At 43.0% G+C, this 144,179-nt stretch overlaps 5 protein-coding genes across 9 annotated transcripts in view; 2 read left to right on the plus strand and 3 right to left on the minus strand.

The window, feature by feature from the left end:
* Positions 1–18,420: 18,420 nt before the first annotated feature.
* Positions 18,421–39,806, minus strand: ABTB1 (ankyrin repeat and BTB domain containing 1). The gene is made up of 12 exons (XM_075183645.1): positions 39,561–39,806; positions 37,999–38,061; positions 37,280–37,335; positions 36,878–37,022; positions 35,515–35,674; positions 33,903–33,948; positions 32,500–32,616; positions 31,565–31,680; positions 24,160–24,258; positions 22,975–23,142; positions 21,013–21,213; positions 18,421–20,187 (listed from the first exon to the last, which is right to left on the minus strand). The coding sequence occupies exons 1-12, from the start codon at positions 39,614–39,616 to the stop codon at positions 19,981–19,983; spliced, it is 1,434 nt and encodes a 477-aa protein (XP_075039746.1). The 5' UTR covers positions 39,617–39,806; the 3' UTR covers positions 18,421–19,980.
* Positions 39,807–45,990: 6,184 nt separating this feature from the next.
* Positions 45,991–71,174, minus strand: PODXL2 (podocalyxin like 2). Of its 3 annotated transcripts, none has more exons than XM_075183636.1 (9): positions 71,087–71,174; positions 70,406–70,545; positions 67,058–67,360; positions 62,917–63,470; positions 61,608–61,682; positions 52,718–52,874; positions 52,327–52,388; positions 51,566–51,745; positions 45,991–48,841 (listed from the first exon to the last, which is right to left on the minus strand). In XM_075183636.1, the coding sequence occupies exons 2-9, from the start codon at positions 70,449–70,451 to the stop codon at positions 48,647–48,649; spliced, it is 1,572 nt and encodes a 523-aa protein (XP_075039737.1). In that variant the 5' UTR covers positions 70,452–70,545; positions 71,087–71,174; the 3' UTR covers positions 45,991–48,646. The 3 variants fall into 3 exon arrangements, with proteins under 3 accessions (XP_075039737.1, XP_075039736.1, XP_075039735.1); XM_075183635.1 differs by lacking the exon at positions 71,087–71,174 and adding an exon at positions 70,678–71,055; XM_075183634.1 differs by lacking the exon at positions 71,087–71,174 and having other exon boundaries at positions 70,406–71,055.
* A 3,748-nt stretch (positions 71,175–74,922) lies between these two features.
* MCM2 (minichromosome maintenance complex component 2) lies at positions 74,923–84,648 on the minus strand. Its single transcript, XM_075183637.1, has 16 exons — positions 84,543–84,648; positions 83,039–83,229; positions 82,751–82,920; positions 81,411–81,674; positions 81,067–81,286; positions 80,681–80,888; positions 80,268–80,402; positions 79,862–80,053; positions 79,659–79,752; positions 79,292–79,542; positions 78,881–79,007; positions 78,663–78,775; positions 77,921–78,163; positions 77,546–77,728; positions 76,491–76,646; positions 74,923–75,541 (listed from the first exon to the last, which is right to left on the minus strand). Exons 1-16 carry the CDS (start codon positions 84,546–84,548, stop codon positions 75,431–75,433), a joined length of 2,664 nt encoding a protein of 887 aa, XP_075039738.1. The 5' UTR covers positions 84,549–84,648; the 3' UTR covers positions 74,923–75,430.
* A 4,517-nt stretch (positions 84,649–89,165) lies between these two features.
* TPRA1 (transmembrane protein adipocyte associated 1) lies at positions 89,166–101,126 on the plus strand. Its single transcript, XM_075183639.1, has 10 exons — positions 89,166–89,379; positions 93,023–93,155; positions 94,181–94,267; positions 94,979–95,051; positions 95,733–95,812; positions 96,279–96,389; positions 97,516–97,576; positions 97,946–98,048; positions 98,973–99,053; positions 99,545–101,126. Exons 1-10 carry the CDS (start codon positions 89,213–89,215, stop codon positions 99,774–99,776), a joined length of 1,128 nt encoding a protein of 375 aa, XP_075039740.1. The 5' UTR covers positions 89,166–89,212; the 3' UTR covers positions 99,777–101,126.
* A 5,310-nt stretch (positions 101,127–106,436) lies between these two features.
* CHCHD6 (coiled-coil-helix-coiled-coil-helix domain containing 6) overlaps positions 106,437–144,179 on the plus strand; it is a 135,734-nt gene continuing 97,991 nt past the window's right edge. For all 3 annotated transcript variants that reach the window (XM_075183642.1, XM_075183640.1, XM_075183641.1), the window contains exons 1-4: positions 106,437–106,591; positions 110,931–111,087; positions 111,164–111,233; positions 111,876–112,020. In XM_075183642.1, the coding sequence (XP_075039743.1) occupies positions 106,451–106,591; positions 110,931–111,087; positions 111,164–111,233; positions 111,876–112,020 (513 nt within the window). In that variant the 5' untranslated portion in view covers positions 106,437–106,450. The remainder of the gene's footprint in view (positions 106,592–110,930; positions 111,088–111,163; positions 111,234–111,875; positions 112,021–144,179) is intronic.

The raw sequence follows: 144,179 nt of genomic DNA on the forward strand, positions 1-144,179 counted from the left end.
ACACCTACCCTTCTCCCACCTGTACCCTCCTCCCACCTGTACACCCTCACAACTACCCTCCTCCCACCTACCCTCCTCCCATCTGTACACCTTCACACCTACCCTCCTCCCACCTGCACACCTTCACACCTACCCTCCTCCCACCTGCACACCTTCACACCTACCCTCCTCCCATCTGTACACCTTCACACCTACCCTCCTCCCACCTGCACACCTACCCTCCTCCCATCTGTACACCTTCACACCTACCCTCCTCCCACCTGTCCCCTCCTCCCACCTGTACACCCTCACACCTACCCTCCCACCACTACACCCGCACACCTACACTCCTCCCACCTGTCCCCTCCTCCACCTGCACACCTTCACACCTACCCTCCTCCCACCTGTACACCTTCACACCTACTCTCCTCCCACCTGCACACCTTCACACCTACCCTCCTCCCACCGGTACACCTTCACACCTACCCTCCTCCCACCTGCACACCTTCACACCTACCCCTCCTCCCACCTGCACATTCTCACACTACCCTCCTCCCACCTGTACACCTTCACAACTACCCTCCTCCCACCGGTACACCCCGCACACCTACCCTCCTCCCACCTGTACACCTTCACAACTACCCTCCTCCCACCGGTACACCCGCACACCTACCCTCCTCCCACCTGTACATTCTCACACCTACCCTCCTCCCACCTGCACACCTACCCTCCTCCCACCTGCACACCTTCACACCTACCCTCCTCCCACCTGTCCCCCTCCTCCCACCTGTACACCCTCACACCTACCCTCCCACCACTACACACTCACACCTACCCTCCTCCCACCTGCACACCTTCACACCTACCCTCCTCCCACCTGTACACACTCACACCTACCCTCCTCCCACCTGCACACTCACAACTACCCTCCTCCCACCTGTACTGCCCACACTGGTACACCCTTCTCCCACCTGTACTGCCCACACTGGTACACCCTTCTCCCACCTGTACACCCTCATACCTACCCTCCTCCCCCCTGTACAACCTCACAACTACCCTCCTCCCACCTGTACACCCTCACACCTACCCTTCTCCCACCTGTACCCTCCTCCACCTACCCTCCTCCCACCTGTACTGCCAACACTGGTACAACCCTCACACCTACCCTCCTCCACCTGTACACCCTCACACCTACCCTCCTCCCACCTGTACACCCCTCCACCTGTACAACCTCACAACTACCCTCCTCCCACCTGCACCCTCCTCCCACCTGTACACCCTCACAACTACCCTCCTCCCACCTGTACCCTCCTCCCACCTGTACACCCGCACACCTACCCTCCTCCCACCTGCACCCTCCTCCCACCTGTACACCCTCACAACTACCCTCCTCCCACCTGTACCCTCCTCCCACCTGTACAACCTCACAACTACCCTCCTCCCAACTGTACACCCTCACACCTGTACAACCTCACAACTACCCTCCTCCCAACTGTACACCCTCACAACTACCCTCCTCCCAACTGTACACCCTCACACCTACCCTCTTCCCACCTGTACACCTTCACACCTACCCTCTTCCCACCTGTACACCTTCACACCTATTCTCCTCCCACCTGTACTACAACACTGGTACACCCTCACACCTACCCTCCTCCCAACTGTACACCCTCACACCTACCCTCTTCCCACCTGTACACCTTCACACCTATTCTCCTCCCACCTGTACTACCAACACTGGTACACCCTCACACCTACTCTCCTCCCACCTGTACACCCTCACACCTACCCTCCTCCCACCTGTACACCCGCACACCTACCCTCCTCCCACCTGCACCCTCCTCCCACCACTACACCCTCACACCTACCCTCCTCCCACCTGTAACACCCGCACACCTGTACACCCTCACACCAACCCTCCTCCCACCTGCACTGCCCACACTGGTACACCCCCGACACCTACCCTCCTCCCACCTGCACCCTCCTCCCACCACTACACCCCGACACCTACCCTCCTCCCACCTGTACTACCAACACTGGTACACCCTCACACCTACCCTCCTCCCACCTGCACCCTCCTCCCACCTGTACACCCTCACACCTACCCTCCTCCCACCACTACACACTCACACCTACCCTCCTCCCACCTACCCTCCTCCCACCTGCACTGCCCACACTGGTACACCCTCACACCTACCCTCCTCCCACCTGTACCCTCCTCCCACCACTACACCCCGACACCTACCCTCCTCCCACCTGTACTCCCTCACAACTACCCTCCTCCCACCTGTACTCCCTCACACCTACCCTCCTCCCACCTGCACTGCCCACACTGGTACACCCCGACACCTACTCTCCTCCCACCACTACACATTCACACCAACCCTCCTCCCACCTGTACTACCCACACTGGTTCACCAATTCACTAATTGTAATCAATAACTCATTATACATGGCATCAGAATTCTATCGCTTATAAACTCTTGTGCATGTGATACAGGAGTGATTGTAATACATCAGTCCCGCTCGATGTTTGTAGTTTGCAGAAAACAGTGAACAAAGTAAACTGTAAATATATTTATAGCTGAACAGAGGACTATAACTGCGAATCCGGCGATAATTTTGGGAGCTATAAAACAGCCATAAAGCAAATCACCAGGAGGGAGGAAAAACCCAGAGCAACCAAAATAGCTATTACAGTACAATAGCAGAGCTGATATCCATCCTCCTGGATCTATATGTATCCCCAGAGCCTCACAAATAATGCTGGTCTGCTCTCCGCAGTCCGCGTGCGCCAGATCAGGTATCCAAACAGCATTACACTATTATACCTTTTATAGTTTTTCTTACGCTCTTTCTTCCCTTCTCAATCTCTTTATTATTAATAAGCTGCCAACATTCTCTGAGCCCTGTACAAGTGCTGATATTATAATATACACTTTACAAGCGTATTAACAGACTCTGTTGGATGAAGATCCGCTGAAACAGTGAACACGTTAAACTTTACTCAAGTACATAATTCATCTCCAGATAAGGAGTTATTCTAGAGGGAAACAATGCAACCGAACAGTATTAGGCCCCCTTAACGTGTATTGAAGCCAATTTAAAGGTGGACATACATTTGCCCAAGAAATGCATTTTTCCATAATTTACGCCGTACACCATCATCATCAGATATTTATATAGCGCCACTAAATCTGCAGCGCTGTACAGAGAACTCACTCACATCAGTCCCTGCCCCATTGGAGCTTACAGTCTAAATTCCCAAACACACACACACAGGACCGAGAGAGGACTAAGGTCAATTTAATAGTAGCCAATTCAAAAACATACTGCTAGGTTGAGTGTGGGAGGAAACCGGAGCACCCAGAGGAAACCCACGAAACACGGGGAGAACATAGAAACTCCACACAGATCAGGCCCATGGCTGGGACTCGAACTCATGACCCCAGTGCTGTGAGTCAGAAGTTCCAACCACTGAGCCACCATGCTGCCCGTAGTTTTATGTACCATCTTGCGTTTCCTAACACCTTGATTATTGGACCAGGGGCAGCGTCAACGTGCAGTAAGCGTCTGCTCATAATTCCTATAAAGTAAGAACGTGGACGCTGCGGCAGATGTGCCTTTAAGTGGTTGGTGCTAGAGGGACGATAAACAATGATGATGATTATCAGCACTCTCTAGCCGCTTCTGATGGGCTGATTGCATTTTGACTTTACTGGCTGATGGTATTGAAATGATTTGCATCAGTGCTACATTATATGAAGTTGCGGTCATTCTATTATTATATTGTGTAGAAATAAGGTACTTTAGAATTTACAGCTGTCATTGTAAAGCTTCATCACTAGGTTAATTTGAGATGCATTCAAATCAGCAAATACACTGAAATACATTTCTTTCCTCTCTATGTACATTCTCAACCTCAGGGCTCATTAGTAGCAAACATGTTACTAATGTGTTACATGCAGATCTGAAAAGGTGAGCTCACCCTTTATTTGCTACCTGACTTCTCCACACATGCTATTGTGAAGTGCCCCGGCGACGAGGCGCCGAGAGGGAGGCGCAAGAAGAAACTACTCACCATTCCAGCGGTGAGTATTCTTTCCTCCCTGCAAGTTCCGGCGGCAGCGGGCAAGTGAGCCAATCACGGCTCACTTCCCGCTGCTGGCCAATCAGCGGCCGGATTGGCGAGCTAAGACTGGCTCGCGTCCGACCATTCCAACTGCTGGCGCCGCCGTCGCGACAGCTAATGATATCAGCCGCCGGGCACCGACACGAGGTCAGTCTGGCGGCGGAGGAGAAGAAGGAGGACATCGCGTTGAGACATCCAGCAGCGGCAGGGGAGCACTTGTAAGGGCTAAGAGCGCCCCCGCCAAGCAGCCTTCAACAGCGCCGAACAGGAGAAGAGGCGCCGGCGGCTGGAGAGCTTGGAAGACCCGAAGACGGCGGGTCAAGCTGAGTTTCCTGCGCGGAGCAGGTGAGTATCCATTGCTCCTTTAGGTCGGGCACAAGGCCGGGGGCACCTTCAGGCACTAGGCCTGTGGCGCAGGTAGCGGTGGCCATTGTAGATGTTTAGCGAACACAAGGCCCTTAGTGCAGAGAGGCATAGGTCTCTGGTTAGGGAAGCGATAGGCTTCCGTGAGTGTAGCAGGGCGGCTTGCCCTGTAGCGTAGCAAGGACTCCTGGTCCTTGCTGGTAGAGGGACATAAGGTCCCTAATGGTGAGCGGGCAGTAGGCCCTTGTAGTTGGAAGTGGGCATTCGGGCCAGATCTAGCAGGACGCTAGGTCCTGACGTAGAGTAGGGAACACTCGGTTCCTAAGTAGGCAATAAGTAGAGTTCTGAAGCGGTTTATAGAACCCCCTCCAACCCTCCGGAAGGGCACCTAAGTCCTAACCCCCTGGACAAGGCGGGCTTAACAGCCGGGGCTCGGGCCGCGGGCTTAGGCCTGTGGGGCACAGCGTCTCAGGACATGAGAGTGGTCTGTCTGAGGTAAAGTACGGTGTGGTGAGTTCCTTAGCGGTCCCTTGGGATTGGGTAAGTAACAGAGGTGTTGGGAAGGGCTGTCTTTGTGCTGGGTCTCTTGTCTTACAGGTGCTGATCGGAAGACAAGGTACCCGGAAGGAGCCAAGGGGGCACCATCGGAGAGTCGCGTACATGAGTATAGCCGTGGCGAGTGCCGTTTCCTTGGTGCACTCACCTTGTGGAGCTGTCCCTCCCGGATTCTCCCTTTTCCCCTTACAGCAAAACAAATGCCCTGCACACGAAGTCAGGAGCCTTTCCCCCCTGCGGCGTTGGGGCGCTCGTACAACCGCCACCCCTCCCCCCCCCCGTGGGCACCTCACATTTGGACATAACGAGGTGGGGAAAGTGTCTTTATACGACAACTAATCTGCAGTGTAGATACAGTAATATCTAATGCACAAAACCCAGCTTACTGACGCTTGTAGAGCCGGGACGTGTAGAGAAAGCTGACCCAGGAACAAGCTCTCTATCCCAATAGCTCAACGACAAGTTTATTTAGAAGATGTACTAGATACCATCTCAGCTGGACCCATTAATAACAACTGTTCTTGCTCTCTCTCCTTTGATGATCTCCCGCTACCTCCTTGGTGACGGTAGCTGCCATCGGACCTGGGGAACAATCGTTCCGACTGTTTCCAGCAGCAAGAAAGATAGTTAAGAAAAAAAATCAGGCAAACAGCTCCTCCAAACTGGCGGATAACTACAAAGGTACGTACGCAGCAGGAAGGCAAAAAACCTTCTCTAATAACAGAAGAGAAACGAAGGCTAATAAATAGTGCGGGACAGTTATGGTTGACAGCAGCCGCCTGTTGTAAGATGGCTACAGCGACTGGCTAATGTTCCGTGCCTCCACCTCACACCACCTCTCCTCTCCTCATTCCAACACTGAGGCACTACCAATAGCTGCACGGCAGTCGCCAATGGCGGCTTTATTATTGGGGTCTGATAATTCTGCTGCCTACAGTAGCCACTTCCCCCACCAGCTACAAGCGTTATTCTGCTACCTCCTGTATCACGTGTTCCCCTCACCTCTTGGATTGTAAGCTCCTTTGGCCAGGGCCATCTTTAGCTTCTGTTTCACGTCCTATGTAATTTGTTTGGCTGATGATGTACAGCGCTGCGTATTATTGCAGCACTTTTAAAAAAAAAAAAAATAATAATTATTTCTGCAGCTATTTTCTTTAGGGCCAGGGTTTATGGCAAAGCAGAACATTCACTGATCCTGCATCTCTCCTACTGAAGAGTTAACAGAAGTCACAGCACCGATAATGTGAAACATTGCGACGCATCACAACCAACTCTTTTGAAATTCATAAGAGGGAAAAATACTGGTTTATCATGTACATCGCTGTGTTTACCACTAATCATCTTTCTCTTTCTCCGAGCTCGCGGCTGCCTCAGCTATTTCTCTGCGTTTCCTTTTGCAATGTGTAATAATGTCCCGTCCCCCCTCTCAGGAGAAGCTTCCCCCCCCTCCTTCATTCAGAAGATGCAGCTGTAACACTTGTATTCAGTCCTGAGTGCACCCAGGCAATGGTAATTGGCTGACAAATGCACACACACTGCTGCGTTCTGGGCCTCTGCTCCGAGAGCAGCGGGCAGGTTTTATTCCTCACTTCATTGTTAATAGAGGAATCTTACTGTGCTCTGTGCTGGTAATAGACGGCTTGGCACCAAGTACCATGAGAAGCTATTTTGCCCATAAAATTGACGTGAAGGAAATTATTAATCCAAGGTCGGTGCATAAAACAGCAGGGAGCTTTCAGTTTCCAATGGTATTGTTCCCCCGGGGTATTTAGAATGGTTTCTTCACCTTGCAATCACATTGACACATCACATCCCAATTTCTTTTTTTTTCTGCATTTTTTGCCTGCAGTAGAGCTCTTAGCGACCTATTTATAGAAGTGCAAAGAGAGGTAAATCCCATGTTATAGAGATAATTTGTTAGTGTAGGTAGCTATTTGAATAAGGTCACCTTGCCCTAGTAGATGGGAATCACAGTTCGACCAGTTGCACATCATCATCATCATTTATTTATATAGCGCCACTAATTTTGCAGCGCTGTACAGAGAACTCGCTCACATCAGTCCCTGCCTCATTGGAGCTTACAGTCTAAATTCCCTAACAAACACACACAGACCGAGAGAGAGAGACTAGGGTCAATTTGATAGCAGCCAATTAACCTACCAGTATGTTTTTGGAGTGTGGGAGGAAACCCACGCAAACACAGGGAGAACATACAAACTCCACACAGATAAGGCCATGGTCAGGAATTGAACTCATGATCCCAGTGCTGTGAGGCAGAAGTGCTAACCACTAAGCCACTGTGCTGCACTTCCCAACATAGCCTCCTGTGACCGGATGGCCTTACTTTGCCAGCCAGTCTGTTGGGGAAGAAGGATGATGGATGTTCTCCTTACACAGTTTATCTGGGTTTCTTTCTCACCGTCAGTAAGACAGTGTTACTGACCACTGCTACCGCAAATGCCAACAGCGCAATAGTTGCAGGAGAATCTCGGTGCCACCACACGGCTCCTTCCCAGCAGAGCTGGATTAAGGCCCTGGGCACTTTAGACAGGGGGGCCCCTATGGTGTAACATGGACAAATACACAGGTAATGCTGTTAGGTGCACACAGCTCTGCCGTCACGAGCAGTACACAATGAAGCAGGACATACCTTTCAACTGTCCTTGTAGTCGGACCAAATCCTGACTACGCGAAACAGTCACCCAAATACAGGACTGCCTGACCAGATTCAGGACAGTTGGCAGACTGTCCTCCTCTCTCCTACCTGTTCTTGTCACTTTCATCACATGTGGCTGCTGGTTTCATAGATCAGTTGCTGCTTGTCTGGATCCTGGAATGTAGGATGCCCTATTTGGGGGAAAAAATGGGTACATGAAACTTAGAAAATTTCAACCAGCCCCAGCATTAAAACTATATATTAAATGAGAATACTATTAACATATTTCCCTATTTCCCTCCCTCCAAACAGCCCTATCAATAAATTAAATGGCATTTACGTTTACAAAATATAACCTTTTCCCACAATCATCCACGGCATTAAATAATTCATATTCACATTTAATAAAAATACCTAATTTTCCCCAAACAGCCCCCACATTCATTTATGAGCTTCCAAACCACCCCAGGATTAAATTTAAAGGTTCAATCACCCCATATAAAATTGATAGTGGGGTCTATTAAATTAAATTGCCCCACCATCACCCCACAAATAAATGGTAGTTAAAATACAAAATACAGCTTTATATACATTTTCTCTTACACGGGGTAAACCAGGCCCTTTACTACCTGGCATCACAAAGTCTGAGATAATCAATGTTTAGCATCAGGATGCAATATAGTCCCTAAACTTGGATTTAACGCAATTTAAACTTAACAAAATTCACATCAATCTGATTTCCTAAATACCTTGCTTTATTCAGATAAGTTTCCTACCTCTCCAAGGAACAGCATAAAAGGCCAACGACCCTCTACACTCAAGCCAAAAAGATTTGTTTGTCACTCAGATAAGAGGTCTAATTAGCATAGGACTTCCTTTAGGCGAGTTACAAAAACAAATTTCCTCCAACATGACATACTGTCTCAGAAATCAATACATTTCCAATACAAACATCTGGACATTTGCAAAATTGAGCCATATTAAGGGACAGAGCTGTAATCAATTGCGTTGTCACCCCCAACGCTAGTCTTGCACACACAAGTACACCGATTCCGAAACAGTTCTTCTCAAGTCTTTATATAATTTCACACTGGGTCATGAATGTGTGTCTCTTGTTAGTATGATTGATATACAACGTAATATATGGCAAATAAGTATATAGCTGTAGGGAAAAAATAAATAAAGATTATTTTGAACAAAAGCTGATTTTTTTTTTTATCAACATGGCATGATATAAGATGTAAAGAACAAAGTACACTTTGACCTGTAATGGAATGAACAGAGCATGTTGTTCTGCTGACAGGAGTGTACGGTGCCACCTGCTGTATAAATATAGTATTGCAGCTGTAATCATCTCTTGTCATTGCTGATTAAATCTTTTTGTCTACAGAGCCATTGTTATAGTACATGTCCCATAATCCCTTCTCAAAACCCTCCTATTGATTTTATTTGTGTGTGATAATCTTATCAGAATAGAACAGTTTATCCTAGCGGAAAGAGTATGATACCATTGGATCTAGAGCCAGATCAGAGCGCCAAAAATCACATAGCATAAAGCTATTTCTATCTGTAAAGTGCTATCGAACACAGTTACTTGTAATATGCACAATGGATCAAAGAACAGTTTTTATATTATAATATCAAAGTGTTGCACGCTAAAGACCAAGGGAGCCCCCACCGAGTACAATGAAGACCTCAGAGAATTTTTTATTTTTATATAAAGCATACCTCAATATTTATGGTCCCAGAGGTAATTGGGACAAGGTGCATGAAGTTGCAAAGCGCTGGGGTGCACAGAACAAAGTTGCATGACCATGTTACGTAGATGCCTCCGTCTATCTCTCTACCGACCACCCAAAAGGATTTGAATAGTCATGAGAGGGGACATACGTCATGTTTAGCTTGTCAACTTGTGGGATGGCGTGACAAACACACCTATTTGGACGAGACCACGTGCCATTTCCAGAAAGGCCACACCAGGCAACGGCCCAGGGCGCCTGATGGTATGGGGCACCTGTTTCTGGATCACATAAATAACTTATTGCTTAAATATATTTAAATTATTAGTGCAGTGTGCCAATTTATATCATTGCAAATGCACTGATTTTGAAACGGTTACATTTAGAAATGTACTGAATCCTGATGCAAAAGCCAATTGTTAGAGGAAGCTGTTTTGCTGATAGCAGGAAATGCTAAGTAAGTCATTTCATGTGAAGCGACAAACACCTGCTTTGGCCTGAAGGCCCGGCCGGGGGGTCGATAACTGTGTGCATGTCTTGTTAGACAGACAGGAAACCAGTGGCGGATCCAGGGGGAGGGGGGCGATCGCCCCCCCTAGCAGGGGCTTGCTGCCGGCGGCTGCACAGTATGTGCAGGTCCGCTCGGTAGTGACTATGTGCTGCCCGGCTGCTCTGATTGTGTTTTAAACAGCCGCCGGCAGCCTTAAAAGTCAGAAAGGGGGCGGGGCCTAAATCGCCCCACCTAAATCGCCCGGGGTAGAAAATCTTTCTAGATCTGCCCCTGCAGGAAACCTAACAATGTAGCAAGCACATCTGAGGAAATCGGGTTAGTGTGAAAGTTAAACTGTGTTAGATGCAAGATTAGATTATATCCCGATGTTAAATTATTAAATGTGAGTCAGTCTTTGCGGAGCCATCTTGGATCAGGGGGCGGTGTTACCCTCTGATAACGTCTGTCAGAATCTGTATAAAAGGAGGTCTGTTTGATCTTGTGTCATTCCATCTGTACTTTGAAAGATCGCTAGTACCACGAACTGGCACGTAACTGTCCTTATTAGGACACTTGAGCTAATAAAACATCATTGCTTTAAGCTCCTGCTTTGACGACTACTTACCTGCTGTAATTCCTGTGACCACAGATTAGACCAATCTAATCCGCTATCCCGCTGTTCTGAGGTTAGGACCCAGCATTCCAGTACCAACGCTCTGCCCGCTACCGGCAGCTCTGGCCAGTGTGATAGGCCAGGGGTAACCATCCACAGCAACCCTGACCTGAAGGCAAGAGGTCAGGGGTACCAGCCAGGGGGTACACTAGCAGAGAGAGTTACCCAGAAGGAAGCCGGTGTAGGAGCCTAGTGGTGGCAGCAGGCCCCTCCTACTGCGACAAGAGGGGCATATTTCGGATGAAGAAAAGGGACGCGTCAAGACAAGCCCAGCTGGTACCCAGCAACACGACAGACAGGGTGGCATAGTCGGTCCATCCTGTCACAGCACCATTTTTGACCATCAAAAACCAGGACTGTTGCTGTTGGCTGGTAAGAATCCTTAATGCATTTTGCTAAGAATGCCTTTCTTTCCCTTTAAGTGAGACAATGAAATACCCCCTGGTAGTGCAGGGGTTAAAGGCAAACCACATGGATTTCCACATTCACCTGTGACCTCATTCTTTGCTAGATAAATCCGAATGACGCCCACAGGGAGATAGAAATGAGCCTACCTTCCTTCATGCGCTCCTTGGTACAAGGCCGTGTCCTATATTAATGTATCACCGCTCGTTCCCTGCAGACCTTTTAAAGCACAAGATCAAAGTATTTCCAAAGATTTTTTTTCCAGCCATCTCCCGTGCGAGCAGAGAAAAGAAAGACGCAAAGAAAACTCCAGATAAAAGGAGGCGACGGTCCGAGCGAGATGAGAGCGGAAGCTCACACAATGTTATAAAAACTCACTGGTACAAAAGCATCTTAGGTTTAGGCAAAAGAAAGTGCTCTCAAAGTCGGGAAGGATGTTTTTCATATTAGTTAAATGTACATTTAGCCATTACTTTATATATGCGAGTTCTCATTTCCCTTTCAATATAGGTTACCTGCAATGTTTTAAGTCTAGACCCAGTTGTTGCCCATTATAAAATGCTTGAACAACCAGGGGTGCAGAAGGGGTGGGGGGGCAGGTACAAAGTACGGGGCCAAGGCCTACCCGGGGGGCCCGGGCGTGCCTGTGTAGTGATAAGAGCCACCAAATTTGGTTATGCCCCTTTGGTGTCAATGGAAGAGGCCCCGTGAGGTTGCTGTACCGGGGCCCGAAATTCCTCTTGGTGGCCCTGGGCTTAATGTATGGTGGAACTCAGGCGTTGTCGCGGTTGCTACGAGATCCGGAGGAGAGGGCTGCCTGCTCCGCTCCATCCTACAGGACCCTCACTCCTAAGTACAGCTGTATAGGGTCCGAGTGTCTTCTGTAAATTATATTGTTGAAAAATAAAGTTAGAGAATCGCCAGCTCTCCCGGGAGTCCGTGAGACTGACCCGAATTTCGGGAGTCCCCGGACATTCTGGGAGAGTTGGCAAGTATGGAGTTAGTTCCGCCATAGCGGAGCATAAAACACATTCAATAAGACCTATTTTATATTTGTATAACATCACAGTGTAATACACAAATGATATACATATCTGTATAAACATTGAGCAGGGGGGAGATTTGGTAGCTTAAACCAAAACCAATAATCCCCTTCACCCAGGTAAGAGTCACAGCATGGCCCAGCAAGCCAGTCAGCTCGGAAATTATGCTAATCGCTTCGTTTACTAGTTGGTTTCTGTCCAATGAATGAATTTATAAATGGACATTGCTGCTCTCCAAGGTATCTTTTACAGATGTCACTCCTGTATTATAGAGCTATTAAAAATCACTTATCCCCTTGTATCAACGCTAGCTGTGACCTTGTGCCTTGGTCTGGTCAATAAAATCCACGCTGACCTTTAATACTCTTATAATTTACAGCAGAAGGACCCTTCCCCCATATGCGATTGAAGCGCAAGTCCTTGGCTTGACTAAATCAAATTCTTAGGCAGAAGACCGTTTAATCGTGTGACTGCAGCCATTCCTATAACACACAACAGCCTGGTATGGTGAAAACGCTACACAGAAATCTCAATTTTCCTCCTATTTATTTAATTACATTTCTGCTGGGGAAAGAAAGAAATGCGAGATTAAAAAAAAAATAAAAAAAATATTCTATTCCCAGAGATGTCAAACAGTGAAACAGGTTTTAGCGCTACACAGAACAACCACAGGGAACCTCACCAAGCCTTTTAAAAATAGCCGTCCTCTCTCCGCTCGCTAATTAGCCAGCAGACCCGCTGCAAAGGAAAAAAAAAAACAAAAAAACAAATGCAGAGGTGGCAGCAGATTTATACAGATTTTTTTTTTCACTGCTTCTAAACATTTATTTGCATGCTGAATGTATTTTAATGAAGATATCACATTAACTGCATCTCTCTTGGAAAGAGGGGAGATTGATAAATGTGTACCCTATGGGCATTTTACTAGTAGATTAAATGGAAGAGAAGAAACCAGTTACCTAGCGAGTTATTTCCTAATGAATTAATAAGCCAGGGGTCCGGGAGTGCACTGGGGGGGGGGGGGCTGTAGTCTGCTCTTAACTGCAATAAGGCTTCTACATTTTAACCAGCTCACTGCCGGGAGAACAGCCATCATGGTAATATGTTAGATGGAAGTGCAGAACGGTAATGACCCTCTGATGGGTGGGTCATTATTTCAACAAATATACATTAGTCTTTTTGGATGTCTCATTAGGGACAAACACATTTCTCTGTCTAGAGACGTTTGAGGAATAATAGTCGATATGATTAGTATTGCTCCCTCTATGGGGGGGTGGCGTGGGTTTGATCTACACTAGGGGGCTTTCTGCGTGGAATTTGTTTCTCCGTGTTTGCATCAGTTTCCTGGCGGTGCTCATCATCAGTTATTTATATAGCGCTACTAATTCCGCAGCGTTGTACAGAGAACTCATATCAGTCCCTGCCCCGTTGGAGCTTACAGTCTAAATTCCCAATATACACAGACAGACAGAGAGAGACTAAGGTCAGTTTGATAGAAGCCAATTAACCTACCAGTATGTTTTTGGAGTGTGGAAGGAAACCGGAGCACCCAAAAGAAACCCACGCAAACACGGGGAGAACGTACAAACTCCACACAGTGGGTTTCTTTTGGGTGCTCCGGTTTCCTTCCACACTCCAAAAACAGTTCAATTCCCGACCAAGGCCATGGTCGGGAATTGAACTCATGACCCCAGCGCTGTAAGACAGAAGTGCTAACCACTAAGCCACTGTGCTGCTCACGTTTCCTCCCATACAATTAGGTCATTATACTGAGCCTAGAGTGCGTGTGGTAGGGAAATCAGATTGTAAGCTCCACCAGAAGAGGGATTGATGTGATACTTACTCAGCCTGGTAAAGTTAATAAAGCCAGGGTTGGACTTTTTCTGAAGGTAAGTGACCAGTAACCTACCTGTGCACGCCATTGTGGGTTTTAAGAAGATGCAGATCAGACTCAATCAGTCTCAAACAACAACACGGTTTATAAGTTCAATGCCTCTCTTCTAATCAGAGTGACCGAGTTCTTAAGAAGGATTTACCCTGATTAACTAGGGAAACCATAAATATTAAGATATAACTCCCACACACAGTGTCATACAGCATATTTGAATGTTATATACACTAAACGTTAGTTTTTTGCTTTTTTTTCCCTTAAATAAAACAGCAGAAATAAGCCTGCGCTCAGTATATTATACATGGTACCAGCAATTGGAAACATAAATTCCTTATATATGTATACAAAAGAAAAAAAGACAGTTGTCAGTGCTTATCCTTATCACTGCATATCTGTGTGTATCTAGCAAAATGAAAATATGAAGTATTGGTTCATATCTGGATCAAAATATTTAAGCCTGCATCCCAGCGTCAATATTATATGCATTATATATAGACATTATATGCAGGTCCTATACTGAACTATATGCTTTAAAACACCATTAAAATGCAGTTAAAATCAGATGCACTCACCGCCCAGGAACAGAAGCTTACATCTAGCAAGGGCTGGCTTGTGAGCCACACCCAAACAGGCCTTATATAGGACTAATAGACAGCTGCTAAGATAACATAAGACAATATTTTGAAACAAAATCAGAGAAGAAATAAGTTTGTTGTCTGTTGATCCCATATTATACATGTTACCAGCAGCTTGGCAATGAAAATTCCCTATATAGGTATACAAACAAAAATAATTGTTTTCCCTGCTTATCCCTAATACCGCATATCTGTGTGTATCTAGTAATATGAAAACATGAGGTATTGGTTCAGATCCGGATCAAAACATTTAAGCCTGCACCCCAGTGTCAAGGACAGCTCATTATATGCAGGTCCTATACTGAACTATATGCTCTTAAACTCCATTAAAATGCAGTTAAAATCAGATGCACTCACCTCCCAGGTATAGGGGTTTACATCTAGAAAGGGCTGGCTTGTGAGCCACACCCAAATGTGCCTTAAATAGGCTTGATGGACAGCTAACATAAGGCAATTTTATTTAAACAAAATCAGAGAAGATATACGCCAGAGTTGGATTAAGGCTTTGGAGGTCCCAGGGCACTTAATTTTAGACCATAGGTGCCCCCCATATATTAAGAGCCTAGTGGGACAACTTTATATATTTAAAAAATAGTCAAATCACCTCTAAATAATCATTAAGCCCCTGATCAGTCAATCCCCTTATCCTCAGTCATTAACCTCCTCACAATCATTAAATATCTCAGCCTCATCCTAACATCTTCGTCAACATCACCGATTAAAACCCAACAATTTAGAATTAACCCCTTGTAATCATTAACTCCCTCATCATCCTCCCAAAATCCTCTAACCTGCTGTGATAGGCCGAAATGTTGTCATTTCACAGAGAGGGTGGGGCCTGGAGACGCGGTTTCCCCCTGGACACGGTAGAGAGATCTCCTCTTCCGGAGGGGAGATCTGAAATGTCTGAAAAGTATTTATGATTGTTAAAGAACACACAACAACATCAACTTGGCTGCTCCTAGCTTTTTTTTTTTTTTTTTTTTTTAAATTGAGCTTCCCTGGGCGATGTCATGCCAGTGTCTAGAGCTGGTATTGACACAGCATACAAGATACTTCTCTGAGCGGTACGGAGGCCTGTTTGAATCAAAAAGGCTTCCACCAGGAACGCAAATGACACCGTCGCCGCCAAGTCATTTCTGCACCCAGCTGAGCTGTGCAGCTGCGCAGACTGTGAGGTAGCTCGGGTTAAACAACGCAGGTGGCACTCTGGACCTGTAAGCGCCTGCGGGCAACAGGACAGACGCACACGGAAGAACTTACTTTACAAACGATGGTCACCTCCTGTCCGCTTCCGATGCACCCCAGCCGCTGTCCGATCCCAGCAGATCAGCAACCGACCCTCTGTTATCTCCAACCACTTCCCTCTACGGAAGAAACAGGAATTAAGGCTGTGCCTACCAGGAAAGGGCTGTCCGAGACCACGGCAATGAGCGAAGACACCCTAGTCAAGCCCGCTTGCCGCCACCTCGCTTTGCTCTTGCCAAGGCGCGGGGGACTACGAGCACTTGAGACCAGGAACAGTCCCGCCTCAAGTACCCCACTCACCTCTCGGGGAGGGCCTAACCGAAACAGGGAATCGAGCGTTCTACTCACCGGGCACTCCCGACTTCCGGTCCCTGCTCCTCCTCGACACCTGTGGGCGACAGATAACACACAGCCTCCCTCTGCTCTATCAGTGAGGCTAAGATGTACACCCACAACACTAAACTTACTACAGCAGGCGACCCGACCCTAACAACTCTCTAATGGCCGGCAACGCAACTAGAATGAACAACTATAACGCTAGCTGGGTGTGGTGTACTAATGGGACCTACTCACTGTACTCTACGGGGAACACCAGCCGGTGTTCACGGTCTATTCCGGAGGGCGGTTCCTAACCCCCTCACCCAGGTCGTACCAAGAAGACTGTCTTCTTGCTATGGGGTCACCCACGGATTCCTAAGGACCGGCTGTACAAGGCTCAAAAGAGGCTCACTTGAACAGCACACCGACCTGCGCAAAGACTGCCGCACGGAACAGGCGATCTTCACCGCGATGAACCGCCCGACTGCCCCCACCCAGGTCGGAACACGTGTCCCACACCTGGAACCGCCAGAGAACCTGCACGGAACCAAGGACTGGGACACTCATCCAGAACCACGGGCCGCCCCTGGAAGTCAATTGAGCTGTGCCGCACTGCCAGTGAGATACTCGATCACCCCCTCTGGATACCAGCGTTACCCCAGGGACCTATGGGACGGGAAAACTACGTGTGTTCTTTCCCTGGCTATGTGTAAGCTGGTAACTACACTTATCCCCACAGTACAGGTTAATACAGGAACACAACAGGAAACAAGAGCCTACCTTTAATGGGGGCCTGACGTCTTGCACCTGGAAACAAATATACAGCACACCAAAAATACGATATACAAAGCAATATTCGCCGCACAGACAGAATAATACACTGCTACAGTATATGGCAAGCTAACCACACGAGTACACAGCTGCTAGCTAACCAGCCGGTTACTACAGCACTAACAGGAGCCTTCTGCTCTACTGCTACCTTACTCCTCTTCGTGTACTCACCTCAAACACAGGACCGCGCCCTACACTACTCAGGGCTCTCACGCCACTGACTACACCAGGGCCTTATGCCCTAAACCATGGGCCTCTCTGCCCAGCTAATTACAGAGCCTGGTGCTCTGACTTAGCCCCCTCTCTGCCTTGGGCTCTGAGCCCACTCACTATGGCCTTGTGCCCTTTTACTTATGGGCTTTCAGCCCCCAACTAGGGCCTTGTGCCCTGTCACCTAGGGGTACTAGCCCCTACCTCACTAGGCCTTGTGGCCTTCCTCACTATGGCCTCTAGGCCACTAACCACAAGAGCCTTGTGCCCTTGATACACTATGGGTTTATAGCCCCCTAACTAATTAGGGCCTTGTGCCCTTTTACACTTTTGGGCTACGAGCCCACCACCTATAGGGGCCTAGTGCCCAGTTCCCTGGGCCTTGTGCCCCTATCCAATGCCCACGGGCCTAGCGCCCGACCTAACGCTGAATATACTTACCTGCTCTGCACAGGATACTCAGCTTGAGCCCGCCATCTTCTTTTCCGGGTCTTCCAGACCCTCCAGCCGGCGGCGCCTCTTCTCCGCGGATCTTCCAGCTGCTCTAAGGGCAGGGGCGCTCTCAGCCCCTACAAGGGCTCCCGGCCGGCGTCTCCAGCGTGGCCCTCTTCTTCTCTTCAGGGCGGGGGCGCTATTAGCCTTGACAAGGGCTCCCCGCCGACGTCTCCGGCGGTGAGTGACAGTGGCAGGGTAGCTCCTCGCCCTGACAAGCATTGGCCGGCATCCTACTGTAACATCTGACGGGGATTTTTCTCTATGTGATTGTCACGGTAAGAATCCCCTTTCATTATTGATTTACACCTATAATCGGAAGGCATTTGAAACAGGAATAAATAAGGAGACGACTTCTATACAGGATTGTAACCAGACACAGAACAAGTTATTATGTAAGTCACAGAGTAAAGGGGTGCGGAGATTACTGCTGTAATTGATTTATTTCAACCATTGCACATTGATTAGAGTTCTGCGTTTATGCCGGAAATTGTGCGTTCTCCAGCGGATGTATTACGAAGTCTGTTTCATCTATAACAGTCACATGCACACATTTGATCGCAGGTATTTTAATTATCGTTTGTTAGGTCGCACTAAGATTTGTTTCTGTTCTGCTCCTTTCACTATATAACTCTCAGTCTGTGGCTTCCTTCTGCCTCCATTCCCCTCCTCACATCATGTCACTGCCCCTGTCACATGCAGCCCTGTCCTCACTGACAATCATACAGGTCAATTTGCGAATAAACAGGATACACACAGATGAGAATATGACATTAAGGATTTAATGCAATAAGGTGATCATATTTTAGTCAACACACAGCTTTAAATATGGCTTTTTCAGACCATTACTAGACGTGGTGCATATTTTTACAATTATCAGAAATAATCTTCCCTTCCAGATTTAATTATTTGTGTCGTAGCTACTTGTGATAAGACTATTAAATTAGAAAATTATGTTATTCAGTATGACCCTCCTGAGCCGTCACGCCCAGTCAGCATTCATCCAAAATATATGTAGAGGGAGTGACTCCAAACATCCTGGGTTACACTGAGAGTGTACTCAGGTATACATATAACACAAATATTAGTAAGTGTGCTATTACTGTCAATTTATAGTATATGGTCATTATTTTACCTAATTCGCCATTTTGAACTCCCTAAAATTACACATTGGAACACAAATTCGGTGTAATTATTAGAGTATTCTTATGCAACAGTCCACATAAAAGGCACAGATTTTAAATGCGGAAGAGACGCTCAATAAATATGTTTTCCACATAGGATGTTGGTATTATTTTATATAGACTTAGACAAGGATACACCCAGAAGCCCCTCATACACAATGACTCTCACCCAGAGACCTAAGTGAACGACTTCACATTTTCAGGACATTGCAGATAATATGTGGACATGACTAATGGTGATTATAAGCCCTGAATGACTTACACCCACAGAAACCATTTGTTGCTATTTACAAATGAATTATGGGTCTTTATGTAGTCCCTTTACCACAAGAATACTTCTAATAAGTCACAGACAGGTCAGGTTTTTCCAGTACCATGAATGAGTTCCAACTGCAGAGATAAAATATATATATATACAATGGATGTTTAACCAAGTGTGCGAGAAGCAGCGACCAATCAGAAAGGCCGATGGGTCATGAACGGCCGCACTATGCGGCGTACTGTGGAATATACCGCGTGAATAACAGCCTCAGCCAGATAGGCAGCGGACTACAGCCTCCGTGAAACATATAATCCAGGCGAGAAGTGAGAACTGTAATAGAGTCTACCCATGTCTGCAGAGTGGAAGCAGCCATTTTGTGTAGGATTTTTTTTTTTTCTTCAATGCCGGCTAACTAATATTCACTAGGTGCTAGCAGACTGATCGGCTGCATGCTTATAAAAAATTTATTCCAGAGTGGCTGCTTCCATTGCAAATGGGTAACCTCGAGCTGAAAAATAAAGTGATGTATACAATGTATTCAAATGATATTTAAATAAAAATGAGGAACTGAGGCCCTGTTAACAGTCATGGGGATTGTTACACGGTATTCCTGAGCTTTGGAAGATTTCCCGAGTGATCCACTAGTCACAAACACATAGTAATTAGAGAAACCAGATGTTTTAATACCGTGAGGCCACGAGACAATTCATGGTAGAGGATACAGTCTGTAACTAAAATCAATTTGATATAATGGTCACACTTGGTACATATGGATTGGGAGCCTTGTAAACAGCATTTCATACACACAGTCCCCCCTTCCCATAGCTCCCCTCCCCAGTATAATACTGTAATCTGTATAATGTCCGTTGATCACTCAGCATTCCAGCCCCAGACTCCCTAGCAGCCCCTCTAAAGCCTCCAGCCGCTGGTTAGCCTCCTCAATGGCGCTATAGGTCTGCACGTTGCTAGTGATGTGAAAGCGGATTTCATCAATCAGCGGGATGGAGTCTGTCTCCTGCCGCTCCTCCACCGCCGCTGCGTCGTCTTGTACGGCCACAGCGAACTCCTCCGAATCCACCAGCTGTGGAGAAAAGGCCGTAATGTTACAACAGGTTGGCGGGTCGTCCTGCTTCGGTTATGGGAGGAAAAGTACTTTATGTTGTCCTGAATGACCGGAAGCAACATACAGACAACAGTCATCTTATTACAAAACCGGCAGTCTGTTAAAGGGGTTTTCACCTTCACATTAAGCCTGTACAAAAATCATCCCCCACTTTTTTTTTTTCCGGCATTATAGAGCCAGTAACTGTTTCAGTCCTCTGCGTTCCTGGAGTTCAGCGTCTGTTAGGCGGGGGGTGGAAAACCGAAGACATTGGCTTAGTGCGCGGCCCCAGGCTCTGCCTGAAGAACCTTACGGGAACGCTAAACAGAATGCATACATTCTACTTAGCGCTCCTGAAGTGCCGGTAATATCTGTGAAGGCTCGGGATAGTCCATTAAACGGTTTCTCGGGTGGACCCGGCTAATGCCGAAACTCGGAGGAGGGAAAGAGCAGATCACTCCATAACCTAACTTTCACTGCTGTATCTACTGGCTTCATTCTGTACATTTAAACCATGTATTTATTATATCAGGAGACTTATTTGAATTCATTCCTCAGGGGCCAGGGCCACTTCTGATCTCTCCGCCCTGGATACAACTGGGGAAAGAAAATAAAACAACTCTGCCCAGGCGTAGTAGGCGACCGCTGAAAAGCACAGAGAGAATCTATAGCCGTAAAGAAACTTATTTGGTAAGAGTTGCAGGAAGGTGCTTATAAGCTACTATATAAAAGCTACCTGCAGGTGGATAACCCCTTTAAGAGACATGTTTGGTTTCTTAGTACCTGTGGATGCAGGTTCCTTACCTTCTCGATGATTCTCGCCATGTACTCCGTGCACTGATCCTCCAGACGGGTCAGCTGAAACAGCTTCGCTATATTCCAGATCCCGATCACGCTGTCCTCATCCAGCATCTGCGCCAAGATCTTCCCGCACAGACGTTTCAGCCCCAACAGCAGATACATGTCTGCCACACAAAGCACCTCGTAGGCGTTCTCCGGAGACAGCTGAAAGCAGAGGGGAGGGGGGTGAGGTTAAGGGGGTCAGACAACAGGATGGGCGGATATAAGATTCAGTACAATGTCACAAACACTGATGAGTCCGTTATGGGAACAAAGTCGCTGCTCTGGTTCTGAAATGAGCTTTCGGGACACATCTACTGGCCTTGAGCACAAGGGTTCAGGACTGTGGAACGCTAGAAGTCCCTGTTAGAGACATAAAGGGTTGTGGTACACCAATATGCTACAGATGGTCTTTAGAGGAAAACTGACCTCCGTATAGTGATATAATGCCGGAACGTTCACATAATAAGATATTTAACATTCGTTTTTAATTTTTTATTTTAGCAGCACACACTGTATTGTATGTAGTCCATGTTAACGTGCTCACATACACGGATCATGGAAAGCCAGTAGATGTAAAGTGTATGTGACCAATCCCGATTTGGATCTTTCAGATTAGGATCAATCCGGCCGCTCAGCAGTGTCCAGTTTGCTCACACCAGAGGCGGAAACTAGGGATCTGTGGGCCCCGATGCAGGGAAGCGGGGAGGAGGGAATCGGGGGCCACAGCTCACTAGATCCCCATGCAGTGGGCCCCATTATCTCCATGGGCCCCGATACACCACACCTACTGCACCAATGGTAGTTCCTCCACTGGGTCACACACAAAGCGGCCACACTGGATGAGGTTCAGACAACTGGCACTTGGGATCTTTTCCAGGCCCACATTGTGACTTGCTTGCGGGATTGGAGGATCGCTGCACACACAGGCCAATAGTCATCCTCTTATCGCAGTCACCATATCATATAATGAGCCAATCAAATTATCAGGCTCATTTTGGAGTCGCACAAGTTGCGCTATCATGACAACTACCCGAAATAGCTGCAGGCAACGCAGCATTAACGTAAATTCTCACTGAGCTGCGGAATCTCTGAATGCGCCATAGAAGGTACAGAGGCGTTTGGTTTACAACAGCATGTAATCATCATTTATTTATAGAGCGCCAGCATGTAATAATCATCACCAACATTTATATAGCGCCAGCAGATTCCGTAGCGCTTTACAATTGGGAACAAACCCATTGATAAAACAATACTGGGTAATACATAAAGAGAGGTAAGAGGGAGCCTGTAATGTGCCTGTATCTCTAGTACAAACGGATGTGATAAGCAAAGAGTCACTTCTACCGTTGGCCACCCACCCACCCACACACACCAATGAAAGTAGTTCAGGCACAGTTAAATGGCCCAATCTTTAGAAGAGTTCCTTAATTACAGTAATCGGTTTACAAAAACTTTTTTTTATTAAGTGCCCTCTTATGCCTTTTTATTTTTAAGTCAAGGACCCCCTACGGTCTGTAAATATTGAATAATGACCGGCCCCATTTAACAGGCTGAAGTCTACCTCCAACCTGCCGCACTTACCCCTACAGTGCATGAAGCAGTCACAGCAAGAGAAGCTCTCTGCTGCCCCCTGCTGGGATATTTTGTTGGTACAGAACAGTTTAAATACCTTGAACAGAAATCTGCAATTTAGCTTGTAAGTGGCAACAACTTTATTTGGGAGTGTTAAACAAAACATAAGAATAATATAATGATGCAGGTGTTAAATCAGAATAATAAAATAATAATAAAGAGCTGGTAACAATAGGCTGATAGCAGCTATAGGAAGGTCATTAATATCTTCACTAACTAAACTGTAACCTGCCTAGTAACCAGAGTGTGATTGCCGTTACTGTAAATGTATTATAAGGTATACAACCTCACCTCTGTGTCATCGCTGTATATATAATACAGGACCCGCGTGAAAGTCTCCTCGGTTATATTGTGCAGGGTGATCACTGGGATGCTGGGCTGTGTCTGCAGCTCCTGACTCTCACAGAAGTGATCCTGCAGCAGAGCTTTGAAGTAGTCACTTCGGCCACAGAAAAAAGACTGGAATAAAAAAAAGACTGAGGTTATACTGTGTGACATCAGCCATAGCAATAACAGCGCCACCCACTGGTAACACCGGGTACAGTAAGGGACAATAAGATCTGTTTAATACATTCATTCGTCTAGTAATGTTCTAGCATCAAGTTATGTTGGGAAGGGATATGGGGACGCTACTTACAGATTTGGCAATTACAATTCAACCATTCTACAATGTATAATGACCTTGATAAATTAAGTCATTAATGTATAACAAGGGCTGTCTATTACCGAGCCAAATAATATATATTAAATAACCAGAGTGTGTAGATATCACTAAAGACGTCCACCATGGCCTCTGACTCCTCTGCGGCAGGATAGGAGTTTCTTCTCTCTTACAGCACAGGCAGAGTGGGAATGACAGACCTGCACACTTGCGGCACTTATACACAGTGTAGATTGGTGGAAGGAGCAGGGCCGCCCACTGTAGTCTCAGTTTGTTTCTTTAGCTGTCCCAGTTCCCAGTAGGAGGTATGGCTTTAGACATGTGTTGGGAAGAGTTAATCTACTAAAAATTATATTTCAAAGCTGCAAATGAATCCTACAGAAACACTCCCAACCCAAAAAAGATCAGTAACCGTAATTGTAAAATACTTCTATTTTAAATCCTCCCCCCCCTCCCCCTCTATTGCCCTCTGGTCCATATAAGATGGCACATAGCTGACAGTTTCTATTGCTCCCCCCCCCCCTTCCCCCTCCCTTGGGTGGCAGCAAGGAATCATCATCACATGAGATATAATAGAAGTAATATACCCCCCCCCCCCCCTTCCGGTCTATAGCCTAGAACAGGGAGGTGCTATTACGTGTCAGCTGAGTGCAACGGTCACGGCTATTCAGTAGATATGGGGAATAGCCGTAACCAGAGGAACTTGGGGGACTCTGGAGGGGGCTTCTCACTGTCAGGGAAGTAGAGAGGGACAATTCAATAAAAATATTTTAAAATTTAGGTCTTTAAAATTTCCTGTCTTGCTTGATCCTTACCTTGTGACACAGAAAGTTGTAACCCATTATCCGGAAACAAACATCGGGGTAACTGCAAAAATTATCAGTACTGTCAAAGGGCAGCTCCCCGAACCCCACCTAGAAGAACCAAGGTCAGATGTGAGATACTGCAGAACGGGACAGCACAACGTACATCACACAGCACACCAAGAATTAATTATATTGTCAAAATGATTCAATCTGCCCAAATCAGTCAGAAACATGTGTGGCCAAGATCCACTGCAATTCTGGAAGAAATTCACTAAAAATACCCATTTTCTTGCTGTAAAAGTGTAAATTAGTGACCTTTACCTTCATATAAACAGATAACAGGGACCATGTTTTTTTTTTTATGGCGTTTGCAGCTAATTTACATAAATAAATATTCATGTTAGTTTGTATAAGGGATAAGAAAGGTGTCATTTTCTTTACCACCTCAGACAGGAAAATGGCTGCACACTGCTGGTTAGAAGCATTACGAATGCCAAACAAAATAATCTAGAGTTTGGAGGTATATATGTTCATATGACGGGCAGCACAGTGGCTCAGTGGTCAGCACTTCTGCCTCACAGCGCTGGGGTCATGAGTTCAATTCCAGACCATGGCCTTATCTGTGAGGAGTTTGTATGTTCTCCCTGTGTTTGCGTGGGTTTCCTCCAGGTGCTCCGGTTTCCTCCCACACTCCAAAAACATACTAGTAGGGGAATTGGCTGCTATTAAATTGACCCTAGTCTCTGTCTGTGTGTGTGTGTGTGTGTTCAGCGCTGCGGAATTAGTGGCGCTATATAAATAAATGATGATGATGATATAGTCCAAAACAGCGGTGGGCAACAAGCCACATACAGCCCCCCTAACCAGAGTACTTTCCCCATCTTTACACCTCTTCTCAGTGACTCAGTCACAGAATCTGTGCAGTATATTCACAATTTCTAATGTCTTCTCACAAACATGTGAGAAGACAGGTTGGACTTCCGATTTTATAATGTGACGCGTCTTTGCAAAGGGAATACGTTGCAAATAATGAACCCGAGAGGCCCTGAAAGACTGTTATCATGTTCTCTGTGCTTCCATCCTGCCCAGTCAGGGGCGAGAAACCGGCCCAGCAAACCTGCCAGTTACAGTCTTTAGGAAATGATCCCCGTCGTGCGGGTCTACATCAGTTACATAGCCCTTGTGTCCTTTAACTAATGTCCATACTAAAATGGCCATGGGGTCATGTTCCATGATGTGGAATAGATTCCATATGTTCCATTATGGCAGAAAATCCTTTTACACATGAAGGATATTTACACAACTAGATATTGTCAGTTTCCCACAGAACGCGACTGAAGTGACAGTACTCTACTACATATTACACATCGAGGTTCAGTCCACACCCAAACATCAATCTTTAGTGGATGGTGACCGTACAAAAAAAAAAAAAAAATACTGAGGTAAACATGGTAACAAAATAGCAAAACATTATTTTAAAGATCATGATTTGCACTCCATGATCATTAAAACAAAAGGTAGCCCACTAGCTACAACTTCATATAACTCAGCAAGCATGGCTTATAGAGAACCGGCATCACACAGCGGAGGCAGCCATTTTTGGTGGGCTGGACACATCATAACCATGATAACGTAGTCACCACTGTGAGATTAAAGATTGCTAGTGAAACGAGAGACTATCCTCTCAACGCACAACATGGCTGCCTCCATCGTGTGCAACTGCTCTTTAATAACATAATTGTTTAAGTAATCTTTGTTTCCAATCGTAAAGCGCTACGGAATCTGCTGGCGCTATATAAATAAATGATAATAGTTTTTATTGAAAACAGAAAATAAAGCCCACTGATGCTATAAAAGGATATATAAGAGATAAAAATAGTAAACCGACCTTTTAATCCAATTTTCCTACAGCGCAAGACTAAAATTGGCAACTGTTTAATGTATTGAAGAAAACATGTTTGTGTGATCGTGACATGGAAAAAAACAAATCAATTTTACAGTAAACGACGAACACGACAAACAGAAGCGCATTTTAAATGAGGAGAAAATTGATGCATTCAGCAAGAAGAGCGGTTATGAATGAGTAACAGTGTAATTACACATAAATCTCTAACAATGAGGCGAGTTCCTTTGTGCGACTCTTGTGAAAAGTGACAGAATTATTACACACACCAATGTAGCCGTGATCGCAGGAAATACTGGCCTTCTGCATATGTCCATGCTAATAACGTAAGCGGTTCACGATATAGGGCGTGGTTTAGAGGTGAACGCAAGAATATTTGCGCCACAAAAAAACGTGAATTGTGTAAAATTTGTCTATATTCCTTTATAAAATGGAGCACATCTTACACTTGAACGCCCCGGACCCTCCTCTCCAAGCGCAATTTCAGTAATGTAGCAGCACAGAGAGAGGCAAGTCATCCACGCCCCTTAGAGAAGCCTCCGATTTTGCATTACACGCATCTAAAAGATACGTCTTTTAGTAGGCGATCTTTGTGCAAGTTTCAGAGTTGATGATAATGGGCGCATTTTTTTTGCACTGGACTTCTATATACATTAGATTTAAAGTTGTACTTATAATAAGATAGGTGCATGTTTGTATATATATGCAAAAGTTGCAATTTTACATTTAACTTTGATTACGACCAAAGAGCCACAGAACTAAAAACAAGTGTACAGATCACAGATCGTGTACAGATAATCGGTGACGCTGGAGCCGATTGGGAAACAAGAAAATCTACCTGAACATTTAGAATAAAAGGCAAACGACTGGAACAAGTTATAAAGAAACATAAAGGATACTTATAATACAGTTATGTGCAATAGGTTCAAAGAATACTTTTACTGCTTTACTACTGGTCCATGGTGGATTTTATTCAGAGCGCCACGTTGGCTCCTGGTACCAACGGTTAGTTGCCAAGATAAATAAATACAATATTAATGCTAGAGGGGTCCATGACGTACATCTAAAACAACAATGGTGGAGGTGTGAGGGGCACAGAGACCACCACAAAGCATCTTATTATTGGACTGCAGAGAATTGCCCCGGGCCCTGCTCGTAGCGCCTGCGTGGCAGTAAGGAGGTACCAGAAGACTCTCTCTACCACCCGGTCAGAGGTGGGAAATTCAGCACGGAGCCCTTCTGCCAACAAGGGCATCAATGTGCGAAATATAACTGGCAAGTGGGGGGTGCAATGAGTGGCTGGAAAATGAAACGCATGTGACACCGGGGAGGAGAATGTCCTCTGAACACAAAAAAGGACAAATCCTTATTCCAAGCCCAGGAATACAGCTATATACTTATACTAGGAGTATTATCCCTCTAATGTGTGGAGGGGGCACTGTGACACTCCCACTATCCGGCTACATGTGACCCAGGACCTGCCAATCACCCACAAGTAATGTATGCTCCGGTGTTTAAACATTACAGGGAACTTGGGCTCTGGAGAGTTTTTAAAAGCCATACAAAAATAAGAAATAAAATATAAAAAAAATTTAAAGGGGTTTTTCGATTCTTGATACAGGACCTAAAGGGACAAAACGGCAAATTTGTAAATATAATGAGCACAATTACTCTGCGCATGAACCAAACAATAAGCCACATATCGCAGAAATGTTCAATTCATCGTAGAATGCAAAGGACACTTACTACAGCCTATGATATCGGGGAGGGGAAGGGGTTTATGCCCATAGTCAATCATCATCATTTATATAGCGCCACTAATTTCGCAGCCCTGTACAGAGAACTCACTCACATCAGTCCCTGCCCCAATGGAGCTTACACTCTAAATTCCATAACATACAGACAGACAGAAACACAGACAGAAACACAGACTAGGGTCAATTTGATAGCAGCCAATTAACCTACCAGTATGTTTTTGGAGTGTGGGAGGAAACCGGAGCACCCGGAGGAAACCCACGCAAACTCCTCACAGATAAGGCCATGGTCGGGAATCGAACTCATAACCCCAGCGCTGATAAGCAGAAGTGCTAACCACTGAGCCACCTTGCTGCCCAATGTCAATGTACAGTAAGGTCGTGCCACTCTCGAGCGCATACAGCAGCGTCCGATTCACCTGTTCTTCAGCCATATCTCTGGCTCCAGCTACAGGTCAGGTGTAAGTGCTGATTACTAGTGATGACGGCTGTGTATGCAGCTAGAACATGTGTTTGCGATCAGGAGCAACTGTAAAACTGTAGTGAATGGAAAATAAAAAATTATATAAAAAAAAAAAAAGAAAACACTTATTCTTTAATGCTTTGTCATTAACGACTATATTAACAGGTGACCTCAAATCAAGTTTTTTTTTTCTGTGCGTTGTTTTGGGACTTAATATTCCAACCTGCAGTGTGTCGTCTGTTAGAGCAGAGCGCACCTAGACCCGTATCCAGGGGAGGGCTGGCAAATTTTACCACAGGAGCAAGACTCAACTCGGCAGCCTATTGGGAACATTTTAAAGGAAAAAAATGCAGGTGGACAAGTGACCCAGCGCAAAGTAGCCTAATATGGGACCAGCCCAGGGGGTATATACCCCTCTGGCCCTACCTGTATCTTCACATCCGCTCCTTGTTGAATTGGGGCGTGTGTAGACCTGGTTTACGTGCGTTTTAAAAACAAACGCACATTGCGCTCAGTAGGAGTCAGTTCCAAGGTGTTTAACTTTACAATCAATTGTTTTACAGAAGCCGGACCTGAATGACAGGCCTGGTACAGAGTATAGGTTCTATTCATATCCAATCTGTTATTTTATTACATTCCTGGATACAAGAACAGAGCTGGCACTAACGCCCCCTATGGGACAGGCTTGTGGCTGTAAGCTCACGTGTATCTTATATCTGAGCCTCTGCTGTGAACGCAGGGTTATGTCTTAGGTAGAGGCAGAATACAAGGACTGGGCCCTGTCTGTAGAACCAGGACAGATACAGCACTCAGGGCAGCCGTGCCCAGACACAGACAGTGAATCCTCGACCCTTTGACGTTCCCGTCCTGCATATTTATAAAGCTCAGTCCTCAGGGTGTCCAACAGCCAACCCAACCAGAAGATAAAACATTCTGTTCCCGAAACATGAGCGAAGTTATATATAGCAGTGCGAGGTTGGCCAGGGCACGCTAGGACATGAATATCTCCTGTAGGCTGGGCACAGCTGGGCACACAGACGGAACTGCAGAAAGGGTCAAACACAGTGATTTTGTTTCACACCGAACCAACAAATGGGATTAGCGGCCATTCTGTGGAGTGTGCCGGCCATAAGTGATTGGCAGCGGGAAGCCCGAGCAAAGAACAGGCTCCGGCTGTGCCCGACTCCCACACACAACCAGGCGCGGGTCCATTTACCACAGGGACATACTGCTTAACCCCTTCACCACTTACTGCAGATATCGGAGGCAGGATCACTAGCCAGTGACTGCGGCGGAGCAGTGTATTAACCCTTCCTTTATTTGAGTGGGTAACACCTTGGCTGATAAAAGGGTAGGAGGTGGAGATTAAACAGGCCACGTCTTTCCGTAGTGGGAGGAGCACCCGAAACCCTGAAATTGAGTTACTGTGACTTCACTGGCCCCGCCCTGGTGTACTCTCTACTCACTCTAGCAGCAGGCTGCCATGTTTGAGATAGAAGGTTCTCTATCCAAACAGGCAGACAGTGACTGACAGCTGGGCAGACTTGCTTTGCAGAAATGCAAACACTCCAGTTATCTCATGTATATTAGTAGGACAGACAGGGTAAGGGAGAGTTTGCCGATAGGTGAGCAGGAAGCTGGATTTATAGAGACTGCAAAAGTAATGGATGAAACTAATTAACAGAGCAGCAGACAATGTAAATTGAAGTTGGAAACTATGAAGAGGGGCTTTAAAAATTAAAGCTGCAGCTAGTTCCCCGTGTAAAGTGCTTGTTCCTACTGATATCAGTCTTGCCGAATAAACAGGAGACGGCAGCTCAGGTACATCATGATGGGTACAAACTGGATTATAGGGCCCCCATTCAGTCTGGCCATGCCCATGCGGCTGTACAACTTTCTGCCTATTGGTAGTCAGAAGACAGCCGAATACACGATTCTGTGAGCACATTTTCCTTCATACCAGATAATGACCATCTTATCACTTAGATCCATCCTAATATTGAAGAGTTGCTGAATTATAGGATTTGATCGTTTACACAATCATGAATATCAGTGCACTAAGTATAGGTGACAGGGGCAGCCATCTTGTTTGCAGATTGGGCCAATAAGATGACTTTGTAATCACAGGAGGATAAGTTGTAGTGAACGATGGACTGCACAAATAAGATTGAAGTTTCATTCTCAGCCATGTGAGACGTTAACTTGCTTTACCACCAACTGTGGAAGCAGCCATTCGGGGGGAGGTGGACGTGCAGGACTCAAAAAAATTGTGACAATTTTGGCCCAGCCCCCGAGGCGTAATGACACAATCGCCTTATGGGGCCTTATGCTGCGATTCTCAGCATTTTGGATTTAATTCTGCCCACTTCACGAGGAAGTGGGCAGATGTGGGAGGCGGCCATACTTTCCCAGGAGTCTCACCTGGAATCCAGGAGTCTCCCCAACATTCCGTGAGAGTTAGCAAGTATGTTAGTCTTAGAGTCAGTTTTTCACAGACTCATAGTGAATTCATGGGCCGAATTGTTGCCTCCATTGTGTGTAGGTGACAGTTGCGCTTTAAAGACCTGATTCATTAAGGAGAGCAAAGCATAAAAAAAGGAGTAACTTTAAAACTGGGCAAAACCTTGTTGCATTGGAGGGGGAGGTAAATGTAAAGTGTGATGGCAGATTTATAGTTGGGGTAAGGCATGTTCTAGATCAACTTTACATTTCAGTGTAAAAATAAAGCTAGCAAGTATTTGTGTGCTACATGAAAAAACAGCCAGTATTTAACTTATGTGCAAAATAATAAACTAATTTGCACCCCTTGTATTGTAACATGGTTTGTCCCGGAGAACATTTACTCTCCTTAATGACTCAGGCCCCAAGTGTCTACAGGCATATGGTGCAGTGTGTTAGCAATCTGTGTGACAATGGTTACAAGCCCTTACATGCCTTCTGACACTTCATATATTACTATATTAAAGGTTACATCATAATCCTCTCCCACCTAACCGGCATTGTGTCATACCCAATAGGCCAGGTTCATTTATGATCAGCTAGTTTCGAAAACCATATTGTTATAAATCTGAAGGAAATTTTCATTGAGGGTTGATTGATGCCAAGTAACATAATATATAATACATAGAACACATTATCCTCACTTCTACATGTAGGTAGAACAGTAAAAAGTGATAAAAACGTAGAGGTCCCCCACAGTTATCAGACAAACGCCCTTCGTGTTACTAATGTTACAGATCACACTAATGGACATAGGGGAAGGACATCAGCAGGTCGCTTATATAGAGATCTCACCCGCAGCTCAGACGGCAGCGCACAGTCAGCCAACATCGCCAGGTCCTCGCGCAGACATCCGTTCGCGGACGGCTCCACCGTCAGGACTTTCACACAAGTTCCAGGCTTGGAAGAAACTGGACAAAGAACACATTCCCCATGTAACATTTATTATTCAGACCTTAAAAAGGGAACGCAAAGCCACCAACTGATAAGAAGTTTTAGCTTTCTGCTGCCCTTTGAATGAAAAATAAGAAGATAATGAATCTTCCCAACCTACCTACTTGTGTGCTGATGTTCTCAGTGGGTAAGTACCAAGAAGCTGTGTTTAGATGTTATTTTTCAACTATCAACCAAGTCTGCAGAATGTCTGATCTACTAACGATTAGTTTTAAAGTATGCCCAAAGTTCTGGAAACAATTATGCGTATGAGCTCTTAGTATTCATATGTACAGTAAACATTTTAGGAGTGTAAAAGATATTACAGACAGAGTAATATCCTGGGTGTTAGAAGCCACGTAAGTAACGGATGGGTGAAGGAGTTAGCACAATAACAGTTTTGAAATGTCTGTTTTTTGCAGTTTTCTGAGCCAACCGTGATACCCATAGCTATCCTAGATTCAGTCTTGATAAATATAATGCAACTTGGACGGCCGATGGCATAAGCAAACCGAGGTGGGGGGGGGGGGGGGGGTGGGGGGTTTCCTAGTGCCCTGGAAACCCCCCTTCAAGCCTTGGGCACTGTATAATTGAGGTGGCTGGACCCTGCTCCCGCTTCACACAGCTCTGCTTGAAAAGGGAGAGCTGCGTGCACCTAACAGTAGTGCACGCAGCATTGCCCATGTATATTATGGGGATAGGAAGAGCACTGTCTAAAATTATAGCCACGCCCCCATGCATGCTGGTCACCCCCACTACAAATCCTGCGTTTGCCCCTTTATGCCCTACCAACATACCAAACTCATAGACCTTTTTACACTTGTCCTCCAGCTCGTCAATGAGATCCTGCAGCCGGCACTGTTTGGCTAATCTCTTACAGTCCTCCACATGCTCTACGTTGATGTCCAATCGACCTGCAGAAGAGGCAACAATACAAGAAGCGAAGGATCGTAGAGAGTCTGTTATATTACAGAGAACCTTGTACACGAATAGGTAAAATACAGTCCTAGAAGACGCTTATTGAGCCGTCACCACTGCTACGGAGCACCTTAATAACGAGAGACGAACCTCAATAGGCTTCGATGACCCAACCAATCACCAATTCTCTTAACCATTGCTTCACACTGTGCTACAGATTCCATCTAGGATACTAAATGATCAAAAACTACCAACACTGAACATCATGTAATCTCTCAATAAATATTAGACTACGGGTGGAATTCAATTGACTGCAAGGGTTTTTTTTTCCCGCCGGGTTACAAAAAAAAACCTGCGCAGGTTTTGACCCACTGGCACGACTGTTTTTAGCTACTGCCTTGTAAAAAATCGTGCAATTCAATTGTAAAACAAGTAAGCCAGTTCCCCACGCGTTAATCATTGGTGCTTGCAAATTTTTTGGGGGAGTGAAGGGGAGGGTTTAACGCAGTAATATATATTAAGAAAATGCACTGGCATACATTTTATTGCATTACACAACCTTTCTATTTTATATTATCTACATACAGTTCTTTTTTTTTTAACTCAATTTTTTTATTTGACTTTTTTTTTTTTTACTATACAATCATCTATAACATGACAAAACACATTAGTACATACATATTAGTAAATCTAACATACATAAATATTAGTGTGTTTATAGTTTTTATGAAAACATTTTTACATGCTGTTTGTAAAAGAAAATCACCTTTTTTATGTTATAACATAATTTTTTTTTATCTTATTACATGATTTCAAATAGTTTTCTTATGTTTTAAATTTTTTGCACAGCCATGAGAGGTGCGAGATAAAACTGGATATTTGACAGTTTACCGCGCCAAAAAACAATTGAATAGCTTTTAATGCTTCTCCCTCCCTATACTTTCAATGGATCTTCTACTTGTCCACGATAGAACTGTTTGTGCAAAAAAACACTTCGTTAAAAATGTAATTGAATATCGGGTAAAGTTAACCTGCTCTAAAATGAGTGAAAACCGCGTTAAAATGACTTCACACAGTATAAAAAAAAAAAACGCGGTCAATTGAATCCCCTCCCCCCCCCCACATGTCTTAAAGTTAAAAAATAAAGACTAAATTGGAGTACAATTCTAATGTGAAATAACTGCACAGTTCTATTATATAACACACCCCAAACAATCCCATAAAGTTGGCACACAATAAGACGACGACAATGACTTTCAGAGTACTTCCTTCGATAACTTACCTGTATATAGGTACTGAAGAATGGAACCAAAGGCAGCTGGGTTTATCTGCGGAGACAAATGGCTATTTACCCAACAATGGCTGATATAAGTGTGATATTATACGGTGCTCTTTATGGTATTGAATTTGACTGCAATTCATCAGTACGCAGATTTACAGAGTTCTATGTTTATTCCCCATTGGAAGATGACAAGTGCAAAGTAACTAAAAGGAGACTTCATTCAGAACTAGGTTCTTACTGATACATGAATAGAGCGGCTATAATATTAATGCAAAATTAACTAAAAAGGAGACTTCATTCAGGACTAGGTGCCCTAAATTATTAAATGATGCTAACACACTTGTCAGTTTCAAGCAGATCCAAGCTAACGCTCAGTAAGAGTGGGCGTCTGGTCCAGAGAAGTACATTTTTCTAAAAGTATGCATTTAACAAGATCAGGACCTGTCTAAGTGTGGAGATAAAATACTATGGACATTATATACAGTGACCAAACGATTTGTCTTTACACGCACTATACCAGTGCTCAAAACAACACCAGTGATCATGTGCAACGGATTCCGCTCCCTCATCCCTCTATGTTGGCCATAACCAACGCTGTAATGAGGGAAAGCAGGGGGGGGTATTAATTCATTGAGTATATAAGGGAAAGGAGGTAACCTATGCAGATAGACACTCCAACATTTCCAAAAGTTTCCTTGTCCTGGTACATGGCTCCATAAGTTATGGGAAGTTGTGTAGTTGTATTATTAGAACTCAGATTTATTCATATAACCATTAGATGAACTGCATAGATAATAAAACTGACAGTGCCCCTACATTACCAGGGTTGTAAATTATACTGTGCAAACACAACATACAGTCTAGTGAGCGATACCGACAATCCCAATATAGATTCTAATGTTGAAAAAAAAACAAAAAACACACAACCAAGCTATTTAATAATCCCAGGTTGTGCTGTAAAATTATAGTTAGTACTAAATGGTTAAGGTTTGTAATGTCTATGTAACAGGATATTGTATTATGTGGTTAGGTTTACTCAACAGATGTACATAATATGAACACATTATGTACATCACTATTTGGGGACATAAAGGATAATATCAAGAACACTCTGGGGCATTTCAACCCTAAGGGTTGTAAGGGGGATATATATTACAATGTCTACATAAAATGTTCCCCATTATGCTTTTAGGATAGCTATAATAATCCTTTAAAATATGCCAGAGATTGTAAGTTCTTTGCCACAATGCAACATTGTGCAGCATCCGAACGTCTGTGCTATATAAAAGGATAACACATTATAACCGGCCTTTACGGTTTCTAAAGAAAGCAAGATTTCTCCGTAGACCATAGTCTGCATTTAATCACCATAAAAATATTTAAAAATTCTTAGGTTTTTTTTTTTTTTTTCAATAATGATTTTATTAAAGTTTTTTTCTTTTTGTTTACATAGTACATACAAAAGACAACAGAAGAAAAAAAAAAAGAACCTACATTGTAAATTACAAGGGAGAAAAAAGGGAAGGTAATCAAGCGGAGGGGTATAGGGGGAGGCAATACAAAAATTCTTAGTTTTTAATCTTTGTTTGTATTTCTAGGATGTCGGGCTTACCAGCGGATGCTTCAGAGCAATCATTTTCTTTCCCTTCCACTTGGTCTCGAACATTTCGGCAAAGTACGGGCTGCGAGCGCTGAGGACGCAGCGGTGAGCGTAGAACGACTCGCCGTGGACGAGGAACGTGGTGTCGCTGTACGAGCCTTGCTCCAGGAGTCTGCGAGAGACAAGCGAGGAAGAATTACCGTCCATGACAGGAATTACAGCTCCATGTTAAATACTTCAGGCTTCTGTCAAAGCGCTTTCTGAATTTGGGAATAACGTGATGAATATTTCTGCCCCTGACACGAGGAATTTTTTGTTTGTTTTTGTAAACGGAAAAGGTGAACAAGCATTGCCTGATCCCAGCTATTTATGTTATTATTGGCTTCTTCGTTCTTGTTATAGTGAGGGCTAATAACTAAAGTTGGATGCACGAATCTGTGTCACCTAGCGGTGCTTTAGACAGCACAATTTTATTGCATCGCTACTCTGCTCCTTCCACTATATAACTCAGTCTGTGACTTCCTGCTACCTCCATTCCCCTCCTCACATCATGTCACTGCCCCTGTCACATGCAGCCCTGTCCACACTACCACATCACTCATCTCCTGATATACTCTGTGCTGCTGGGGACCCTGCTCCTTCCACTATATAACTCTCAGTCTGTGGCTTCCTACTTTCTCCATTCCCCTCCTCACATCATGTCACTGCCCCTGTCACATGCAGCCCTGTCCTCACTAACACATCACTTATCTCCTGATATACTCTGTGCTGCTGCTTTCCGTTTACCCTGCTCCTTCCACTATATAACTCTCAGTCTGTGACTTCCTGCTACCTCCATTCCCCTCCTCACATCATGGCACTGCCCCTGTCACATGCAGCCCTGTCCACACTACCACATCACTCATCTCCTGATATACTCTGTGCTGCTGGGGACCCTGCTCCTTCCACTATATAACTCTCAGTCTGTGGCTTCCTGCTGCCTCCATTCTCCTCCTCACATCATGTCACTGCCCCTGTCACATCACTCATCTCCTGATATACTCTGTGCTGCTGGGGACCCTGCTCCTTCCACTATATAACTCTCAGTCTGTGGCTTCCTGCTGCCTCCATCCCCCTCCTCACATCATGTTACTGCCCCGGTCACATGCAGCCCTGTCCTCAGTAACACATCACTTATCTCCTGATATACTCTGTGCTGCTGGGGACCCTGCTCCTTCCACTATATAACTCTCAATGTGTGGCTTGCAGATGTGAGTTAAACATCATGCAACTCGTAGGTTTTGTGCAATATACTCCTAAATATGGGGTAAGGGGAGAAAAAAAACAAAAGCCAACACCAATGCCCATTCTTTAACTAAACCCATGCAGCAGTTACCTCTGTAGGAAGTCATCATAGTAATCTCTCTGCATGCACTTAGCCGTGATCTGCTTGTACTCTTTCAGAACTCTACGAATAGTGTCACTCAGTGCGCCGTATAAACAGCGCTCGCCATCAAACGTGTTCACTTCACACCTAGCACCTAAGAGGGAGGGAAAGAGTTAAACATTAGTGGAAGAGTACGGTCATCTACACAGCGCCGTGTTCATCAGAACATAGCCTATCAGTTTACAGGCACTTGCTCCTAGTGAACAGATTGGCTGAACTCATGAATACTGCAACTCACTGAGGAGTTCTTGGAACAGAAAAAATATAGTCACACGAATAATGAGTCATCACACAACATGGCCGCCTTTACGGTATGTGTAGGCGACAGGTCTATGAAGTGAACTTGCTTACCGTTGGATAAAAGGTACCGCACAAGTTCCTCGTGTCCACAAAGACAAGCATAATATCTTTGGAAAAATAAAAAGAGGAAAATACATTTATAAACAATGGTTATGTTATAAAGACATAAGCTGGGTACACATCTACGCGGTTATTGTGCAGATCACACGATTCACAACCATTTGGTCAGATATCACAATAGTGTGCACGCTCCCACGATCATGTTTTATTGTACAAAAACACATCGCATCTGCTGATTTGGTTTTATAAGCTTCCTAAATATCACGATCAACGATGTCGGGCAAATGTGGCAGTGTGTACGCACTCACGGCCAGCAGCGTAGGCAGATATCTGTAGAGTGTACAGAGTCATGATCCTTTCAGCAGATAGTTATGAGAGATGAAGGTAAATGATATAGGTGTGTGCACATGAATCTACATGCTGATCGGGATTCTCAGTCGTTGGTGAAATCGTTACAGAAATTATTTAGGTGTGTACCGTACCCAGCTTTAGTATAGTAGATCAAAACTAGAGAAAACCAGAGACTTTAACAACGTTATATAACAAGATTTTATTAATTGGTTCTATTAATACTTTTCATTATACAAAAAAAAGAATCAATACATTTACGACAAGTGGAGATACAGATAATATATGGATAAGCTGACATACCCACCCCCCAGGAATATACGTTACTGAACCTTAAAAGGTCGTTTTTGTATGAAGCTTACAAGGGAGTACTGTCCCACTTGTCCCGTACATTCAGTTCCACGTCTCTCTGCTCCACAAGGTATCTGAAGAAAAAGCACAGAGAGACTATTGCAGATACTGCACTCTGCCAAATAACTAACTGCAGCACAGCGCTGTTCTCCAGGAAAGGTTGAGCGAGGGGGGTGTTCTCGATGCAGCGCAGTGTTGGGGGATCTCATGTCACCAGCTGCCTCATGTGATGCACAGACTGATAGCCAAGCAGGATGTGATCAACATCCAGGGGCTGGCTGGCAAATTGTAACCTGGGGAATGAGACTCAGCTCAGCAGCCTATAAAGAGAGGGGGGGGGGGGGGGGGAAGCAGGTAGCCCGATAGCCCACTATGGGACCGGACCGGGCACCCCCAGCCCAGCCAACCCCTGACAATATCATACCAAGGCTGATTTCCATGGGAAGAGAGCGTGCATGGGCCAAAGACAGGAACAGGCAGAGTGCTGAGACTCATAGGAGATTAAGTAGAATAACACTGAGGGTAAATATGTCAGGTGCATTCCACGTTCTCAATAGCAACGGCTGCACGGTGAACGCACTTTCCCCGGAGTCTTCTTTATACACAATTATACAGTTTTAATCATGAGGTCTGGTTACAGTCCAAGAACTGCCAGAAATAGCCCCCAGTGGGTCTCCCTTATGCCCCCCAGCCAAGTGTAACTCACAGAAATAACTACCAGTGGGTCTCCTCCGTGCCAAATGCAACTCCCAGAAATTGCCCCCTTGGATCACCTCTATGCCCACATCCAAGTGCAACTCCCATAAGTCACCCCAGTGGGTCTTCTCTATGCCCCCCAGCCAAGAGCAACTACTATAAATCACCCCAGTGGGCAGAGGCGGAACTAGCGAGCTATGGGGCCCGAGGCAGGGAGGTGGGACTGGGGCACCTGATTCTCTGCATCTGCCATGCAGTGGCCCCATTATCTCCCTGGGGCCCAGTACATAGCACATGCAGCACCAATGGTAGTTCCGCTACTGCCAGTGGGTATTGTCTATGCCCCCCAGCCAAGTATAAGCAACTGCTATAAATCACCCCAGGCAAATGCAACTCCCAGATATCTACCCAAGTTTGCAGGGCCGTAACTATTGCTGTGCGACAGGGGCGATCGCCCAGGGCGCAATGCTGAAGGGGGCACAATTTAGGAATATTTTAGGTTCATTTAGTTAAAATTGAGTGCTAGGGGGGGGCATTTGTCTTTCTCGCCCCAGGCGCTAGAATTCTAAGTTACGGCTCTGCAAGTGGGTCTCCTTTATGCCCCTGGGCCAAGTGCAACAACCAGATATCGCCCCCAGTTGGTCTCCTCTATATCCTGGTAACTCCCACCAATCTCCTGTATGGCTCCAGAACAAGTATAACTCCAGCAAATACCCCAGGGGGTCTCCTGTCTGCCCCAGACTGGTGCCAGTCCCAGCAAACCATGGGGTATAAGGCACAGTAACCGGGGCAAGGGGGAGACCCACGGGGCAGTCTGGTACTTGCCCCAGTAACTGCCCCAGTCACGTGGCCCCGCCCCCGGCCGAGCTCCGCTCACCGCACTCGGAAGATGTCGCCCTTTCTGCAGCTGCTGAACAGGTCGTTAGTGTCCATCGGCCCGGGCCCGGCGCTAGGCGGAGCGAGCGGCTCATTGACCCGGCGGGTTCTTAGCGCAGCGAGCGGAAGCACCGGGAGAGGCGGCGGGGGCTGCGGGCGGTCACTGGTCGGAGGCCACAGACGGAGCGGATCCTAATACCAGCTGCCGGCCTCACTGACAGCTCATAGCCCGCCCCCCGAGACACTAACGGCGCCCACCTGCCAGACAACCAATCATCTCCCGCCCAGGACACAGGAGACTCCACCCACATGACACCGGGCACGCCCACTCTAGCCTTATCTGTAGAGAAGAAACTTGGCCAAGCCCCGCCCCTTGCTGTAGGAATTCAAGTATGTAAATATGTCAGATATGTCACCTGACACTCCACATATCCCAGCAGTATATATAAAGTGCTCTATTTATCCCAATATTATATATACACCCTCTGTATATCACAACAGTATATATACAGCCCTATGTATACCAATATTATATATACCCCCTCTGTATATCACAACAGTATATATACACCTCTCTATATATCCCAACAGTATATATACAGCCCTATGTATACCAATATTATATATACCCCCTCTGTATATCACAACAGTATATATACAGTGCTCTATATGTTCCAATATTATATATACACCCCTCTATATATCCCAACAGTATATATACACCCCTATATATGTTCCAATATTATATATACACCCCTCTATATATCCCAACAGTATATAGACACCCCTCTATATATCCCAATACTATACATACACCCCTCTATATATCCCAACAGTATATATATATATATATATATATATATATATATATATATATATATATATATATATATATATATATATATATACACCCCTCTGTATATTACAACAGTATATATATATACCCCTCTATGTATCCCAATACTATATATACACCCCTCTATATATCCCAATATTATATATGCACCCCTATATATATCCCAATATTATATATACACCCCACTGTATATATATATATATATATATATATATATATATATATATATATATATACCCCTCTGTATATCACAACAGTATATATACACCTCTCTATATATCCCAACAGTATATATACAGCCCTATGTATACCAATATTATATATACCCCCTCTGTATATCACAACAGTATATATACAGTGCTCTATATGTTCCAATATTATATATACACCCCTCTATATATCCCAACAGTATATATACACCCCTATATATTTTCCAATATTATATATACACCCCTCTATATAGCCCAACAGTATATATACACCCCTCTGTATATCCCAGCAGTATATATACACCCCTCTATATATCCCAACAGTATATATACACCCCTCTATATATCCCAATACTATATATACACCCCTCTGTATATCCCAACAGTATACATACACCCCTCTGTATATCCCAACAGTATATATACACCCCTCTATATATCCCAATACTATATATACCCCTCTATATATATCCCAATACTATATATACACCCCTCTATATATCCCAATATTATATATACACCTCTCTATATATCCCAACAGTATATATACACCCCTCTATATATCCCAACAGTATATATACACTCCTCTGTATATCCCAATAGTATATATACACACCTATATATATACCAATATTATATATACACCCCTCTATATATCCTAATATTATATATACACCCCCTCTATATATCCCAATATTATATATACACCCCTCTATATATCCCAACAGTATATATACACCCCTCTATATATCCCAATACAATATATACACCCCTCTATAAATCCCAATACTATATATACACCCCTCTGTATATTCCAACAGTATATATATACCCCTCTATGTATCCCAATACTATATATACACCCCTCTATATATCCCAATATTATATATACACCCCTATATATATCCCAATATTATATATACACCCCACTGTATATCCCAACAGTATACATACACCCCCTCTGTATATCCCAACAGTATATATACACCCCTCTATATATCCCAATACTATATATACACCCCTCTATATATCCCAACAGTATATATAGACCCCTCTATATATCCCAATACTATATATACACCCCTATATATCCCAACAGTATATATACACCCCCTATATATCCCAAAGTGTTTAACTCCCTCTATATATCCCAATAGTATACAGTGCCGTAACTAGATATTTTAGTGCCCTGGGCGAGACAGGGCTTCGGCGCCCCCCATCTAAGTGGGAGTGACATGGGCCGAGTGGGTGTGGCCAACCTAATGTGGGGGTGTGGCTAGCACTTTACTAAAACAATTCTGTTACACATATTTGCAAATGCATGAATATATATATATATATATATATATATATATATATATATATATTATAATCTATTAATATTAATTTAGTCCCATCTTTGCTACTATAGCAGCCTCCACTCTTGCACCAAATTTAAGCTGGTGCCTCTATTTAAAGAGAATTCTGAGCACTTCTCAGTGCCAGAATATATATGTTCATCCTTGCTCCTGCATTTTGTTACTACTGTGATTCCCTGTGTTTCAGACCCCTGCTAGTTTGACCATCATGCACCCACCCTGTACCTTTGATCACGCTACTACATGACTATAAACAGATAAACTAACATTTATCTACTAATTTATTGGCTAAAATGACACTTTCTTAATTATTGACGAATTATCACTTAGCTACTTCTCTTTCATTTTTACAGGTGTACTTTCCACACCCCCGCCCTGGAACAATAAATTGTTAACTTTTCCCAGCCCCTTTCCCACTCCCTACTTCTCCATTCCCTCCAGTAGTTTACTTACCATAGAGTGCCTCTTCGCTTCTCCATGCCGGCACCTGTCGGCTCTTCTGCAGTGAAAGCAGCGTCACATGATTAGGTCACGTGACCACGTCAGCTGCAGGGATCCGGCGCCGCTGGTTGCGGCTGTCTTCTGGGACCCGTAGAGATGCCGTGTGCGTCTTTGGTATATAATCTCAGAAAAATACTTCAGTCTTGGGGCGGCCATTGCACCCCCTTTGCTTTGCGCCTTGGGCAGTCGCATCGACCAACCACCCTCGTTGCGGGGCTGATAGTATATATACCTCCCTCCATATATCCAAACAGCATATATCTTCCTCCATACATACTAGTACGTTAATTGGCTGCTATAAAATTACTCAAATTGACCCTAGTCTCTCTGTGTATGTTGGGAATTTAGACTGTAAGCTCCAATGGGGCAGTGACTGATGTGAGCGAGTTCTCTGTACAGCGCTGCGGAATTAGTGGCGCTATATAAATAGATGATGATGATGATGATATATCACAACAGCATATACCCTCCTCCATATAGATTCCCAACAGTATACACCGATAATCCACAACATTACAGCCACTGTCGAGTGAAGTGACTAACATTGATTATCTGGTTACAATGACACCTGTCAAGGGGTGGGATATATTATACAGCAAGTGAACAGTCAGTTCTTGGAGTTGATGTGTTGGAATTAGGAAAATTGGACAAGTGTAAGGAACTGAGCAACTTTGACAAGGGCCAAATTGTGATGGCTAGACGACTGGGTCAGAGCATCTCCAAAACGGCAGATCTTGTGGGGTGTTCCCAGTATGCAGTGGATAGTACCTACCAAAAGTGGTTCAAGGAAGGACAACCGGTGAGTTGGCGACAGGTTCATGGGCCTCCAAGGCTTATTGATGCACATAGGGTGTGTAGGCTAGCCCGTCTGGTCCAATCCCACAGCAGAGCTTCTGTAGCACAAATGCTGAAAAAGTTAATGCTGATTATAATAGAAAGGTGTCAGAGCACACAGAGCATCGTAGCTTGCTGCGTATGGGGCTGTGTAGCTACAGACCGGTCAGAGTGCCCATGCTGACCACTGTCCACTGCCAAAAGCACCTACAATGGGTATGTGAGCGCCAGAACTGGACCATGGAGCAATGGAAGAAGGTGGCCTTGGTCTGATGAATCACGTTTTCTTTTACATCATATGGATGAACAGGTGCATATGCGTCATTTACGTGGGAAAGTAATGGCACCAGGATGCACTATGGAAAGAAGGCAATGTTCTGCTGGGAAACCTTGGGTCCTGGTATTCATGTGGATGTTACTTTGACACCTACCACCTACCTAAACATTGTTGTAGACCAAGTACACCCCTTCATGGCAACGGTATTCCCTGATGGTAGTGGCCTCTTTCAGCAGGATAATGCCCCCTGCCACACTGCATTGTTCAGGAATGGTTTGAGGCACATGACAAAGAGTTCAAGATATTGACTTGGCCTCCAAATTCTCCAGATCTCAATCTGATCGAGCATCTGTGGGATGGGCTGGAGAAACATGTCCGAGCCATGGAGGCCCCACCTCACAACTTACAGGACTTAAAGCATCTGCTGCTTATGTCTTGGTGCCAGATACCACAGGACACCTTCATACCTAAAATGTTGCCCTTGTTCTCTTGTCCAAGGCCATCTTCAAATTCAGGATGGGTGGGTTGGGTGATGTCAGTCGTGTCATCACCCTTCTTCACCCACATGAAATGGGCCACTGTGCTCTTCGGTGGGTGTGATATGATGATGCAAAACGCATCATAAGGCCTCCGTTGCTGTGCATCAACGCATTTCACACCAGGAGAATTGCGGCCTCTCTAAAGAGTCCGGAGTTGTTCTCACGGATAAAATCAAAGGTTCTTCCATTGTTGTGTCATAAGATGAGCTGAGAAGCGGTGGTGGTGTTTTGGGGGTCAAACCTGGGTCTGTGACTACCTTTGGGGGGGGGGGGGGTCTGTGTTAAGTGAAGGGCCACTTTAACTAGTGAATAGGGCCCACTCACACCATGTGCGGCAAATGCATACAGGGCCCGGAACATGCAACGTCAGCTGCCGAAAGTCATTCTTGAATAGCTGGTACTCTTTTGTTCAATGAAGGGTAGCAGCCAATAGGAATTCGCTAAACTTAAATAAGCTCCAATTGGCTGCTGGAGCTCACTGAACCAAAGCAGCCAGACTGGACAGTCATTGGCTGTATTACCTGCTACATGTGAATAAATTTGTGCAGCCAACATCACAAGCAACTGATTTCCAAGGACAGTCCCAAGTTTTGTCCAAAGATATGTCCCAATTTTTCAATATTGACCAAGTACACAATAAAATTCTTCTTGCTGTGGATGTCAGATGGAAAAGTTATTCTATTAGCCATATTCTGTGTGCGTAATACATGTATTTAATATTTAAAGATACCATGTATTCAATGGGGTCCACTGAGACTTCTATCATGGGCAGCACAGTGGCTAAGCGGTTAGCATTTCTGCCTCACAGCGCTGGGGTCATGAGTTCAATTCCCGACCATGGCCTTATCTGTGTGGAGTTTGTATGTTCTCCCTGTGTTTGTGTGGGTTTCCTCCGGGTGCTCCAGTTTCCTCCCACACTCCAAAAACATACTAGTGTGTTAATTGGCTGCTATAATTTTTTTTTTACCCTAGTCTCTCTCTCTCTCTGTTTGTGTGTGTGTGTGTGTTAAGGAATTTAGACTGTAAGCTCCAATGGGGCAGGGATTGATGTGAATGAGTTCTCTGTACTGCGCTGCGGAATCAGTGGCGCTATATAAATAAATGGTAATGATGATGATACATGAGACTCTGTGTCTATGAAACCCATTTTAAAATGTTGGCAACTGTGCGTCCTGTTATTGACACTTTTTCGATAGCTGTATATGCAGATATATAGACTGTAATTGCAATGGTGACATCTAGAGGATAAAGGCAGGTACTGCACTCCATTAAAAAGATCATACAATGATCAATAAATATAATTACAACTATGCCCTATTTTCTAATTAAATAGAAAATTTCAATATTTAATATTTCATTTTGCACAATATATTTCAAAACTGTATTTTCTTTAGAGATGCACCAAATCCATATTTTAAGATTTGTCTGCACTCTAAAAATCTTTTAACAAAAAAAGTTGCTGAGCACAGAATCAACCCTAAACATTAATTTGCATATTAATAGTAAGCAGGATGAGTCTAAATGATCAATCTCATTTGTCTTTTTAGTTCTGAAGCTATAATTATATCCAATGTACCAAAACTGCATGGAGATTTTCTTTCATAATAAGTGGTCTGAATTTAAAGGCTTTGGTTGAACTTGTATCTGTTTTAGGATTTGGAAAAATTCAGTACACCCTTTTTGATAATAATTTCCTTTTAAAGGATATGGAAACCCACATCAGCATTGCAATATTTGCTAGGATTGACAGGGGGACTGAAAGAAGTACAGCTACATGACAACAGTCCAGAGCCACATGATTAGATGAAGAATTAGGACAACTTAATAACATTGACCAGAAATAACGACAGAGTTCCATTCAATTTTCTACTGTAATTCTTTTACCACCCATGACAAGTGAATAATGTCAACTTTATTATGCAGAAGTGCACATTCCATAAAAGCTACCCACAAGAAACGCCACTGTTTTGTGGAGTGAAAGGGGCGCTGGGCTTACAGACAGAAAAGGAAGCCAAAAAGCAACACTATTAGCTATACAAAAAAACATCCTCTGATATACACAAATGCCAATACACAAATAGAAATCTTTAATATCATATAGCGTATATACCCTGTGGATACTTAAGTTCTAAACCAGACATAAACCTCCAGCAGTCATAGAACTACAATTCTCAGCATGCCTTGCCAGCTGCTGGAACTTGTAGTTCCACAACAGCTGCAGAACCACAGGTTGCCTAAGCCTGTTCTAGGCTCTGATACTCTGTATATCTGTGTATTTCCTGCTTTGTACCTACAACGCAGCATTGAAACCAGCAACAGGTGGCTTCTGGGCTGCTTTTGGGGCATGCTGGGAGTTGTAGTTAAACCACACAGCTTACTGTCTTATATATACAGCACTAACCACCATTTATTCAGCCTGAAGTGATTCTTACAAGCAGATAACTTATTGTCATAACCCCATAGGCTGTAATGCATTTCATCATTTATTAAAAAAAAACAATAATTCTGTGTCCTCTGACAGAACAGGACTGTGGTGTGTTATTGTGATTAAAGAGTAGCCATCTCTTGTGCTTATACCTCAGTGATGTCATTAGTTCTTAGTGATCATGAATCATTGGTTGGTTAAGCCCATACAAAATGGCTCCGCGTGTAGAGGACAGGCACACTTTAAGTTGTTAGAATTTGTGCGTGCAATTTTCCCCTCCATAAGTTGTGTGTGTGTGTGTGTGTGTGTGTGTATATATATGTGTGTGTGTATATATATATATAGATATATATATATATATATATATATATATATATATATATATATATATACACATATATATACATACATACACACGTCACACCTCTTACACAGCAATAAAAAGGTAAATACAACTAATGCCACTTGGAAACATGAAAAAAAGATTATGGGGTAGTTTTGCCAAATCATTATAAAAAGGAAAAGTTGAGGTGTTGCCCATAGCAAACAATCAGATTCTAACTATCATTCTCTAGAATGCACCAGATAAATGATAGCTAGAATTTGATTGGTTGCTTTGGGCAACACCTCCATTTTACCTTTTTAGAAGCTTTGGTAGATCTATCCCCATGTGTGATCTGTTGTTTAACTCTTACTAAGTACATTTGACAAGGAGCCTGGCATTACTACTCTGTACTGCTGGGAGACCCTGCTCCTTCCACTATATAACTCTCCCTGTCTTAATGCAATTATATGACTGGACAAGTCACTGCACCACACATGATCAGCTCACTGATATACTCTGTGCCACTGTGAGCAGTCTGATAATCTGATTTACTAATAAACGGTATACAAGGGTGAGCAGGAGAAGGAAGATTGAATGCAATACTGTTTTCAGATCCCAGTTAATCAAACCTTAAGAGGTATACTAATTACTAAAGTGCGGGTTTGAAAAAAGTGCAGATGTTGCCTATAGCAACCAATCACATTCTAGTTATCATCTATTTAGTACATTCTACAAAATGACAGCTAGAATCTGATTGGTCGCTATAGGCAACATCTCCACTTTTTCAAACCCGCAGTTTAGTAAATATACCCCTAAGTCTTTAGTAAAAGTTGTAGCAAGGCATATATACCAACCAATACATTCAATTTATCTGAAGATAGAAAACCCCTTTAAGTATTACTTTAATTTTAAATAGTTCGAACATAACATTGATATCGTCGCTGATTGTTCTGCTCTTTTCACTGTGAATAAAGGCAAAATTGCCGTTTCTGCTTCAGAACCTGTTACCGTAACTAGGTTAATGTAATGTTTAAAATATCATTACCAATGAGTCGTCACTATAATATTTTCAGGTATAATTTAAAATGAATGATTAAAGGTGTGATAGCCATCTTATCCTCTTTCTGCTTTCAGAAGTTGAGTTCTTTCTGTCTCAATGGCTTCTAAACCAATCAGAATTTATTTCCTGCGACTTCATTTAATAACTGGAATTTTCTGCTCAGTCTGCTCATAAGACAAACGCACTGTTACTTATTTGATGGCTTTTAGGAATGTGTCCAGGCAAGTTGTGTGAATACTTAGTGTCGAGGTGTAATAATCCGTATTGCATGCGGGTAGAATCGGCAGGAGGAAGAGCGAGGTGATGACATCGGGGGGGTGGTCAACCAAGAGACAAATCCGGTCCTACTTCACAATACGCAAGGAAAAGTTGCAAGACCTATTCTAAGACAATACTGTGCTGAGCGGGACTGCACTGCCAGATACATTTACATCGGAGAGCTGGCTCGTAATATAATCTTTGGAAGAATAAAGTGCAATAATATCATATGTTGTAAACTGGAGAGCAGTCAGATGAGTACTCGCTGACACTGTGTGCTATTTAATCTTCTGTGCTCTACAGGCCCACAATCCCTTGTGCCGTAACTCGCTTTAATTACACTTAGGGATTGTGAATCGAAACATCTATAACCCAAGGTGCCAAATGCCCAACAATCAATAAATAAAAGTTCTGTTCCGTCCTTGAATTTGATCCGCACTGATGCCTACAGGTGGGTATCTTCCTCCATGGCGTCCGGCTCCTCCTTGCCCGTCTTGTTGATTAACGTCTCCCAGCCGTCTGCCCGGTGGGCGGTGTCGCCGTTAAGGCTTGGTTTCTTTTCTTGCATCTCGGATTGGCCGTCCATCGCCACATCCAGGGTGGGATTGTCGTGGCAGCCGTTCTCCACAAAATGCAGCTCCTGCCAGAGACACAGTAAAGAGAGGGAGCGAGAAGGATTTTACGGATTATAAAAAAAAAATTACTGAATAATTACTGCGGGTTTAAAAAAATAGAGATAGTGCCTATAGCAACCAATCAGATTCTAGCTGTCATTTTGTAGAATGTACTAAATAAATGATAACTAGAACCTGATTGGTTGCTATAGGCAACATCTCCACTTTTTCAAACCTGCAGTTTAGTGAATATACCGCACTACTGTCTTTGTTTTAGTTAAGCTGGGTACACACCCAATGCAATCTACTTCATATGTGATTTCTGTAAAATTTTAACGTCTGAAAGTCCCGATGTGCAGCCGATTCATGCGTACACACCTACACGATTTACCTTCAGATCTGTGATCTTCATCTCTCATAACCATCTGCTGAAAAGATTGTGACTCTGTACACTCTATAGATATCTGCCTACACATTTGCCCGACATCGTTCCATCATTGATCGTAATTTTTAGGAAGTTTAGAAAACTAAATCAACAGATGCGATGTGTTTTAGTAGATAAAACAAGATCATGGGAGTGTACACACTCTTACAGACAGTCGTGAATCGTGTGATCTGCACAATAACTGCATAGATTTACTTGATGCAAAGAGTAATTGTGTGTAATTTTTTCAACCTATTGCAATAAAACAGATATCATCATATCTTAAGAAAGTCTTGTATTAGTCATGTAATAAGTCGGTATTAAATCGCCAGGGGATTGCAGACCAGTAAATGAGGGAGAATGGAATCCCGGGGCAGGTACTGACATAAATGGACAGGATGAGGCAGGCTGTGCAGAGAGGGATTATATGTCTCATGAACGTTACCAGAGAGGTATAGTAACCAATGAAAGGAGACAGAACCAGAGAATGGTGAGAGAGGCCAGGATCAGAATTGCAGAGTCACACAGGCAGGGGTCAAAATCAAGGCAAGTAGGTAGACAGGAGTCAAAACCAGGAGTCAAATGAAAGCAATGAAAATAAAAACAGGACGCAGACAAAGACTAACAGACAAGACTGAAACAAGAATAACACAAGGATCTGACACTCAACCACTACCGAGCTCACTGCGTACTCTGGGGCCAGTTCAGACCTATGGATAAAAATCTGGATACAGGGACAGGGCTGACCTTGTGCCAGATGTACTTGTACATGATATATGTACCTATACCACCCGCAGAGGCAGGGCAGGGCATATAATATGCTGGACAATTGTGCCTGTACGATATACTGGATATTTAAGGTCCTGGCATAATTCTGCACATTTGCGGAGCATATTATAATAAGAATTAAATCGGGACAATATAATATTGTGGTCAATGGGGTCTACTTTGCACAGTGCTTAATTGTACTTCTTGCCGCACTGCTCACTGTTTAATGCACAGAGCGCTGGGTGTTTACATTTTTACTATGGCTAACACGGTAACAAAATGTTTTATTGGCAAGCCTGCAATGGCACCGTTAGAAAGGATGATACATGATTTTATTTGTTGCCAGCATAGTGAAGGGGTATTATTTTTGCAGAATTAGCACTTTGCAGTCTGTGCAAAATAAACCAGCCAGGTGTAAATGTTTTTACATCACATATTGGACACACTCGTATAAGCCTCCCTGTCTTCAGTAGTCATTGTGCAACCTATTTGCACACAAATATAGTAGAACATTTTAGGGGCCTATTTAACAAGAGGCGAACGGCCAAAATGCCGGCAAAATACTCTCTCACCCCTTTTTTAAATTTATCAAAGGGTTCAACGTCAGGTCTGTTTAGGGGGGCGTTCAATGCTCCCAGAGTAGCCCCTGTAGAGTACACTGCAGTTGATCTTTATGAACCGCTGTGATTTATAGCGATACATATTGATGCCTATTGCATAAATAGAAACCTTACTACGATTTTGATGAGACAGTTGTAGCAATGTATTATTATTTCTTACCACTAGAGGGACAGAAAAAGGACATGAGAATAATATATCAGATTCTGTAGTACACACAGATTAGTTTTTAATCCTGATTTACGTTTGATCATACTTGCCAACTCTCCCTGAATGTCAGGGAGACTCCCTGAAATAGGGATGATCTCCCTCACTCCCTGAAGAATCTGCATTCTCCCTGATGCTGAGCCAGTACAAGACGTGGTTGGCTTCTCCATCTGTGGCATGATGACACAGTTTAGAAATTGTGTCCTATGTCCATGTATTGATGCCTATGGAGGTGGCCATTTTCATGGAGATTTTATCAAAGACTGACAGGTAAGACAACATGACTTCAGTAATGGAGACTGAAATGTAAAAGACACTTCAGTCTCTAGAGATTCATTAGCTGCTTTTCTTTAATGCATAGTTGCCTACTCTCCCAGAATGTCCGGGAGACTTCCGCATTTCTGGGAGACCTTCCCGGGAGAGCAGGGCAACCTCCCAGTTCACGCCCCCGCAATAGATAAGTGGTAGGGGTGGAGCTTAATGGCGCAAATATTGAGTCAGCTTAGCTCCTCCCCCTGCTGTAATTGGCCAAAATTGGGACAATCGTTTAGAGGGTCAGGCCAAAATGAAGATATTGGTCAAGCCCCGCCCCCACACGCCCACCTCCCCCAGGATCTCCCTGAAGCCAATGAGCAAAAGTTGGCAAGTATGCGTTTGATAAATGCATCGTCCTTTACCCACTGTGGAATAATGTTACATAATAATACAGCGGTGCTGCTATGATCATACGTACCATGTTTTTCAGTTTGGGCAAGCGCCTCTGCCAGCATATGTAAATGAGTCCGGCAACGATGATCATAACACAGACTGCGCCGATAATCACCAGGACGATAAAGAGTTTTCCGTAGTCGCTCCGGGGCGGGCTGGGCCGCGACTGACAGCTGACAGTGCTGGAGTAGCTTTCAATGCCGATCTGCAGAGGAGATAAATGTTACCGTTAATATCCCCCTATTACCGTTAATAACGTTATATTCCTGTTATTTGCAGCTGTTACTATATGGAACTAGCAACTGTACAAGAAATGTTGATGGTTACGATAAGTAAGATCAGTCTTATTACACTGTTACCCATGAATCATAAAGAGTCTATAATTAACCCCTGCATAGGCAAACCAAGGGGGGTTACCTAGTGCCTGGAACCCCCCCTCCAAGCCTGGGGCACTGTATAATTGAGGTGGCTGGACCCTGCCCCCGCTTCACACGGCTTTGCTTGAAAAGGGAGAGCTGTGTGCACCTAACAGTAGTGCACGCAGCATTGCCCATGTACATATGCGATATATGGTATAAACCCTAAATATTGTCACAGATTTCAAGAAGCGGTGTCAGATTGGGGTATACAGGGTCCACCACTTAATCCGGTTACAAGGGCCCACTGTAAGGACAATAGTTATATATTTAATATATCACATGTCTTTTACACCATATACACACAATCCCAACAGATCTACAAAACATACATAACACACTATGTACATAGGCTATATACATTACTAACCTCTGCCAGGCTTCTTTTAATATCCCCTAGTGCAGTGAAGACATCTTTCACAGGAACCACACCTATAATGGGATAGAGTAGATTATATCATCAGACCAGGTAACAAGACCCGGAGGAGGTACAAAGAGAGCAAAACGCCCCCCACAGTCAAACATTTTTGGGGTTCTGGTTTGGCAGTTTGGAGAATGGTGTCTGCACGTACGGGTGTATTTGGGAGGTGGGCGTGGTTTGAGTAGAAAGGGAACGTGGCAGATGTTGTCCAAAGTTGGAAAGTTAGGACCAATGTAGCGGTACTGAGAGATCTAGCTAAAAATACAAATCTGACCAGTGTTTTTGCTCCAACCAGCGGTTTCATCGGACAACGTAAAAAACAATGGAGACATAGACTCACGTTCCTCCTCTTTGATTGTCATTAGTAGGTGGTTATCGTTTTCGTTAGGTTTACTCAGGAAAATCATCCAGTCCCTCTGGGGCGGCTCTGATTTCCAAGATAGCGCCCCCTCGAGAAGTGACAGCAACTGTTGTCCCTTCTGCCACCTGAATTCTTCCTGTAAAACAATGACACACTCAGGTGTCAGGTTATAGAGCTGAATGAAGGACTTACATTTCATAGATAAGTCTAGAAAAAAACAAAACAGGGACTCATTGAGCATGCACCGACCTCACTAGTGCTCAGGAGAGTAGATCGGGAGGGTGGATCGGCAATACCGGTCACCCCTGGCCTCCAGGCCCATAGCGGCCCTGCCACAAAGAGTTATATTTACTAAAGCTTCTAAGAAGGAGACGTTGAGATGTTGCCCATAGCAACCAATCAGATTCTAGCTATCACTGTTCTAGAATGCACTAGATACATGACAGCTAGAATCTGATTGGTTGCTATGGGCAAAACCTCCACTTTTCCTTTTTAGAAGGTTTGCTAACTCTACCCCTAAATACGTGCCACCCCCCAACACCCCTCCTTACTAAATACTACCAACTCCGGTGCTGAAGATCACAGGGGTTCAGATTGTGAACAGGGAATTTAATTGACAACAACAGAAATAATAACTGTGCCGCCCGTTGTAAGACCCATTACGCAGTGTCACACAGGGGTCGGTGTACCCCCACCTCCTGTTACTAGCATCCCCTGTGATAGCCATGCCGAACAGGACAGTATGAATTCAGAAATCGGGGATGTAGGAAAATCAAGGGGGGGGGGTTCCTAGTGCCTGGAAATCCCCTCCAAGCCTGGGGCACTGTATAATTGAGGTGGCTGGACCCTGTCCCTGCTTCACACGGCTCTGCTTGAAAAGGGAGAGCTGTGTGCACCTAACAGTAGTGCATGCAGCATTGCATTGCCCATGTATATTATGCGGATAGGAAGAGTTGGAGAGCAGCCAATAACTCACTACGATAACATTATCAATTTTTAACAAAAGTTTGTTCCAAGTGGAATTTGCTATAAATACAAGATACAAACTATAGCTATCTTATCTGATTAATTCTATCACTGCGCTTCAGGATGTGTAGCGGGAGAACTAAGAATCTCAGAAGCCCTAAAATGCTGTAAAGGATTTTTGTACTTACGTTAAATTCGTTTCTCTGATTCCGTCTGCAGGACACTGCTTACCATGGGTTGTGGAGGGGAGCAAGGGAGTTGGCACCTAGCTAGTTAACTTTAAGTTACTGCTGACAGACCCCTCTCCCTTTTACAATCCCCCTGCTATCTCCCAGTTAATCAAAAAGCCCAAAGGTGAAAAGGCCAATCAACCAAGAGCACACAGAGGAAAAGCAGAAGGGAGGGATCGCAGTGTCCCCCAGACGGAATCAGAGAAACGGATTTAACGTAAGTATATAAATCCTCTTTTCTCTTTCATCCAGTCTGGGGGACACTGCTTACCATGGGGACGTTCTAAAGCAGCCCCCTAAGGGTGGGACTGCTCTGAAAGCCCGGCCCGTAGAGCACTACGAGCAAAATTTGCATCCGTGGACGCAAATACATTAAACTGATAAAATTTGGTAAAGGTGTGGACAGAGGACCAGGTGGCTGCCCTGCAAAGCTGGTCTACAGAAGCCCCATTTCTCGCTGCCCACGATGCCCCTACCGATCTGGTGGAATGGGCCGTAAGTCTCTCTGGCACAGGACGGTTTGCCCTTATGTAAGCCTGTTTAATGGTTGCCGTAATCCATCTTGCAGTAGACTGTTTTGAGGCTGGCCAGCCTCTTTTATTAGAACCAAAAAGTACAAACAGAATCTGTACGCCTAATCTGGGAAGTTCTCTTAACATAAATACGGAGAGCCCTAACCACGTCTAACTTTTCCATAGACTGCTGATCAGAATGAGAAGTCGATGAAAAGACCGGAACCACAATTTCCTGGTTCAAATGGAATTCCAAAACAGCTTTTGGAACAAAAGAAGGGAGAGTTCTTAATACCGCTCTGTCCTCATGAAAAACCAGATATGGTTCCCGGCAAGACAGAGCTCCCAATTCTGAAAGCCTGCGTGCAGATGCAATCGCTAAAAGAAAGACGACTTTCCAGGTCAGACACCTAAAATCTGCCGCAAGTAATGGCTCAAAAGGAGACCCTTTAAGCATATCAAGTACCAGGTTAAGATCCCATGGTGCTGTAGGCGGAACGTAGGGAGGCTGAATATGTAAGACTCCCTGAAGAAAAGTCTTGATGTCTGGCAAATCCGCTAACTTCAGGTGAAAGAAAACTGAAAGCGCTGATACCTGAACTCTTACGGAACCTAAACGGAGACCCGCTTCCAGCTCATCCTGAAGAAAAGCCAATAATCAAGGGAGGCGAAAAGAAGACGTGTGACAGGACTTATTTTCGCACCATCTGATATAGGCTCGCCAAATACGATGATAGATGCGAGCTGAAACCGGCTTTCGAGCTCACAGCATAGTGTTCACTACACTGGGGGAGAAACCCCTCGCCCTCCAGAGCCTGGCTTCAACAGCCATGCCGTTAACCTGAGCCGAGGTCAATCCTGGTCACAAAAGGGAGCTTGCAGAAGAAGATCGTCTCGCGACGGAAGACGATGTTCTTGTCCTACCGCCATGGAGATTATGTCCGCGTACCACACTCGACGCGGCCATGAGGGTGCTATTAAAAATTACCGGCAGACCGCCCTGCCTCACTCGTTTGAGTACTCGAGGAAGCATGGGAATCGGGGGGGGGAACAGATATCTCAACCTGAAATCCCATGACGTCCACTACTACCGCTAAGGGGTCCCTCGCCCTTGCGCAAAACCTGGGAACCTTTCTGTTGTGTCTGGAGGCCATGAGATCTATATCCGGAAGACCCCACCTCGGAACTAGAGACTGAAATACTTCCGGGTGGAGGGAACACTCCCCCCCTGGCATCATCGCATTGTGACTGAGATAATCGGCCTCCCAATTTTTTATTCCTGGAATGAACACCGCCAAGATTGCTGGAACATACTGTTCCGCCCAAAGAAATATCTGAGCTGCTATTCGCATTGCAGCTGCACTCCTCGTTCCTCCCTGTCTGTTGACATATGCCACAGCCGTGGCATTGTCGGACTGAACCCTGACTGGATGGCCCTAAAGAAGAGTCTGGGCCCCCCGACGAGCCAAAAGAATTGCCTTCAACTCTAACGTGTTGATGGATAGGGCTGATTCCTGAACTGACCAAAACCCCTGGAGCCGGAGATGCAGGACTACAGCCCCCCAACCTTTTAGGCTGGCGTCTGTTGTGGCTATGATCCATGAACATGGAGCAAAGGACCTGCCCACCGACATGTGATCCCGAATCAGCCACCACTGAAGTGATTCTCTCGCCCTCGGAGACAGCGAGATTTTCTGGCGATCCAAATGTAGGTGGGATCCTGACCATTTCGTCAACAGATCCCACTGGAAGCATCGTGAATGAGCCTGACCGAAGGGGATGGTTTCGATGGAGGCCACCATCTTTCCTAGAAGACGCATGCACAAATGAATTGAGGGACTGGGAGAGGACAAGACCAGAGATGTTATACTCCGAATTGAACTGATCTTCTCCGCAGGCAGGAACACCTTCTGCTGACTGGTGTCCATGATGAGTCCTAGGAAGACCATGCGTTGGCACGGAACCACCTGGGATTTCTTTAAGTTTATCAGCTACCCATGGCTCTCGAGGAAAGCTATGGTGAGGGATAAGTGCTGATGCAAGCAAATCTCTGAGGAGGATTTGATGAGCAGATCGTTTAAGTAGGGCACGACCTGAACTCCCTTTGTGTGAAGACACGCTGCCATCACCGACATGATCTTCGTAAATAGACCCTTGGAGCCGTGGAGAGGCCAAAGGGAAGAGTCCGAAACTGATAGTAAGAGACCCCCACTGTGAATCTCAGGAGAGGCTGATGACCGCTCCATATGGGAATGTAGAGGTATGCGTCCTTTATGTCTATGAAAGCCATAAACTGATCTTTCTCTAAGCCGTTTATTACCGACCTCAGGGACTCCATCTGAAATTTGTCCACTCGTAAGTGCACATTGAGGTTCTTTCGGTTTAAGATGGGTCGAAAGGACCCGTCCGGTTTCCTGACCAGAAAAAGATTTGAATAAAAACCCTTTCCTTTCTGGTTGTCTGGGACCCTGCAAATAACTCTTTGCGAAAGAAGAGAGGTGAAACAACCCTGTATCGCCTGTCTTCTTTGTGGATCTCGGGGTAGCGGGCTTACAAAGAAACGATGTGGTACTGGATCCAGCAGGTCTATAATGTACCCCCTTGATATAATGCCCCGAATCCAAAGATCCTGAGATGACGCTGCCCACTGCCGCCACCTCCTGGAGAGTAGAGTGGCAGTCAGAACGCAGGCTTCTCCTGAGCCTTGGAGGCCTGACGCCTAGCTGCAAACGAGGACCTACCTCTGACTGAGAAGCCTCTAGCATTCGGTTGTCTACCCCTAAATGACTGGCCCCTAGGAAAGGAGGTCCCCCGAAAGGACTGCCTAAAGGAGTTAAAGCGCGGGGCCCGGCCTCTACTTGTGTGTACTGGCAAAAAAGTGCTTTTGCCACCCGTTGCCTGAGAAATCATACTATCTAACTCCGGGCCGAACAAACCTGCTGCTGAAAAGGGAATGGTTTCAAGGGATCTCTTAGATTCTGAATCCACCTCCCAGGATTTCAGCCATAACGTTCTTCTTGCTGAAATTGCTGCAGCCTGAATAGAGGAGGACACAGATGCTGTGTTCTGAGCTGCCTCATAAAGGTACCCCGATGCCTCTTTCAAATGTAAAGCTAGAGGAAGTAAATCTGAGTTCTTTAAGGCCTCTGCCAGTTGTTCTGCCCATGCTTCCATGGCTCTAGCAACCCAAGCCGAAGCAAATGTGGGTCTAAAGGAAGAACCCGCTGCTACAAAAATAGATTTTAGCTGAGATTCAACTCTGCGGTCGGTGAAGTCCTGCAGAGTTGCTGTACCTGGGACTGGCAGGATAGTGTGTCGGGCCAAACGGGCTACTGGAGTATCTACTTTAGGGATCTCTTCCCATCGAGCCACGTCCTCTTCCTGCAATGGATTCAAGGAGGAGAATCTCTTTGGAATAGAGAACCTTTTATCAGGCTGTTTCCAGGCTCCCCCAGCAATATCTCTGAGTTCTACAGAAGGAGGAAACCGAATAACCCTTCTTTTGGCTTTCTTAAAAAGACTTCTATCTATAGAACTAGGATCCTCCATTTCTGGGAGGTCCAAAGCCTGCCTCACCGCTAAAACCAAATCATCAATACCTTGGTATCTAGCTATAGCCATTTTAGGAGAAACTGTGGCAGCAGGAAGCCCCAAAGCTGTAATAGCATTATTTGACACAGCAGGAAGGGCTGTCACACTTGTCAGTAACTGAGTATATTGAGTGATAATCTGTGCTAAAGAGGAAACCGACTGTGTCAGAGAAGCCACCCAGGCCGGCTCCTCCGTCAGTGGGGCTGGAGTGTGCTGGGATTGCGCAGAGGGGGCCCCCCCTTCGCAGTCAGAGCAGAGCGCCAACGGGTCCTTCTGCCCACATGGTAATTTAACCTTAAATCTAGAGCATGTAAAATATTTAGCCATAGGACCTTTTCCTTTATCTGTCATTTCACAAAGGAAAGGAACACCAAACACACCAGACAAAGAGAGATTGAGTTAGATTGAGAGAGACAGAGCACGAAACAAGTAATCAACTAATCTATAATAAAAGTTGTACTTGTACGTGTGTTAAACAGACAATGTGATATCTAGGCAAGTAAGAGAACCACAATATAACCCCTACTAGCCCCCCTTTGTAAACCACAAAATACAGTTTTTGCTGTACATGCTTAAACAAATCTGCGGTACTTAGCCAAAAGGGCCACACAGGGGAGAAGTCCAACAGCAGTGTCCTGGTGCCTGCTCCCTGCAAGATAAGTTCTTTCCCGGGCTTCTCTGGCGCCAGAAGACTTGGATTGTTCCCACTGCGCTGAAGAGCAGGGGAGCTCTCTGTAGTCTAGTTACCCCTCTTCCGGCACTCTTGTCTCTCTCTTTTTTTTTTTTTTTTAAAAGAACTACTTGTATCGCGCAGAGTAATGGAGACCTAAAAAGAAAAAGAGGTCTCCTGCAGCATTCGATACCCCGATGCCCCCTCCTTTCTCTGAGGGGGGATCTTGGTATAGCACCCGACATCTCCTCCTACCTTTTATTCCTCCGCGGACCTAATGAAAAAAACATGGCCGCCAGCAGGTCCGTGAGACCGCTCGTCACTCTGCAATCTGACAGCCTATGCTCTGCCATTGAGAGCCGTCTGCTCTCTCTGACAGAACCCTGTCATTGCTGTGATTTTTCTGGGCGCACTGAACACACTCCCAGCTCTGCCATCCAAACCTAACTATTGCTAAAAAAATAATAAAAGTTAATAAAATTAAAATCAAATTAAAATTAATAATAAAAAATAAATGAAAGAAACTAGATGAAAAAAAAGCTGCCCAACTCCTAGAAAAAAACTGGGAGATAGCAGGGGGATTGGAGAGGGGAGGGGTCTGTCAGCAGTAGCTTAAAGTTAACCAGCTAGGTGCCAACTCCCGTGCTCCCCTCCACAACCCATGGTAAGCAGTGTACCCCAGGCTGGATGCAAGAGAAATTGTAGTCTCACAAACCTGGAGAGCCACACATGGGCTGGTTGGCGAATTTTAGCCCCCGGGAGGAAGGGGGGGGGGGTGTGAAACTCCGCACAGCAAACTACTAGGTACATTTTAAAGGCACAGTGGTCCAGTGACCCAGCCTAAGGTAGTGAACTATGGGACTGGCCTAGGGGTGCCCCTGCCCGGCCTGCCCATGGATATATAGGATAGTCAGGCCTGCTGTATATACTCTCCCCAGCCAGCACAACTAACTACCTGGGTGCATTTTTTGCCCCTGTTGGCCGACATGAAAATACTTGTAGAGTATTGAGAATCAATATTCTGCAATTTGCAAGCATGGAAAGTGGATAATAAAATGCTCAAGGGTAAAGCAATACTACTTGACAGAAAATGTCAGCGCTCCATCATTAATAACAGGAATTCACCAATTACCACATTTATACGCTGCAGTGGTATTTGGTAATGAAAGGGTCACTGCGAAAAGGTCACTGAGCGGTTCCACATTCCTCCCTCCTGCTAGGACTGTCTAATCCCGTCTGCTGTTTCCATAGCAACACGGAGACCCTGGAGATGGTTAATAAAGACAGTCGACTGTTGTCATGGAGACTGGTAAATCTCAGGGCAGGCTGGGGCCTGCACATTGGGCAATGTAATTTGGTGGGAGTGTGGCAGAATCCGTCACAGAATCATGTCCCCGTCAGCAATGGACTCAACAATTGCTGCAGATTGTTTTGTTTTCTTGCAAAGACAAAATATTACATATTGTGCTTTCTGGATATCTCTGCATAATGTACCGAGGGCACTGTCCCGCTATCCTGCCATTTGGCATCTTTTTAGACATATGACCGGTGCAGCAGGTATACATTTTTATGTTTTGTTTTTAATGTATTCTAGTTATACAGATGGAGCACTTTATATCTCAGTGCAGGCATGTTGTTGGATCGAGGTGAATGTAGCCAGATATTATGGGGGTGGCTGGCTAGGGCTCTGGCAGCACACTTGCATAACCATGAAGGTGACAATAATCCAGACTCCCTGCCTACATGAAACAAGCTCCTCCCCCCAGGTTGCACTAAACAGGAGATCTGCCTGCCTGACACAAGCTCCTCCCCCAAGTTGCACTAGACAGGAGATCCGTCTGATTGATACAAGCTCCTCCCCCAAGTTGCACTAGACAGGAGATCTGCCTGCCTAACACAAGCTCCACCCCACAAGTTGCACTAAAGATCTGTCTGATTGATACAAGCTCCTCCCCCCATGTTGCACTAAACAGGAGATCTGGCTGCCTAATACAAGCTCCTCCCCCCAAGTTGCACTAGACAGGAGATCTATCTGACTTATACAAGCCCCACCCCCCTAGTTGTACTAAATAGAAGATCTACCTACCTGACACAAGCTCCACCCCACAAGTTGCAATAGACAGGAGATCTGTCTGCCTAATACAAGCTCCTCCCCACAAGTTGCACTAGACAGGAGATCTGCCCTGGGTATGTCCTAAAAAGTCTACCATAGTCTAAACATATGAATATTAGTTTATTGCACTCAAATAAGTACTGTGACTCGAATCATAATTAAATCTACCAACAAACTGGAAACCACTAATTTAGACTTTTACAGCAGTAAAATGTGCATTTCGTAAATTAATTCCTTACAAATTGCTGCCTTGAAACATCTGTCTCAGTATATGCACAGCGCAGGTTTAAGCAAAAGGCGCGCAGGATGGGGTCTGGGACCCTACAATTATATATAATCAGTCATTTAACTATTTATCATTTAAAATCTTGTATTCAAGTTCTATTACGTGATGGTAAACTTTAAAGAGCTTCTCTCCTTCTGCATCATCTCACAATGTCCCTCTACTGTCATCGCATTATGTTACGGGAAGGAAGGAGGTGGGGGGGGGGTAAAAATAAAGCTGTGTTATATGCAGAAGCAGCCAGTATTTTATATCATGCAAAAAGAAAATTATAACACCCCCTTTGCATCACAACATAGTTCGTCTACATGCAAATTTGTTCCCTTTAACTGGATTGTTTCATAACTGTGTAACTCCCAAATAGTCCAGCGCTATTCAACATGTCCAGAGAACATAAAAATAAAGGATAAAAGACATAATAATAATTACGCCCAGGTAAAATATTTTGAAGTGACGACTAGTTTAAAGGTTAGTCATACTTGGTGACATGTTGCAGGTACTTACACAGTCAATATCATCAGACATGTTCAAAATGACATAGTTCTTCCCAGCCAAATTAATCCAGTCTTTGCAGATCACCTGAAATAGACGGTTTATATATTATATATTGAAAAAAATATCAAAGTGCTACTTTAAATATGGTTAGGATTGGAGATTGGGAGTGGTCTGTCTATTGGAAATAACCTTATTCCTGATTAAACACTAAAAACAGTGTAAGGCTATATATACGTGTGCATTCAGATGAATTGCCTGTGTACAAATGTGAACAATTGCAACTGTTTTCTAGATCACAAAGCATTGCATACCTACATGCAAACATCGATACGATCTGTATTATACACTGTAAACATGCTTGTAATACACTAAAATAGTATAATAATAAGTACCCTTAGGTAGATAACTTCCTTGGTTATCTTTATTAAGAATTCTGAAGTGGTTAGAACAAATAGGCTTTTTTAAACCTGCATGTTTGCAATCCTTGTCTGGTGGTTTGTTTGCAGGTCTGAACAGATCTACCAGAGGTTATGACCATGAACATTTATTCCTTAGGAACCTGACAATGGCTGGAATATTGACAGAGACTTGCAATCAAACTCTGATACACAGTCCCAGCAAACCCGGCACGCACTGTTGCATAGATAATCCTGTCTGAAGCACCGTTATAATTTGCAAACGATCTGATTAACATGGAATGAACTTGATATAACTGGAGATATAGCTTCATGTTGGCTCCTCTGTCCATAATAACACTCCATCCACCATTCCAGATACTAGAACCAGTATTTATATCTCTATCCAGTAACAGAAAAAAGCTTAAGAAAGACACTTATTGTTTCCAGACTGAACTACTAGAACCTTCACAAGATACTTATTTCTGTCCTGCAAATATTCCAGCTGTTCAAACTCTTCACTATTCTTAGTCCATATTTAAAGAGAACATTTCCACGATCTGAACGGAGCTTTTAAAAATGAATTCCACAACCACTGCCCATCAGACTTGATTTATTTTTAACAGAGGTTGAGGCTTGAAGGTCCTATCATTACTGCTCAAACGTCGTTATGTTGGCAAAATGGAGCATTGGCGTGATAACTGAATGGTCATCTGGCTGTGTACGACTCACAGATAGGGCCTCCTTTGTGGAGGCCTGTTGGCGTCAGTGGTCTGCTCAGCCAGAGTTTGGTCAGATCCTACACGAGAGAAGCCTACTATACTTTGGATGCTACAAGCATCGAAAATACATGGCCAATTACATGTCTTAATACACAGTTGACAAACAATGTGAGAAGATAATAAAACAATGATGGTAAATACCTGCTCTGACCCCAGGGATAGCTCTGTCGGGACTACTGCCCTTGTCGGCTCCTCATCTCGTTGGGTGGAGAACAGCTGAGGAACATCAAGCTTGTCCTCCTCTTTGGCAATGACCAATGTTTGGGTTGATGAACTTGCATCTTCTTCCTTCCGGTGTCCGGCAGGGGAATTTGCTGCAGGATGTCCCCTTGAATCTGCGGGAGGTCCAGGCCAATGTTCTGACTCTTGTTTATGGTTACCGTGGTGGTTCCGGGACAACGAATGCTTTTTGTTCTTCCTGGGCGGTTTGGTGGTGGAATTGGTGGGGGAAGCAGATGTCGTCTTGGAAACTGTACTTCCCTCGATATTCGGGCTTTTCACAGTCCTCACGTTCTGTGTTGTTGGCTGGACTGTATCCTCCTCTGCCTTGACGCCTGGTGATATCTGTCTAGGGGGCTCGTCGGCGTCTGTCGGCCACCAAGCTGTAGACGTTTCTAGAATTTCTTTAGGCAAGCTACTGCTGTTCCTCATCCACTCTTTGGTGACTTTGTAGGTGTTTGTTATCTCTGGACCATCTGTAAGAGTGATGTAAAGAAAGGTTTATATTTCCTACCAATTTCGAATCGTGTTGTCAAACACAGGATTTGTAGGCGGGGGTTTCCACACCACGCCTACAGTGGGCGTGACCAGCATGCATGGGGGAGTGGCTATAATATTAGACAGTGCTTGGCTGCTCTCCAACTCTTCCTATCCCCATAATATATATGGGCAATGCTGCGTGCACTACTGTTAGGTGCACGCAGCTCTCCCTTTTCAAGCAGAGCTGTGTGAAGTGGGAGCAGGGTCCAGCCACCTCAATTATACAGCGGCTTAGAGGGGGCTTTCCAGGCACTAGAAACCCCCCCCTCGGTTTGCCTATGATATCTGAGCTGTGAGCATGGAGAGAGAAATTTACCTACGCACAGGAGACTTTCTGTCAGTAATCCCACAGGAGCATGCTGCGGACAGAGATTCCCTATTTGTTCAGGATTCCCTCAAAGCAAGAAAGGGACCGTCGCTGTACTCAAGTTATGGATAAATAATGCTGTGGACATTTTGGGCTTTACCCCCAGGGCGGATCTATACAAATGTTTGTTCCCATGCTGCGCTGAACCAGTCTGTGCCGTAGATTTTAAATAAAGTTTTGCTTGCACATTAAAAAGATTCTGAGAATGATTAAAATACTCTCTATATAAATCCCTGCGGAATATTTTGGTGCCCCATAAATAAAGGTTATTAAATAATAATAAAAACAATAGATTTTCCCTGGTGTGGACATATATGTGATACAACCATCCAGCATGTTCTTTCAAACTACCAGGGCCGGCCTGGGATACCTGGTCTGCCTGTGTGATGGGAGGAGCCACCAACCTGTTGTGGCCACGCCTCCTGTGGAGGCTATATAAGGGTGGTTCTGGGTATGAACGAAGCCAGCCCAGGAGAGACCACAGCGATTGATAACAGTCTATTTGTCTTCCAAGTCAAGCTGCCAACCGCAGACCTGGCTTATTATAAGTAATTTGTGCTGCTGCCCCACAGCTAATACACACCATTACTGAGCACTAATATAATCAGGGAGCAGTAATATAATTGTACCCCAGCACTGGCGTATCATCTGTTTCCCGGGAGAGGCTCCGATTTACGGATTGCAACAGCCATCGCCAGCTCGGATAACAGCCCCGTTTCTGCCACTATGTTAATCACTCGCTTGCGGATTACTATTTACTGTCCCCCTGTGGTTAACAAATGACTGATTTCTGATTAATTACATAATAATCGCTGCACTGTGGGATTTTACAGGCTCGTTATGGGTAAATATTGCTGTAGAAACACGAGAAAACATTTTCCTGCTCTAGATCACGAATGATGGCGATAAATGTTTATATTTAGACAGGATTTACAAACTTTAGATCCTCAGACCTATAGACAGAGTTATCCTGTATAAGGAACATCATCATCATCATTTATTTATATAGCGCCACTAATTCCGCAGCGCTGTACAGAGAACTCATTCACATCAGTCCCTGCCCCATTGGAGCTTACAGTCTAAATTGCCTAATATAGACACACGCTCACACACAGGTTATAAGTCAATCACTTATAACCTGTGTGTGAGCGTGTGTCTATATTAGGCAATTTAGACTGTAAGCTCCAATGGGGCAGGGACTGATGTTCACCAATTCCTTGTTATTGGTTTTCCCTAGGCTAAGATCCCGGTCTTTCCACCAATTTACCCATTAAAAATTGCGACAAATCGCGTCATGGAGGCCCACGCTGCCCACTTAACTAGGAAATGGTCAGGATGTGGGGGAGTGGTCTGCCCTCCGGAGATTTCGGAGGACCTACCCGGAATTCGGGAGTGTCCCAGACATTCCGGAACAGTGGCAATGTATCCACAATATGCATGACTCTGAACACGAGTAGTGTGAGCAAAATTCAGATTATTACTTATTTTTGTACAGTCAGTAAATGTTTCTACCACATTCTATTGCAACCACTGAAATTAATGGCAGAAAATAAGTATATATAGTCCAACCTATGTTTTATTTGAGGCCAATAAAAAAAGTTTAGTGGAGTTTTAGATCATTTTACACAGGTTCCCCTAAGGTACGGCACGGCAACCAGCAGGTATTAGGTGAGCAGAAACATGTCCCGGTTGTCAGCTCAATGAATAATTGAGACCCTGGTCTGATGACAGTCGGGAGACACTGGGTCCTAGAGAGAAATGTTACTGACCAAATGTGACAATCTATCTATTTTGTTATGGGACCTGTAGAAACATACCTTCAGTTTTATAATATATCATCATCATCACCATTTATTTATATAGCGCCACTAATTCCGCAGCGCTGTACAGAGAACTCACTCACATCAGTCCCTGCCCCATTGGATCTTACAGTCTAAATTCCTAACACACACACACAGACAGAGAGAGAGAGACTAGGGTCAATTTTGATAGCAGCCAATTAACCTACAAGTATGTTTTTGGAGTGTGGGAGGAAACCGGAGCACTCGGAGGAAACCCACGTAAACACGGGGAGAACATACAAACTCCACACAGATAAAACCATGGTCAGGAATTGAACCCATGACCCCAGTGCTGTGGGGCAGAAGTGCTAACCACTGAGCCACAGTGCTGCCCAATATATATATATATATATGAGTCTAATCAATAATACAAAGCCACTGCCACTTATTTCCCATACGTGTCTCCCCTCTGACCTCTTAGGAAAGGCTACATCGGTCATTTTATTGTTGAGTTACGCTAATTGGACCCGCGGTCAAACTTTCCCATACGTGTCTCCTCTCTGACCTCTTAGGAAAGGCCGAGGGGAAGGTCAATATGGAGATTGTAAGCTTGAGAGAAGGGCCCTCTTACCTCTCTGTCTGTCTGTATTACCCAGTATTGTTTTATTACTGTTTGTTCCCAATTGTAAAGCGCTACGGAATTTGCTGGCGCTATATAAATAAATGTTAATGATGATGATGGAGATTGTTGTTTTTGTTTTAATATTTTTTAACTTCAATATATTTGTTGAAACACTTATCAAACAAGGGGGATACAAGAAAGTTGAATGCTATTTTAAACTTTTTATTCTATCGTCATTATATTATTCTGCATTAGCTAAAGAAAGCATTACTTCTGTGTGTTAATTATTTACTCCAATTGCCACTGAAAGCATCAGCCCTGGTATATTGTAACTCAATCCACCTGTTTATTTTTATGTTTACATTGCACACCATGGGGTATATTTACTAAACTGCGGGTTTGAAAAAGTGGAGATGTTGCCTATAGCAACCAATCAGATTCTAGCTGTCATTTTGTAGTATGTACTAAATAAATGAACGTTAGAATTTGATTGGTTGCCATAGGCAACATCTCCACTTTTTCAAACCCGCAGTTTCGTAAATCTAGCCCCATGAATTTATTTAACTATACACTTTGACCAATGGCATAGAAACAGGGGATATTGACTAGATCCTAAATGCTGTCGCCCCAATTTTACTCTGTTGCACACGGGCTGCACCTTGACCAAGAGCAGAAAGGACGTCTCGACAACTAGACAAATACACTTGTCAGAAATATGTTTAAAAAACCTCAGGAACCGGCCACATGACCCACCTCTCTGCGTCCCGCTCTGGTCTTCACTGCTTCCGTTCACTTTCCTTGCTTCGTCTTCCCAAAAATATTTCGGGGACTGGAAGATTGCTATCTCTTCCGTCTCCTGGCTGGAAAAGCCAGAGCCTTGGGGTGTGTGGATTAGGGAATGCCGAAAATCAGTCTCTGGGTAGCCGTCGCTGCCGTTCTCTGTGGAGTCCAAGTTCTCCAGTTGGGACAAGGAGGAGGACAGGTCCAGCAGAGAGGTGGACGAGAGTCCTTCTGAATGGGGTTCCTCACAGGTGACGACGTGGAAGGAGATGAACCCTAGTGGACAGAACCAGGCTCTTAGCACATAACCTGCAGATAACATTGTAGCAGTTTACAGAGACAATGTAACAAAGCGTTGATTAAAAAATAATAATAGTCCTTTTCCCATATATAGAGGAAACAAAGTTTCATTCTTTGTCCTCTACGTCTAATTCTCATGCACACATGTTCATGTATATTCTCATATACATATATAGGCCATGACCCAAGAAATTTAGCAGAGCTTCCTTCAGATTGCTTCTCCGTCAAGTTTACCATAAATATTTGTAACTTATAAAAAAAAATATTCGTTGTTTTGACATTATTGTTTTCCTACTTAAAGAAGTTGTCAAAAGTTCTTTCCAGTCCGGAGTAGCAACACTGAACTGCAAATGCAAGAATGATATTGTCATCTAATGTGAATTCATCTAAAATAAAGATGTTTTTTTAAAATTCTGATATTTCCACAAAAGTAATCCTTCCTTTATGTCTTTGTGTGTAGTAAAACTATACGACATTCTCGTGTCTGAGATGTGATTTATTGGCCATATATTACTCAGGAAGACTACATGGGTATTCTAACGTATTTCTGCCATTTTAGGGCCACATTCATAGGCAAACCGAGAGGGGGGGGGGGTTCCTAGTGCCTGGAAACCCCCCTCCAAGTCTGAGGCACTGTATAATTGAGGTGGCTGGACCCTGCTCCCGCTTTACACAGCTCTGCTTGAAAAGGGAGAGCTGCGTGCACCTAACAGTATTGTACGCAGCATTGCCCATGTATATTATAGGGATAGGAAGAGTTGGAGAGCAGCCAAGCACTGTCTAATATTATAGCCACGCCCCCATGCATGCTGGTCACGCCCTCTGGCGTCGTGGTGTGGAAACCCCCCACTATAAATCCTGCGTTTGCCCCTGACATCACATTATGGTCTATAGACAAAATATCATATATTGCAACATGGCTTGGCTGATCACAGTCATATTAATAAATGCACCAACCGTGGCTATAAAAAGTACCCACTCCCTTTGGCAATTTTCACATTTTATTTTGTTACCATGGAATCAGAATGAATTTTGTGAATTCTTACCACTGGTCAACGCAAAAAAACTCCATAAAGTCAAATTAAAAACACAACAGTAAAGTTTGCTTCTAAATTATTTACAAATACAGAACCGTTAATATTTGATGATTGAATAAGTATTCACTTCCTTTGCTAAAATACGCCTAAATTAACCCTTGTGCAATCCGCTCTCTTCAGAGGGCACATAATTTATTCACCTTATATACAGTAGGAAGTTTGCAAAACATTTCAGAGGCTGGAGACGTGCCTATAAAGACTTAAGGTAAGTAATGGGTTCTTTTATAATAAACATCTGACAAGCTTTACTAGCTTTAATAAATTATTGTCTTCTTCTGGATCAACAAAAACACTTGGCATTCACTGAGGGCCTGACTGATGTCCGTACGCAACTTGCACGTAAGTTGCGTGTTTAAAAAGTGCACAGAACTTGTCCGCAGTTCCGACCGTATTTGAATCCAAACGGATCTCAAGATACATTTCCATTTGAATCTGGTTGTAAGCACGCTCTGGCAAATCAGTACTAGGTGTACGTAGACACACAGAAGAGACTGTAGCGTACGAACAAACTCATGTCACATCGTACCGCCTAACACTTTTATTTGAACATGAAATAACAACTGTTATCAGTATAAACATTTATATAAATATTAAGATTCAAATATAATAATTTTAAAAAAACAAACAAACATTTTTTTTGCACATTCATTACATAAAGACGCTTTAAATTCATACTGTACAATATGTTTTATAGTCTATCTTAGTTGCATGCAGTTGTTGTGTGCTACCTAGTGGCATGCATACATGTACTTTTAAATCAAAGACGATGCCGTGTCCGTTATCATAATCAGTCGGCCGTGTATTGGGTTAACGCGATACGGCTGAAAGCAAACGCAATTACTACAAACACAGAACTTGAATCCGCCACACCTGCAGTGGTAAAATGTCAATTGTGGTCATTGGCGCAAGGCCCGTTTTTTGGATTGGCACATCTAATTCACCCAAGATATCCTACACAAACGTGAACCAGGCCCTAAATGGTTGAACGTCGCAGACCTATTGTCTTTTTTAAGTTTAGTTAGTGGTTTAGATTGGAGAAGGTTGGACCTGCAGACAAACCATAGATTGTAAGCTCTTTGGAACACTGTCTCATGAATTAGTTATTCAGCATTTTAAGTTGGCTTTTACTTAAATATTTAGTGCAATAATATTACAGATGAGATGTCCGGGGTGTCTAGAATCACTATTGAGCATAATATAGGCAGGGCATCCTGGCACTTGTAGTTCACCAGCAGCTGGCAAGCCACAGGCTGAGCCAGCCACAGACTGAAGATTGTTCAACATGCCTGAGATAGGAGGGAGGGGGGTGAATAAACCACTTCTTCTCAATTACAGGCGCACTGTTAAACCCCCCCTAATGGGAGACAGCATGCAAGTGTCACACAGAAACATTGCTAAATTAATTATGTGATTCTCAGGAGCCTGTTTAGCATGATGAATGTGTAACAGCCGCGGCAGATCCTTAATCTCATTACAGAAAACAAAACCGCTGAGATTGTCCAAAAACAGAGGGACGGGAGCCAAATGTGTGATTAATGCAGCTTGCACATCACTAGACGTTTCCGCCGGCTCAGCAGGTGTCTATTCAAGGGAGCTTGCAATCTAATCTAAACGCATGACCCTATATGATTTGCTTATATACCTAGCTTTACAAACAGTTCTACCTTATCCATATAAAATGCTGCTTTACCACAGAATATCCACAGATTTAAAAAATGTAGTTACAGGCTACAGTAGCTGCTTGTCTGGCAGCCAGGCCTGTTTTGGGCAGTGCCCAAGGTGCATTGTCAGCTAAGGGACGTGCCCTTCCTTTGCTGCATGAATTTTTAAAATAGTATGCACAGCGTTCTAGTCATTGCACTGCGACACAATACACTGGGGCCATGCAAATAAGATGACTGCAGAACAGATGAGAAGATCTTACCTAACAAGAGGTGCCAGGCTCGCAGCATGGTGATGTTAGTTGGCATATACCCGTAGAGCAGAGGGCATCTCTATTTCCCCGGAACAGATGATGGGCACCTAGGTGCCAGCCTGCTTCTCTAGCTCTTCTTCCAAGTCCCCCTGTAGGGTGTAAGTCAGGGCGAGATTAGCAGGATAGCCACAGGTGTGGGTGATAGATTCCCCCCCCCCTCCCTCCCCTTCCAGTGTCACCCTGCAAATTCTGGGGGAGGAATAAGACTCACAATGGCATACCTATCAAACTGTAGTATTGTTTGTTGAACAATTGCCAATCAAGTACCCCTACAGTGCAGGAATTCAGTGCAATGCCCGGGCACGGTACAGAAGAGAGTGTCAGCTCTCTGTGTAAGCTGCTCTGAAAATGTGGATCTGAGTTTAGGGATCAACTGCTAGAGATCCAACGATCTTTGTGGATTATAGATACAGCGTTCCTCTCTGTTGTTTCTCTGGGAACAATGTGATAATACACTAGGATCAGGTGCTTATCCTGGGCTAAGATGCCATGGACCACACTCAGGGGATCTATATAAATGCAGCCACCCCCCTGTACTCTCTGATTTATCCCCCCCTGGCTGAGCTCTCTTGGGTCCCCCTGCCACACAGTATCCTCTCTCCCTGGTCCCTGTATGAGATGCTCACTCACCTCCTCCTCCCTGCAGGGCTGGTGCAGTGTCTGTCTGCAGATCTCCTCTCTCCCTCATGGTCCTAGCGCCCCGGCTCTACTCAAAGCTCCTCCTACACCAACCACTTGCTCACTCCACGACCAAAGCAGAAACAAAAAATTCTGAGAGGACAGAAAATCTGCAGATACAGGATAAACTGCTGTTACATGTCTGTTATTTTGCAATCTGTCCCAAAAAAATGAAGCTAATCCATTTCAGAATCAGGTCAATTAATCTTCAGCAGTGGTGCAAAGAGTGCGGCTTGTGATCTGTCTTTATTCACCCAACAAGGAGTTGCCGGGAGAGATCAGTGTTCCCGGCATCCCTCCAAATTATCAATAACTTCTGCATAGAGTCCTTGGCACTAAAGAGTCGCTCAGTGAATATAGCAACAAGAGTGAGTCCTTATGTGGACCCTTGTTTAAATCTCAGTGTCATCTTGTAAATGTTCCTTGTTCCCTTAACCACCCTCTGTCATCCTCCATCTCTCCCCCTCTCGCTTCTTGTCCTCAGATCCCCTTACATTGGCTCACCCCCATGTGTCAACCGTCTGCCCCTTTCCTTTTAGATTGTAAGCTCTGGTGATCAGAGCTCTCTTCCCTCCTGTTCTCATTACCTATAACCTTTGCTCACCAGCTACACTGCGCACCTCCTCCTTGGGCTCTCTACTCTCTCCTCCATTGTCTTTGCACCTCTGTCAGTGGCTCTAAACCAGTCAGTTGTACCCCCACTAATGGGCACAGGCTTCAGTACGGTGGCTCAGTGGTCAGCACTTCTACCTCACAGCACTGGGGTCATGAGTTCAATTCCCAACCATGGACTTATCTGTGAAGAGTTTGTATGTCCTCCCCGTGTTTGCGTGGGTTACCTCCCACACTCCAAAAACATACTGGTAGGTTAATTGGCTGCTATTGATTGACCCTTGTCTGTGTGTGTATGTTAGGGAATTTAGACTGTAAGCTCCAATGGGACAGGGATTGATGCGAGTTCTCTGTACAGCGCTGCGGCATTAGTGGCGCTATATAAATCCCTTGTACCCCAGTAGCTGTGTTGAGAGTTGTAGTGTTAGTTGAGTATTATAATGTAGTTATACCATGTGCTGTCTTGCCGTTTGCCCTCTGTATGGCGCTGCAGACTTCATGTGTGCCCTATAAATACAGGTTAATAATTATGATCTCTTTGAGGCTAAGGCCAAGTTGCTAGGCTGAACTGGGCAAGATTTTCCTTTCTTTTCTTTTTTTGCATTTTATAGAAAAAGGTAAATTTTGTGAACTTTCTTTTGTAAAAGATAAATGTACAAAATATTAAATATCAAGTTTGGAGCCGTTCTGCCCCCTCCCCCCCAAATCACTCATCACATAAGTCTCCAATGTGGTAACTTTATTCCCAACTGCAAGAGCACCACCTACAGGTTCTTGTAGGGTACTGCTCAATTAAACTATTTATTTCTATTAATAATTATAACCCACATTTTCACTGGTAAAAAGATCTTTAGCATAAAAATAAAACCTCAATGAACATTTAAGTGATACTTGCTTTTTTTAAAGCATAAAAAGTTACCACGACCTATATAACAAGACACAAATGTGTACAAGTTTTCATATTCTCACCATCTTGTAGGTTTAACGTGTCCAAAATCATTTTTAAAATATCCTTTGCCAAACATTTCTACCACTGATTTAAATCAAAGTTGTGCCCACTGTAGAGAATAGCTTGTTCAGTCCAGTGCCCAATTGTACAACGTAATTTGTTTGATCACATTGCTCTCAGATCTGATCTGATCATTCAATTGGGCCAATGGTCAGCTTCCTATGTGTATAGCCAGCACAGGGTAACAGCTAACGCTTGCTTTAACATTCATATCCATTGCTGCTAAGGACGACGTTTATCCTTTGCTTAATAAGCTATTTGGGATGTGTGTGAACCTTCACCTATATGGCAGTATGCAGAGAGCAACCTCTGAATGATTTAGAGTTAACTGAAAGAGCTTCTTTACTTTTCTTCATTTTAGCTCCAATTTAATAGAAGCAAAACCAATAACTTTCACATTTGTCCGTTGCCAATTATGTAAATCATTTACAGCCAAACACATTTCCCAATGCATGCTACACACGTGTTCCCTGAAAACATGTATGGTAAATGCACTAACCCATTTAGGTTTGCAGGATCCATTGTATGAAAGTTCCGCCCCTCTAGGGTACAGTGAGGCACCACTGAGCTGTATCCGAGACGCAGCGTTTTGGTTCTAGAACCAAAGTCTCGTCCCGATAACCAGACAGACTGCAAGGAAGCAATCAGCCCACAGCAGATGTCAGATTTGACCTGATTTAGCAAATCTCTGTTGTAGTTCACCTCTAATTACCCATCTGTTATTTAGTGTCTTTACAGAGCTTAACCCACACATCAATCTGCCAGTCTCGAATTAAGACTTCAACAGTCATCCCATTACAGCATCCTCCATTTATGGTCTGTGTGTGCAAAGGTGGAAGATGACACGGAGTTTATACTGTCTTATATCCAAAAGCTGGGGACACACCTATGTAATTATCCTGCAGCTCATACGATAAATGACTGGTCAGATATTGCATTAGTGTGTACACTCCCACGATCATCATTTATCATACAAAACCACACCGCTTCTGTTGATTAGGTTTTATAAACTTCCCAAAAATTGAATGGAACGATGACGGAACACATGTAGCAGTGTGTTCACACTCATGCCCAGCAGCGTAGGCAGATATCTGTACAGAGTCACGACCCTTTCAGCAGATGGTTAGGACAGCTGAAGATCACAGATCTGAAGATAAATGGTTTAGGTGTGTACACATGAATCTGCATGCTCAGCGAGACTGTCGTTGGTAAAATCGCCACTCAAGACGGAAAGCTTTTTTTTTTTTTTTTTTAAGTACTACATGTGTTCGCTCAACGCCCCCAAATATTAAACAATTTACATTCTTGCTTGACTAGAGCTGTAGTTCTATAGACAAACAATAACCAGTATATTACCGTTCCATTCATAGCACCACAACCAGTTACAAGATAGAATGACAAAACCGTTACAGTTTTAACATCGCATGGGGAACTGCAGGGTGCTGAATTTAGACACAATTCTTCTGTAAACAGAAGACCTCAGGTCCCACGGACTTCTGTACAGTTATTCTTAAACCTATATGTCATGATGCCACTACATGACTAGCCGTCTTACCATGAACTTACCAGACCTAGATGGGTTAGAAAAAAGTTTAAAGTCTTGATTAAAAATAAATTTGCATTTTAAAAGCTTGTGAAGCTATTTTGTAGCAGCAGATTTGTATCTCAGAGACAAACACTGCTAATGTGTAATTGTAGAAGACCTCTCACTCGTTGTAGATCACCCCCCCCTTCCCCAGCTTATGGTAACCCATTACAAACCAATATATCATACACTCATTTTGCAACCTGTTTTTCCATCATTGGCCTAAGAGAGAGGTACTCAAACTCAGAGCTTAGGAGCTGCCATCAGGTCATGTTTTCAGGACGTCTCTGTAAAAACAGATAATTACTTGACCTAGAAAAACACTCACCTGTGCTTGATTAAAGAAATCCTGAAAACATTAACTGTTGGTAGCTCTTGAGGACCGAGTTTGAGCACCTCTGGCCTATAGTAAGATAATATCCATAGATATTCCCCTATAAAGAACGAACTTGTGAGCTTAGATTTCCCTGTTGAACGTGTGTTTTTATACAACCTACAATGGCAGGACTTGTATCCCACCCTCCTGCAGAGACCTTGAAGCATGACTGCAGCCTACGCCGATAATGGAAATAATGCAACAGGTTGGCAAGGAAACTGCTTGTATTTCACTAGAAAATTACATTAAATCACTTCTCTCAAATATACAAAAAGGCCACTGTAGCGGAAGTCGTTTTCTGAATTACCCACTTGTAAAATAGGGCAGCGCGACATCCAGGGGAGCAACGCGGCTGCCGTGGGGAAGTTTGGAAATGGTTGTGCGTGGGTGTCAGTGAAGGCTAATCATGACAAGTAACAGTCGCTGTAAGACCACTGATCCAGGCTTACAATAATGAAGGTAAACTAGAATTCACGGTACTATGTATAGGGTTGATTTGGCGCTGGTATCGAAGCCGTCAATACAACATCTAGGTTCTAGTATCAGTCATTCTGTCAGTATTTGACCACATCCACCATCAGACTCAGCTTTCACCCCTCAGTTCATCAGCTGCAAAAGCAGCGGGTTTGCCAAGAAACCTCAATCAGTCCATGACGAGGGAAAAGGGAGATCTCCAATTGTCCATGTCCTCTCGTTCCCGTAGAAGATGCAGGCTCAGAACTGCTGGATAATCAGCTTTTTCTTCACATCGTGCACGAATCTGTTCATCTTGAACAGTTCGCTGTCGTAGAACGCAGAGAGGTTGTGGATGTTTATCTGCCGAGCCTAGAACAGGAGACCGGAGATGTTTAATACAGAGCACAACAAAGCTTTCAATAAATATACTTTAGAGTAATCTGTAACCAGCAATAGCAAAATTGCTTATCTGCTCGCTCCACCACAAACTGCATTTAGGAAAGTGCTTCCCCCTCATATAGTCAGCTTAAATACAACCCAAACTGGTGTTTGGATGAGTGGTTTTATAAAAAGGTGGCAGGATGGTATACATTCCAGTGCACATTTGTGCAGAGGATGGATTTGGTGGTTCGGATGGGTGACTTTATAAAGACAGAGCCTTGTACAGGATATTTTGGAAGGTACTGACCAGAGTGAGAGACCTCACAGAGTTGATCTGAACATGCAGAACACCCTCCTTACACCAGGGCCGCAACTAGGGCGACTGCCCAGGGCGCAACGCTGAAGGGGGTTGCGCAATTTAGGAATATTTTAGGTTAATTTGGTTAAAATTGAGGGCTAGGGGGGCGGCATTTGTCTTTCTCACCCCAGGCGCTAGAATTCTAAGTAACGGCTCTGCCTTACACTAACGGACAGGTGCCCTCTAACAGAGACCACTGGGCAGAGCGATTGGCCTCTGGTTTAGTAACTTCTGACCAGATTGTCCAACTACAGTGTGGGGGTAATATCCTAGAAGGTCTCACAAAACCCCACAAAAACACTCCTAAATGAAGATATATTTGCAGCTCTCCCTTTATCTTCCAGCCATCAGGTTCTCACACATTACTACCAGCTTGCAGGTGGGAGATGTGAAGCATGAACATTATTAGAGCAACACGTCCATATTTCACAAGTCAGATAAAACCAATCACCCATCTGAAGGGCAGACTCAGCAGAACTGGGAGAAACCAGCATGAACACCACCTTGATGAATGTCACAATAAATAGAGTTATACAATTCCCACTGCTCAAGTTAGACCTAATTCTGTGACAAACTCACCTTGTCTACAAGATCTTTCTCAGACACCTCTATGGCGTCCTGCTGCGCCCCGTATCTGTTCCGCTGATACGTCACCTGCTCAGCCACAAGCTGTTTTAGGATGAACAGGAGCAGCTCATTGTTGTCTCTTCTGAACGACAAGTACCGGGCAAAGGTCTATTGAAGACAGAAAATTCACATTAATACTCTACATGTGCTCATTCTAACTAAACAGCAGTTTACAAGAATAATTATATTACAAGCTGGTTTGTGAACAAAGACCACTAATCATTAGGTCCCGAGAAATGAATTACTTCTATTGGTAAATGGTCTACACAACCAGTATCACCACATTTATATACCAGTGTTTAATAGCCAACCAATATAAAGCTATCCCGTTCCGCACAATTCAACATTCTCACATTGCAAGTAAAATAAGATGTTGTATGTAATGTGTTGTGGGAAGAGACATTTAAGTCTTCTGTTCATTTTTATCAAGCTGTATTGGTCCAGATTCTAATACAGTGCTACTAGTGAGTCTGGACACAAAACTGCCAAGGAAGATGGTTCTGTGCAGACAAATTATACAACACACCGTCCATTTGTGGATACAGCCTACTTACTGAAAGTGAACATATGCACCTTAACCTTTTTAACACGGCCTGCAGACCACCAATGGAATCACAGTATATGGAAAGAGAATAGTGAATCAAAGGCAACTTTATGAACCATGTTGAAACTTGGTAACCTATCCATATCCATAATCCCTCTTTCTAGGCCGGAAGACAAAAGGCAGTTTTGTTTGGGATAAACCTGGTAAAGATCTGCTTCTCGGACCTTGAACAGTGTGCATTTTGTCGATTCCCTTTCAAACGCATAGTGTGCATTAAGCATTGGTTGAACCAATTTGATGTCATCTGATCATTAATCCACTTGCGAACCAGGGACGAGAGCTACCACGCCATGCTGATTGGGGTAGGAGTAGTTTGGTCTACACAACGCCGAAAGATCATTCAAGTCAGCAACGGAAGATTTTAGCTTTTCCATGAAACGGGGAAATACTAGCAGGTACTGACCTTCCGCATGCTCCTCATGACGCTGAATTTCTGCGTATCTATGAAACTCTCCAGCATCACCCTTATAGCCATGTTCACATCATCCTCCACCACATAGTCTCTCAGGTGCATGCGAGCATGGGCCTCTGCCATGCGAATCATCGATTCAATGTGTCGCACGGTGATGGGAATACTGCCGGTCGCCTGCAGGGGACAAGGGACATACGGGTTATTCAACAGATGAACATGCAAAAGTCCACGTTAAACACAGTGTGAGATTTAACAGTGAATTTTACTTGTGAGTGCAACAGTGTATTCAAAACCAGAATTGGAACACAGCACCATCTAGTGGAGGAAAGATGTAATACAACAGAATGACATTTAAATACCACTCACCATGGACTCCTTCCTGAGATCACTGTACATCTTGGCCACCTTGTCCTGGTCCATCTGGTTCAGTTTGGGGTGAACCTTCTCCTTGGCGTATATGATGTATTTCTTCAGCACCTCCTGAGGCAGCGGATCTACCCCAAACGTATTGGGCAAAACGAGCTCTTCCCCATCTCCATTGACCATATCTTTATTGCTTGGGTGATGCTTGATATGGCTGCCAACCACAAACCTCGCCAACATTTCATCCTAAAACAAAAGGACGGGTTTTTTTGGTTGCAGAAATTACTAAATACACAGCCATAAACCACAGTTACAGGCCAAGGTGAAATTATATTAGATTTTACTAAGTAATGTATTATCACCTATATAATAAATAGCAGAGATTATTGTATAGGCAGTTACAACAAATATTTCATGATAAATCATCCATTGAGGGGACCAGTTGTACGTTATGGCTGTGCTTGATTAATAAAAAAAATTTGAACAACATATTCAGTGTGTTGAACTTTTTTTTTTTTTTTTTTGCATCTGGTGTCGCAACAGCAAAATGTTTAAGAACACCAGAAATAGGCCAAGTGTCTGCAACAAGAGCTGTGGAATAAGAGCACAAATGTGACACCCTCATTATTCTGCTTTCCGATAGAACGATCTAACCAATATGACGGAGTACTTGTACTAAAATTAACGTTTCCATTCTGAAAATCCTGAAATACGGAGCAGTCTCTGGGCGTAAACAGTGCAGTACCTGAACAGGATCCACAGTGTCTCTCACCACACACAGGATGTCAAACCGAGACACGATGGGCTCAGTCAGATCCACGTTTTCGGAAAAGGTTAAAGACGGATCATAGCGACCACCTGCAAAAGCAAGAAACGGTCTGGTGTAAACAGAAGTTGCGGCAGCGCTTTCTGGAAGAGGAATGAGACAGAGCACTTGTTAAGTTAGATGAAGGGAAGGTTTACCTATGGGATTGGACGCAGCAATGATCGTGCAGCGAGCCTGTAATGAGGTCACAATACCGGCCTTGGAGATAGAGATACTCTGCTGCTCCATGGCTTCGTGGATACTTGTCCTGTCCTGATCATTCATCTACAACATATCAGCAATTGTGAATTACACGCTATATTCAAGCAAACTGCAATAAGCAATTTCTGAAATTAATTTATAAGTTTGCCATTCTCTCCTTACAACAAGACAATATTTAAGTTCTGATCCCAAAACTGATATTATCTTTGATTTTGTAGCCAAACATTGGCATCCTGTGAATTCAGTTACCCATCTAACCCATGAACACAAGACACTGAGCGTTTAAAATCCTTTTCCTAAGCGGCACAACATTCCTCAAGTTCGTGAATCATTAAGAAGCCGCTAACCTTGTCAAACTCATCGATCAGGCACACGCCCCTGTCCGCCAGCACAAGGGCTCCGGCTTCCAGTGTCCATTCCTTGGTCACCGGGTGGCGCTGGACGTAGGCGGTCAGACCCACGGCGGAAGCTCCTTGGCCGGTGGTAAATACGGCTCTGCTGGAGACTTTCTCGATGTACTTCAGGAATTGGGATTTCGCCGTCCCTGGGTCACCGCACAGGAGGACGTTTATGTCCCCACGCACTTTGTGTTTACCTCCTGTCACAGACCAACAAAAACCAAAGTTTACATTTTTTTTTTTTTAAGCCAAGTGTCCTTATGCCCTCTTTTGTTAATAGGACACACTAATATTGTGTATTTCTTCTTGTACACACCTGGATTCTTAGGCTCTCCTCCAAACAAAGCCAGCGCTAAGCCTCTCTTGATGTCCTCATGTCCATAGATGGATGGAGCCATGCTTGCGAAGATCTTCAAGGAGAAAGATGGAGACTGGTTATTGGCAGGTTCAAACAACAAATTAGGTTGACCGGTTTTGACTACGGAAGGACCAGATGATTCCACTAACTGGTCACCTCACCTTCTCTCCAATACGTTCATCTTTAGAAAGCGCCACGATGGATTTAACGTCCTCGTCCGTCAGTTCTCCCACCGCCACTTTGTCATCTTTCTTAGTGATGTGATTGGCCATAATAACGGTGGCAAATACGGGGAAACCGCTGGCTGTGTTGAGGGATCCATCATAGTTGTTGTGGTAGATACCGGTCAGCTCCTGTCATACAAAATAGGTTACACTTACTCCAAAGCAGCATTAAAGAGACAAACTCAGGTTCTACTTTACTGCACAGATGTGACAGTATTACCGGGTCTAATGTTCTTTGTTAGAGACATTTCTATACTATTTTATGCAGACTGAACTATTCTTCCTATGAGAAGTTTCCTGCCATGTGCCTGGACATCAAAGATCAGATTCACACTGCACTTACTATTTCATCCCCTGGTTTACAGCTGTCCACCAAGTCTGCGAGGAGAACGGCATCTTTGGAGCGAGGAAGCCGACCAGCTGCTACTTTCCCAGGACTCTCCTGTATAGTGATACGCTGATAGTTCTGGTACACAGTCTGGAAAAAGGCAGATGAGATAAATGTAAGTGGCACAATTACGGTTGGCATTTAAGAGAATGAACCCAGCTCTCCCTCCTCAGTTACTGAAAAAAAACAATCAAAGATTTTTGCAAGACAGCGAGAACCACAGAGGTCACAGTTCAAGCTCTTATTAGGACACACAGCTGTTAGCGGAGAACTGCAAAGACCGATCATGTCATTTCTGGAGACGTTACAATAAGACGACACATTATGATGCACTACCCAAAAGCCCACAACATACAAAAACGACCAACCTCCTCCATGTTGATCTCAAACGGTCCAAGGGACTGACACTCGGGACAAGAACCGGGCTTCACCTCCTGGTTCTGAGACTGGAAGAAAGGCCCCAGGATGAAATTACACTTGTTACAGTTGTATTTGACCATGCTGAGTTGCGGCAAGACCCCAGTACAGCAGGTCACCACGCCGCTGGTCCGGATCAGCTGATTCAGATGCAGCTGCCTGATGGGAGCGAAAAGGAGACATTAGCAGGCTGCAAATTAACAAATCTCTCACACACACACACATATATATATATATATATATATTATATAAAAAATAGGCTATGTACGCAATACTAAACCATATGAAATTCTTAAGATGCCCCTTTGATGATAGAAGAGTTATGTTTGTTATATACCTGAGCGATCTCAGCTCTTCCACAAGTGGGAGGTGAGAGATCCGGACGTGAATCTCACGGGCGATGCGGTCATACTTGGGGTACATAACTAACACCACCTCCTTGGCGGCCTCATCAAAAATCTTCAACATTTCGGCAGGGGCTTCCGGCAGGAAATAAGCCAAGACATGCTCACGGGCGGCCAGGTCTTCATAGTTTACCGCCAGGCTTTCTTTGTTGTCTGGACCAGGAAGAAATCAGGTCATTTGCATGTGCAAATATGTTGCATCTTACAGCCTACCTCCTGTAAATATTTTAATGGAACGCACAGGGGATCAGTCGGCCGGACACAGAAGAAGCCTTACCTTTACACATATCGCTGATCTTCTCTTTGAAGACATTGTGTCCATGCTCGTCTACGTGGGTCCTCAGGAAGTTTTTGAATCGATGGTAGATCTCCAAGCGGGTGGCAGCCATGGACACCCACTCTCTCACCGAGTGGCCCTTCATGTCCTCCAGATTTTCTATGCTTTCAATCATTTCTTCGTCTTCATCCGGGACGCCCTCTGCGGCACGCTCGGCCAGCCTTCGTTTCCGTGCGGGCCGGTCCTCCTCCTCATCGTCACTATCTAGTTATGGAATAAACGGAGAGTCTGTTTCTACATCGTGGGATTTAGAAAACTTTATTTTCTGCTGATAGACTTGAACAAACACAAGAAAGATTACCATGTTACTGGAAACTTCAGTGGGCACTTTTACAGTTTCCTACACAAAGCAGCTGTGTGTCTAGAAGACTAATTTCATGGGTGGTCTGAATGGGCAAGGTAGCACTATGGTTAGCATTGCTGTTTCATTGTGCTGCAGTCATCAGTTCAATTGCCACCATGGCCCTACCTGTGTGGAGTTTGTATGTTCTCTACGTATTTGTGAGAAATCATCTTCCGAAACAGTATGTGTGTGTGTAGACTATTTTATAGACTTGTGTAGACTAATGTAGACTTTTCAAGTTTAATATTTTATAAAGGTATAGGTTTATAAACAGAAAATATGAATAGGTTCCCAATATAGATGCAAAGTGTGATAACACACGTGCTTTACACAAGTGTAATGGTCTGCAACCAGACAGGTGCGATACACATCTATACAAAACACAAGTCGGTGATGTGCAGATACCGCACCAGGTGGGACTGGTACAGGCATCACAAACTTACATATACACGGCCCCAACGGAGCCCCAGGTCGATGAAGTATCGGAGGATTGTCATGGATCGGTTGGAAATTTATACACACTACACAATGGAAAGGAGATTGGAAGGAAAATATTGAACGGTGCGACCAACCAAGTGAGGCCACAAGCTTCCATTTGGGCAGACTTTCGACCATGGTGTCACTACGCACACTGACCCCACTTTCGAATAAGCGGTTGTATGTCGGCTGGTGGAGCCGACTGGACAAAAACCCCGTAGTGTGTACCCAGCTTAAGTTGCATGTGCATGATTCCATAGAGAGACCAGGCACTGATCCCTGGGAGGCTTGCATTATTTTTATTAAATTTGGGCAAACATCTCATTTCGTGGTTAGGTTAATGAGTGTAATAGATGTAGTGTATGCATTGGAAACTTGGCGCTTTCCAGCCCTTGGACTACAACCCTCACTATGGTTTTGCCAGGAGTAGCAACACAAACGACAGTGCGTTAAAACATACCGTAAAGAAGCCCCCTGCGCATACGTCCCAAATCGCGGCCCGTCTCTCGATCTCGCACTCTCATGGCCTGTTCCGCAGCGTCCCTCTGACTGGCGGTTAGGTCATCAACGTCTTCATCATCCAAGCCTTCCGCTTCATATATGTCCAGCTCAGAGATGGGGCGATAATCCCTGAAAACCAGAAAAAAACAGATTAAACAAAGAACATTATTGTTTGCCTAATGTAGATGAGGCAATGTTCAAATCAACTAAGCAGTGTGGAATAAATACTATGAATAAAGTTTTGCACCTTTCCATGCCATCGCCAATGAGCTCCTCCCCATCTTCCTCCTCGTCCACCGGGAGAACTTCATCCCCCAAAAGACCGTCCGACTCATCCTCAAAAGGGGGAAGATCCCGGCCAGGGCTAGAAGTCAGCGCATCCCCACGTCTGGATCCTGTTCTGGGGCTTGTAGCAATGTTGAATGACTCAGAAGAATCCTGTAACGCAAAAATAATGTGATCAGTCTGCTATAAAGCTTAAGGTGTCAGATGTCATACTTTTTCATTTTCAATTTACTTACTGATTTATCAGCTGTTCAATTCTGCTAAATTTTACTTCAATGTAAGACACAGCAGCTCCAAATCACAACACCTCTGGTTTAGCAGTAGTCTTTGGCCACAATTTTGGAAGGGGTAACATAACTATCCAGCTTGCTCACGCTGGGTAGTAGCAGGTGCAAAACAACACCCCAGCTAAGTAATTATTTGGGCCCTTGCATTATAAATATATATATATATATATATATATATATATATATATATACACATACATACACACACAAACATACACACAATTTGGAGAACAGATTCAATTAGCTCATTTATCAGGCAGGTCAAAATTTATGACTAATGAGCAGCACAGTGGCTCAGAGGTTAGCACTTCTGCCTCACAGCACTGGGGCAATTAGCTTGATTCCCGACCATGGCCTTATCTGTGTGGAGTTTGTATGTTCTCCCCGTGTTTGCGTGGGTTTCCTCCGGGTGCTCCGGTTTCCTCCCACATCCCAAAAACATACTGATAGCAGCCAATTAACCTATCAAAATTCACCCGTGTGTGTGTGTTAGGGAATTTAGACTGTAAGCCCCAATGGGGCAGCGACTGATGTGAATGAGTTCTCTGTACAGCGCTGCAGAATCAGTGGCGCTATATATTAATAAATAGTGATGAAACAACTCAACTGCCCTACCCACAGCAGAAAAACATATCATGCACAGTCTTTTAAAGCATCTACACATTTAGGTTACAGAACAAGGCACATGTCACCAAATGCAGCAATCCATCCCAATAGGAAACATTTTTATTGGACATTTGAACTTTAGAAACAGAACATTTAAAAAGGTATAGTTTTAAATGACCAGATGCTGCTCCTTCTGTGCAACAATACTTATGACAAGTTATTTTAAAAATTCACTTTTTTTTTTAAGATAAATCCTGCAGACACGTGGGAGCCAGAGAGAGAGAATCAGGGAGCATGTAATGAGCTCCAGAAGCCAGACAGAGTATTATACATATAATATAATGTATACACGTATATACCCTCACATCAGCCCTGTGATACACTGTACAACCCGGGACACTCCAGCTATTGTGCATCTAAAACCTCTGACACATGCGGCATGCTGAGACTTATAGTTCCACAACAGCTGACGAGCACAGGCTGTCTAAAGCCAGACGTAAACTTAATGCACAGTTCAGGCAGAGATGACACCGGGACAGCCCGGTTACCGGGCCGCTGTCTGATCGCACTCACCGCCATGGTCTCGCTGCTCGACTTTCTCCTTCCACCGGCTTGGCGCGAAAACACCACGTGACCTCCCCCAAACCCGCGAAAATCTCCTGATTTACATGAGCTCCGCCCCCGTGCCAGTACGAAGTATAGGGAAAGGGAGCGGGTCTATGGTAATACGGACTTACCACTGTTCCCGCGAAAATCTCTTCGTTTGCATGAACCCCGCCCCCGTGTCAGTAATATGCATAGGGAAAGGGGTGGATCTATGATAATACAGACTTCCCACAGTTCCCGAGATAAACAATTAATTTGCATGAGCCCCGCCCTATCTCAGTAGTATGTGTATGGTAAGGGGCGGGTGTATGGTAATACAGACTTCCCATAGTTCATGGCGGGAAGCTCGACATGTCCATAGAGCCCGGCTGTGTGGTTGGGGGCTATGTAGGGGAGGGGGGAGATTGTGAATGCATTTAACATATCTACTTATTAGAAATGCCTTGAAATATATTAGCCTTCATTAATATTCATTAGATAGTGGCTCAGTGTGTCATGATCACATATATATATATATATATATATATATAGCTCCAGCAGATTCTGTAGCGCTTTACAATTGGGAATATTAATAAAACAATACTGGGTAATACATACGTAGAGGTAAGGGGGCCCTGCTCGCAAGCTTACAATCTATAGGACAATGGTTTGATACACAAGGGCACGTGCTACATCATATTGCACATTGGTCCAGCTAAAATGTAAAGTTTTGGTGGGCTGTGTGATCAGTTACACAACTATGTTGGTCAGAGGGTTGTTGTCTGGTGTTAGCTGTGTATTACCATCCTCTACAGTAATAGGGTAACCTAGAGAGATTAAGATGTTGGTTGAAGAATATTATAAGCTTGTCTGAAGAGGTGGGGTTTCAGAGAACACTTGAAGGTTTGAAGACTAGAGGACCATAAATCCCACCCCGCAAGCTAGGGATTTATGGTCATGTTGTCAATAGAAATAGAAAGGTCAGGCAGGAAGCTTCTTTTGTTGGGTGGGAATATTATTACTTCAGTTTTTGAAAGATTGAGTTTGAGTTGGCGAGAAGACATCCAAGATGAAATGTCAGAAAGACTGTCAGTAACGCGAGACAACACAGATGGCGAAAGATCAGGAGAGGATAGATAGATTTGTGTATCATCCGCATAGAGATGATACTGAAATCCAAAGGAGCTTATTAGTTTTCCAAGAGAAGTGGTGTAGATAGAGAATAGCAGAGGACCTAGGGCTGAGCCTTGTGGTACTCCAACTGATAAAGGAAGTGGAGTGGAGGTTGTTCCAGAGAAATGGTCTTATCTGTGTGGAGTTTGTATGTTCTCCCCGTCTTTGTGTGGTTTTCCTCTTGGTGCTCCCATTTCCTCCCACACTCCAAAAAAACATACTAGTAGGTTAATTGGCTGCTTTCAAAATTGAAGTGTGTGTGTGTGTGTGTGTGTGTGTGTGTGTGTGAATTTAAACTCTAATCTCCAATGAAGCAGGGACTGATGTGAGTGAGTTCTCTGTACAGCGCTGCAGAAGCAGTGGCGCTATATAAATAAATGGTGATGATGATGGTCTCACACAGGTACCAGGACATATGCAGTAACACAGATAAGAGGATACATATATGATACCGTGGGCAGCACGGTGGCGAAGTGGTAGCACTTCTGCCTCACAGCACTGGGGTCATGAGTTCAATTCCCAACCATGGCCTTATCTGTGTGGAGTTTGTATGTTCTCCCTGTGTTTGCGTGGGTTTCCTCCAGGTGCTCCGGTTTCCTCCCACACTCCAAAAACATACTAGTAGGTTAATTGGCTGCTATCAAAAATTGACCCTAGTCTCTACCTGTCTGTCTGTCTGTGTGAGTGTGTGTCTATATTAGGGAATTTAGACTGTAAGCTCCAATGGGGCAGGGACAGATGTGAATGAGTTCTCTGTACAGCGCTGCGGAATCAGTGGCGCTATATAAATAAATGATGATGATGATGATGATGATATATTGGGAAATAATACTGGTTCCTGCCCTCTGGTCTCACACAGGTACCAGGACATATGCAGTAACACAGATATGAGGATACATATGATATATTGGGGAATAAGCCTTGAGTCCAGGGTGGGGGATATACAGATGGCTGGTGTGGTACTGGGACTATATAGGCGAGACCAGTGTGGGGGTGGGGTGATAATATACAGATGGCTGGTGTGGTACTGGGGGTATATAAGGATAGACCAGTGTGGGGGTGGGGGGATATTATACAGATGGCTGGTGTGGGACTGGGACTATATAGAGGAGACCAGTGTGAGTCTGGGGGGTGGGGGGATATTATACGGATGGCTGGTGTGGGACTGGGACTATATATAGGAGACCAGTGTGGGTCTGGGGTCTGGGGGGTGGGGGGATATTATACAGATGCCTGGTGTGGGACTGGGACTATATAGAGGAGACCAGTGTGAGTCTGGGGGGTGGGGAGATATTATACAGATGGCTGGTGTGGGACTGGGACTATATATAGGAGACCAGTGTGGGGGTGGGGGGATATTATACAGATGCCTGGTGTGGGACTGGGACTATATAGAGGAGACCAGTGTGAGTCTGGGGGGTGGGGGGATATTATACAGATGGCTGGTGTGGGACTGGGGGGGGGTATGTAGCTGAGTCCAGGGTGGGTGATATTATACTGCTGTGAGGGGTGTATAGGGGAAACTGCTTGGGGGTTGAACAGATTACCCTGCTGCTGTTGTTTGTAATGATTACTGGTATACTACAGCTACAACATTATTATCACTGAAGTAAACTGTTCTGTTTCCTCATTCTTTAAGGGACTAGAAATGTTTTGGGATGATAAGACATAGTTTCGTTATTATTGCGACATTGTTCAGTTCTTGTGTTACGTTTAGTCATATGTACAGAAATGCTCTGGGACTAAAAGTATTTCACTTTCAGTATGAATCAGGTTTGTCCTGCGCTGTCATATAGTGACTGCACTAACCACAGTGTGTATTATTAGAGCTCCAATTTATAACTTTATAACTTCCCACTACTGCTGCACAGGATTATATATTACTATTTTTTCCCTGTCCTCAAACTCTAGCTCACATTTGTGGGGTTTGTTCACTCATGATAGTATATGAAGTTACCAGCAACACCTCTCTATTTAAGATTTTATCTATTTAGCATTTGGAAGCTGTTAGTTATACTTGTTGTTATTGCACTGATATGTATAGAATTTGTTCTTTTTAGATTTTTGATAACCATAGCTTTAAATTAAATTGAATGAGTTTGTCATGTTGAGCGATTCAAATGCTGTCTGTTGTATTGATCGCACTTATTTTTAACTCAAATTTTAAAGTTTTTTTTTATTTTTCTTTGCACAGCAAGATATGAACTCCATTTATGATGTATAGTTGAGGTGCCTTGTCTATGTATTTTTCTGTATATAGATATTTATGTACAGTGAATCCCACATTAATGGAATTAACAAGATCTAGAATAGATCTGACTATAAAACAACCACTAAACTGAAGATACAAGTTGGTTTATATACAGACCAAATAACATTCACACACACCAGGAGATTATCAAATATTTGAGATAAAATTGTGGTTATGGGGAAAACCTTTTTCTACACACGCCAAACTTCTTGTCCAGCAATTTCAATGAAGGACACGGCAGATAGCTCTCTTTAGCCTGAAATGTCCGATAACATAGAACAAATGTTTGCACCTGGCTACACAGCAAATATTAATACAATGTGAAATATTTCAAGTTCTGTCAAGGTACGGAAGCTCTAAAGCTGGGTACACAGTTTTCATCCAATGATCGGCTAAATCAGCCGACATACGACCGCTCGTTCAAAAGTCAGGTCAGTGTGTGCAGTGACACAATGGTCGAAAGTCTGCCCAAATGGATGATTGTCGCCTTATTTGGTTGGTCGAACCGTTTAATATTTTGGTTCCAATCTCGTTTCCGTTGTGTGTGAGTATGAAATTACAGTCATTGCTCACGACAACATAGCTGTAAAAAGTCGCTAAAGGGACGTCCGCTCTTCCCTTTATGGTCCTAAACAACGCTAGTGTGTATGCAGTCCATGGACCGAGCGATCGGACCATTGATCGCATGTAAAATCGCTCTGCATAAATAGTTGGTTGAAATTTCAGTAGTGTGTACCCAGCTTAACATATATATCTGTGCACAGTATTAGGAATGTCTTTATCTACTGCAATTTGCATTTTAATTTTAGTAGTGTTTTATAAGATCTCTGCGCATGACAATGGCTAAACCTCAATGCAACAATTACCATGGGCCTTTTTAGGCTAGATGCTTGTATTTTTTGTGAAATGTTGGGTCTCTCAGCTGCAGATAGTTTTTTGTTTAAAATGTGACATGTGGAGGGTCCAGGTTGCAATATATTTAAATATTATGTAAGTGGCTGCAAACTGGAGTCAAAAAAATAACAAATGTTTGCAAAAAAAAAAAAAAGTTACTGAAACCGCAAAGCATTTATTTGCAGATAGCAGGCATCATTATTATTATATTTCTGTAATGTTTGTGGCATAGAGTTAGTTGTGCTTAAAAAGGGAATGGACAAGTTATGTTTTAGTTGCTGTCTCAGCAGGAAGTGAAGCTTGTGACTTTTCCTTGTGTCCTGCACAGATCGCTCACAGAATGACTGCTGGGACTCCGAACAGCTGGCTCTCCAATGTTACCTCCTCGCCCTTCACTACATCACAGACTACATCCATGTGGGCAACCACCGCAACGGGCAATGCCACCAACATCTCTGTGCCGCACATCTGCCTGATCATCCTTTACGAAGACATCGGGAGTTCCAAGTATGCGTTTCCCTCGCTGCGCATGAATGTGCCCGTGGCTAGAAGGGGTGGTGCTGATTTTCGGTTCTAAACCACTGAGGCAGTAGAATATTATAAGAATGAATAGCCTCACTCCCTATATCTGAATTCAGTAAATCTGAAAATAATGTAGGAATTAAGAAGGCAGAAAGACAAATTTGGAAGCCAGCTTGGACTTTTATGCGGACAAAAATAGGATATCTGTTAAGAGTGCCTGCCAATTTTGGGGGCGGCCATATTGTGAGCTGAGGCAATAATTACAACCTGTATAATCACCAGGGACGGTGCTGGTTCATTGTGAATGTGTTTACTTTCTATTGTGTTGATCATGGCATATTCATAATTTAATAATTTTGTGGGTACCAAGGATCCATCATATAAAATATTCACACACACACACACACACTCTATGTATACTGCAGAGGTGCGCGCTTGCCGTTTGGCTGCCGTGCGCTAAGTTTGAGCAGCGAACGGTCTTTTCCTGAACACACCGCACGGCGGAAGTTAAACTGTATTATTTGTCCGATATGAATAAGTACACCGCATTCGGTGGGGCAGCTGGGATACGAGTAAATGGCAAAAAGGTTGGATGACTTTGCTACTTATTGATGCTTTCCGCCGCACACTGGGCAGTATGCATGTCTCTGCTGCCCCCTACGCGTTCTCCCAACTCGCTCCAGCAGCGCCAGTTGGCGGCTAGAAGCGCATCCTGCGGGACCCAATCATATTTTTGAAAAAGGAGTTCCTTAACAGTAAAATCCGCGCTATAGCACTACGATCAACGTATGCCCCGTTCATAATATATCCATAAATAGATGAATTGAACAGTTTAAAGCCTGGTAACGATTCTATCATTTTAAATAGTTAATCTTTAATGTAGTATTTGAAATTTGTTCTTGATACTGATGTGGTAATAAAAGTTGACATTTATACGTAGTCCTCAACAAGAAGTATAAAGGCAAAGGTCGTTTATTGCCTGAATGTGTGACTGTTTTTATATGCAAAGAGTTACTTCTAAACGTGATGTAAACTTTCCCATGTCCTCTACTTTGTAATACCCCTGGGTCAGCTGATTTACCAATATATACAATTACATATCTCCCGAATCTATAAAATACACATTATACACTCGCTCAGAAAAACCCTCATTCTGAAAACTTTCTCATGGACTTCAGTTCCCTTATCTTAATGTAATAACTCGCGTTCTGCAGCGGAGTATGTTCAATAGTGCATTGGGTGTTCCACCTTCAGATGACTTTATTGGCTTGCCGATGCCACTTGTGCTAAATTCATGGCTTTTTTTTTACATAGTAACATAGTTGATCAGGTTCAAAAAAGACACCAGTCCTTCAAGTTCAACCTATTTTGGATCTCCTGCGATCCTGCACTTTTATTTGAAATTGATCCAGAGTAAGCAACCGCCAATCTGTTTCTATTGTGAAAATCCCCCCAGACTCAATATTGCAGTCCTATTTTTACCCTATATCCACTACTATCCTTCATTTTAATTAACGGTCGTATCCCTGGATACACCTTTCCGCTAAAAATTTGTCTAACCCTTTTTTAAACATATCTATTGAATCTGCCATCACAACCTTCCCTGGCAGTGAATTCCATATAGTGACTGCCCTTACTGTAAAGAACCCCTTCCTTTGCTGGTTGTGAAATTTCCTCTCCTCTAACCTTAGGGGGTGACTGCGTGTCCTGTGTATAGTCCTTGGGGTAAAAAGTTCCCATGAAAGTTCTCTGTATTGACCCTTAATGTATTTGTACATAGTAATCATATCTCCTCTTAGACGCTCTTTTCTAAAGTAAACATGCCTAAACTGGCTAACCTTTCCTCATAACTTAATGACTCCATACCCTTTATCAATTTTGTCGCCCTTCTCTGAACCCTTTCTGGTTCCAAATGATCTTTTTTTATAGAGTGGTGCCCAGAACTGTATGTTACTTTTTTATTTTATTTTTGGTTTAAAACTTTTTTTGTTTTTATTTTTTTTTTCTTTCTAGCTTTCCTTTGTGCCAAAATCTTCCATTTGTTAGCCTGCACTCCTTATTCATCCAGCGTGGGGGCTGCTGGTGAGATGATGGCAACCAGTCTCTGAGTGCCAACAGCTGGGTAGATGTGTAATAGTTTTACTATTACAGTAACTGAGAAGTGGTTCTTCCTGATAGTGTGCACTTTCTAACACTTCTCTAAAATGACTTATGTTACTTATTTTATTTTATTTTTGGTTTAAAACTTTGTTTTATTTTTTTATTTTTTTTTCCCAGCAAGAATATAACCAATAAAACATACACATCTGATACAGCCAAATAAACCATTAAATATAGGAGACCCTAGGGTTTGGAATGGGCACGGGGATTGTCCCGAACAGCTAATAAAATAAAATAGAAAAAAATGGGGAAGCATCGTCATTTTAAAACTAATAATATGACCCAAATATTGTTAGATTTAAAGGTTTTAATTTAAGGTTTGCAGAGTTATGTTGATTACATTATAGTTTAATGACTTTGTTGGGGTGACTTTCAGTAATGGACCCCTAAATATTTAAGATGGCGCAGATGTTTCTGGTTATATAGGGGTAAATAAATGTGTTTTTTATTTATTTCTTTCTTTTATTTATTTTTTTGACAGCTGGACATATAAAGGAGTCTTAAAAAATATTATGTTGTTGCTTGTGGACCTGGTATAAGTTGAATAAACCAGAAGATAGGGATAGAATGCGTAGATTAGTTATGAATTAGGAGATTTGATGTACTGATTTTGGGGATAGGTCTGAGGGTCAGCCTTAATATAGTATTACCTGTACAGTATTTAAAGTGTGTTTCAAGCAGCTTCAATCTATCCTGTAAATCTTCCTTAGGAAGGACAGTATCTATTAGAAATTAAAATAAAACTTGAGTTACTATGTAATCTAATATTGTTTGTGACATGTTTACACAGATTCGTTGGCATACTGATTTATTTTTTTAATTTTGTAAAGAAATTGAGACTCCTAAGTACTGGGTACATTCAGTCACACAAACTACATTTCTTTTTTTAAGAATGAAGCAAAGTTTTACATAAATCAGGTAGATATGTGAGAATCGGTGTTTGCCACTTTCTCGTCTATCTCTAATACTTTGTTGCAGCGTGATCTGTCCTCAGGATCAGCCTTTTGTAGTTGAATCTCTCTATCTATTTGTTCAGCTGCCTCGATGAATGAATTAAGGTTTTTTTTAATTCACTCCTTCATTTATTTTCAAGATCAGCCTTGCAGCCTCCTAGCCCCACAGTGTTTTTCAGAGGCCGTAAGTGTGTTTAGGAAGTTTATTGAAGCCTTGATAAATAACCGCAAATATAGTTGAGGTTTTGTCTTTATACATAGAGTTTGTATGTTCTCCCCGTATTTGCGTGGGTTTCCTCCGGGTGCTCCGGTTCCTCCCACACCCCAAAAACATACTAGTAGATTAATTGGCTGCTATCAAAATTGACCCGTGTGTGTGTGTGTGTGTTAGAGCATTTAGACTGTAAGCTCCAAAGGGGCAGGGACTGATGTGAGTGAGTTCTCTGTACAGCGCTGCGGAATCAGTGGCGCTATATAAATAAATGGTGATGATGATATATCTGTTCTCCTTTCAGGGTGAGGTATTGGGACCTCTTTCTCCTAATTCCCAATGTCCTTTTCTTTGCATTCCTGCTTTGGAAACTGCCATCAGCCAGAGCTAAAATCCGAGTCACCTCGAGTCCCATATTCACCACTTTCTACATCCTGGTGAGTTTTCCTCTAAATACACATTCATATATCTTACAATAACTGTAAACTCTGCAAAAGTAGTAAATCTGTACAAACATTCTGCTTTCGCCAGTTATTTCCAATGCAGCGTCTTATGATTTTATAAAGTAGATGTGTAGGATAGCGCCTGACCTCCGAGACGTCACTGGTTCATGGTGAATAATAGAATGTACGCTTATGGCTATTGGTCCAGCCCTCAAGATGTCTGCTTTAATCTAGTTCACCGATATTTTGAGATGTTTGTGCACGCACTAAACCCCAGATATTACAGGAAAGATTATCCCAGGTGTCTCCTACTACAATAGCATATAGTACAACAATAGATGCAAGTATTATAGTATAGTACCCCACTTATGAAAGACAGATCCCTTCCCAGAAGCCATATTACAGACATGGCTGCTTCTGATTGGTCCTCCTGCCACCTCCTCCCCCATGTGCATAGGCAAACCGAGGGAGGGGGGGGGGGGAGTTTTCTAGTGCCTGAAAACCCCCTCTAAGCCTTGGTCACTGTATAATTGAGGTGGCTGGACCCTGCCTCCGCTTCACACGGCTCTGCTTGAAAAGGGAGAGATGTGTGCACCTAACAGTAGTGCACGCAGCATTGCTCATGTATATAATGGGGATAGTAAGAGTTGAGAGCAGCCAAGCACTGTCTAAAATGATAGCCACGCCCCCATGCATGCTGGTCACGCCCACTGGCGGCGTGGTGTGGAAACCCCCCTCTACAAACCCTGCGTTTGCACCTGATACGTAACCATTTTAAAATTCCAAATGTAGATATTCACCCACAGTGATGGTAACACTGTTTCGCAGTTCCGCTTTAAAGATTCCTTCCCTATTAATTTGCAGTAATTACTCCCCTGTGCTCCCCTCAGGCATTGAAGGTGTTACATTGTGGAAGATTCTTTATAATGGACTGTAATACTTGAATATTCTGTAAAACGTGAGACTAACTATCGCTGTCTTAGTTTGTGTTAACCCTGTCTTTGCTGCCTTCTTTCTAGGTGTTTGTAGTAGCCCTGGTGGGCATCACTCGCGCTGTCGTGTCAATGACTGTGAGCTCGTCCAGCGTGGCTACGGTCACAGACAAGGTGAGACCCCATCCATGCTCAGAATGCACTTTTCAAGTTTCCACCTCTCTCTGCCTCCTGTAACAATATATTCATCTGCGAAAGTGACCTTTTCTGTGACTTGAGCCCTGATATGAAAAGATATCTGCACAACTCTCTCCTCGCTGTTCTATCTAATCTACGTTTCTGATGCCAACGAGAAGAGGAAGCGTATATTTATCTCTATGTCCCCAACACACCTCTCGTTCTGTTCACACATTTGCGTCAGCTAAGTGACAAGTCAGACTGAAGGGTTAACCGATGTCTACCGACCTTTCAGTATTGAGGAAACTAATCCCTAAACGACAGACGTACCTTTATTTGTAATAGTTGTTGTTCTGTCACTTTTTCTATGGACGTGGAAAGAGCCAGCATGCGTCTATGTGGATAAGCTACGAGAGAGGGAACTTCCTGTTGTACATAATAAGTATCTTACAAGTGGCTCATTATATAAGATGTCTTGGGCAACTTGACATCGTTACTATGATATTTCTTTATCAGACAAAAGTTGTGACAGTGGGAGGTATCCATTAAATGTTTTGCGTTGTTTTCTAACCTGTACTAGAAAGATGTGATGCTATGGCTACAGCATTTTTCTTCTGCGTGTTAGTGATTTCTGTAATTAGTGAAAGGTACAGATATGTGACTAAGGTATTGGGATACTAATAAGTATAATCTTCCTTTATCTCTCAGGTTCTATGGGAAATCACCAGATTCTTCCTGCTCGCCATAGAACTGAGTGTCATCATTCTGGGCCTGGCTTTTGGTAAGTGGGCGACACTCCCCCCAAGTTTTCGGTGGGTCTCATATTTTGAATAGTCAGTTCCGCTAGGGAAAGCTTCGGCCTACCTAGGATAGAAAAGGGGCCTTCTCGAGCCTCATCCTTGCCTTCTAAGGGGCCTTTTGGCTGTGGAGCTCCCAGATGGCAGGAAAAAACAATTGTGGGACTGGCCGGATATCGTCACGTTTTTGGACCCCAAACTTACACCGTGTGCAGTCATCCAATCTATAGCACTAGGGCCACGTTTGCAAATGCATTGGGAAGGTGACTGCTTCCTGCTTGTGTGTGTGCTGGATTTAATCCAGTTTTAGAAGTTTTCTACTTGCTTAGTCAAACTGGGCCATATGGCTAGACCGTTTCATTTGTAGACAGTATTACAATAAACACGCAGAAATCTACCATTGACCAGTTAATTTTGTTGATAAAAACAATTGCTTGATAGTGTTACAATGAAGCCCCCCCCCCCCCACTTCCACCACACTATGTGTGTGTATGTATGTATATAGATATATATATTTATTTCTTACAATGTATCTCCTAGCCTGAGCAGTATATGCATTTGCTGTGGCTGTATAATAAAGAGAACAGTTACAAGGATTTGCCCCAGAGCGTGTGCTTATAACACACCTGTCCCTCCCATGAGTCATCCTCGCTTCTATTTTACAGGTCACCTTGAAAGTAAATCCAGCGTGAAGAGGGTCCTAGCAATCACAGCAGTCCTGTCCCTCGGATATTCTGTGACGCAGGTGAATGTGCACTATGTACATTTATAAGTGATGTAGTTACATATAACGTTATCGTTCTGTCATTATACAAAGAGTCTATTGGAGGCCTCTAGTCAGTGTTTTTTTTTTTTTTTTTTTTTTTTTTTATTTAATCTGCTCTCAAGAAACAGGCCCCACCCACCAGTCACATGACTTCTTTCTAAATTGTTCCCTAAAGCAGGGTTTCCCAAACCCAGTCCTCAGGGCTCCCCAGCAGTGCAGGTTTTTCATATCTCCTTGTTGGAGCACAGGTGTATTCATTACTGACTGACACATTGTAACAGATCCACAGGTGGTCCTAATTATGTCACATGTGATCCAGAAAACCTGCACTGTTGGGGGAGCCCTGAGGACTGGGTTTGGGAAACCCTGTCCTAAAGTAATGCAAAGGTAAAAACACAGGTAGATGTACAGAATACCTGACTCCAGCTATGTGTTCTTGTTTTAGGGTACTCTGGAGATCCTGTACCCCGACTCTCACCTCTCAGCTGAGGACTTCAACATTTACGGACATGGTGGGAGACACTTCTGGCTTGCTAGCTCCTGCTTCTTCTTCCTGGTAAGCACCGTTTGTGTGGGGGGGGCGTTGGTTTTATTAGTGTGTAGGAATGTGGTTAGTTGGTTAGTACAGTGTGCGGGGATGTGGGCATAGGGCTGGCGTGTGTGTGTGTGTGCCATTGGCGTGTGGTGTTGGTATGGATTAGGACCGGAAGTGTGTGTTTGTAATCTTGATATCTGATAATTATACTAACAATCACAAAATACTAGCATAAAGAAAGAGTGATACTCAAAAACTATGTATAATTAAATGATTTAATAATTAATGATTAAAATACTTTGCTTCACTAAGTTGTTAGACAAACACATAATTCTCTGGATGTACAGCGTGGAGACCCCACATTCAACCAGCTGCCCTCAACTTGAATCATGCATCCTAGAATACTCTGATGGAGGTGATCTGGCACAGCCTTTCCATCTCACCAGCAAGATGGACAGAACAATGCAATCCTTATATAATCCTTTTCCTTACATTAAAGTGAATACTGATGCAATACGGCCCTTTGATGACGGTATCATTCGTTTGTCAGCTAAACAATTACATTTGTTTATTGCTTATAAACAAACATTACAAAGTAGACTTCATAATACACATATACTTATCTCTGTTGTAAAATCAACATTTTCTTGAGTTGATAAATAGCCATTGTCTGTCTGAGTTATAAATTACTTAGAGCTGAGTTTGCAGGACAAAGTTCACTGCACTAGTTTTAGGAAACACATGGTCATAAAAGACAAGTAAATAATGTGGAAAAAAAATCACAAACTTTGTATCTGTTCATAAAAAGACACAGAAAAATCAATGATAGGCTCCATCTTGTTTCATAGTAAAAAGAAAATGCCTTTATTACTATAGTATGGTAAGGGTTAGGACAGGGTGTAGTGTGTATTGGTGCATTGTATAGTGTGCAGGGGGTTGTATTGTGTGCAGGGGGTTGTATTGTGTGCAGGGGGTTGTAGTGTATGTTAAGGTTAGTGCATGAAATATTAATCATGTCAAGATGCTCATGATATTGCTTATTAATAAAACCTGCTGCAACATAACTGTACAGGTTCTGATGCAGCGTTCCCATATTTGTTTTGTTTAACCATATTTAACATTCCCTCCTGGTCTCTGTTGTCTGCAGGTTTATACACTTGTGTCTATACTTCCAAAAACCCCACTGAGAGATCGCATCTCGCTGCCATGTGAGTGTACCGTCATCATGTACCTGCCCCAATAATAAGATGTCCTGATATGGTCCCTGTGTCAGTGGTTCAGGCCTATATAATCCTTACATACCCAACAGTATTACGAGGCCTAGTGCGTATTCAGCGCTTACACGCAGGAGAAGCCTCCGGGCCGCTACTGAGATTAATGCCTGGGAACCTGTTACATCGGCACAGATCGGAGGCGGCTATGTTATTATTAATGTAATATTGTGACAAGCTTTGTTTCTGTATAATCTAATACTTCCCCTTCATTCTTAAAACACGTTCATCTTGAAACGAGTCGATGCATAAATGGTGGAGAGTTTAGCGTCTCATGTTATGCGGTTTATCTTGTCTTCCTTACAGCTAGGAAGAGTTTCTATATCTACGCTATAATCCTGGCAGTGCTGAATCTTTTACAAGGTATTGGAAGCGGATTATTGTGTGCAGATATCCATAAAGGACTGTGGTAAGTACCAGTCGCAATCTCACAAACCTACCCTATCCCAGGATGGGAAACGTCTTTATATATTTATAGATTTCTTTCTTTTTAAACATGGCGGGGTGCGGTAGTCAGTATCAGAAATATACAATGTAAACTGGATGCTTTACACTCTGTATTCTTATGTACTACATTCACCTGTCACACAGTCTTCCACTAATTATATTTATATTACAGTCACCCACTATCCTGTTGCAAAAAGCAACAAACCAATCAGATTGATGGAGAAAGGACACCTAGATCACAGTTGAAGGAACATATTATTCCAAAAATATAACTCTAGGGGGGGGGGGGGGCGGAATTCAATAAAAAAAAAATATATATATATATTTTTCCACCATGTTTAGGTGACGGCTTAAAGCGATTATACAGATTTTCGATGATCGTTCTTGTTTAGATTTGTGTATTTAATATATATTGTTTAAATAGTGCCACCGTACTATGCAGTGATAGAGAATATTACGCACACTAGGATACATTTATGTCAGCAGACAGTTAACCTACCAGTATGTTTTTAGCGTGTGAGAGTAAACTCGCGTAATCACGGGGAGAACATGCTAGCTGCACACCGAAAAGGCCCTGGTTGGATTTAAACCCATTACCTCAGCTTGGGGAGGCCGCAATGCTAACCAGTAAAAAAAATATTTAGGACAGGGAGTAAATGTATCAAGCTGAGAGTTTTCCGGCGGGTTTGAAAAACCAATCAGAATCTAGCTATCATTAATTTAGTACATTCTGCAAAATGACAGCTGGAATCTGGTTGCTACAGGCGACATCTCCACTTTTCAAACACGCCGTAAAACTCTCGGCTTGATACATTTACTCCCAGGTCTTGTTCTATTAAAAGCCATTTTAAGGGCTCTGTGATTCCCAACCTATCTTCTCCCACAGCTTGGTCGATGTCACAACATTTTTATACTTCAGCCTGTTTGCCCCGCTCATGTATGTGGCCTTCCTGAAAAGCTTCTTCGGGTGAGTACATAAAATGACGACGTTTTACGGCCATGTGGCGGAATAACTTTCTCTTTACGAGTGCCGCCCTCATGTCTGTTCTGAATTATGATTGTTGGATTGTACGGCACATAGTGTTTAAATACACTATTATTTTTGTATATAAATTGTGTCCCAGATGAGCACTGAGAAATTTAAGGGGAAAATCATATTGGCATGGCGAGCAGTCATGTGACATCTGTGTTGTGTGTGTGTTTGTCTTTTTTTTTTTTTTTTCCCCAGTTCTATTTGCATTTGTTAATGTTTGATTGGGCCTTTAGAATTAGGATTAAATCCAGCCAGAAGTGCGACATATTAGAGTGTCGTAGGGAGTGCATCCTTCCTCTCTCATTTTGCAACGCGCTTCGTCCAGGTGCAAATTTGCAACCTTTAGCTGGGTTTGCGCGTAACTAATTGAGGCCGACGTAGTCTGGTCCTGTTTTGTGTCCCTGACGTCTATCCGTTTGTTCTAGGTCTGAGCCCAAGATTCTCTTCTCCTACAAATCCCAAGTGGATGAACCGGACGATACAGATGTCCATCTCCCCCATCATTATGCTGTTGCAAGAAAAGAAGGAATAGACACGGAGATCTACTCCAACACGCAGATCGACACCACGGCTTACCTAGACGACGTCGCCTCCATGCCACACGTCGGGAGCATCAACAGCATTGACAGCGATCGATGGAAAGCTATCAACGCCTGAGTGTGAGCGGATCGGAAGGGTTACAGTAGACCGCACAGAGGTCCATTAACCAGTTTGTCTCTAGTTTCCCAAATCTTGGTATAAGAAAAAAAAAGAGGCCGATGTTCCTCAAATCGCTACGGAAAAGTATTTCTCTTTCTTTGGACAGTTCTCCAGAGATCTTCTCCAATGCTGCTATGACCTCCTTAGTTGGGGAGGAAAGTTTATGGGTTGGCGATTTGTATCTCATGCCACAAAAATGCCCTTCTTGGGGGGGAAAAGCCTAGATGAGAGGCCTGCATGCCACAGATCGCATATGTTGCTGCCACTCTAACTTACCCATATGTGAGCTGTCAGTGGGCGATGGGCACTCTGCTCTGTTTAGCGGGCTAACTGGAGCCTGGCATGTACCATGTGCCCATAGAGATTCATTCGTGACCGCAGATGGCTGCTGAATGCTTTTTTTCCATGCGTCTGTCGGTTGCCTCTGACAGTTTAGGGGTTTCCCTTTGCCAGATTCTACCTAGTACACCCAGCATTGCATGAACCTGCGAATCTGCTTTGTAGAAATGAATGCACTGACATCATAGCTGAATTAGTGGTGTGAGTGGGAATGCCTCTTCCGTGCTACAGAAGTTGGGAAAATTATTTTCAGGCTAAAATATATGGATACCGAATACCGTGCAAACCTAAATCATTGTTTATATAAGAGTTGTTAAATAGACAAGGCCCCTCGACTTGTCAGAACAGGAATATACATGACGTGCAGAAAACTTGTTTGCTTTGTGGCAACACTGGCTTGGTGTATCCTAGGCAACCATGCCACAGTCATGTTTACCTATTGCCTACAGACAGAGGCAGCCATTTTGTGGGTTGAAGGGATATTCAAGAGACGGCAACCTATCAATTCACTAGGAACTAGTGACATCGCCAAGGCACAACACACAACACACACTCCTAATTCCTAATGAATTCATAGACTGAATATTGGTTACACCCACAAAATGGCTGCCTCCGCAGTGTTCGGTTGACGGGTACACTAGTCTTACAGGTGATGGAAACCCCTGTTTTAAAAGAGCTGTAAACATCCTGCACCTGGGTAAAGCTAGTAACACTGTCCCTCTCAACATGCAGCTTAATGAGCAGATACGATATTTAGTCTATATATTGTGTAGAAAATTTATTTTTGACTTATTGAAGTAGCAATACTGCTGATTCGTTTCTTTTATTAAGTAATGTCATTTGTTTTAGGCATTTCTTTTATACCTTGCTTTATTGAAATCTAATTATGCATTTTGAAGTCTTAATCTGTGTATCACAGATTTTAATAGAATCCATAGTAGGCAATCTTACAGATGTCCAGCTGATGGGCTAGTTTGGTGTTTGTGTGTGGCCTTCTGCTTACCATAGTTCCTCCGCGCACACACACACCTTTTCATTACATCATTATTTTTTTTAACGGGGTCTGGCTTCAATCAAGATGGTATACAATATACAGACCTTCCCATCTAAGAGTTGTAGAGCGCTGATTGAGTAGAATATTTTATGTTGCTAATATTCATATTCTGTGCTTGATGTCATTCAGAAAGATTAAGGGGTAGATTTATCAAACAATCGGATTGTAGCGATCATGTTCTAGAACGTTGTAGATAAATGATGGTGAGAATCTGACTGGTTGCTATGGGAAATATCTACACTCTTTCTTTTGAGAAGGTTTGATAAATCTGGTATTAGGGTTAATAATTTGGAAAACGTTGCTGAACAGTATTACGAACTAGTACTCCTGCCTTGAAATGTACAATTTTGCAATTCTATGTATGTTTCGGAGCTTGTTTTGCTCCATTTTTCTGACTCTTGCATCACTCCCAAGTCGAACTCCTTTATCTGGGCACAGTTTCTGTTTTTTTTTTTTTTTTGTTTTTTTGGTGACTGCAAATGTTTGGTTCAATACTAAAGTCATCTGAACTTCACATGGTGAAGACTTGTATTTTTGTCATACTCTGTCACTATAGCCACACTCAAAATGGCTCCTTCGACTATATCCCACACTCAAAATGGCTCCTATCATCTCTCTCCCCTCAGAACGGCCACATTCCTAAGATGATGGATATTGGCCCCTCTATCATCATGGCAACCAATCAAAAAACAATATTTTAATCTACACTTCAAGCTACAGTATTTGAAGGCATAATCTATATAGAAGATAAATATCCAGCAAAAATAAGTTCGATGATCTAAGCTGCAGCTTCCAACCATTTTCCAACACCCCTCTGAATATACCTAATATCTTTCTGTGCCAGAACTGCCATATTATTCTGCCTTTACCAGCTGTATGCCTAACTTCATTTTCTGTAGCATGACCATCATATAGCCATGGGTTTAGCTTGTATTGCGCCAAACGCAAATACATTTTGAGAAGCAAGGCAGGCAATCAAAGCACTTATCTGAAGGATCTATTTTTCAAAATGCTGTATTTTTTTATGGTGCATTCATACAACGGACACTAAAGTGTTATCTATGATACCTCACAAAGGAGGTACAAAATATACAAGCGTGACCTCCTGACGCAAGGTGATCCATTTTGTTTTTATTTGCTTGCAAAGACGCAAAATCCAAAATTCTGCTTTCGCCTGAAAAATGTGATTTCTACTGTGTGAGAATCTTGTATTGTTGTTGGTCTCTGCGGCCTGATCACTGTTAAGACCACTGAAGCTAAAACAGAAGTTGATCCAATATAAAAAGTCCTCTTGTAATACATACACATATAATTTAATATTTCCATATCCTAACATAAATAAAGCTACCGGAAAATACAAACTTTATGTCCTTCATAAAATTCTAAAGGCCCCTCAGTCATATACATACTTAACATGAATGCTTCCGTCATAGACCATCTTGGATACACTGTATATGCAGAAGTGGAAAACTTTCTTTACATGCATGTTGGTGACTGTAATCTGAATTTCTATCTTAGGGATTTGTTCTTTTAAATATTTGACCGTTGAATTAAAGAGAGAACATATATTTAGTGCTCATTCACACATATGCGCTGGGAAAATGAAAAATGCGCTTCCAATTCACTTCCAAGAACTTTTAATGTGTTGCATATTTCCAAATTCAGTGTTGGGTTGGGAGTGCGGTTTATAAGAAACAATTCATCCTATTAAGTATGGTTTTCAGGCTGCAAAAATGGATTAACTGCAAATAGGTGTGAACCAACCTTTTAGAGCAGATGACCAACTTAAACTGTTTTACCTAACAAAACATTTTCAAGGTCTTTTGAACTGCAAGACCCAGGTTATAAATAGTTTCACAATAGCAACTTTTTTACTAAAACATTTTGTAGGATTACCATGGAAATTTACCAAATGACCACAAGACTGACCAATTACTTTCCTTGTAAATCTTTTCCACATTTCCGAAGAACTGGCAGGAAATGTTGTGACATGGAGGTCTACAGTCCCTGGAGGTGCACAAATGATCAATATTTGATAAAATTACTTTTTATTTTTTTGCCTCTGGTGTCTGCTTAATTGCTCCCAGGTTGACATGGGGGTAGATTTATCAAACCTTCGTAAAAAGGGAAAAAGTGAAGTTGTTGCCCATAGCGACCAATCAGATTCTAGCCGTCGCTGTTCTAGAATGTACGAGATAAATGATCGCTACTATCTGATTTGTCGGTATGGGCAACACATCCACTTTTCCTTTTTTACAAGGTTTGATAAATCTGCCCTCCATAATCCTTGGATCAGTTTTGTTCTGTCTCTAGTTTGTGAATGGACAGTAGTCTGAAGCAAATAAAATACTACAAAAAGTAAAATACAAAGATTTAGAGCGCACGCAGCACATACACAGCCATTTTGTGGTCTGGATGACTGCTTCAGTCATCAAAATGGCTGCATCTGGTCCGTAGGAGATTACAATCTAAAATGTTTGCACACATTGTGTTGTTAATAATCTTATTAACAGAGGGGACTGAGGAGCCTTTCAGAGAAGAGCTGGAATATTACAGAGCACATGATCACGTTGTATTACACTAGGAGGACACTTACATTTGTGAATAACTTGTGTTTTTGCTTTTAGTGGTCCGTCAATCAATCTTCTAAGGCATTTTTGTATAAATTATGCAATGATTACATAGTAAATATCAGAGTTTTTTTTTTTTGTCTTTATTTTTATCATGTTTATGTTGGTAAATCTTTTTCCTGGCTCATTCAGTGTCTGAAAACCAGGTGCATTTATTCTCCAGAAGAAGATTTGGAGGAATTGCAGATAATTGATCATAGATATGTGTGTGTATATAAAGATACCTTTATGAAATGTAAATATTATATTTTTATGGTTATAAAATAAAAGTTGCTTTGATGAACCACACAAGATTCCTACGGGTATTTATTTGAATGTATTGCATTGAATAACATTCCTGTTTCCCAGGAACACTTACTTGTTGACAACTTTTATTTATTTTTTTTGCATTATTTTGACAACGTGGAATGAGATTGTTGACCTTGTTTACTTTTTGGAAGGTGTAGAGGGGGTGTACAATAACAGATAGCCAGATACCACCTGTCCTGATGTCACAGGGTCTTCACAATATGAGAACTTGGGGTGTGGTCTCATTATATATAGTCACTGCTCAGGTCTCTCATTGGCTGCCCTGTCCTGTTAAGTAGATGCAAAGAAAATGGTGGGGACCATTTTATATTTTACGTGTATCTAATAAGTAGGACCGCAGGCCAGGTATTCTCTGGATTTCCTGTGCAAGCAATGGTACAGTCCAAGGTTTCTTGAAGGGGGGGGGGGGGGGGGGGGTTGTGGGACTATATAAAATCAGAGTGGGCAACCTGAGTCACTGTTATGTTTCTGGTGAGCCTGACAAATGCAAGAAAATTACCTTAAATTTGCTCATGTGGTGTTAATGCAGCTTTCCCATGTTGATGCATGCATCCTTCAAATGTGGGTTCATACGGATATTAGGACATGGAGGATGATTACAATAAGCACCAATACTAGCAGGATAATAGCACAAAAACATGGTCAATGATTTGTTGCAAAAATATAGATTAAACATTTTTTTTTTTCTATTGTATTGGGAATATTTTCAGTTCAAATCCGTGGAAACTCTTTTGGAAAACCTTTGAATAAGGGACGAGCACCAATGATGTCACAGCAGCTTAGATGACTGTGGTCTCAGCTTTTTGCACTCCCATCAGATCCCATTAGGAGACTGTCCTAAACATTTAAGCAACACCATAAGCCGTAGGAATGAAGTGGGGGGATATGATTATTTTACTTTTTAAACAGAGCTGCAGAGCAATGTCGGGTTAACACTGAACAATGTATTTTTAGCATCATGTATTGGATCTAAAAAAATATATATAATTTTGATATTTAGTGGTCCATTAAGATTTTTGCAGTTCCTTTAAGCTGATAAGGCCATGACAATGTCATTCTCCAGTGTGGCCGATTTAGAGGAAAATTGCCTGAAACCAAGACGTGTGCTTATGTTCCCCCAACTATACCGAATGATAAATATCTGGTTTGTTGCAGCTTTTACATCACATGCATCAAAGAGAATTTCCCCCACTGGCTGCGATACATAGTATCTCCATCTGTGAATCGCTGCGTGTTTTGGCCTCTGCATTAATAAAGTAGATAGCGTTAAAATCCACTGGGACTTCACTGGCAGAGTTAACAGATGTTCATCTCGCTACATTCGTAAATCAAAACCCTCATCTCCTGGCTGTCCGTGGACTCCTCACATAATTAATGACTCAAAATAAGCTCTAACTCCTGTAAATTTTAAAACATTCAGACCAAGGGGAGCAGCATGTTTCTTGTTTTACAGAGAGTTGGAAAGTGATATGAAGAGAAAATCGTCACTGGCTGTATACGACCTGCAAAATGAATTTTTGTAAAATTACTTACACATTACACAAAAAAGGGGGAGGTGGGTTTACAAGCCCTGTGTGCCTCCTTTATAAGGAGACTACTCCATTTACAATAGATATTAATTGTACTTTTGTTTTTATTTACATGTTCACTTAGATATAAGCTATATTTTTAAATCAGGCTTAGGCAGCCTGTGGCTCTATGTTGTTGAACTACAAGTGCCTGCATGCCTTGCCAGACAACACAATGGGCCCGATTCAGAGTGGAGTGCAAAGCGTAACTTGCGCTTCAAAATGTCACATGCAAAGTGTATGCGTTTGTACGCCGTATTCTGAGTCGAAGATGCGTCCTCGAATCACCTTTCCTGTTGGGATTTATAACTGCTGGAGAGTTGTCTAAGATGTTTCTACATGGTCTTCATATGTGAAATCTAATAAGTAACAAAGACACCATTAAAAGTTATTGTATGCAATAAACTTGATGGGAAAAAAAACTAAAAGTAAGATGCCCCCATGTCTAGGGGAGAAATGTGTAATACAAAACTCATACTGCAACAGCAAGTCAGCCTTCCAATTGTTTATATATATATATATATATATATATATATATTATAATATAATCTATCTTTCTATTGCTTCCTGACACCTCATAATCACCCACACCCTTCCAGGGCTTTAGGGAAACTACATCTCCCGACATGCCCCGCAGACCATAGCTCTATTCTGATTGGCGGAGCGGAAAGACATCGCCGGATTTGCCTCTCGCCCTCTTCTTCTCACCAATGGGCGCCTGGTGTTCCGCGCATGCGCCGGTCTATCAGTGAGGTGGAGCGCCTTCCTGAGGTGATTTTTTTGCCGACCATGGGGGGCACCGAGAGCACCGGCAGGAAGGTGTCCTTCGGGATGGATGAGGAGGAGAGGGTGCAGGTGCTGCGAGGACTGAGGGTGAGAGGAGACCGCATGCTGGCCCTCAGCTCTGAGCGCCCAGGAGGGTTACCCTGCATGGGGCAGAGGGGTCTATATACCCAGTATGGGGTCTCTGAGGTGTATGTGGGTGCACAGGTCATGCTGGACATAATACATAGACTGAAGTAAATGTACTGCATAATTAACAATGCAATAAATAATGATAATAATAATAATAATAATAATAATTGCATTGCAGATAGTGCCCAGAGATGCTTCCAGTTGTCACTGCTGGATACCTTGTTAGCCGGTAAATAAGCAGAAACATGCACTTTGAGGTATATTTACTGGGACGTACTAAAAGGAATGCCAATAGACTTCTATGATAGAAAATTGTAATTTTATGTATATTTTAAAAGATCTTATACTTAAATATATCTTTCACACACTTATTGCTAAGGTACTTGGTCATGTTTTACATGTGAAGTGATGGAAAATTACTATGGAATGACAGCTGTTTTATAAGCCATGTCAAAGCAAAAATGTCAAAACAATTGCTCTTCTGTCATGGTAAACACCCCTCTATTTCTCGCAAATCCCCTAATCCCACACACTAATCCCTATGCACATGCGCTCCCCCACACCTGTACCCCACCACACAAGTCTCATAATGTGGAATGACGGACGATTACTGTGGAATGACAGCTGTTCTATACGCCATGTCAATGCAGAAATATCAGTAAAAACTTGCATTTCTGCCCAAAAAACACCCCTATTTCTCCCATATCCCCTAAAACTACACAATAATCCCATTCCACATTATGACACTTGTGTGGTGGGGTACAGGTGTGGGCGAGCATATATGCAAAGGGATTAGTGTGTGGGATTAGGGGATATGGGAGAATTAGGGGTGTTTTTTGGGGAGAAATGCAAGTTTTTACTGATATTTCTGCATTGACATGGCGTATAGAACAGCTGTCGTGCCACAGTAATCTTCCGTCATTCCACATGTAAAACATGACCAAGTACCTTAGCAATAAGTGTGTGAAAGATATATTTAAGAAGTATAAGATTTTTTAAAATATACATAAAATTACAATTTTCTATCATAGAAGTCTATTGGCATTCCTTTTAGCAGACTGAAGCTGTCATTCCTTTTAGTACGTCTCATATTTACTAAACTAGGTTTGAAAAACTGGAGATGTTGCCTATAGCAACCAATTATATTCTAGCTTTCATTTATTTAGCACATTCTACAAAATGACAGCTAGAATCTGGTTGCTATCGGCAACATCTCCACCTTTTTCAAACCTGCAGTTTAGTAAATATACCCCTTTTGTCTTAAAATGGAAAAAAGGATAGTGTCATTGGTCACATAAATGAATGGCATGCACCCTGCACCTAAATCGAAGTTGAATGCAGCATTTTTATTTCCATCCTATGTGACCAGTTTTATAAACTGACCTAGAGCCGTAACTTAAAATTTTAGTGCCCGGGGCGAGAGAAAAATGTCCCCCGCCCCCCCCCTCCCCAGGACTCAATTGTAACCGAATGAACCTAAAATAGTCATAAACTGCGCCCCCCCTTCTGTGGTGCTCCCTGGGCGGTCACCCCATCACACAACCCTATTTATGGCCCTCAACTGGCCTGTCAAGTCTTTATAACGTGTGGGTACATGCATATAACCATTATACGGGTCCCGCTTTCATGTGCATGGGTTTATAGTCCGCTTACATGTACCTCTTCTAAACTGTGTGGGTGCATATCATTTTTCTATATACCCATCATGGTCCCCAGGTTAGTACCAAGGTGTGCAGAGTATACATGTTTGAATCATTTGAACCGGTTTGAAATGCGATCAGATCTGCCAGGTCTCAACCGTATTGTCAGTACAATTGGACCGTTTGGTCTTTTTCTACTGCTATGACTACTCTGCCCTTGAGGTTAGGTTCATGGTTTAAAGTTCACGGCTCTTACCATAACCCATCGACATCTGTCCAGGTGAATGGATGCTCCTCTCCATCCTTCGCTATCGGAAACGGAACCCGGCAAGGATGCCCCCTCTCTCCCCTTCTATTTGCCTTGGTGATAGAACCTCTAGCTACGAGAATTTGTATAAACCCTAACATAACTGGGATACAGCTACCCTCCAGTACTCACAAAATAGCCCTCTATGCGGATGATATCCTCCTTACCTTAACTAACCCTTTAACTACTCTCCCCAACCTATTTCAAGAACTCAACATTTTTTCCACAATATCAAATTTTAAGATGAACACAACCAAAACAGATATCACAGACTTCCATATCCCCCTAAGCTAAAACAACTTTTAGAATTAAATTTTCCCTTTCACTGGAACTCCGACCACATAAGATACTTGGGCATAGCTCTCACCAGAAAGGTGGAAAACATCTACCAAGCCAACTACCCCCCCCCCCCCCCCCCCTTATAGCTTGTATAAAAAAAGATCTACAAGCATGGGATAAACTCATGATATCTTGGGTTGGACGGATTACGTCCGTGAAAATGAACTTGCTCACAAGGTTATTATACCTCTTTCACACTCTCCCCATCAGGGTGCCCCCTTCAATCTTGAAAATGTTACAAACTCTTATAAAGTTCACGCCCCTTAAAGAGTTTAGCATAGACTATAAATTGTTGCCTAATCAAGTTTAAATGGATAATTCTATATTATAATTAAATGGGGTTTTGTTTCCATTTGAATGGTGAACATTCCGTAGTTTGCATAGAATACGATTGAAAATACTATTCAATATAACCATTATGCTTGAATCGGCTTGAACATGATCGAACTTCCTCTCCTCGCTGTAATTTCACCTGAAATATTAGTCTAATCTAAAGTTCGGGGCTTTGACGCAAATTTTCGAACTTTTGCGCTTCTTTTTCGTTTGAGAAACACTTATAAACAATTTAAAGCGTCTCTAATACAGAGTAGCCGCAGAGATTTCTGACAGCCTAGATCCCTTAACTCAATGCATACATTTAAATACAGGTGAGTTCAGGTGAATTATATACACATTATTCTCTCCAGGTTAATGCATGGTAATAAGTATATTCACTCCACTTCACTTATGCATTGCAGGTTGTCAAGTCTGTGGAATGATTTATCAAATAATCATATTCTCAATAAGCAATGAATTGGAAAAGTACAAACAAATAAAGTTAAAAGTCGTCCGAAGGTGGAAAACTCCTTATTACCTTTACATAACTCGATAATGCTAACATTTATGCTTCCGCATTGTTAGGCAATGTCCCTACACAGATGTAGTGCACTGTATTTATATTGGCATCCACAGATTTATTGTAGAAATATCATTGGTAACATAATTACATGAACACACTTTATTAAATATTGTATATTAAAGGCGTAGCTATGAGGACATTTTTCAGACCTATAATTTGTGATAATCATTGAACTATGTTGAAACTCTCCCTCTAGTGGCGATATTCTATATTACATCTAGTAAAATAGAAATAAAATAAACACAATTTTCCAAAATAGTTTTGGTTTCATTACATTTTATTTTGTTATCTCTCAGTTTATTCACTGTCAGAGAATGCAACATTGTTAGGTGTAGCACCGATATAAGACAGACACTATATAATGTTACAGCCAGTAATCCACTCTGTCCCAGTTTCCTATTTCCATTCTATGCCCCAGATTCCTTAAAGACTTTGTTTCATCACAAGTACAAATTGTGTCTTTCAGATATTTACTGACAAGAGGGTATCTGTGTAATTATTAAAGTGAATAGAGAGGCTTTATGGAAACAGAAAAATATATATATTTTTTTTATTTCTTTACCGTTGCGTTGATTTTGGAAGCTCTGCAGAGTTGAACAGCTACACGTTATGAGAGAGAGCTTGATCACCATGCAGAGAGTGCTCTGAAATGCTATTGGCTGGGCTCCCTTTCTCATGTCCAGTATGCTTCTATTAATGAATTCTCCGTCCCACCTGATTCATGAATTGAATATTACTTCCAACCTTAGGAATGACAGGAAATAAGTATGTGAGTTGTCACATCTAGCCAAAACAAACAGAACTCCCTACACCAGTGGATTCCACACTTTTTCAGTTCCTTAGGGCCTCCATCATTTTTTCAAGGCACCCCTAAGCCAGAATAATTACCAAGTAGTCCCCCGACTTGCTTACCACTGGCCCTGGCCGAGGCACCCTTGTGAGATCGCCGAGGCACCTCTGGGAGCCTAGGCACACAGTTTGGGAACCACTGCCCTACACCATTAACCTTCTACAATCTGCTAACTTTTATATATTTTTCTGTTACGACCCCTTTAATTCCTTCTAATGATGTAGTATACATGTGAGTGGTTTTTCCATTTGCCTTGCCTGTAGCTTTCCGATGATGTTGTCAGACGGATGAAAGAGTCTTCGGCACAAAGGGGGGAGCAGAACATATCGCCCACGTCAGAAGCGACACCGTATCCGGAGTCTTTGCCTCCCAGGGGGGGGACTGCGCCCCCTACACCAGAAGAGAAGGCCAAAACTGATGGTACATGCAAGTCAGATATTTGATATTTTTATTTAACACATATAGAGCAAGGAGTAACGGGCCCTCTTATCCACAGGAACTCGGAGTCCGTCTTCAGGAGGTGGCAACCGGCAGCCGACGTATGCAGAGGACGACCTGTACAGAAGGTGAGAGGAAGTTAATGGAACTAAAGAGCCAACATCCTGTGTGTTTGACCTAGATATAATGATCTAGAAAGAAACATCTATAATCCTCAGATATAAATGCTGGTTTGCTACATGGATTATTATAAGGGTGCTCGAACTTGGGACAACCATCCCTCCTTAATTGTCGCCTGACTTGCAACAATAGTCTGTGGGTCCTTCCCTAAAACGTTTGTGGGCAGCCAGATGTTTTCGTTCCAAGCTTGCCAGTATATTTTTACTCTGCAACTTGGTTAACCCCTAACCTGCACACGTCACTTTGTTAATCAGAAAAATGTTGACTTTCATAAACTTTTTAACTGTTTTTTTTTGGTTGCACAAACATTTGGTGGTTGTGAGATGTTTTTTTTTGTGCATAAAGTTTGATAGATCCAATATTTTACTGTAGATAAAGACACCCAAAACCCCCTCCCCCTTGCCCGCTGGTAAGATTAAATGCTGTATTTCAACCATAAGGCAGCAGAAAATTGATTTAACACTGAGACGCCAACATCCTTATGACCCATTGTGGCATAAACAGTCATTGCAGATTGTCTCTTTCTGAAGTTTTATAATAAAGCCTCTGTAGTGTGTGAAGTTACTGTTGGATGTTTGGCCTTTCGGCAGGTATGAGAAAGAACAGGCCATTATCCAGGAAGAACTGTCCCGACTCGCCTGGAGAGAGAGGGAGGCAGCGCAGGATAAGTACAGCTCGGCTATCCTGCGGGAGAAGAACTATACCAACCAGGAGCGCCGGAGAGCAGAACAGTTGGTGAGTCTAAGGGGCGGTTGACGTGCACCTTGATTCACAATGCCGATCTGTAGTCTGGTACAATTGCGCTACATTGGGATATACAGTATTGATTGATTCAATGGTGTGAGGGAGACAAGGATTTTCAGATCTTCCAGGCGGAAAGGTTTCTTCCTTGTGTGCTGTAGAATTAAAGTGACACTTGCACACAGTGGTGACATGTTGTGGGCTGAACTAATATTCAGGAGAATGCAGCCTATCAAATTACTAAAAACCTCATGAATATTAGTCACAGCTCATGAATATTAGTCACAGCTCATGAATATTAGTCACAGCTCATGAATATTAGTCTGCTTCAGTGATGTCACTGCTTCCTAGAAAATTGATTTTCTGCGCACTGGATCACTGACAAAATTTGTATTTTAAGATTAATGATCCCTTGACTTTTCTGCCCGGCATACCTTTGGTGACTTATGTTTCAATATTGACAGATTTTTAAACTGTTTTCAATTATTGGTGCTTTAATCCCGTGTGTTATGCTAGTACTAACGAAGGATAGCATTGTGGTATTAAATCTGCGTCAAACCATTTTTTAAAACACACACAGAGCAGCGCTTTTCAATTTATTAGAGAGCATCCTGGGGGACCACACTCAGAGCTGCTGCTCTTTGCCATCTGAACAAGTACTGTAATGAGTGTATCTTGAACAATGGGAATCTTTTTGCAAGAAAATTGAGCAAATCATATCTGTGAATAAATTATGCTTTTTGAAATCTATTGTGTAAAACAAAAAAAAATCAATGAGCTTGAATGTTTTTTCATTAGAAAATAATTCACATTTTTGACACTCTTTAGGGTTTTTATTGAGTGCAGGAACTTATTTTAGCCTCTCAGTGGTAACACAAACTATTCAAAACAAGTTGGATTGTTAAACATTGTTTTATATAGTGGTGTATGTGATATCACAGCCTCACATCATTATTTTGTGCTGCTGGGGACCCTGCCCTTCTACTATATAACTCCCAGTCTGTGGCTTCCTGCTGCCTCCATTCCCCTCCTCACATCATGTCACTGCCCCTGTCACATGCAGCCCTGCCCTCACTAACACATCACTCATCTCCTGATATACTCTGTGCTGCTGGGGGACCATGCTCCTTCCACTATATAACTCTGCCTGTGGCTTCCTGCTGCCTCCATTCCCCTCCTCACATCATGTCACTGCCCCTGTTACATGCAGCCCTGTCCTCACTAACACATCACTCAACTCCTGATATATACTGTGCTGCTGGGGGACCCTGCTCCTTCCACTATATAACTCTGTCTGTGACTTCCTGCTGCCTCCATTCCCCTCCTCACATCATGTCACTGCCCCTGTCACATGCAGCCCTGCCCTCACTAACACATCACTCATCTCCTGATATACTCTGTGCTGCTGGGGGACCATGCTCCTTCCACTATATAACTCTGCCTGTGGCTTCCTGCTGCCTCCATTCCCCTCCTCACATCATGTCACTGCCCCTGTTACATGCAGCCCTGTCCTCACTAACACATCACTCAACTCCTGATATATACTGTGCTGCTGGGGGACCCTGCTCCTTCCACTATATAACTCTGTCTGTGACTTCCTGCTGCCTCCATTCCCCTCCTCACATCATGTCACTGCTCCTGTCACATGCAGCCCTGTCCTCACTAACACATCACTCCTGATTTACTCTGTGCTGCTGGTGACCCTGCTCCTTCTACTATATAACTCACAGTCTGTGGCTTCCTGCTGCCTCCGTTCCCCTCCTTACATCATGTCACTGTCCCTGTCACAAGCAGCCAGGGCCTGTGCAAGTAAAGATGAACAGGAGTTGAAGAGTGAATGCAATTAGGTGTTTGAACCTTAGACAATCGCACCTTAAAAAGCACAAATATGTTGACAACTTTTGTAAGCTGCATCTCACATTAGATCCACCTGTTTGCTTCCCCAGTCTGGTAGTAATGTATCCCATGTGTTGGACTCCATAGCCCCTTACATCCTTGTCGTTCTATCCATGCGCTGTAGGAACTGTAGCACTGTCCATTTAATGGAGAATAAGCCAGACTTTCACATGGGCTCTTTAAACTTTAAGCTATTCCATTTTAAATGTACAGTGACAAATACCCACCTTCCTTTTCGTCTGGTTTGCGGCCAATGTCTTTCTTCCTGCTCCCAAAGCCATAAATATTGCAAAAAGGATTAAGCGTTGATAGGACGAGCACCTTGCTTTATAAATGCTTCATTTTATTCAGCTTTGTAATTGCCTCAGCCTCCAGGCTCGCAGCGGTATTAGCATGCGGCTGTACCCTGCCCTGCCGCTGATTGGGCCTCTCAATCACTGCGCGTGGCCTCGGATTTATTATGAAGACAAACGCGCCATGGTGGTGACAAACTGAATTACCGCATGATCAATCCTTCCTTTAGCCTGGGTTCGGTATTAAAATAATAACTATCTGCATAGGGTGACTGTATTATAGTGCAGTTTGAATTTCTGGAAATAAGTGCTTTATGGGAAACATTCATAAAATGCGTTGCACAGTTAAAACCCCCCCCCCAAAATAATGGTGTAAATATAGCTAGGGAATAATTGTTAGAACATAATTGGTTGCAATGGGTTACAGAACCTTTTTTTTTTTCTTTTTTAAAAACTTTTTATTTGTTACAGCAGATAATGACATTACAGGTCATGGAGTACATTTAAATATTAGTGACTTAAGTTACAAAAAAATAAATACATCCTACACAATGTGGTATAAACCATATAATAGCTAGGAGATAAAGGCCTAGCGAACATAGATAGTAGTGAGGATCATACCACCACAATAGAGAGACCGTGTAAGGTTGAGGGTATATGAAGATTGGAAAAGACTGCTGGTTTTTTTTTTAATGGTTTTTTAAGGGGAGATGAAAGGAAGCAAAAAAAGGGGGGGGTCTTCAGTGTGAATGAGCGTCCCCACACAGACCCTTCAAGAAAGCAGGGGAAGTGGTGAGTCCTGGAGATTTATAGAGGAGAGGCCCGAGGAATAAGAGGCACAAGGTACAGACGGGGAAGAACATAGAGGGCTTAGAGAAGACCAGGCATATTTCTATTATTATAGGAATTTCAAGGGCCCCACACTTTATAAAAAGTGGGGACTGTATCGTGGAGAAGACTTGTCACGTAGTCCATGGAGGCAGTGTGCCAGGTTATATTTATAACAGCCTCTCTAGAGGATTGCAAAGCTTTCTTCCAATCGCTAGCTATCTGAAGTTGAGCTGCGTTATAAATGTGGCGAATAAGTTTATCCGATGAATTGGAGATCCCTTTGATAGGCTGACTCAGGAGCACAGATAACGGGCCCTTAGGTACATTAATTGAAGCAACCTGCTTAATCAGGAGCAAGACATCATCCCAAAATTTAGATACTAGAGGGCATTCCCACCATATGTGGAGGAAGGTTCCCACTGAACCACAGTTACACCAACAAAGATCTGAGGTGTGGGGGTAAATACAGTACAATCTCACAGGAACCATGTACCATCTAGTATAAATCTTATACTAGAGTGAGCAACTACTCCTCCTCGTCCAAAGCTACACCAAGATCCTGCGCCCATGTCCATTGACACGGTTCTGTGGGAGGAGATGAGGAGGACACGAGAGGATTGTACAGAATTAATATATAACCACGACATCACGGTCTATAACTGTAGTGACATTCAAAGGGCGTTAGGGGCGAAGCCTAGATGATTACATGTGGGCTTGTATAAAACGTTTTGCTTGCATATAGTGGAAGTATAGGTTGCTGGGAAGATCTTGCTTACAGATCCTTTTTTTAATGTTTATATTTAATGCAGTCATCATACACCAGTTTACAAGTTTGGATATATTATGTGATGCTTATGTTAATTTGAGATGATAATCCTCTAAAATTTACAGTTGTAATTATCTTGTAACAGTCTTTGTTTTGTCTGTTTCTTTTCCTATTGAGTAAAGTCAGTAATCTGAGATTAGCCAAGTATTACTATTATTATTATTATTATTATTAATAACCTTTATTTACAGGGCGCCACATGAGTTCTGCAGCGCCATACAGAGGGAAAATAACAAGACAGTACATGGTATAACAGTACAATACAATACACAAATAACAATACAACTCTCAACACAGCTACTAGGGTACAAGGGGTATATTCAGCTCAGGCTGAAACCTGTGCCCATTAATGTGGGCGCAACTAACAGGTTCAGAGCCACTGACAGGTGCGAAGACAATGGAGAAGAGGGCCCTGATCACTAGAGCTTACAATCTAAAGGGAAAGGGGCAGACGGTTGACACATGGGGGGGAGCCAATGTAAGGGGATCTGAGGGCAATAAGCAAGAGGGGGAGAGATATAGGGTGAGAGGGTGAGGTGTACTATACGGTGAGATGGTTAAGTAGAGGACTGATAGACTTTTACAAACAAGTGGGTTTTCAATGACTTTAGTTGTACCAGTATTATTACTCTAATAAGTACCAGTATTACTCGATTTTAAATATTTTCTGTGTTTATCTTTGTGGATAAAGTTTGATTATTTTTGTATCTTATAGGTTGCTTTTTGCTACTTTCAACCATTGTTAATGTAGCTTAAGAAGTATTGTAGAAAATAAATGTCCGCATGGTTTAATGAAGAACCCGTCAATGCGAATTCATATGATTAATTTTGATGAGGAGGAAAGGTTCAATCTGGATCTTAGCAGTAAAGTTGATGTGATATATTTGGATTTTGCAAAAGCGTTTAAAGTGTTTAATATATTAGTATAAGAGGCGCTTACTGGGTTTAAGTGTAAAAGTATATAAATGGGTATAGGACTGTTTAGAAGAATAAAAGACAATGACACCATGAACATGGGAAAGGATTCTTTACTGAAAAGGCGGTTAAGCTGTGTTATCCCCTGCCACATATTGTACTGATGTCAAATTTACTAACAATTCTTTGAGGCTAAATCGGCAGCTGTCACGCTGGGTGTTTTGTTTTGCTTTCTGAATCAGCGCAACTAGAATTTAAATAAAATGGACATGTCAGGATTTTGTTTTCTTTCCCCTGACCTTCCTAATTATGTGGTTATAGCCTTGTCTAATTTTCCCTGGATAATGTCAGAATTACATCTCTTTCATCATTCAATATGGAAGGCAACATGTTAGCATGTTATACTTAGTACACATGAAATATACTGAGTGAACAGGTGCGTTTATTGGCTACAGTATAGGACTGAAATCTGGTGTCTCCAACATGAGCGCACATCACTCTCACATTAACAAGGATATTTATTCCATCTGACACAAGTTATCACTAGTCACCTGTCAGGAAGGACACCAAGCGCGTAGCTCAAACCAAGGACGCCCAACGCTTCCTGGCTGCCGGCATGTCTTCACCCCCTCCTCATCTGAAAAAATTAATTGCCACTTGTAGAGATAATCTTATTCCTTTCTTAAATGTTATTAGCTTACACATAATTATCACTTGCCCCCGCTCGTCTGGCTGGAATTATACAGCGTCGGCTGTGTTAATACATATTTCTCACTTGTCTTGGTGACCCACATTGCAACAGTAGCTTCGTGAAGTCAGATGACTGATCTTTTCTCCGTAGTCCGACCTGTGCTCAAGCAGGGAAATGTCAATCACGGCGGAAGACCAGCTGCGAGCATTGCATTTCTGAGAGGCTCAGATAGTGATAGTTTTATATATACATACAACACATTGTTCTATTTTAGAACACCGTTGTGCAGATACAGACACTTCAGTGTATATAGAAAGCTGATAAAGAGTCCTGAGAAGGGGGGGGGGAGGGAGTTGAAACTTGGAAAGGTGGGTGCTCTTGATCTGTGGGCAAATATTTGGACAGCCCTGTGCTGCCCTCATATTAAAAAGTGTGGGATTTACTGCCGCTTAAAAGTGAAGTTCTAAGATAAATTGCATGTGGTTGTTACTTTTCTGTGCAATTCTGGTGTAAAAAAAGCCTTTGGTACTCTTATTTCTAACCCATCTACTTGTGGGTCAGAGAGTTTAGGTGTCAAGTCATTTTAAGGATTATTATTATTATTAATCTTTATATATAAGGTGTCACAAGATTTTCGCACTGCACCATACAGGGTAAAACAGTACAGAACAGTAGACAAAAATACCAGTTATTCAGTGGCTCCAAACATAACTAGTACAGTAGAGTTGAAGGAGAAGAATAGGTAGAAAGACAGGAGGGAAGAGGGTTCTGTTCGTAAGAGCTTACATCCTAAAGGGAGGGCAAACAGACGGGAGGTACAATGGGGAGTCAGAGAGGATCAATCACAAGAGGAGTGATTAACAGGATGGGGGAAGAGAGGTGAGGAGATGCAGAGAAGTTTAGGGGGAAGGCTGGTATACTTTGAGGAACAGATGAGTTTTAAGTGCCCGTTTGAAGGTGCACAGATTAAGGGATAGACAGATAGATCGTGGGAGTTGTCCAGTGGACGGGAGCAGCCTAGGAGAAATCTTGGATCCTGTAGTGGGATGAGGTGATCAGAGTGGAGGAGAGGCGACGGTCATTAGCTGATCGCAGGGAACAGGATGGAGTGTGAATGTAGAGGAGGTTGGAGAAGTACTGGGCAGAGGAGTGGGAGAGGGGCTTGTAGGTGAGCGTGAACAGTTTGAAAAGGATTCTGAAGGGGAGCCAGTGTAAGGCAAGGCAGAGAGGGGAGGCAGGAGAGGAACGTCGGAAGAGGAAGATGAGTATCGCAGCCGCATTAAGTATAGACCGAAGGGGGCGAGGTGGGAGAGGGGGAGGCCGGTGAGGAGAAGGTTACAGTAGTCAAGACGGGAAATGATGAGTGCTCTAAAGCACATTATTAAAGTGCTTTGAGGATAGTGGTCCAAAAATAATGTAAAGGAATGGTTCTGTACTCACAAGCACTTTCTCAGAAGCGGTTTCCTTTACCTCCCTTTTAATTTTGTTGACTTAGGCCAATGAAAGCAATTGCACGCAATTCATGTCTGAACGCAAATGACACGACTGCAACGGCTTGAAGGTGGAATAAGGGGAGGGAAGGAGAAGGGACCTACATAGGCCATTCACAGTAAGAGCGTGCCGTGGACGTGCCCACGTAGATGCGCCTATTCAAGTAATGGGTTTCTTACAAGTACGCTTGTTTTAGCCGTATTACTTGCACTTGCTACAGGGTAGCGGTGGACCTAAATTTTTTTTTTTACAGGGGTGCAATTTAGTGCTCCCCTACCCTTTTTCTCTTTTATCAGCTGTAATGTTCTCCAGGTCCGCTTGGATTTGAACATAGGTGGAGTTACCCTAAATTTGCGTGGTCTCTGAAGATAATACAGTATATCTAGGGCAGCATAGTGGCCTAGTGGTTAGCACTTCTGCCTCACAGCACTGGGATCATGAGTTCAATTCCCGACCATGGCCTTATCTGTGTGGAGTTTGTATGTTCTCCCTGTGTTTGCGTGGGTTTCCTCCGGATGCTCTGGTTTCCTCCCACACTCCAAAAACATACTAGTAGATTAATTGGCTGCTATTAAAATTGGCTTTAGTCTGTGTGTCTGTGTATGTATGTTAGGGAATTTAGACTGTAAGCCCCAATGGGGCAGGGACTGATGTGAGTGAGTTCTCTGTACAGCGCTGCAGAATTAGTGGCGCTATATAAATAACGGATGATGATGATGATATCCCATTATACTTATATATAGATTACTATATTACAGTGTCAGAGATTGGCCATATGATCACAACGAATATTTAATGTATATTTAAATATTTTTTTTTGCATTTTTTTCTTTTAACTGCAAGAAGATTCACTAAAACAATCTCTACCGAGATTTAACTTGATATGGTGAATGCAGTCTCTGCAAATGCTGATTTGGGTAAAAGCCGGCCTTGTTTTAATTGCTGTAATTGCTGCCTTGGATGGTAACCACACTCTTGAAGTGCATCATGATTAAAAGGGGTAGCTGGAAGCGAGTCTAATCAGAGAGGTTCTGAGATGTATAGAGAGGATTAGGCTCTTTGAAATCGGGCTCAGTAATGTATTTCCAGCTGGTTGCGCTGACAATGGTTTTCCCTTTCCGAAGATAGATCTTATCCGGAAATGTATCTACCTAATAGAACAATGAAATTAATTCTAGGAGATGAGCCCTTGTGTGGGATTTATGGAGGAGCTAATAGGATTGTGCGCCAGCGCTGGGTGGTTATCTCTAGGAGTTTAATCCCAAACGGATAAACGGTTTGTTAGATATACGTTTGTGGGGGGAAAAAAAAAAAATGATAGTATGAAAATACCAATTTTTTTAATGAATAAACCCAACTTCAGGGATTAACAAACGATACGATTGTGGAGGAGATTACTAGAAGCGTAGAGGTTTGTAAAGTGTATGTGTGTTTCTCAGACAGAAAATATAACTGCCTAAAAGTTCTGACATTTTAACTCTGTGATGGGGCTGTATACCGGCAGCCCTAAATCAGATTCAACATTTATATTAAAGCTGGTATCGGAAGAGCTTTTTTCCTGCACGGTTTACTTGAGATGCTGTAATCCTGTCTGACAAGAGCATTTGTGCTGGTGAAGTGGATTTTTTGACATGACCATTGTGTTTCCCATTAGACCGAAGTGCGCAAAAAAAGCCTTTGAATGCTTCCTTTTATTGGCTGAACAGCTGTGGTGATGAAAACTGCTCGTCTGACACTAGCTTAAACTGTAACATGAAGAACACTATCGAAATGCTGCAGGGGGGTGACACAGAACCGCAGTGGTTTGTGTTGCTGGGGTCATGGGTTCGGACTTGACCAGGACCCTAACTGTGTAGGGTTTGTTTGTTCTCCCTGTGTTTGAGTCGGTTTCCTCCGGGTGCTCCGGTTCCCTCTCGCATTCCAAAAACATACTGATGGGTTACTTGGTTTCTGATTATATTAACCCTAGTATGTGTGTACTTGTCCGTGTTGTAGGGAATATAGATTGTAAGCTCCACTGGGATAGGGAATTATGCGATGATAAAATATTCTCTGTAAAGTGCAGCGTTATATGTGGGCACTGTACAAATAATAAAAGTTAATAGAATATATACGATAAAGATTAATAAAATCTCACATTCACGTTCGATTAACAGGTCTTTTTTTTTCTTTAAAACGGACCTGTAACAAGGAAGAATTTACATCCGCATATGGCGGCATTCTTGGAGGCTTATCCAATCCAAGCCTTATCTACGGCCCGAACCAGAGGCTAACGATCTGTATGTCAATAAAACTCATCCACACTCTGCCACGTGCTGTCCTCATTAATATAATGATATGACATTATGTATATATAGAGGTGTGTGTGCAACAGAAACCTTAAACCCAGATGTGTACAACCGCTGTGAGGTACTACAAGGGGGGAGGGGGTCCCAATCTGTTTTAGGGGTCCCTCTTCAGCCAAAGAGGAATCTTTCTATATATGGTGAAACCTAGGGTAGAAAAAGTCATGTAAAAGATATGGTGACCTGGATGAATCCAGAGGCCGCATAGAAACGAAAGATGCTTCAGAGACCCTCTATCCACAGTACTCCCCTTACTGAGACTCCCGCTGTTATCGTATTCTGCTCCTTTTCCCGGTACTAAAGAGTTCGATTGCAGCAGCCACATTTTAGCTGTTAATTTAGATATTGTTAGACTTGTCAGCATTGGAGACTCACATGATCCAGTCAGTTGATTGAAACACAACATAATGTAGAAATTATCTAGAAGTAGCACAGAATCATACGGACATCTCTGTTTTTTCGGCTCTGAATGACGTCTTCTGCTCTTGGTAATGGTGCCTGCGAGAACAATACAGCCTGTTCCCAGGGGGACCCCCAAACCAAGCAGTAATGTGGGGGACACCATGGAAGGTGAGGGTGGGGAACCCTCTTAAAAATCTGTCCCAATAAAATGTTGCCTTGGCAGTAGAGACAGAAGTGCGTCATACAAAATACATGATCAATTAACGCCAAGGAATTATTTGTGAGTGGTGAGATTAACCCATTCCTAACATTATTTTAATCCCACAAAACTTGAAAAAAGAAACCTAGAATTTGATCTCTGAAAAGAAACTAGAGTTCCATGTCCTCACCACGACTACTGGGAGATTATTCCATAGATTTTTCCTGGGGAAAAAACAAACTTATTCCTTATGTTGTCATTCAATCTTCCTGCAAAGTGTCCCCTTGTTCTAGAAATTCGGCATTTTTGAAAATCCGGCCCTGCTGAACTCTTAATACTTTTAATATATTTGACTGTTTCTATCGCACCGTCAGTCTCTCCTCTGCTCTGTACAAATCCAGCTCTGTACGTTGAACAATGTTATGTTGGCCTGCAGCCCATGCACTATTTTTGTAGCCCAGCCCTGTTTTATTAACGTCATTATGGCGATATGGCCCGACAGCAGGGATTGGCTAATGGCGCTGCAAGTGCTGCACTTAGTTGTTTTTTTTTATTACAGTATTGGTTGTTTACCATCTGGACCCATCGACTTATCTACTTTTAATGTTGTTAGTTCTGTAGTAAATATACAGTATATCTGTCTACGGAACTAATGTATCTCTTACCACTCTTGTGTAGGTGACCCCTCTGAATTTTCAAAAGTATTTAACAAAGCACAAATAATTATTTAGGCAGACTTCAATGTATTGTGTGTATGTGTGTGTATGTATATATAATATATGTATTTCTCCTCTGATGGTGTCTGTCTTTATTTTATGCAGTTTTAGTGTTTAGAAGGTTTGCCGCTTCCTTGGAGAACCATATTGTATCTTGCACGAAGCTCTGTTGCATTGCAAAATTCATATATTCTTCTGTTCCCAAACTGCACCTATCAGTTCCCAGCCTGTCAGAGATTCACATACATGATTTCTCAGCTGATTGAAGTCAGCCTTTCTGAGATCTAAAACCTTTGTTTTGTTGCTGCACCGCTGTCTGTAGATTAAACCACACTGACCGCTGGTCACTAGAGCCCGAGATCTCTCCCGCGGGCACGTTTGATAGTGCTCCTGTCTGTCGTTTCCTTAAGTAATTACTGGAGAGATGTCCCATGCAAGCAGTCCGGGGTGTCATTTGTCCCGGCTGTTTTATCAGTTGGCAGATCGAAATCTCCTGTAATTGTCACCTGACCTTTCATTTGCCATCTTGGCATTAGACACTTGTCCGTACAGGAAACGCTAAATCTGACCATGAACGTTACTTTTACAAAATCTAAACTTAATGATTTTAACAATAGGTCCAGCAAAATGTTACAATAAACAGCAATATTAAAACAAATGCTCAGCTCTGTTAATAGTAAAGCTAAATTACTGGGGAAATGTTTAAGTTTGCAGCTTAAAAATGTCTGCGGAGGGGTGTGTGAGCCAGGAGCCCAATCTGAAGCTGCGGGCTCCATGAGTATGGCTTATGTTTGCTCTTCCTGCTCTCGCCTACCCCCCTGCAGTGTCGCGCTCCCCCCGGTTTTCAGACAGAGCTGTGAGATGACCATCACGGAGCCCTAGGATAAGCAGACAGCACACACACGACGCCCTGTATAGGGTGATCTTTCACCCAACCTTTGAACGCAGCTCTAAGCTTTTACAGGCAACTTGTATATTGGCAAAAGCAAAGTCATTTTTTATTTGAGGAGGGGTGTGTGGAATATCTCTGAGAGGGGGGATAAATGAACGCATTGGGTTAGGCCGAATGTGCCTTGAAAACAAGCAATAAAGAGACGATGTAAGACTGATTTATACACTAAATACTGCTCGCTGGAATGGAGCAGTTGGTGAATTTACTGCGCTGGTGGAAGCACGAGCGCTGTGTGACGTAGAAATGTCCAACACTGATACATTTATGAGACTGTATCAGGTACCAGCTCACAGATTGAGAGAGGGCAGTAATGAATCTTCCCGCATTCGCTCTCGCTGTGTGCATGAGCAGAGCGGACAATCCGTCTCTTATCGGAGTCGCAAAGATCTATTGCAGGGTAAGAATGGACCTGTTCACCTCCAGCGGTCTAACCGTACAGATTAGACCCAGTGAGTAAGGTTACTTTTGTCTTTAGTTGTGTAATAACTTTATTTTCCATTCTAGAAAATCCTCCACACCTTGCTTAAGAGGCGGACGGTGGAAGGCTCTTCCAAAATGAAGCATTCGTGCAACTGTTGCCCTTTGATGGGGCATTTATTTGTTGGGGGGGTGCATAGTTTAGGGGAGTGTACGTTAAAAGCACCTGATAATGGTAACGGTTGGATTCTAAACCAGTAGTTCCCAATTTGTGTGTCGCAGCGATTTCAAAGCAGTGCCGCGGCCAGGGCAGGTGATAAGCAAGGCAGGGGACCGTTTGGTAATTATTTTTGCCTAGAGGTGCCTTGAAAAAATTATAGAGGGCCGGAGGGTGCCTCAAACTGAGAAAGTTTGGGATCCACTGTTCTAACCCCTACTATACTATACACACATTGCCCACACCTTCAGATAACTTTGATTTATTGGCTTACCTTCCCCTGGCTTTTACTAATTATAGATTTTACTCTTCAGTGTCCTTTTGTGCTTTTTAGCCATGTCTATCTATTAACCGCTGTTTGACCTGGGATAAGATGATATCTAACCCACCCACAAGCAGACTTGTCCTGATGTTCATAATGTTGGGAGGTATGTCCCCTTGCCATGCCCCTTCATACATTACGTCCGATTACAGAATTGGAAGTACATTATACCCCAGCACAGTGACAATTACCAACTCTGCTGGATGATATGAAAACAATGGTGGAAAGCACAGAAGAATGACCCTGGTTTGTTCCTGCTCCAAAACGGGGTTCTGCCTGCAGCTTGCAGTGTCCACTTGTAATGCTGACATCCTCATATCTTATACATTTGTGCAAATAGTTTAAGATAGCAGCTCCCTCGTGGCTTCCCCACTCTCCTCACGCTAATTATAAGCAGGTGAGAGCATTAGCGCAGGAACGCAGGCACCGTAAATGTTGACATTTGAATCATTCCGCTGCTGTTCTATCTGCCAGGTGACGTTCCTGTGAATTTGATGCGGAAAATGAACAAAAAGAGACTCCTGTGCCCGTGAGATGAATATACCTGGAGTGGATAGGGAAAGAAAAAATGAAAAGGCCAAGAAAACAATGAACAGACCCATTTGATGGCAGTCTGGTGCCAAAAACCACCGTGCCCTTTAGAAGTACGCAGTGCATTGGGGGGTGCGTGTGGGAGATTGTTGTGTGAGTATTAGGACGAGCAGGGATGTGTTGTGCCTTTTATCCCGGTTCAGTTGATTTGTCAGAGGCATTTGCAACAATCTCCCTGTGCTGGTTCCCGCTCTGCTCCGCCTGTTATCTTGCTGCTCCGAAGGTTAATTTGCGTTTAGAGAGTTTGTGCAGAATTCAGCAGCTGATCCAGCAGTGACTTCTCCTTTCTGAATAGTCCATCTCTCCTGTTCTACGCTTCATGTTTCACCCTATACTTTCTTTACATGGCTTTTATATACCTTATACTGTATGTGTATATATAGAGTATATGTACACCATTAGACAAAATTGAATTAATATTTAGCCTTATGGCCACAACTCAAATATTGAGGATGCAAACCCTGGTATGGTCATATAAATAGAAAAAATATATAAACTTTATTTAAATGACCATATTAAAATGTATTTTCAAATCACAGCCTTCAGCTAAATGGCTGGTGCACTGAACAGCTAAATTTGCATAAGCAGCCTTGTAGCTAAGACTTATATACTTGTATGTGTGTTACCACCTGGGGGTAAATGTATGAAGCTCCGACTCTGCAAGTCGCCGTAAGTTGGCAACTTTTCAGGGGAAATTTACAGCGGCTATGGCTTGTAAAGGCAACTTTGCCTTTGCAAGTCATCGTCGCTTTAAATTTCCTCTGCAAAGTCGGCGACTTGCAGAAACCGGAGCTTCATACATTTACCTCCTGGTATACAAAGAGCATTTGTTGAATTGTCCGTAACGCAGAAAGCTGACAAGTGAGTGGGAAAAAATTTGGGACGTGGTGTGGGTGCAGTGGTGAGCACTTCCACGGGTGAGGGATTCAGCGACCCCGGAGATGCGTCAGCTGGATCCGATAATAAGACAGGTAACCTAACGCCATCTCGCCTTAATGAATCCTCCAGTGGTGGTGTCCCCAGTGATGTCTATGGCAACAGCGGTAAGCTCCGGTAATTGGGTGAAGACCGAAGAATTTGCTGATCTTTCCGGTGTTAACTCTTCTTTAAATAGCAAAAGGCGCTGAAAGAGCCTTATGCTGGCTTTTTACCTCTTAATAAATAGTATGAGGGCCGGATTTAGGGATAAGGCTGGTCTGTGCGATTTATGGACTGATTTTATGGACGGACCATCATTATCATCATCAGCTATTTATATAGCGCCACTAATTCTGCAGCGCTGTACAGAGAACTTGCTCGCATCAGTCCCTGCACCATTGGAGCTTACAGTCTAAATTCCTTAACATACACACCGACAGAGAGAGACACAGACTAGGGTCAATTTGTTAGCAGCCAATTAACCTACCAGTAGGTTTTTGGAGTGTGGGAGGAAACCGGAGCACCCGGAGGAAACCCACGCAAACACGGGGAGAACATACAAACTCCACACAGATAAGGCCATGGTCAGGAATTGAACTCATGACCCCAGTGCTGTAAGGCAGAAGTGCTAACCACTGAGCCACCGAGCACCAAGACAGAATCCATTGTGCGTCATGTGAACGATCAGGTTGTGGCGTTTAGTCACAGCATACAATGTACAAAATAGAAACGGGTGTTTATTAACACAATTTAATAATACAATTATTTGTTCAAAATGATCAACATATACCCCAAGGGGGTTTATGTTAACTGACTAAATGTGTAACGATTCACATCATCAGCAGTGCTGCCCAGTATTGGTTTGTTGTGTTTTGAATGTGAATTTTAATCAGTTTTTTTTTTTTTTTTTTTTTTATATATACGTTTTTTATATAAGGCTTCCCCGGGTTGGCAGGGGCAGACTTCCTTAGTGCTCATGCCCTCGCCCCCTGGCACCGTTCATACCACGTCACAGGATTCAAACTGACGCAGCCGTATCTACCTCCACCAATGTTTCCTGTTTCTTAGGCTTCCACCGTTTCAGGAACACCCCTCCCTGGAGTGACATGTCGTGTTATATTTTTATACTTTTATAGTTATTAATGAAGTTCAAGGCCATTAAACAAGTTGGCGAGTTGGTTAAGAACGCCCTTGCGACTAAGATGAATCTAAAGGATGAAAATGAGATCCGTCTGCCAGCTTAATATTATCCAACCCAATTCCTGCTGCTCCTTTGTGTGTGATGATTATGCTGTTGGCTCTTCACAATGACATAGATTAATATGAAGATTAGACCTGTATTATAAGGCACCTGTACTGAGCACCAGCTCCGGCAAGGCATACGGCAAACACCGCCTCGTTGTAAGGGCATTGGGGTATGACATTGATTTGTGTTGCTCTCCCCTCCACCTTTCCCAAAACCTTCACATCATTAATTTCTGTCCTATCCCCCCCCCCCCCCTCCCTCCCTCCTCTCTTTAAAGGCCTTATCTAGGGCCAACGGCACATGTACCGGGGAGATAGCTGTGTGACTCCTTGCTCGGGATTTAAGTATCGGCCAATGGCGTACATGGAGTCCCATTCACTAGATGGCTGCTCGGACATGATGTAGGAGCCCTTATCTCCAGGCTGACACGCGTTGGACATTAATAGAAATACATGTGCCCACGGTGTGTGCAGAATCTCAATGAGGTTCTCTGTGCTTGGTGCTTTCCCACAGACCGGCTCAGCCAAGTGATGTATTCGGTGTCTGTGCCGCCGCTTAAAGCGTGCAGGAATCCAGCGCTGCTGCCTGCGTTACATGTCCTGGTAGTTATATTATAGTGAGAATAAAACCTCTTATCTGGAAACCCGTTATTCAGAAAGTCTGGAAAACAAGAAAGATTGAAAAGTAAATAATTGCAGCTTTTCAGTAATAATGTTATACACACAGACAGACACAATCACAAAGTTTCTCTCCTTGTCACCGTGAGGAGTGCTGCTATATAATGTAATGATAAAGGGAATTGTATACAAACATAGTGCTTCCTCCAGATGTCACTGAGAAGAGCTCTGCTAAACAATGTAATGATGAAGGGAATGGTATACAAACAGACATGGTCGCCAAGTTTCTTCGATTGATGCCACTATGAGGAGCGCTGCTAAACGATGTAGTGGTAAAGGGAATGGTATACAAACAAAGTTCTTGCTCCAGCACTGTGAGGAGCTCTGCTAAAATGATGCGAAGGGTAATGCTTTGTACATAAACAGACAAATTCATCAAGTTCCTTCTTTTGTCACTTTGAGAAGTGCTGTTGAACAGTGTTATGAGGGTAATGTTATACAGACATAATGTGCTTCTTCCTGCATTCACTGTGAGGAGCACTGCTAAACCATTTAATGAGAAGGGAAATGGTATACACAGACATGATCACCAAGTTTCTTCTCTTATTGTCAGCGTGAGGCGCACTGCTAAATAATGTAATGCGGGGAATTTTATATAGAAACCATGCTTCTTTCTGTAGTCACTGTTTAGAGCACTGCTAAAGAAATGTTTTGTCTGTGCTTTAACCAGCGTTTCATCACCCGTGGCTATGAGTCCCTATGGTTGAATAACATTTCAGCTCATCGTGCTGTTTTGCACAGTGCAGCAACATTGTTGCAACTAGGCAAAAACAAAACACCAAAACATTAGTTGCGGTTGTCTGTCGGATTTTATACATAAATAGAGAAGGGGGGTGGGTGAGCTCGGACTGCTGTATTTCTGTTCAACCGATTGATGTAGGCCGACTTCTACGGCTCACAAGTAGATATGTTTAATAAACTTTAATAGGTGTTGCTTCCCCATTTTCATCCCTGTAAGAGTCCCTTTGTGTGATTTGTAATTTGATATATGTAGCACACACCCATATAGGACCTCCATCGATCACCTGCTCGGAGTAGGAGAGACCTGACAAAGCGTCTGTAAATGAAATCTGGTGCTAGGACCCACCCATTGACCCCCACAAAAGTACTATAATGGGGGTGGGGGGGGGGGTCTGGCTGCCTAGGTGGCCAAAGCCTGCTAAACGGCGCTGTTGTCAGTCCATACATTTATTAGCTTATTATATATAACAAGTTAACCTGTGCATGATACTCATGCATTCTAGTCAAATCAAGCTACTTAAGGTGTTAAAAAGGTTCTTGTCATGTATTTGGGCCATAGCCCAGGCCTCAACCACCAACCACTCCCCACTGTCACCCCCGGCAACCACCAACCACTCCCCACTGTCACCCCCGGCAACCACCAACCACTCCCCACTGTCACCCCCGGCAACCACCAACCACTCCCAACTGTCACTTCTCCTTCAAGAAATATATATATATTTTTTTTAAATCTTTATAAACACTTTTAACAATTAACAAATTAAATTAACAAATTAAAAACATCTTAGTATACCAAATTTCAGCCCTTTCTGAATTTTTTTTTCCACACACACTAAGAATTTAGTAGGTCAGTGTATAACTCCGCCCAGCAGGTGGCGCTGCAGCTTGGTTTTATATTTTCCACACACAGACAGACTAACACACGCCACTAGACATTTATATTATAGATAATGATCTGTTGTGAGCTATTCAGATAACTCTCGCACCGCCCATCCCCCTTCGTCAATCATGTTTGCTTAGGGAGGAAGTATCTTTCCTATGCACACCGGACTATAGACACTGCAGAAAGTAATTGCATATACTACATAGTAAGCGGCCATACTGCGTGATATCTAATGTTCTGTCGTGGTGTGGGAAGTTCTTTGTTGTATGTATGTGAACATTAATAGGGGTTTTATTGGATCAAGTTGAAGATTTGAGCTTATTTGCTCATTAATGTGTACCTGTGGCCTGCACAGGGTGGAGGGGGTCTTCTTGTGGCCTTATCCTCTATTCCATCAGGGAATTTACTAAGAACTAGTGACATCAGTGTGACATGAGGCACATAGTGCCCCATGCCTCAATGATGTTATTACTTTTTAGTGGTTTAACAGGCTGCATCTTCATAAATATTGGTTTAGTACACAAAATGGCTGCCGCCACTGCGTGTACTTGAGACTACATTTTGAATCGGCAGTCCCACATAGAATATTATACATGCATTTTTCCTAGCTGTCATCCTACAAATCATTTTCTCCTTTTCAGAAACTCTCTTGCTAACAAAAATGTCCGCCAGACACAGAGGATGCTCTCAGCATGTCATGTATTGTCAGAGGGAGGAGAAGAAGGCTGTCACAGTGCAGACAGAGCTCAGAGGGGCGTTCCAAAGCCTCTCTGCCCAATACATCATGTGTCTGTGGTTGTCATGGTAGCCCAGACTCATAAATCATTAGTAGCTGAATAATAAAAAATGAGAAAAATGGCAAATGCCAACATCCGTCTTATAGCCTGATGCAGTTATTTATGTTAAATAAAAAAATCCTGATTTTTTTTATTTTTCCCATTGGATTGCTGCTTTAAATATAGTTCAGTGCTTATACAGTATATTTCTAAACGTAAATACCCTGAAATACATGCATTGAAATTCTGTCTTGTTATACAAATAAGAAAAAATGTTTTTATTTTATGTTATAATCCATTTTATTATGTCTACATGATGCACTTTTTATGATTGTTTGTTTATAAATAGTCTGCTTGGAGAAGCTTAGACCTGTTATAATAATATAACACCAATTTTTATAAAACGACGGATGATCACCTGCCTCTTGCATGTCGCGTAGTGTAATAAAAACTGGAGAGAGCTGTTATTTGCATAACAACGATCCCTAGAAACAGGTATCCGCTGAAGAGGTGTCATCCATCCCTAACTATCCCTTACCGCTAATAGAGCAATATGTCTATAAATATTATCTGCTTGTGAATTATCTCTGATGGATTATCATAACACCCTGACACCCATCTAGTATACAGTCTAAATAAAACATCTCAAAAAGCTATGCTGTCAAAGGAGAAAGGAATATATATAGATATATATAATATATCGTTCAGTGATTGGAAAATTGTCGAGAGCTTTCCTAGAACATATAATTTAAACATACAATATGTATACTTGTGTACAATATGTCTACTTGTGTACGTATGCTAAAAAGTGTTTTATTTTAGAACACTTATTCAAAGAGGACGATTCAATTCGTTGCAGGTGACGCGACGTCCCCCCAGATGCAGTCAACAGAGATGCATTGCGTCATTGTTTTTACAGAAATCTTCGCTCATTTCCCGTTGCGTCCCGTAGAGGTGGATAGAAAATATTAGCGGAGATTTTTTCTTACTGTAATGGCCGGCAATATGCGCATTGAGGCGATGTTCAGTGGCACCTTGTGCTGAGTTGGATGTGCCCCATAATGTAATTTTTCCAATAAAAACAAACAATAAACACTCTTGCCCACTCTTCGTTTTAACCATCTTTTTTTTTTGAGATATCCACTGTGATTTTTTTTTTTTTTTCAAATTCGTATTCTAAGATGATCTGTACAAAAATGCTATTTTTCCGTGCTTTTTTAATTTTTTTTTTTTTTTTATAGTTATTTACGTCCATTTTGCCAACAACTATGGGTCAGCTGCTTTGTGTGTATAAGTTTGTGTTAGATAACCATAAGGCCTCCAGCCTAAATGCGACACTTTTAAGCATTAAACGCTCTTACGCTCATAGTCCAAAAAATAACATAGGCACATGGACTTATACACACACACAAACACTTTTTCACTTTGACTGTTCAGAAACTTTAACACTCTTCAATATATAACGGATTTCTATGGAAACGCTCAATTATATAGTACACTTTATTAAAGCAGGAAGAGAGGGTGTGCAAGGTATTGTCTATGCTTTCAACATAGACTATATATATATATATATATATATATATATATATATATATATATATATATATATATTTATAGTGAACGGGAGAGGGAGGGAGATAGGAGAGCTCAGACTCCTATCATTTCACTCTCACTTGATACATGTCTGCTGAGAATTCCGTCTCTGTATAGCGTTAGAAACAACTTTAGTATGTGCTTATTTTTCTACCAAAAAGAATCAGCAGACAGGACCATTAACAATGAAATTGCAAGTCATCTTATCAATTGTGGATATCGATTTAGAAAATAAAGTGAGGACTTTAAATTCATTAAAGTTTAATGTGTTTATTATCTGTTCTCTGAATATGGGAATTTAAGAAAAAAAAAAAGTGTTTAATTGTTCCAGGAATTCGAAGCCGTTCCACCGAAATGGTCTCCTGGCTGTTTAAATATTAATGGGGACTTTCCTTGTAACATGTGAATATTAAATCTGGCCCAGGAATAGAAATCTTATAATAGTTTTCTATTCGTTTTATCATCCTAGAGTGACACTCCCCTGTCTATATGTCTTCTGCTACATTGTATCATTCAACCTGAGATTGTTGTAAATTGTATTAGGTTTTCCTGGGTGTCACACTTGACAAATGACCACTATAGTGTTTTTCTGGCAATGCATTTAATCTCCCCCCTCAATATAATGTGCCCTTTCATTTTGCATCTTGTTTATCAGCCCCCATTCTCTTAAAGTGGCATGCCCTTGGGAATCGGCGTCTCCTAGCAACGTAGTAACCCAGAATCTGAAGGGACCGTGGCGTTCTACCCCCTCCTCTCTGATTTTGGGCTCTGTTCTTGTAGACCTAGAGATACTACAGTGCCATTGTACGATTGTGAGTGGAGCCTTGTACAGGGATCAGCACTCAGTCAATAATTATTAATAGCATATTTTGTGTTTGACGGGAGATTTACTGCCAGAGCGGCAGAGGTTGACCTATCACCTTTGCCCGTTTCCTAGAGTGTTTGGCCAATTTACTAGCCTAATTGACGGTTTAATTTGATGGCTAGGTTTGTATTGATTAGCAGCTCCTGCAGAGTTATTTCAGTGATGTAATCAATAGGTTTAGTGATGATATTTAGTAGCTAATTCTTGATTGTGGTTTTATTTTTTTTTATTTTTTTTTGTTTTGTTGCTTGCTCATGCAGTTTGTACTTTTATTGTTAGTTATAAATATTATATAGGACCAACATTATGTAGCTTGATTTTGTATGGTATATTACAGAAACAGTAGTTCGTAACGATGACTGTAGATTGTACATTTATGTAGAGTGATCAGATTAGTGTTAGAATTATTCTAGAATGTACAATAGGTAACGGGTATACTAGAGTTCCGTGTCCGCTGTGTAAGAACAAAGTGCTACGGAATTTGCTGGCGCTATATAAACGATGATGATGATTTTGTTATTGTATGGTAACGTAAATCAAATCTATAATTAATAGGACACAATTAATAGAATCATTAATAGAATCACAGTATAAATATCAGTAAGAAGTATATAATGACATATGCCATACAAAAATATTAGTTTAGTGTGATATAATCACTGCAGTATCCATTCTCAACATGGCGTAACTCATGTATAATAAATTAACTACTCTCTACTGTACTTAATTCAGTTACTAAAACTTTCCTCAGGATTCAATAATCTGTGTAAAGAAAAAAAAAAAGTCTTTGACCTGCTCATGCGTGTTAATGGCCTAATCACTTCTAATAATCTTATAACATTGCTTATAATGTACAGGCAGGATTTAGATGATCCCATGCCGAAGCAATAAGCATAAGAATAAGCCACATCGGTCTCATAGAACTAGTGATAACTGAGGCACCAAACACTTTGTAGTTCCTTGTGAACGGGCAGAATAGTGCTTCAACTTATAAATGGCTTCTACACTGTGTTTTCTTAGATTTGGGGTGTACTGATGGACCTAGAGAGTGATCTTGTAACGGTTGTAGTGCATTCTGGTGTCAGGTCACTTTTTTTGCTACTTCAATATTATTGGAGCACCAGTTATTTAAAGATCAGCAACATTATCTGTTGTGAAGACACAAATACAAACGCAGGAAGCTGGTATGTATAATCAGCTTGGTTACCCGATGGGCAGTAACCTAACCAGTTCTTTTGTAGCTGAGTATTTCCAGCAGGTGTGATCTTTAAATATTGGCTTTGGAAAGGTGACACAGACAGGTAGAGAGAATCCTGTGCAACATTCCGATGCACTTTTATGCACTTCCTCGCACGGGCCACTAGATGGCAGCCTAAGGACACAGGTAGACTGACAGTTCCTGCCTTAATTTCAAGCAAAGTAATAAATGAGGTAGCCAGAAATGTTGACTCTGGTTTCTGCTATTTACACGCCTGACTTCAAAGGCTTCAAACAGCTGCTTTGTTCCATGAGGCACTTAACCATTTGGCTGTTAGTGAGGCCCACAGAGTATTTACGTTTGCAGGTAAAAAAAAAATATTTTTTATTCCTAGAAAATTTACTGTGTATCGTAATGTTAACCCAGTATGCAAATTATACAATGCAGCAAGCAAGCCTCTGGTGTTAAAGCTGATTTAGTACATTTATGAATATTTTTTTTTTTTTTTATCATTGCACTTTAAAGTACACTTCTTTCCAACACACATTGGAGGAAGCCATTTTGTGGGCTTAACCAACATTTAACACCCCCCCCTCTCCCCCTCATTGTTCCAGAAATGGTATTAACAGCAGTGCAAGACACACCTTCTACATTGATTAGTTGCCACTGTCTGTGCTGAATGCACAAATGGGGAGGGATGTGGGGGGGGGGGGGGTAAATCAGTCCTTTGAGACCTCTGCATGGGGAGGGAGGAGGGCGGTCATTCCCAACGGTGCCCCCTTGGGTTCAGTGGTTAAAGTTGTGCCCTACTGGCACAGTGGCTCAGTGGTTAGCACTTCTGCCTCACAGCACTGGGGTCATGAGTTCAGTTCCCGACCATGGCCTTATCTGTGTGGAGTTTGTATGTTCTCCCTGTGTTTGCGTGGATTTCCTCCGGGTGCTTCGGTTTCCTCCCACACTCCAAAAGCATAGTAGGTTAATTGGCTGCTATTAAATTGCCCTTAGTCTGTCTGTGTGTGTGTGTATGTTAGGGAATTTAGACTGTGAGCTCTAATGGGGCAGGGACTGATGTGAGTGAGTTCTCTGTACAGCGCTGCGGAATTAGTGACACTATATATATAAATAAATGATGATGATAATAAGAAAATAATGCAGGTCATCGGACCTGAAGTTTGCTCAGGCCACTAATAGCCAATAGAAACCCTGTAACTCGGAGATAGGCAACAATTGCTCTCGCGCTCTCTCTCTCGCGCTCTCTCTCTCGCGCTCTCTCTCTCGCGCTCTTGCTCTCCCTTGGTAAATGTATTTTACACTTTAATTATTATGCCGTTAAAAATCCCTCCTTTTTTTTTTTTTTTTTTTTAAAATACATTTTTGTAGTTTATTTGCTTAAACTCCTATGACAAATGTTCTCTCTTCCTTGCTCACCCCGGCTGCGCTCGGGCCCCACGCCTCGGATAAGCCAGGATATTTTTGTCCATACTCATTAACAAGATACTGTCTGAAATCTTCAGCATTCTTATTAGGTTTTTTTTTTTTTTAAATGCAATTAATCTCCCTCCTTAATAATAATGCGTTTTTATTCATGAGCAGCAGATTATAATTGGCTGGTTGGCAGCGCAGGAAGATTAAGGTGAACTTCAGACGCTAATATTTTTATACTTTTAAAGGTGGAAAACGTGTCTGTTGTATCTGTGGCTAATTTTGGTCGCAATGATTACACTGGTAGAGAGTCACTAATGAGTGGACATATCTACTCGCAATTATTATTTATTTTTTTAGAAGGTGCCACAGATTCCGGAGCGCCAGATACAGACGTACGGTAAGTAACAAATAGATGAGGTAATACATATAAGTTGCACAGATGAGTGTGAGTAATGCTAGGGGGACTCACGGAGTGCAGCAAAAGACGTGACAGGATGTACGAGGGACAGGAGACAGATGAGGGACAATAGGTAGAGAGGATCCTGCCTGCGAAGCTTACATTCTAAAGGGAGGGGTGGGGAGGGACAGTAGGACCAACTGGGAGAAAAAGTGTTGATGGCAGACGAGGAAGAGGAGGTGATGGATATAATGGTTAGGAGGTGGTAGGATAGGTGAGCTTCAAAAAGTGCATTTTGAGGGAGCGTTTGAAGGTCTGAAGGTTGGGGGAGAGTCAAGTAAATGGAAGTTTCTCTTGGCGTTGCCAGAGAAGATTGTTTTGTTTTCATCCGGGACCATTTAGGGTGTTCTGCGTGGAATTAGGTGACAGATTTTTATCTTTCTCTTAATAATGGTTATTTAAAGAATTCAGAATGAATATTTTGGCTTTAGTCATAAGTATAAATGAATCCTGAATAAAAGTATAGGGTATTATACAGAGGAAGTGGTCTTTATGGCACGGATCACAGTGCAATTATGTTGCCAAAGACCGGGCACCATCCATTCATGTGGATAAACCCAGTGTGCCAAGCAGCACAATACAGTGTTCCTCACTGGTATATTCATGACAGCCATTCAGAAGTAGAAGAGTTTTCCTTTAATGACGGATTAGTCAGTGTTTAATCATTTAAGTCAATAAGAGTTTTCAAAGTTTGGGGAAAACTGTGAATTAGATGCAGCCGTTCCTAACTTGGCCGCTCCATGTGTCAACTTTGTGGAACATTGGAAGAGGAAGATTCCCCTCTCCGGTCTCCTACTTCCAGTATCACCCCCTCCACCCCTTTTGTGATACCTCAAAATTGTTGGGCGCTTGGACCCAGGGGACCAGGACTGTCTCACAGCTGATACTGAAAAGACTTGAGGACCCAGCATAAATCCAGTCTGTGAGGCTGCTGGAAAGTTCTGTGTTGTGTGTGACAGGAAAGAAAGTTATACTGTGAAGACTGGGATTCAGCATGGAAGCAGAGTAACAGAGAGAGGTCTGAGGAGCCTGGTGATAAGGGAAAATAGAGCAAAACAGGGAGAAAAAAAGATGGCTCACCAACTGGAGTGACAGCAGCAGTGAGCAGAGGTGGTGAGACACAGTGAGAAAGAAACAGACAGACATTAAAAAGTGTGAGAAAGATGGCATTATCAAGAGATAGAAAGAGATAACAGAAGAGGATAAGATAGTGAGATATATTTATGGGTTGGATACAAAATAATTATAGTCATTACTCCGACAATACTTACTGCGACGTGTTCAGACCGAAGGGCTCCTTCCCCGACTAGGCTCCAGGACGACTGCTGTGTAAACCGAGTGGAGCCTGGTCGGGGAAGGAGCCCTTCGGTCTGAACACGTTGCGGTAAGTATTGTCATGGTAGTCAGCATCGATATGCTGACTACCTCCTATATTTAGCTGTTTGCAAGGGACAATTACTCTGACAAGAAAACAACAAATGTTTCACATATTTATCAGAATATCAGTATTATTTATTTATTGCTCCCAATTTATAAGAAGAAATGTACTGATAGTCAAATGATATGTTTAATCACCAGATAAGTGTGATGTGTGGCCAGTGACATAGACTCTTACCTCACAGTCGCACACAACCTCTATTATAACTGTAACCCTCTGTCACCTCAATGACACCCTCCATCCTGTGGTTGTTACCTCGGGACACCCTCCATCTTGTGGTTGGCAGTCATATTATCTACCTACGGTCATTTCCACATAGACTACTGATCTGATTGTTGATATAGAAAGGATAAGAGTAATTATAGCTGATATGCTGTATGCAGAACTTTAAAAACATGTTTAAAAACGCTGTGCAATCTCAGTAGCTGTTGCCAAAACAGTGAATATTATTTTATATTAAGAGTAAAATATTTGTGAGTAACATTGCTTATAACTAGAAGATTGTAATTATATGGTATTTGTTGCTAATTATTTTTTGCCCCAAAACATTTAAGTTAATATATTGTTTGCGAATAATACATTTGGCGTTACTTTAATTTTGTTACGGTGTTCTACTGGACTTGGGGACCTGAGGGCTCTCTGTCCTACTGTCATGTTGTGATTCATAGAAGACCACTCAGAGACCAGGGACGATCCGCACTACACTCTACAAGCACCTACCTATAGGAGTGTTACATTTGTACTTCCCTGTTCCCTGTAATGATTGACATGCGTTGGAGAGGTATTCTGTAGTCTGAGGATCCTCGGTATGTGATGAGAGCCCTGTGCTGTTAATCCCATCACTTTTTTCATGTTCCTGACCTCTGCTCTTTTGGCTTCATGAAATAGCTGAGGGGCGAATCCATTCACATTTCTTTAGAGTGTCAGCTCTAGAGGAGTAAGAACTCCTTCCCTGAGGATTACTCCACTGTGTCATGCTTCTTGTTCTACAGAACATTAAATTACTAAATTAACTCACTTCTGATAGCCTGACAGGCGCTGCGTCATTTCTCCCCTGTAATGGAGAGAGCGAAGGGTAGGATCCCGACAAAGTACTACTTGGTAGGAATGGCCTAAAATACAAGTCCTATATAAAGTTTATAAACTCTTTTTAAATGAGGTGTGCGAGAGTCCCAAACATCGTCACTGATCTGATGGAAGTGATGAAAATGATTAATCTTTGAAAACAAAATAAAAATATCAATAAGTTTTTGCAGTTCTCCTTCTCTAACTAACAGGTTTATTCTGTGTAAATGTACATTAATGTATATTCCATTATATTTCTCCCTTTGTGTAATGTCACCGTTGCTCTAACGCCAGTTTTTGGCCCGTGTTCTAAGCTGGTGTTACAAAGAGGCCACGCTGTGTTTTGTCTAGGTGCAGGCTTAGGGACTCTGTGGGTCTGCTGTGGAACTACAAGTCCCAGCATACCCCCTCTAGGGTTGTCGCTGAGCCATGTTTTCCTTGGTTCTATCCCGTTAATGTGTCTTTGAACGTCTCTCCATGTTCTGCTATAACTTGTACGCAAAAGACGTCACCTGCGTCTCTCGCCGTTTGGCTCATGTACCGCATGCCAATACCGCAAGGGTTTCTGAGCTGCTAATGATCCTTCACCAGTCACTGTGTCTCCTCCGAGATTATCCTGGTAAAACACAGTACTGACAGACGTCAAGCTCTCCCAGGGGGGAAAGTGTAAAACACACTTGCTATCTCCCAGAAGGATCTTTAATACATTCATAATAATTAGTCCACTAATGTGTCATTTAATCGTATTCGTTATGATTGTCATCTCCAGCTAGATATTTGGACTGTGCAGATTCTACAGTCGCCTTGCTAGTTTCTTTCTCCAAAGCCGCTGCTGTGACAAGTTTTCTCCTATCTTCGGTATATTTTTAGCATTTCTTTTCGGTTATCTGTGTTTCCCTTGAATCCACAAGATGGTCTTGATGGGGTGATAGCTGCCCACTCAGATTACTTGACATCTCCACAATCTTGGATCATTCCTAAATCTTGTAACTGCAGTTATTGAACGAATACCGTTTAAAGGCAAAAGGTCTCCAGGATTAGACAGGTGCACTTACTGGTAAGGGAGGTGGAATTACAACACATTCTGTTTTTGATTATTTCATAATTTACCAAGGTCTTCTAATACAGCGCTGTATTCATACTAGTGACCAAGCTTATCCTCTGTTGTCCTTTGTATAGCAAGATATGGATTCTATACAACCTAAGAAAGTTCCCAGATTCTATTCTTGGGAGAATTCAGTTCACTCACGTCTATTATATATGGCGAATTCTGGAGTAACTATTCAGATACTGGTGCGCGATGCTCGTGTCACCTGGAATAGGGCCAGATCACGCTAATTTCTGCTCACAGAGGTGTGAGCAAAAATGACGCCCAGTGAGCCCGATTTCTGGGCGAGTCCGGGTGGAACTTCTGTGTTTTGGAGAAGAAATTGAGCCTCTCAAAGATCGTTCGAGGATGAATAAATCTACCAACGGTTCCCCAGTTTAAGGACACTCGCAGTGACCCACATTCTGTGGCCTAAATAGAACAGGTCGTCGATGGAACTCAGATTAGCTCAAACGCAGCTAGTCCTAACGAGTTCCTGAAAAGTCCACTTAGATAATTTGTGTTGCAAACATCTCATATAACTTGTATTTATGTTTGTTTGTTTTTTTGAGAATGTTGTGTTTAAACCCTCCTACTCTAAAAAAACACAAATGAAAACCACAAAAAACCTCCCCACAAAAAATAAAAACTTGTTGTATAAGTTTTAGCGGTCATTCAAATGCCGTCAAGGTGTGAGCTATTGGGTTTACATATGCATTTGTATATCTGCACTTTTCTCTAGAAGCGACATTTATTTTAGCTGTAGTTGTTTTTTTTGCTTTTAAATGGTGAGAAAAGCACAAACTGCTGAGAGTTAATGACAGGCTGGAGAGCGACGACTACATCAGACTAGGACAGTGCGACTTACTGACATCCCTGACTGCCTATTAAATGCTGCTGGCTTTTATCATCATCCGTGTTTAGTGCCTTCGCTAAGTGAAAGCAGCTTGTACCGGTAAAATACATCATTCCGTGTTAGGCCTCAAACTCACGGATGTGTTTTTGTGCTTTAAATGTCACGTTACGAACATTGGGAGCTCAATGTTAGAATTTCCTAATGCGCGTATCCGTGGTATTCGCCGAAAATAGAACTTGCTGCGCTCCGAAAAATGGAGCACCACCGCAAAGATGGTAAATTCTAGTAAAACGAACATAAAATCGCTAATGTAACCATTGCAGAAGCGCCAGGGGATATGATCTCTAATAGAAAGATGAAATGTCTCACTTGGTTTTATAAAACAAAACACTTATCTTGCGAGATCTCTAAATGGGGCATTCAATAATGATAAACAATTTCTGGTCTGTAAAGCAGAACTATGTTTTTTTAATTTATTCCTAAAATTCTTTCAATTTCACTAATTCATTATATAGGTGCATTTATCTAGGGTCAGTGTACCTATTGCAATCATTTTTTTTCAAAACTGGGTACACGCGGACAAACAGGAGATGAAGTGAGTGCGGCAGAGCATTAGAATATTTACAGCAGCACAGAGTATGTCAGCTCAGTCAGTTTGTGCCCACGTGTAGACCTATGTGAAGTGGGAGGGGCTAGGCCAGCGTAGACCCATTCCAAACGTTTGAAGTCACTGGAGCTGTCCCAAATCCTCTCCAACTATGTTTATGGAGTAGGAGGAAACCGGAGCACCCAGAGTGAACCCACGTAAACACGAGGAGAACATACAAACTCCACACAGATAGGGCCCTGGTTGGATTCAAACCCATGACCACAGCAATGCTAACCACTGTGCAGCTTTACAGGCTTTTTCAGAACTCCGCAATAAAACGGATTCGTCGGTGGAACTAGTTGCCTCCTGTTTGTCTTTCTTATTATTTCATATGTTATTTCTTCATTTGCACAAAGCTGATCCGTCTCTCCGCCTTCCGAGCCATCCTTTGTAAAGAATCCGTACCCAACGAAGCAGAGAAAATCAGCAGGCAATTTTCACCCTTTAAAAATAAACCAAAAAAAATCCCCCAACCTTTTCTTTGTTTTATTTTTTAACACTCAGAGTGTGGACTGCACTCGAGGAGCTGGTAATTATTCAATTATTCACTCAGCAAATTGTAAATTAATGTTCATGGGTTCTGTTGAATGACATAATTGCAATTTAAAAAGGGCAATTAATCATAAGACACACTTTCTTTTGGTTTGCCTGCCTTGTCTCTCTTTGTATCAAACCATGAGCACATCTGCAGCTGATTTACCCCCTTTTATACAGAGGACGAGCTTTGAAGGGGCAATATCTGACCTCTAGCAGAATGCACTGTGGGCCAGAGAGTATGGGGGAGGGGGGGCGGGAGCCGTAGGCTGACGCTTTAGTCGTACTCTAGTTATCAGCGTGGCTCATGTGATTGGTTGTGCGTTTTCTACCCTGGGCTATTTTTGCACCTATTTTAGTGAATAACCCCCAATGTGTCTTGAACTAAACTGCTCTCAGATACTGGAGTACCCGCCGTTCACCCACACAATAATATATGTAAATATTGTACAAATACATGAAGTACATAGTGTTTAGCTAATGAGTGTCCGATATATAGTCCCTGCTGATGTCTGTGCACCAAGTTTTAACAGATTGGTGGGTGTTTGGGGAAAACAGGCTGAAAACCAGTATGTTTTTGGAGCGTGGGAGGAAACCAGAACCCACGCAAACACGGGGAGAACATACAAACTCCACACAGATAAGGCCATGGTCAGGAATTGAATGCTTGACCTCAGTGCTGTGAGGCAGCGATGTTAACCACAGTGATATATGCAGAGTGGGGGGGGTGTCAGGGGGCAGGGGTGTGGTGCAGATCGGGGGGAGGGGTGGGGGGGGGGGAGTACAGAGGAGATTGCAGAGTTGCGGGGGATGCAGAGGGGTATGTATAGGGGGAGGGATGCAGAGGAGGATCATCATCATCATCATCATCATCATTTATTTATATAGCGCCAACATATTCCGTAGCGCTTTACAATTGGGGACAGACATGGTAAACTAATAAACAAACTGGGTAAAACAGACGAAGAGATGAGAAGGCCCTGCTTGGAAGGAGGGTGCAGAGTGGGGGTATACAGTGCAGATGGAGGGTGCACAGTACATGGGGGGGATGCAGAGCAAGGGTTCAGAGGGGGCAGGGAGGTTCAGAATACACGGGGAGCTCTCACGTTGCACCGTTTAGAGCTTCTGTTCTGTGCATCCAGTTATTGGGAGACGATAAACGCCTATTATCTGAGCACCATTATCTGTCACATGAATAGATACGTTTTATCTAAGCATCGTTTCCAGCCGTGCGTCCTACATTTTGTTTGACGTTTTATCGCCTCGTCAAGGCAGCGTTGGCCTTTTTTGCACACAGAGCAAAAGTTTACTACAAGTGTTAATTATTAACACATTATATTATCAAGCCTTTAAACCCCAACTAGGAGCAGTAGATAAGATAAAACATTCAGCGTTTTGTTGTCTGAGGTTATTTTGGAAATCTTTGTTGTTGTAATGGGATTGAAATGTAAGCTCTATGGTCCACACTGGCCACGCACACTGCCATTAACCGACCTGAACTTGCAGCATATATGAGCCCTAAGACAGGTCAGATAATGATCTGATCTAATATCTATAGGATTATTATCAAGCATTTCGGAAGATCTGGTGGTAGAATAAATGTTTTTGTACTGTGTGAGCCATCTTTGAACTGCGCTGACAGGACTCAGTAACAACGCAATTTATCCAGTTACTTAGACAAAGCTGCGAACACCTACGGCCACATTGACCAATTGTTTTTGGAACGTAAGGTAGCGTTGGCCAACTATGCGGCTCTCCAGCTGTTAGCAGGGCATGCTGGGTTTTGCAGTTCTACAATAGTTGGAGATCCAGAGGTTAAAGCAATGAGAATTTTTTTCCCCATTTACCTCCTTTTAACTCGTGCCACTTTGCATAACACAGCCTGTATTATGTCATTGCCTTACTGCCTTTTAAACACTCAGATGATGCTAATGTTGATTTGATAAGGTTCTTTTCCTTTTTTCCTCTTTCTTTAATTTGAAATGTCTGTAATTTTGCGCTTCACGGGCTCGAGCGGAGAATTAGCGAGGGAGAGACGGTCTGGGTGGGAGAGGCGGAGGGGGTGCTGGTGGAAGAGCTGCTTCTGTTACTACAGATTGTCTCAATGGAGTGTAAAGGTGGGAAGGATTATGAATTGTGATAGCCAGGGACTCCACAGATATGCTAATGCAGAAAAGGTGTGCAAATGGGTAACCATGTTTAATCTACTGTCCCTGTAACCTCTTCACTGCCAGGAGCCCCCGGAGGTAATTAGATGACAGCATGCTAGACTAGGTGAAGCATAATGGTGTTTAAGGATTTGCAATGCTTATGCATAATTGTGTACGCCATTGGAGAAACTCTGTTTTACACTGGATATCATATGTTTAATTGCAAAATTTGTCATTTCTCTTCCTCCGTGCAACACTCGTCTCGCACATTCTGATCAAGCCCTTTACTTGGGTATCAATTAACTTGGCCAGATTTCAGATATTAGATATGTTTTATACTTCACTAAATGTCATAACAATCTCCCAGGTTTCCTTGTAGGTATGTTATTCCAAAAAAAACCCCCATTTTAATTCAATTTTATTATGCCAAATAACAGCGATTTCATGAAACAAAGATTGGGGCTGTATTTGTTGTTGTTCAGAAATAACTG

The sequence above is a fragment of the Mixophyes fleayi genome, chromosome 8, assembly GCF_038048845.1.
Source record: "Mixophyes fleayi isolate aMixFle1 chromosome 8, aMixFle1.hap1, whole genome shotgun sequence".
In the NCBI taxonomy this organism is placed as follows: Eukaryota; Metazoa; Chordata; class Amphibia; order Anura; family Limnodynastidae; genus Mixophyes; species Mixophyes fleayi.

Coding starts and splice junctions, on each gene's coding strand:
- ABTB1 (XM_075183645.1), bottom strand. CDS start 39,616: ATGGACACTAACGACCTGTTCAGCAGCTGCAGAAAGGGCGACATCTTC. Junction 35,675..36,877: donor TATGATGACTTCCTACAGAG/GTAACTGCTGCA, acceptor TGTCTCTCGCAG/ACTCCTGGAGCAAGGCTCGT. Junction 33,949..35,514: donor TTGCTCTGAAGCATCCGCTG/GTAAGCCCGACA, acceptor TTGTCTCCGCAG/ATAAACCCAGCTGCCTTTGG.
- PODXL2 (XM_075183636.1), bottom strand. CDS start 70,451: ATGCCAACTAACATCACCATGCTGCGAGCCTGGCACCTCTTGTTAG. Junction 67,361..70,405: donor AGCCTGGCACCTCTTGTTAG/GTAAGATCTTCT, acceptor TCTGTCCACTAG/GGTTCATCTCCTTCCACGTC. Junction 51,746..52,326: donor TTAAAAGAAGCCTGGCAGAG/GTTAGTAATGTA, acceptor TCTCCTCTGCAG/ATCGGCATTGAAAGCTACTC.
- MCM2 (XM_075183637.1), bottom strand. Junction 79,753..79,861: donor ATGAACGTATTGGAGAGAAG/GTGAGGTGACCA, acceptor TTCTCCTTGAAG/ATCTTCGCAAGCATGGCTCC. Junction 78,776..78,880: donor TGCTGCGTCCAATCCCATAG/GTAAACCTTCCC, acceptor TTGCTTTTGCAG/GTGGTCGCTATGATCCGTCT.
- TPRA1 (XM_075183639.1), top strand. CDS start 89,213: ATGACTGCTGGGACTCCGAACAGCTGGCTCTCCAATGTTACCTCCTCG. Junction 89,380..93,022: donor GAAGACATCGGGAGTTCCAA/GTATGCGTTTCC, acceptor TTCTCCTTTCAG/GGTGAGGTATTGGGACCTCT. Junction 97,577..97,945: donor AGATCGCATCTCGCTGCCAT/GTGAGTGTACCG, acceptor TCTTCCTTACAG/CTAGGAAGAGTTTCTATATC.